Here is a 144,179-nt window from a genome sequence, read left to right on the forward strand (position 1 = left end):
AGGACTGTTTGTTGCTTTCCTTCTTTGGAAGCTGACATGGCATCTTCTGTATCATGAAAACCAGTTCTCATGAAGGAAGCTTTCAGGTCAGATCCAGCTCAGGTGCTTTATGTAGGTCCTGTGTCTGAAGTGAATGGTGTTTTCAGCGATAGGGTCTTAACCTTCCACTTCTGGGGCCTCAAAAGACAGCATCAATAGTGATATTAGGAGTTTCTTGGACAACCTTGATTAATAAAGAGGTCTTCTCTTGTTTTTTGTTTTGTTTTGTTTGTTTGTTTGTTTTGGTAAGATAGCCCATGGCTTGGGAGGAACATTGTAAGTCCAGATGGGAAATTTTCATTTAAACAGAGGACATATACACAGACTTTGTGTTAAATGTATTGTACCTAAGGCTCAACCTTAATAAAATAACTTAACCTATTGTGGTTTAATATCTTTCTATTGCTAATAGTATAGGTTTCTAGGGTTATAGTTAAAAACTATATTTTGGGCTCTATTGGTAGGATTTTAATTGTGTATTTGTAGGCAAGGTGCTAGGTGTATGTTTTCACCAAAAACTTCCTAGAAACTTTATAGTCTCCAAAGCTAAAAATAAAAAAGGGAAAAGGGGCCATAGACTCAAATATTAACATTTTTCTGTTTTGGGGTAAATTATTTTGGTTGCTTCAATAGCTTAACAAAGTAGGCTTTTCATATCTTTAGTTGTAGAGTTAGCTTATGATTTTATAGAAATATTTATAGTTCCCTAAGAATTTAGCTAATTATTTTATGCAAAAAAAAAATTAAAGTACTTCCTAGTACATTAGTTTGCTAGGTCTCCCTCCAAAAATCAGATGTTTGTTTTCTCATGGGAATGCAGTAGGGAAGCATTAAAAAAAAAAAAAAAATACAGAGAGATTTCATTCACTTCTGTTCCGAATACTACAGTAAAATACAGAGTGCTTATATATTGTGTGAAGAAAAGACAATAATGACTGGTTAAATTGGAATAAAGTGAATCCCTAAAATTTTTGGGATATATACTTGATAATCTTATACTTATGATATTTTCATTGAGTTCTCATCTTTGGAAGATAAATCATTTAATCTCCTCATGGAAGCAGCTTATCCTGCAGTCTTCACTAGGTGGTTGTTTAACCCTGAAATGTCCAATAAGGTAGTAACATTTGGCTGTTGAACATTGTAGTTGAGGTTAGTTTAGATTAAGATAGGGATCATGTTATGGTATGGAAGCACAGATTTCCATATAAAATAATCTTGTTAAATTTTATATTGATTGCATGTGGAGACAAATGTTTTCAACGTCTTGTATTGGTGAAATACGTTATTACAATTAATTTTGGTGTTTCCTTTTGCTTTTGATGTGGCTACAGAAAATTTAAAATCTTGTGTGGCTTGCATATATTTTTGGTGGAAGGAGTGGTCCACCTATCCTGTATTAGAATCTCACTATTTTTTGAGTTATGCTCCTACTATTAGATAAGTGAATGCTAGAGGTTTCCATTTGCTTTTTGAGCACAGAGGATAATTTCTTCTTTCTTCTTTAATATTATGTAATCCTCTGGAGCCTCTCCTGGAACTCTGTAGACCAGCCTGGCCTACAGAGATTTCCTGCCTCTGCCTCCTGAGTGCTGGGATTAAAGGCATGTGCCACCAACTCCCAGCTTACTTTGAAGTTTTAACATTATTTCATAATTTGATGAAAACACAGAAGGTATGCATGCCAAGCCTGCAAGTGACAAAAGCTTCTTTTGAAAGCTAAAAATTACTTTCTAATTTTAAAACTTCAAAGTAAGCTGGTTTTCCTTTAGATTTTTTTAAAATTTGGTTTTCTTTTAGATTTTTTATTTTTATTTTTAGTTTTTATATTTATTTATTGTGGGTGTGGGCATACTTGTGGAGTCCAGAGGAGAGCTTACAGGAATTGGTTTTCTTTCCACTCTGTGGGTTTTGAGGATTGACCTCTGTGGTGGTATTTTGCTTATGATCTAATAAATAAACCTTTCCTGAAAGTCAGAGTTAGAGCTAAGCCACTAGTTAACAACACACCTAGTTAAGAACTAAGACACTAGTTAGCCACATACACACATTAAGCCATTAGTTAGCTATACACCTAAGCCACTAACTAGTTAGCCATTGAGGACAGGCATTTACATTTCTATGAGAAGTTTGTGGGAGTTAGGGTTTACTGTGTATTTACTTAGATTTATAGAGGCAAACCCCCTCCCCTTTTTTTTCTTTGAGGCAAGTTCTCTATGTAATCCTAGCACTTGCTTTGTATATAGTGCTGGCCTGGTTCCTAGCTTGTAAATCCTCTTGCCTCTGCCTTCTGAAAACAAAGTCAATCAGTCGTATAACATGTGTAGTAGAAAACTGAGGACATCCTATATGCTGAGCACACACATCACCACTGCACATGTCCTCAACCTTAGCTATCCTTTTAGTGGCCTTATGGGTCCTGAACTCGTGTTCCTTTTTTTTTTTTTCTTCTTCTGGTTTTTCCAGACAGGGTTTCTTTGTATAGCTTTGGAGCCTGTCCTGGAACTTGCTCTGTAGACCAGGCTGGCCTCGAACTTAAAGATCCATCTGCCTCAGCCTTTTAGTGCTGTGTTAAATCTTAAAAAACGATTTCCCCTTATAGTTTCCTCATTTCTCCATTTGTGGCCTGTTCATTCAGCTCTTTGTGCCAGGTCTCCTTAAGCCTTGTCCTTTTGTATGTCTTTTCCAGAGAACAATAATTTCCCATAAATTATAAATTTGTTATGCTCAAGTTACAGATTGCTGTTAGAAAAAGGATCACATAATCAAGTTCACATTCAAAGGTTTGAAGTCTTCAGGCTTAGATGAGCAGATTGCTTTACTGTCCTGTCCTCTCACTGATCCCTAAAATTTTGTTTGTTTTTTGTTTTTTTTTTTTTGGGGGGGGGTTGCTTTTGTTGTTTGTTTTTTGGTTTTTTTGTTTTGGCATTTCTCTGGATTGAACCAGGCCTTTGTACATACTAGGTTTTCCACTGCTTACATCTTATTCAGTCTCCTTTAACTTTTTATTTGGAGACAAGGGAGGGTCTCACTAAGTTGATGTATCTGTCTTTGACATCATTTATTTTTTACTAGAACATCTGTTTTCTTTAAAGTCCAGTTGGTACATTAAATTCAATGATTTCTGCATTTACTAATCTGTATTAATATTAGCATTAATACTACTTATATTAGCACATGACAACTGTTCATTTAGTTGCTCAAACGGGAATCAGAAATATCCAAGACTTAACACTACACCTACAGGTTAATTATAGAAATCCACTGGCTTAGTACTTTGGTATATAGTCCAGTATACCAACCAATAGAAATTTAATGCAAGTTGGGGCTGGAAGAGTGCTCAGTGGTTAAGAGCACTTTATTGCTTTTTCATAGTATTTCCCACACTGGGCAGTTTACAACAACCTGTAACTTCAATTCCAGGGGGTGTGAAGCCCTCTTTTGGCTTCTGTGGGCATGCATGTGCATGTGACATACAAAAAACAGACACACATAGATACATAGGAATGAGAATAGAAATTTCTTCATCAATGCATGTTATATCTATAATCCTATCACTAGCCTAAAATGTGCAGCAGAATATCAGAAATGAGAGAGAACAACCCAACAACTATAGATTGTGCTGGTCTGTGGTGGCACATGCCTTTAATACCAGCACTCTGGAGGTAGAGGCCAGCATGGTCTACAGTGAGAATGCCAGGATCCTGCCTAGAACAAAACCAAAAAAACAAAAAACTGTAGATTGTTTTTAAAGTTCAGGGTAAGGAAAGGTTTTTATAAGATAGGAAGTTATCTTTCTTAGTTATTTTAGCAAATGGTGTTGTAATGTTAGTATGTCCCTTAAACTATATTTGGTGCCAGGTTTTCTGTGCTGGAGCCAGGTACTCCAGACATTAGGTTTTATTATCTTATCTGGGATGTTTGCATGTAAATTATGAGAAAATTTGTTTGGCAGCAGTTAGCCAGACTACCATGTCATTTATCTTTGAACAAAATTTCTTCTAAAGAAATTTGTTTTACACATACAATCATTTGCTTTTTTGGAGGTTATCAGTTGTATATTCATATTTTGTTAGGACTGTAGAGAAAATCTGTCTCTCAGAAACTAGTCACATGGGAACCAATAAGTTAAATGTTCTAAATAATTTAAATTTAAAATTAAAGTATGTGCATAGAACAGTATACTTTAAATCAGCCTAATCACTTCCTTACTGTGTTACTAAATATGGCCTTGTTAAAAGGTCGCAGTAAAATTATTTCCAAATTTTATGTTCATATTTTCTTTAATTGGTTACAACACAGTTGAAAGGCTATCTTTCCTTGCAGTCATCTTGGTTTTCTTCCCATCTTCCACGTAGATCTTTCTCAGCTTTAATTGTCAGGGCTTTGCCCTGGGTCTTCTTTTTTATTACTTAGAGTTTCTTTTTTTCTTTTTTGGGTGTGTGTGTGGGCACAACTATGCCTTTCCAATCTCAACATGCGGACAACTTATTTTCAGTCCCAGCCAACCCTGGAATTTCTTTAGTCATATGCTTAAATTGTTGATTTTGACTGTAACTACTCAGTCTTCCTTCTCCATTGTACATTGTTTTCGTAATTGCCACTGACCATCAAGTTGTTCAAGTCAAAGCCAATAGTTATCTTGGTTTCTTTTCTCTCACTAATGTTGAATTCATTAGCAATATCCCACCAACTCTACCTTCAAAAACATATTTCGAATCTTTAAAATCTCTCATTGCTTCTTAGTGTCTTAGTTTAATCTACTCTTTCTGGGATTATTGCAGTGATCTTTTTAGTTCTTAAGCCACTTAACTGTGAAAGCTATCTTTAAAATGCTAATCAGGTCGCTTGCTTGTGCAAAACCCTCCAGTGGTCCCCCCCCCCATGTCTAAAATAATATTCAAACTTCTTACTTTGGCTGAGTCCCACATGGTCTGGCCCCTGCCTGCCTGACCTCATTTTGTACATATCTTCTCTTTTGTTCCTGAAAGTACCAGATTTTTTCCCTAGTTTATTGTCCTTACTGTTGGCTGGGATGCTTTCTGTCTTTCTTAATTAAGTCCTAAATAGTACTTATTATGAACCAGACTATTGAGAAAAAGACAATATGACTTGGGTATATACTCTTAGGTGTTTTAGCTTTTTGTCTGGTAGGGTCCTTGAAGTGGCAAAAGAGAAGGGTAGTTGCTGAAGATTTTCAGTTTTTTTTTGCACATGTTCTGTGTGTGTGTGTTTGAAATTTTGCTTTCACTTGTTAAGTATAAACTACAAAAATACTTAAATTGCCTCATTGTTTGAAGTAGGTTGCACAGGTGTAAACTTGTATCTTTCACAGGGACTTCATCCTACTGTTGTGTTTCCTTCTCTGTGCTAAGTTGTTGTGTTTCTTTAGTTTTTCACAGCCTACAGTTTATCAGATTTTCCCATGTGTTGTGGAATATTTTTTGTAGCCATTTACATGTCTTTAAGTCTGAATTCACAGTATTAGAAATGCAGAGTTGTGTGAAAAGATTTTAAGTAAAATGTTTGTGTTTGTCTAAGTGGGGCTGTTGATTGATACCACAAAAGTTGTATGAAATTCATAGTACACCTTTCCAAAACTTCATATGTGTACTTCTTTTGCAGCCTTTCTTCTAAGACTTAAGGTGCACAATATACTAATTGGCCTTAAATTAAAAGATAAGAGGTCTTTAAAAGCTACTGAAAATATGAGAATATTACTTTGGCATACATAGGAAAGAGTCTATCTTCAGTTTATTTTGTCTAATTTACTTTAAGTTCTTGAGTTACATGTAAGTAACTTTAATTTTTTTTCTGTGTTTTGCTGTGTTCCCATGGATCTGCTACTCCTTGAACTGAATGTGCCACTACAATTTGTGGAATTCCTCACTTATCGTCTTCTGTGAATTTGTTCTATTGGAATCCGAAACACTGGAATGATGGAAATGTTTCCATTACAAAGTAGCTGTGAGTACACTACGCAATTTATACAAAATCTTATTTATAGTCTAAGTTAAATTTAACTTGTAATAGGATGAAATATGGCCTTTAAGGAAATGTGTAACTTAAAATATAGCTTTAGCTACACTCATAATAGGCTTTCAGATACTTGGCTTTAAATACTGTATTCTGATCAGTCTGCTGATTATGTTCAAAATTAGTTTTTAGTTTATGGCTACCTTGGCTTACCAACATATGTCTTAAGAATTAGTTAAATGTAATGGAAAGGATGAAAGTTGCGGTTTAGCTATAAATGTGATGCCAGTAAAGAGTGCAGACTCTGTTTAAACCCAGATGTGTTGGAGTAATGCTTTTATATCACAAGTTGCTTTATCATTAGAATTTAAATGTGTCATAACCTTAGAAGATGTATGTGCCTCTTGAAAGTATTTTGTCACTGTATATGAAGATGATTATTTCTAAAGTAAAATTGAGCATTAAATCTACTTAGATAATACTGTAAACAGTATTTTTCACCAGTGGATCAATTAAGAATCAGACTTACTTTAACCAATTTAGAATTAAATTTTTAAAAATTACTCATGAAATGATTGTTCATGTCATCAAAGAATCAAAACCTCATATAGCCATTAATTATGGTTTACTTTAAATTAAATTATGGTTTACTTTAAATCCTGGAACATTTCATTCCATGAAAATGGAGGTAGTAGGATCATGGGTTACCTTGAAATGGACCTGGGATTACAGCTTGAAAGACCCATGCCAATTAACATTGATTTTGAAAATCTTCAAGCTTTACAGAAAACAGTTGTTTAATCACAAATTTATATTTTATTTCATGAGTCAAGATCAATTCAAGAAATTTTTTAAGTCTGGAAATTGGTATGAAGAAAGGTTCTTGGTGTACACATAGGGATTTGAATTTTTCACAGTTGGAACTTGTTTGTTATTTTGTTGCTCTCATTAGTTATCCAGTTCCTTGTTACATACTTACTGTCAAATGAAATTTTTGCTCTGAAACAGGTTTCATTATTCATTTTTGGGTTTTAATAATCATTTTATTTTCAACCCATGTTTAATTTATTCTGTACATTCTTCAATTAATGTTATTGGTGGCAATATGAAGTATTTGATTTGCTATGAATAATAGTTTGTATAATTTTTTAAAAAATAATGTGTATAATTAAAAATAGTTTAAAAAGAATGATGGAATTTGAAGTATTTGTTGATTTGTGTTCTTTTTACCTCTCAGCAACCGAAGAACCTTGAGGGCTATGTGGGATTTGCCAACCTTCCAAATCAAGTGTACAGAAAATCAGTGAAAAGAGGATTTGAATTCACACTTATGGTAGTAGGTGAGGTAATTTCTTACTAATCTGGAGTTTTGGTCTTTATTAATCAACTTTGGATGAATTTAAGAAATAATATCTCAAATAACTTTAGTGAATGCATATTGTATTTTGTCTTATGTGGAAACATTTAAAAATTTAGCTTAGTTGCATAATAGGATTTGTATCTCCTTTTTCTCCTTCCTTTATCCTTAACACCTTTGGTAGAAACTGAAAATGGAGAAATGATGGGTGGTTATGATAGAGCAAAACAACAACACAAAGATTCTCTCCAACTGATGCTAATAAGGAAAAGGTATCAAATAGCTACTTATTATTTGCAGAATATGTTTGTTCTCTGGGAATCACCTTCAATGAAGTTGTGTCTTATGAACATTTAAGTTAAATAAGTATGTAATTTGAAGTTTGAAAAAAAAAGGTAGAATAAAAAGTAATAATTCAATGATTACCTTTAGAATCGAACTCATTGTGTGTGGGTATTGCAGGACAATATGATTCTCCTCCTTTCCATTTATTTATTTATTTATCTATTTATCTATCTATCTATTTATTTATTTATATTTTATATATGAGTGCTCTGCATGTGTACCTGCATGCCAGAAGAGGGCATCAGATCTTATTATTGGGTGGATGTGAGCTGGGAATTGAACTTGGGACCTCTGGAAGAGCAACCAATGCTCTTAACTGCCAGGCCATTCTCTTCAGCCCCGCCCTCTAATTTTATAATTCAGTCTGTGAATACTTTGCTCTGCTGTATAATTCATTTGAAGATACTGTTAAGGGTTACATTGTGTATAGATTGGTTAATGTCATCATTATAAAGAAAACATCCCATACTTTTTTTTACAACCTGGATAAGATTACTGATCTTCAATGACAGTCTTATTCTTAAATGACTATTTTTATTGGCTACAGACTGACTTTAGTCTTCAGTAAACTCATGAATGTAAAGGAACTTTGTTATATTTTTCTATTATTTGTTTTAAGAAGGTGAAAATTCCAGGTGGTGGTGGTGGTGCATGCTTTTAATCCCAGCACTAGGGAGGCAGAGATAGGCAGTTCTCTGTGAGTTCTCAGCCAGCTTGGTCTACTGAGCAAGAGAAACCCTATCTCAAGCACCACCACCACCACAAAAAAAAAAAAAAAAAAAAGATGAAAGCAGGATTGTTGATTGATGAAAATTTCTATCCTGCAGCCTGGTCCCACAACCACTTCAACCTCAAATAAACACACAGATGCTAAATTATTCATAGAATTGTTAGCAGATGACTAGGGCTTCTTATTGGCTAGCTCTGTCTTAATTATTAACCCATTTCTATTAATCTGTGTATTTCCACATGGCCTTGGCTTACCTGAGAAGGGTCTGAACCTGCTACTCTTTTGACACACACATAGTGACTGTGTGTGTCTATGTTTCACAGAATTCTCCTTACCTCCTAGTCTCACCTGTCTCCCTGCCTCTATTGGCCACCGTGTTTTATCACCAACCAATAAGAGAAACATATATACAGAAGGACAACCCCCATCACCTCCTTTTTTCTGTCTAAATAAAAAGAAGGGTTTTAACTTTAACATAGTAAAATTATATATAACAAAACAGTTTACAAGTAAGAACTATAGTTACAATATTTAGTCCATTAACATTTATCAAGATTTAAAGGAAATATTCTATCATCTATCTTTGTGAGTTTAAAGTCATATGTAACTTATCATAACTAATGAAACCGTAACCATAGATATCTATCTTCAACTCCATCAGAAACCGCAGAAGGATAGTATATAAACTCTAGAATTGACAGAGACATCTCATTGGCTGGTCAGTATCCAAAGTTCCTCTGTAATTTTGAGCATCTGTCTTCAGCTTATAGGGCACAGTGTGTCTGGCAGACTTCTCAGTGAACTGGAAAATTTTAAGCAGTCTGCCTGTATTGGCAGTTTGTCAGTCATTTTTCTCTATGTCCTGCAAAATGTCTGGCAGACTTTTCCATTTAAGTAGGAACCCTTTGGGATTGTCTCATCTTGTTTTAGCAGTCACTTTCCTGTGGCTTCTGTATAGCTAGTTTATGCAGCAAACAGTCCAGGCAAGAGCAGTTTCCTGCCCAAATGGCTAGTCTTGCCAAGTTGAAGGCAAACTGCATAACAAGTTTCTTCAATGCTCTTCTTCCTGTCAGAAGTAATTGGTGTTGCCAGGAGCAGATAGTTGTGTCATGAAAAACCCTAAATCATTTTAAATTCCATATTCTGTAGGTCTTTGAAAGATTTGAAGACTGTTAATCCATCTCAAATATCTCTGTATATCTAGAAAACCTAACTAACATAAGTTTTGACTATTATAGGTGACTATATATAATCTGTATTTTATTGTACATTTTTAAGTGAGCTGTAAAAACACAATACCTAAACAAGAGGAGAAATTTACATATAACAAAATTGACCTTAAATTTTTATGAATCAATCAAAATCCATACCAATGCAAAGTATTCTTTTCTATATCATATTCCCCCTTTTTTCCTTAGAAAGAGCTTGGCTGTGATCATTAATCATTTATAACCAATCCTATTTATAAACAATATTTGGGAATTTGGGGGTCATTCTCTCCAACTGCTTCCTGGTGTTTGGGGGTGCTGTCAATTCAAAGGGATCATGAGAAAATCCAGAAACCTGGCCAAATCCTGGCTATAGTAGTCTGCAAGCTGCATTGTCCCAGCTGTTTTGGGATGTTGGAGCACCTGGGACATTGTTTCAGGGGGTCTTGCTTGATCAAGCCATGTTAGTCTAGAAGGAATCCACAACTTTTAATTTTATGTGGAAACAAAAATAAAACCTCTTTTCCAATGTAACCTGTCCATAGACTTAAATTTTGAAGTCAAAGCATTTTCAAAATATGTAAGTTGGATTAATTCAGCAGCATTTATAATCAAATATATTTTCAAAGCTGTTGCTGTTTCCTCAGCAATCAGACAATTCAAAGACAAGACAATAACAGTATCCAGACTCTGTGTATTTCTATCTTTACGTGGCTTTTTTTTAAAACTCTTTTTGACCACTTTATTCTTTTTTTTTTTTTTTCTTTTCTCAAGCCTACGTATATTTTTAAACACATTGTAAACCCTTTAGAGGGTTTTCTTGGTCTGAATCTGTCTTTACTGAAATCTGTATCTTTTATCTGCTAAATAGCATGGCTAAAAGAGCCATGAGGTTTTTTTTTTTTTTTTTGTCGCCTATTCTGTCAGGAAGCCATTCTTAAAGGGGCCTAGAGCCTCTGTTCATCTTCAGCAAATAGCCCACCTGAAAAAATGCTGCTACCAAGAAGCCTTGATTATCTCTGTTACTTTGTTTTTAGAATCCATTTTTAAGCTTTTGTCAGGTTTTACATGGAAATTCGTGCAAACCATGTTGTTGGCGCCATCTTGTACAGAGAGATTCTTTTTCTCTTGTGCTGGCTGGTCCCGCTGCCGTTGAGCTCCCAAATGAACACACAAAGACTTTTATATTAATCATAAAACTGTTGGCTGGTGGCTTGTGCTTCTTATTGGCTAGCTCTGTCTAGTAACCCATTTCTATCAATCTGTGTATTGCCACAAGGCTATGGCTTACCCTGTAATGCGACGGCATGGTATTACTCCTCTGGCAGCATCGAGACTCTTTGTTGAGTTCACTCTGCTTATCTTTCCCAGAATTCTCCTTGATTCCTAGATCCCCCTATCTTCCTGCCTCATTGGCCCAAAGGTGTTTTCCAATAAGAGAAACATATTTAGGAGGACATCCACACCACAGGATAATGAATGAACTATTCTTGACAGTTGAGTCTTTATAGACTTAACAGTGTGTATTATTTTGCTGATCATGTTTTACCACACTATGAAATGCTCCTAATTGAGGCAAACAGTATTTTCTCTGTGTTGATTACCACATTGTTTTTTTTTTTTCATTTTCCAATTTGCATTCATTAACAGTTCATGTGGTTAAAGCATTATAATTTTATACTTAGTCATGTTGGTGTAGTGGTTTGAGTAAAAATGTCCCTCATAGGCTTAACATATTTGAACATTTGGTTTTCAGTTGATAGTATGGGACTGTTTGGAGAGGCTTAAGAGATGTAGCCTTCCTGGAGGAAGAAGTCAAATTACTTGCAGTTAGCTCTGTATGCTGTGAAGCTTGTGTTTAAGGATGTGAGCTCGGTTTCCTACTTCAGTTGCCATGCCTCCCTGCCATGATGGATTGTTATGCTTCTGGAACTGAACGCCCAAATAAACCCTTTCTTCTGAAAGTTGCCTTAGTTGAGTTGTTTTTATCATAGCAACATCAAAGTAACTAATACAGTTAGTTAACTTGCATGAATATGGTTGGGTGGAAATATTGTAGATATACCTCTGGAGCAGAGGTGAGACTAGACAGATGGGTTGAATCTACCTTTTCTTCTGTAGGTTGGCAACTTGATAATTACGTATGAAGAAACATATTTTACCTTTGAGGTGTCACTGATTTTTAAAAAGTCTTTATATTAAAATTTTAGTTTAAAGAATAGCTTTTGAAAATTTTTTTAGTAGGGTAATTAATATCTGTAGTCATTTGAATGAAATGTTCCCTATAGTCTTAGGCATTTGATCTCTACTTTATGGTGCTGTTTTGGAGGTGGGTAGTTTAGGACGTGTAGCTTTCCTGGAGAAACTATGTACCTGTATGCAGGCTTTGAGAGCTTAGGGTCTCACCTAGTCTCTGCTTCATGTCTGCAGTTCAAAATGTGGGCTCTTAGTTTGATGTTCTAGCCATGTGTGCTGCCATGATTTTCCTTTTATCTTTAACCTTCTGGAACCATAAGACCAAACAAAATCTTCCTTAAGTTGCTTTGGTCATGGTGTTTTTTTTTTTTTTTAATATTTTTAAAATTTATTTGCTTACTTTTATTACATAAACAGCGTCTGCCTGCATATCTGCCTGCACACCAGAAGAGGGCAACCATGTGGTTGGAAGAGCAGCCAGTGCTCTTAACCTCTGAGCCAGCTTTCCAACCCCGGTTATGGTGTTTTATCCATCAGCAGAAAAGTAAATAATATACACTGCTTGCTTTTGTTTTTTTTTTTAAATAATCACCTGTCCAGCGGTGGCACTACCCTCAGTGGGTTGGTTTTTCCATATCAACCATTGATCAAGAAAGTGTCCCACAGATTTGATGAGGCCTTTTCTCAATTGAGAGATTCCCTCTTTTCAGATGACATCCCCTACCCAAACTAATGAGAACAATATCTGGTGGTCAGGACCATTTGGTGATATAAAATTTGTGTTGTTTTTCACATTTTGGGTATTGGGGAAATGGGTTGTTAGTTGGGTGAGGAGGCCAAAGTCTTCTGATACTGTTTTTTTTTTTTTTTTTTTTAAAGAGGAAATATGCATTCTCTTAATGCATCTTATTTATAAGCTTTTCTATTAAATTCTTCAATGAAATGCAATTTGTTTGTTTGTTTTTTTTTGCTACAGACTCTCAAGTATATGGCCATGAACTCACTCTGTAGTTCTAGTTTCATCTCTATTGCTTTCAGTAAACACCATGGTCAAACAAAACTTGGGGAGCAAAGGGTTTATTTCACCTTATACCTTATAGTCCATCATGAAAGGATGTCAGGAACTACAGTAGAGGCCATGACAGACTGCTTTTTACTGGATTGCTCCTCTTGGCTTGTTTAGATTCTTTCTATACTTTGCAAGTCCATCTGCCAGGGTTGGTATCATCCACAGTAGGCCGGGACCTCCTATATCAATCAGTCAAGAAACTGCTCCTCAGACTTGCCTACAGGACAGTCTCATGGAGACATTTTCTTAATTAAAATTCTTTTTTCTTCCCCAATGACCTTAGCTTGTGAGAAATTGACCAAAAAAAAAAAAAACCTAACTGACAAGGGACAGTAACTGAGTCTGGTCTTGAATTGGTCCTCCTACTTATGCACTGAAACTGAATCCTTGGGTTAGAAGTTGTAGCTGCAAGATTCTGCCCTACCCGGTCCTGGGTTTAGTCCAAAATAAACACACAGAGGCTTATGTTAATTATAAACTCTTTGGCCTATTGCTTAGGCTTCTTACTGGCTAGTTCTTTTAATTATTAACCCATTTCTATTAATCTGTGTATTCCCATGTAGTCTTAGCTTATCAGTGATGCCTGGGTCTCTTGCTTCTTTGGTGCCATCTCCTTGACTCAGCCTACTACCTTTCTCTGTCCCTATTTGGATTTCCTGCCTGGCTGAGTCCTGCCTGCCTGTTGGCCAAAACAGCTTTATTTATCAACCAATAGAAGAAACATATATTCTCAGCATACAGAAAGACATCCCCCATCAAGAAGTATTAACACCTGTGCCCAGCTGGAATACAGTTTTTGTCCGTCTTTATCATAAGGTCTTAACAAGTTAAAGAAAAACAGGTTTAATACCTTGTTTTCCCACTGCTCCTTGAATGTTATTCCAATTACATTTGTATAGATTTGTGTAGGGACTAAAGCTTTCTCATCTAAATGGAGTTGTGCCTAACTTATTTCTAAATATCTCCACATATTGATCTATTCTTCAGGCCTTAGATTGCAAGTCATAGAAAACTGAAAACTATCCTTAATTTAATAATCTTTTCTTAAAAATTGCAAGCTTGTTTCGTAGGAGCTAGGTCCTCATTTTTAAGATCTAAATCCATTTTAGTGCTAAACACTTCTTTTATTTACATAAACTTATAACTTGGTAATGATTTCTTTATAAAATGTTAACTTTGTGTGGTAATTGTCAAAGAGGTGTGACAGGCATTCTGTGTGTTTTCTCTTTCAAATAACTTAAATTTGTATGATAAGATAAAATGAGCATTAAAAGATGCAGCATTTCCAGATACTAAGTAGAAGTTAATAGAATCTTTTTTGATCAATCTAAATGTTTGATCACTGTAAAAAGCTGGATGCCTCAGAAGTTCCAGTATGGTACTGAAGGCCTGTTGCTGTGTTCCAGTGTCAGTGGAGGATTGTAGCCACCTAGTGGTAGAAGCACTTACCAAATAACCAAAGGAGAGCAGGCAGAAGCATTTTCCCCAGACTTCTTTCTATCTGTGCTATTCTAGGAAAGTGCTGCTCACCCTGGAGGGAGGTGTTCCACCAGGTTAGTGCACATGTGCCCAGGTAGAATGCAGATTTTGTCCCTCTTAATAAGGTCTCTCACATACTAGCCCAGAGCCGTATCTTATTTGATTTCAGATCCAATCAAATTGACAACCAAGGTTAATAGTCACACTACTTTTTCATCATTTATGTGTCAGGCATATGTTTATTAAGTATCTTAAGTCATAATTCCATAGAAACCATAGGAACTCATTTCGGAGATAATAGCTTCCTTGCTCATGGTTGCAAATCTAGTCTGTTTCTGTTATTAATATCCAGGCACAGGCTCATTTAAGAATAGTAAGTATAAATACTCAGCAATGAGTACACTGAAGCCAGTATATGTAGAGAATTTTTGTTTGCAAGTCTGTTTAAAAATTAATTAAAAACCATTATCAGGTTGAGTGTGGTAATAGCACTTGGGTTGCAGCAGGAAGATTTGTAAGTTCCAGGCCAGCTCAGGCTGCATAGTGAGACACTGTCTCAAATAAACAAAGCAAAAGCAAAATACCACCATCATCAACCAGTGTCAGGTTTGTCACATAATGAAGCAGTGTAGGTCTGTGTTCAGTGAGATGTGTCCCATTCTTGATGGCTATGGGGTCAATTATATCCCTATTTATACTTCCCTAGACAGGTGGCTGGGCATGAAGGCTTCCATTAAGCTGAGTTCTCTACACATCACTAAGTCATATTTAGTAATAAATCTCACATCAGAACCAAAAAATGTCCTAAATATATCCTATATAAGGAATGTACCTGATAAACCTATGAATTACAAGTCAGCCTTAAGCCCAATTTTTTTTGTTGTTGTTGTTTGTTTGCTTACTTGCTTTGTTTTGATTTGATTTTTTTTTTTTTGAGACAGGGTTTCTCTGTAGCAGTTCTGTCTGTCCTGGAACTTGGTTTGTAGACAAGCCTGGCTTTAACTCCTAAAGGCATGCACCACTGTGCCTGGCTTAAGCCCATTTTTATTAGTATGTTTTTATGACTTAATTTTAAGATCCAGAACTAGGGATAAAGGAAGGAAAAAGAGAAGGATGATAGAGTGTCGGGCGCTATCGCCTTGCCTGCAAGAATGACGCTCAACAACAGGATTCTTCTGCAGCTATGTTCATTGCGTGGCTCATTACAGCAAGTTGAGGGAAGACCCAAGGAGGAAAAAGGGCTCTGCTTATATATGCTCAGAGGAGTTGTGTCTGTTACTGACAGGTGCAGCCTGCAACGCTCGTAACGGTCACCCCATGACGTGGATCGCTCATCCGCGCCTTGCTGGCTTATGGTCAGGAAACCGGCGCCATCTTCGGGAATGGCACCGGTGGCTCTCTACATCTCCCCCTTTTTTGTTTTATAAATGCAACAGGCAAGGGTAGTGGTCTGATCTCCAGTAACGAGATGGACATTGTAATGACCCTGAATCCTAGTAGTCAGCCAAGTCAGTGCCATTCCCGTCCGGCATCTTTTCCCTGGAGGTGGGGCCTTGGACACCAACCCACATGCAACCAGACTTGCCCTTCTCGGAGCTGCTCATGGCCAGAGCCAACCTGGAGTGCAGTGCTAAGCCAAACAACCTGAGCGTGAAGAATTTATTACAGTAGGCTAAACTAAAGAAGCACCTGTCTGCATGCAATGGGAAAAAAACCCCGCAGAACGTTAGGGCTGCTTCTGGTTAAAAAAAAAAAAAAAAAAAAGGACACCTTAACCTGGTGCAATGTCATAGAGGACTCAGGGTGCACAGGCTGTCCTATTGGACAATTAATGTCCATTTTTAAACATGCTTAGCCACACAGTGGGAGAGGAGCCTATCTCCATAGCAGCTAGGGCTTGAGCGATAACCACTTTGTCATGTGTCTGTTGAGCACGTAGCTTACACACCAACCAGAGCAGGAGCACCACCCCACCATATAACAGCAGGCCAAACCCCATTACACCCGCCCACTCCTTAAAGTGGGAAAAAGCGTCCACACGGGTGGAATTCACATGGACAATGGCCATTCGGAGTTGGTCCACCAGGCTATCAAATTCTCCTGTCCATTCACCTAAAAGATACTGAAAAAGTTGTTTAGAAAGGTTACTTGTGCATCAGGATGACTGGGCATGGGTTTAGGAAACACCGACAGTATTCCCCATCTGGGTTCCGCTGATATCCGCGGAGGATTCACAAGGAGTATCATCAACCACAGGAGCCACAGGAGCATCTTCTTGAGGGATGGTTGTCACTCTTCGAGATAATTGCTCTACCCAAATTGGATTTTCTCCATCCTGTGGAAAAACACAAATAGCTCCCCTGGATCTTATTAAGATAGGATCCGGGCCTTTCCATGTACCTGAGAGCACATCTTTCCATTTGACTTGTTCTTTTGGAGGTATAGGCCAGAGGCCATGTCTATCAGCCGTTGAATGACCATTAAAATCCAAATTTAAAAAATTAAACGTAAGGAGTGAAAAAGATATGGCGGCTTTTGGTGGGGGAGAGGGCATTTCCTCTATTCCCCCTTTTTGTTTTATTAGATAAGATTTGAGCGTCCGATTGACGCGTTCCACAATGCCTTGCCCTTGTGGATTATAAGGTAGACCAGTGAGGTGTTTGATACCCATCTGTTGACAAAAATGCTTAAATTTTTCAGAAGTATATGCAGGTCCATTATCTGTCTTCAATATTTGAGGCATGCCCCAAGCACTCCAGGCTCGAGGCAGTGCTGGATGACATGAGAGGTCTTTTCCCCTGTTAGTGGGGAGGCATGGATAATACCCGAGCAGGTATCCACAGAAACATGTAAATATTTCATTTTTCGAAAAGATGACACATGAGTGACATCCATTTGCCATATTTGTAGAGGCCGAAGGCCTCGTGGGTTAATGCCCACATGAGGTGCTGGAAGAAATTCAGAACAATTTTTGCATTGCAAGACTATTTCCCGTGCTGATGCTCTGGAAATAGAAAAACGTTTGCACAGGGTTTCTGATGTTACATGAAATAATGAATGAAATTTAGTGGCTGCTTCTATAGGATCTAAAATAGCAAAACTGCTGCTCGAGTGGCCAAATCTGCCAGATTATTCCCTCGTGCCATTGGCCCGGGAAGACCTGAATGGGCACGGATATGGGTAATGAAAACAGGATATTGTCTTGCTAATAAACATTTTTGGATCTCCTTAAACCTCTCAGCCACTGTACTAGAAGGCTTAATTAATCCAGCTAATTCTAAGGTTTTAACATCATTGACTACATAAACAGAGTCAGAGACCACATTCAAAGGTCCAGGAAACACCTTTAATACCTCCAAAACTATGTTACACTCCACCATTTGTGGGGAGTCTGGTGCATATCTGTGAGTGGTAACAACTCCTTCATGTACATAAGCCCCTATTCCTGTTTTTGATCCATCTGTATACACTATCTCCCCATCAGGGAGAGGCGTGGCACTTACCATTTTTGGAAAAATCAAAGGATGTGTTCTAGCAAATGTTAATAAAGGATGTTTGGGATAATGGTTATCAAAAGTTCCCAAGAAGGTAGAGGCAAGAATTGCCCAATCATCACTCATAGCACATAGGGTCTGAATTTGTTCCATATTATAAGGCATAATAATTTGCTTAGGAAACTCCCCAAAATGGGTAAGAGCCATTTTTAAGCCCTTCAGGGCAATTTTTGCAACAGCAGTTGAATAATATTCTATAGTTTTTGCTGGGGAAGCTTGAGGGTGTATCCAAATTAATGGACCATTTTTGCCTTAAGACTGCAGTTGGCAGCAAAGCGGTCTATAACACACAAAGATCAAAAGGCTCCTGTGCTGAGATTCTAATTGTGCTGCAGTGATCGCCTGCTCCACCTTATGGAGAGCTTCAGCAGCTGCAGGAGATAGAGTTCTTAATGAAGTCAGTTGTGGATCCCCTTCAAGCACATCAAACAATGGTTTTAACTCTGCTGTGGGTATTTTTAAATAAGGCCGTAGCCAATTAATATCTCCTAGTAATTTTTGAAAATCATTCAAAGTTTTAAGTTGATCTCTTCTAATCTCCATCTTTTGAGGTTGTGTAAACTCTGGTCGCACAACAGCCCTAAGAACTGTCCTACTTCCGACCTTTGTACTTTCTCTGTAGCTATACTCAGACCATATTTCTCCAACCATTTTACCAAATCTGCATAAGCCTTTTCAAGCTCTTTTTCATTATTCCCACAAAGAAGAATGTCATCCATATAATGAATAATTCTTAGATAAATATATTTTTCCTTAACTGGTGCAAATGCCTGTTGTACATAAAGTTGACACATAGTGGGGCTATTGGCCATGCCTTAGGGCAACACATTCCATTGAAACCTCTTATCTGGTCCCTCATGATTAATGGCCGGTAAAGTGAAGGCAAATCTAGCTCTATCTTGCTCAAACAATGGAATAGAGAAAAAACAATCCTTAATATCTATTATAATAACTTGCCAATGCTTAGGTAAAGCTGATAAAAGTGGAAGGCCCCATTGGACTGGGCCAAACAGTTGCATTTGTGCATTAATGGCTCTGAGGTCATGAAGCAATCTCCATTTTCCAGATTTCTTCTTGATAACAAAAAATAGGAGTATTCCAAGGAGAGTTAGATCCTTCCAAATGTCCCAAATCTAATTGCTCTTTTACTAATTGATAAGCGGCCTCTAATTTCTCCTGTGAAAGTGGCCATTGAGGTACCCATATTGCCGCTTCAGTTATCCATGGTATGGGCATCCCTTCCCCAATGGCCCCTAGGAAAAACCCAATCCTGCACGATCATTTTTTGAAATGACTTGAACAGGTTCTTTAATGCCTTGATACTGCTTTCCTATCCCTAGCCCTGGTATATATCCTTTATCTAACATCATGTTTTGTGCAGAGATGGAATATTCATTCATTAATTTTAATCCTAAAGCTCTTAAAATATCTCTTCCCCATAGATTTACTGGCAAGGGAAGAACATAGGGGGTAAACAACCCTGACTGACCTTCTGGTGCCTTCCATCTTAGGGATTTAGAGCTGATAGCAGGAGTGGCTTCATACCCTAGTCCCTGCAATGAATGTTCTGATTGGGTTATTGGCCATTTTGAAGGCCACCAGGAGGTGGCAATGATGCTTTTATCAGCTCCTGTGTCCAAAATTCCCTGAAAATTCTTTCCTTCTATATTTAATGTTAATGTTGGTCTGGTATCAAGATCAGCTGCAAGATAAGCAGAATCAAATTTATCTGAGTGGCCAAATCCTTCTGCCCCTCTGTTTCGTTTAATGGCCCCAAAATCCTCATGACAACTAGGAAGAATAAGTAACTGCGCTATGCGATCACCCGCTGAGATGGGAAAAATCCCGCGCGGCGATGAGCACATGATCTTGAGTTGTCCCTCAGAATCTTGATCTATAACTCCAGGATGGACAATTAAACCTTTTAGGGTGGTAGATGACCTTCCTAGTAATAGTCCTACTGTGTTTTTTGGCAGAGGGCCTGAAAAATCAGAAGGAACAGGTTGTACACCCATTTGGGGGGTCAAGACTATTCTAGTGGTGGCACGGAGGTCCAATCCTACAGAATCTGCAGTGGCTCTCCGTGGGGCTTCCTCCTTTCTAGGCTCAGTGGGGAGCTCATTGCCCCATATATTTGAGGGCCCTGAGGGCGGTGGCCCCGCAGGGCGTTTTTTGGCTCAGGCAACGGTTTACCATTAATGTCTTTGACTGACTTACATTCATTTGCCCAGTGTTTGCTTTTTTTTACATCGGGGACAGATTCCTGGCATCCTCTTAGGTCCTGACATACACTCTCTACAATTCTTTTGTATATGTCCCATTTTGCCACATTGAAAACAAGTCTTGTTCTTGTCCGCCATATTGCCCTTTCTTTGTCCTTGTAAAATGGCGGCCGCCAGCCCTGCATTGGTCAAAGGACCTCCTATTTCTCTACAAGCCTTAAGCCAAGCTTGTAAGCCTTTTCCTTTCCAAGGAGTTATGGCTTGTCTACATTCCTTGGTGCATTGTTCATAAACTAGTTGTTCTATTAAGGGCATAGCCTGTTCTTGATCTCCAAAAATCCTTCCTGCGGCCTCCATCATATGCGCTACAAAGTCTGAAAATGGTTCATTTGGTCCCTGAATGACTTTTGTAAGGTTCCCTGATACTTCCCCTGTATTAGGTAGTGCCTTCCAGGCCTTAACAGCACATGTGTTAATCTGAACATAGACCTCTAAAGGATACACTGTCTGATTATTTGTCCATTGTCCTTGTCCAGTGAGCATTTCAAATGTCCAAGTGGGCTGCCCTGCTGCCGCGTTAGCGCGGGCTTGTGATTGACTCAAATCATGCCATATGGCCTTCCACTCTTAAGTATTGTTCCATAGTGAGACAAGCCTTCACAACGAACATCCAGTCCGAGGGAGTCATGGCCACCGCGGACAGTCTTTCTATTTGCGACAGAGTGTAGTTTGTGCTGATACCATAAGTGCGAACAGACTCTACCAATTCTTTAACCTGTTTATGCTCTAGAGGGTGATGGGCACGATTCCCATCTTCCTCGAACACAGGAAACATCCGGGTTATCTCATGTCTGGTTTCAGGTGAGCAAAAGGAGTATTTACATTCCTTCTCTGCATAAGGAGGAGGCGCAATAGGGACTTGTGCATCCTCCTCCTCTAAATCTTCCTCCTCAGAGGGTGATAGTTCCTCTTCCGAGGGGTGACTGGAAAGCTCTAAAGCCTCCAATTCCTCTAAAGGATAAAGATGTTTTTTTCTTTCCTCCGCGAGATGGATCCATCTCGCGGGGCCCTTTCACTTTCTCTTTATTATGTTTTTTTCCTTTTACGTGCACCCATCTTTTCTTCATGTTCTGCTTCTGACATGCTTTCTTGAAAATCTGATAATGGTCTAGTGCCTGCTTTTAGCTGCCCATCATGTGCTTCCCCAAAACAAAACAAATACAGTTAAAAACAAGCAGGCAACCAAATGCACAATAATCAACCCTTCAATGGCAGGATCAAGCCCAAACAGTAGCATGACTATCAGAACTCACCTTATTTGTTACCTTTGTGCCACAGTTCTGAATCCTCTCCAGTCTCCTGAAGGGTCCCCCGTGTGCCATTGATGTCAGTTTCCCCGGTTTCGGCACCACTTGTCGGGCGCTATCGCCTTGCCTGCAAGAATGACGCTCAACAACAGGATTCTTCTGCAGCTATGTTTATTGCACGGCTCATTACAGCAATTTGAGGGAAGACCCAAGAAGGAAAAAGGACTCTGCTTATATATGCTCAGAGGAGTCGTGTCCATTACTGACAGGTGCAGCCTGCAACGCTTGTAACGGTCACCCCATGACGTGGATCGCACATCCACGCCTTGCTGGCTTATGGACAGGAAACCGGCGCCATCTTCAGGAATGGCACCAGTGGCTCTCTACAATAGAGACTTATAGGGAAATTAATAGGTTAAATACTTGATTAGTCTTTAGTTTGAACGTAGTTAAATTCCTTTAATTATAGACATCGGAGAAATTTGCTCCTATTTTGTAAAGTGTAGATTGCTGGGCAGAGCTGTTTTTGATGAGAGTCAGATTTAATTCCTTTGAAAATTGGTTGGCAGTTTATTATTTTCTCATGAACAGGATTTAGCTGTTTAACTTGAGTTTACTGGTAGTTTTGAATGCCTTTGTTAGGATCCATTCGCATTAGTCACCTTCAAATACTGGCATAATCTGACATAGTGTCTTCCATATACTCAAATTTCTTTTTAAAAAATAGTATTGTGTGGGTATGTACATGTATATAGGCATGCTGTGGTCATGGTGTGTGTGGAGATGAGAGGACAACTTCAGAGTCAGTTTTGCCTTTCTAACTTTATGTGATTCTGGGGATGGATTGGACCTCATCACTTTGATTGTTCTTAAGAAAAAAATCTTTGGACTTTATAAGAGCCCATTTTCTTGAATTGACTTAATTTTCTTTATTATACATAGCCAAAATAACAAGAAAAGCTATTCAAAATAGGAATTGAACAATCTGCCTTTCTTGTTTCAGATATTTAAATCATGAACAAATAAACAAAATTTTCACCATGAACAAAATTCCTAAATGACACTAACTCACAAGTAAGGTCTTATTAACATGGGTGAAAAATTTTCTTCACTAATTTCTTTTTATCTATGATAAAGAAAAATTGTCATATTAAGAACTGGAAACACTGTAAAACTTTGAATACAAAATTCTTTCAGAGGGTAATGTTGCCTTCACTTTGTATGAAATACAATTCAGTAAAAACTTAATAATCACTTGCTCTATATGTGTCAGTCATAAGGATTAAATGTGCTAGCAGGATAAAACTTTCACCTATTGTGACTTATAGACTGGTAGGTAGATTGTGTTGGAAAGTAAAATTAAAAACAAAATCACATCATGAGTTCTATATTTAGGTATGTTAGAAAGCATAGACAAGTGATTTCTAAATATTTTTTGAATAACGAAAGTGTCTAGAAACCTTCAAAGATGTTATTAATCCTTCAAAATGAAGGATGAACCTTCTTTACCCACACATAGTTTACCCCATTATCACCCCCCACCCCAACCCATCCCAAGCGAAGTGGTATGTTTGTTAAAGAGAAGAATCTACATTACTATTTCATAATTCATCAAAGTGCATAATTTACTCTGAGACTCATTCTTGCTGTTAATATGTTTTCTGAGTTTGAACAAGTGTAAATCACATGGATCCATCATTATAGAATCTCCTTTAGAATATTTTTCAATGTACTAAAAGTTCTCTATAATTTACCTGTTTGTTCTCCCTCCTTCCCCAACCTCTGCTAACTTCCGATTTTATTACTGTATCATTGTTTTGCCTTTTCCAGAATGCTATGTAGTTATAATCATTGAGTATATCTCCTTTTCACATTAACTTCTTTCACCTCGTAGTTGCAGTTAATGTCCTTGCATGTCTTCGTTGCTCAAATGACTGTTTTCCTTTTGGTGCCAAATTATATTCTATTCTGTAGATGCATCATAGTTTATCACATTACTGCTGAAAAGATGTGTTGATTTCTTCTAATTTTGGATAATTATAAATGAAGGCACAAGAAGTCATTTGTAGATTTTTGTTGTGGCCACTAGTTTTTTTACTTGCATGATTACTGGATTTGCATGATTAAAGTATATTTTATTTTTTAAAAAAAAATCACAGAAAGTGACTATACTCTTAAGCATTTCCAGAAGCAATGAATGACAATTTCTCACTTCTGTTACTCGGCATCTTTTTCAGCATTTGATTTTGTCAGTCTTAATTTGAACAGATGTAGAGCTTTATCTTACTGTTTTCACTTGCATTTTCTTAATGACATATGAAATATTTATCATATGCCTATTTGCTACCTGTATGTCTTCATTTGTATCTGCTAATATATTTGGTCCGTTTTAAATCAACTTTTCCCCCATTCAGTTTTAAAATGTCCTTATATGTTTTTGGATAATAATGCTTCAGTTCTTTATCGGATAGGTGTGTATATATCTGTTTCTTGTTTTTGTTTTTATGTGGGTATGTGTTTTGCCTTTCACAGTGCTGAAGTGTTTGATTTTTAACAAAGTGTAGTTTATCAATAACTCTTTCATGAACTCTAACTTTAATGTTCTAAGTAGTCATTGCTATATCAGGGTCATCTAGTTTTACTCTGTGTTATCTGTCAGGAGTTTTATAGTTTTGCATTTTCAAATAGGACTATGGTCTATTTGAAGTTTTTTTTTTTTAAATGAAAGGTATGAAACATGTGGAGATTCACTTTTTAATGGATTAGGAACAGTAAAATATGCCACATGCAGTTGTTTTAGAACCATTTGTGGAAATGACTTTTTTACTCTAAATATGCTTTTATTCCTTTTCAAAACATTGGCTGACTCTGAATTTCTTAGTATTTCTGAATTCTTTGGTCTGTTCCAGTAATCTGTTTCACTTGCGTATATACACATATACATATGAACATAAGATGTATATATAAACAAATAATTGAATACATTGTTGCTATTACTTTGTGTAAAATGTCATCTGCTAGCTCAGTTAGGAATTAAGGGGAAAGAAAAGGATTAAACTAAATTGCTGGGCCTAGTGGCATGTCTTTGATCCCATCACTTGGGAGGCAGAGGCAGGCAGATCTCTGAGCTCAAGGCTACCCCTTAGTTTACAGAGTGAGTTCCAGGATAGCCAGGGCTACACAGAGAAAACAAAAACCAAAAACAAAATAGGGGTTTAAAAAAAAAAAGAAAAAAGAAAACTAAACGTTTCATTTATTTTTTTTTGTTGTTTTACATTAATGCTTTCCCTTTTATGTTCATATTCCACGTTTCTGATCTGCCTCATATGTTGTAATATTATCCTGTTCCATATATTTACCTAGACATTTGCAGTTTTGAGAGCATTAAAATAGAATGTACCTGCCCTTCAGTGTGTGCATATTGTCACAGTGACAGGATTTACATCTTATTTAAGGCTGAGTATTACTCCATTTTGTGTGTGCCAGTTTCCTATCCACTGATTGGCTGTTGTGAATAATGCTGCAATAACCATGAAGGTACAGATGCCTCTTCTGATGTACAGGTTTCATTTGTTTAGTTACAGAACTATTAGTTGGGTTGTTGGGTATGTAGTTATTTTAATTTTCTTTTTTTTATATCTGTATATGTATGTGCTGGTATGTTCTTGAATGTGTGATTTTTGTGTTCACATGTGTGTGCATGTGAAGGCCAGAAGTTGACAACCATTGTCTTCTGTTATTGTCTACTTATTCTTTTGCTGAACCTGAAGGTCTTGAACTTGTCCAAGGATCTCTGTCTCTCTGTCTCAGGGGCTCTGGGCTCACCAGTGCCTCCGCCTAGCTTTTCTATTTGTTCTGTTGAGTATCCCAGCTTGAGTCTTCATGATTGCTTGTCAAATAGTTTATCCATTGGACCATTTCCCCAACCCCTTATATATAACGTTTAAGGAGTTCCTTACTGTTTTTTACAATGCCTGTACCAATTTATACTCTTGTCAATGCAGTGTTTCCCTTTTCCAGTCACTGCCCAGCACTTGTTACCTCTTATGCTTTTGGCATTGTAACAGGATATGCTTTTAATTTGTGTTTCCCTCTTGGTTAATGAGAGTCAGCATGTTAGTCAGGGTTCTCTATTGAAATAGAACTGATTTCATATATTATAACGTGTGTGTGTATGTATGTATGTATGTATGTATGTATGTATGTATGTATGTATGTATGTATGTAAGATTGGCTTATACAATGTAGTCTGGGTAGCCTAACAATGACTCCATACAAGAGAAGCTGAGAACCTGCCATCTATCTGCTCAGTTCATAGACTGAAATGTTGAAGGTCTGGAGGATTACTAGAAAACTACTACAGTCTTCAGGCTGTGTTGGAATCCCCAAAGAAGTTGGGTTCTGTTCTCATTGAAGAAATATAGAAGTAGTAGCAGCGGTAGGGTAGATGATCTTTCAACAAGGTAAACAAACTCACCAGTGAAATATGAAGGCAGTGAGGCCTAAGACAAAACATTTTCTCTGTCATTTTTTCTGGCTACCACAGGAGAGTACCTTCCACATTTAGAGTGTGCCTTCCAACTTTAAATAGCCTGATCAAAAAGATCACTTGTATGTGAGTGCTTTATCTCTTCTTTGAATCCAAATCTAGGACAAATTGAAAACTAAGATTAACCATCACACTGAACACTTTTCACATATGTGACCATTTGTAAGTCTGTTGTTTTAAGACAGGGCTCCACTATGTAACCCAGGATGGCCTGGAATTCTATGTAATTCAAACTGGCCTTGAAGTTTGATTCATTCTGCCCATGCTTCCCAATTTCTGGTAGTGCAAGTGTCGGCCTGACTTGTATGTTCTTCTTTGCGAAATGTCTTATGACTCTTGCCCAACTTTAAATTAGTTTGTCATTGTTATTTTGTTGTTGAGTGGTGAGAGTCCCTCTCCTATTCTGCATAGTAACTTCTGTTATACATAGTTTCCAGATATTTTGTCCCTATTTTGGTCACCCTCTCCCCCATGTTATGTAGAAGGACTTTAGTTTGTGGTGCAATCCTGTAGGCCTGCTTATGCCCCCATTCCCCAGATGGTTATCCATGCTTTTTGGGGTCACATCAAAAGCCCTATTGAACCCTAAACTTAGAAGCCAGTAATTGCCAAGATCTATTTCATTGAGCTTTTCCCTATGTTTCTTCCTTATGATTTTATAGTTTCAGGTCTTATTTATAATCTTTAATTCATTTGAATTGATTTTTGTAATCTCATAATTTTACTTTTGAATATTCAGTTGTCTTAACACTGTTATTGAAGAACGCTGTTCTTTCTCCACTGTGTGTTTTTCCCATTTGTGTTCCATGTTGAAAACCATAAATTTAAATATATCATAAAGATGCTCTGAGCTTTCTCTTCTATTCATTTAGTCTGTGTCTGGTTTTATATTAGTATGATTGCTATTCTCGTTACAGTATCTTTGTAATATATTCTGCAGTTGGGCAGTTTATTTTTATTATTTTTATTACTCTTTGATATCTAGATTCTTTTTAGATTTGTAAGTGTATGTGTGTGTGCGTGTGTGACATGCATGTACATATGTGTGTCATGTCTGTGTCTAGTGTCCATAGAGGCTAGAAGGGGTTGTTGAATCCCTTGGAACTGGAGTTATGAATGGCTGTGAGCCACCATGCAGGTACTGGGTCCTCTGTAAAAGCAACAGGTGCTCTTAACCACTAAGCCATCTCTCTAGCCCTGATATTCAAGAGTTTTTGTGGTTCCCTGCGAATTTGAACATTATGTCTTTGGAATTCTGATCTCTTGAGTAATATGGCCATTTACCGATGTTGATTTGTTTCAGTTCATAAACACAGGCTTCTTTCTTTTTATTTGTGTTGTCTCCCATTTCACTTATTTGATAATGTGGAGTTCCTTCACCTTCCTGAGTGAAGCAACTCACTCTGTAGACCAGGTTGACCTCACACTCTGAAATCTGCCTGCCTCTGTCTCCTGAGTGCCTGAGCATTGGGATTAAAGGCTTGTGCTACCAGCACTAATTCAGTGAGTTTCTTCTCCCTCTTCCCTTTGGTTTCTTTTCTGTATAGTTTATTATTAGTGTGTAGAAACACTTTTTTTTTTTTTTTTTGGTGGAGGTAGACCTTAGTATTTCCTAAATATAAAAACCGTGTCACCTGAAATAAGCAAATTTTCTATTTTAGATCCCTTTTCTCCTTTTCTAATTGATATGACTTGGATGTCCAGTGCTATTCTCTATACATATGGCAAGAATGAACATCTGTGGCTAAGTAGTCTTAGAGGAAAATTTTTTGACTTTGCAATAGTATTAGCAGTGAGTTTGACATATATTGCTCTCGTTGTGTTGAGGTACTTGTTGAATGTTTTTCAAGAAAGGATTGAGAATTTTACTTTTTTTGATATCTATTGAGATTTATGTTTTTTTGTTTTTTGTTTTTTCTTAATTGTACTGTTGGATTATGATGAAGAATCCGTAATCATGGCATGAATTCTTCTAATGTGGTATTGTATGATTCATTTTCCTATTTTTCTTCATGAGTTCTACATTCTTAGTCACCAGGGATGTTGATCTTGAGTCCCCTCCTCCACGCCTTTTTGTTCTTTGCTTGTTTGTAACTATCTCATATGACATTATCTCATAGTCCATATTTGCCTCTAACTCCTGATTTTCTTACTTTCTCTGGAGTGTTGAGATTATAGGTTTCAACTACACCAAGCTTAATGTTCCCTTCTTACGTTTTTTGGGCTTGGTATAAAGATGGTGCTGGCCTCGTTCCTTTCTCTGGATTTCTGGGAAGAGTTTGAAGAGAATTGGGTAGAGTTCATTAGTGAGGCCATTTAGTCCAGGGCTTTTCTTGGATGGAAAGTTTGGTTAGTTCTTCAGTTTTCTCCCAAAATGCAAATGTATTAGTAGTTTCTTCATGGCTCAGATTTTATAGGACATACATGTTTCAGAGAGTCTTCTCTATTTCTTGTGTTATCCAATTTGTTGACATATTCATAGTACTCTGTTAGCATTTTTCCTACTGTAAAAATTGGAATAATAATAATCCCATTTCTAATTTCTAATTTCATTAATACGAATTTTCTCTTTTATTCTCAGTATAGTTGATGGCCTGCTAATTTTGAAGACCTATTTGGACAGCTCACTTAGTTTTGTTAATGTTTTTCTTTTCATCCTGTTTTGTTTTGTTTTTGGGTCTGCCATAGCCATTATTTCGTTTTGTGTTTAACTTACTCTTTTCTAGATCCATAAACTGAAAGGTAGTTTTTTGAATCAGATCATCACTCTTGTGTAAGCATTTATAACTAACAGTTCCCTAGCACTGCCTTTCTTAGTGCCAATTTTCTTCATATGTATTTTAGTTACCCTTGTATTTTCCCTTTTGATCCTTTGGTTACATAAGAGTGTGCTGATGAATTTCTAAATATGTGCAAAATTTTCAGTTTATTTTTATTTTATATGTTTGTGTATATGCTCATGTGAGCATGCATGTGGAGGCCAGAGTCGACACCAGGTGTCTTCCTCAGTTACTTTGCCTCCTTGTTTTTTAGACAGGATCTCACTGGACCTAGACTCACTTATTAGCTAGACTGCCTGGTGAGCCCCCAGGGACCCTCAGTATCTCTACTTCTCCAGTGACACATCCTGGGTACTGGGGATCAAACTATGGTCAGCATGTTTTCACTGCAAAGCACTTTAACCACTGAGCTGTCTCCATAGCCTCAGTTTTACTTAATTTTGATGAGAAATATATGTTTTCATTTCAGTTTTTCCTTTTTTTTTTTTTTTCAAGGTCTGACTATTTGTTACTCTTAAAGACTTATTTTTTGACTGGAGTTAGACTTAGAAGTAGAAGCTCTCAGCAAGGACAGTCTACGTCTCTTGGCAGTGTGTTCCTGCCTTCCTTCATTCTCTTAGCCAAAAGTTAAGCATATTCTACAGCCTCCTCCTTGTTTTGTTTAGTGCATTGTTTCTTTAGACTGTATGTTGGCGTTTCCGTTGCAGGACATATGGAGTAACAAGACTCTAAATCATGGGTGCTTTGTTCCTGGGCTTCTTAACTTTGTTTAAGGGCTTCCTGATAATATATTGGTAGACATCATCTCCTTTAGAAAAATTGAAAAGCTTTTAGATTCTGCCAGCTTGTTTAGTCCTCAGCCATTGAAGCACAATATTATCTGTCAGGCCAGGTTTGTGTTCTCTCTCTCTCTCTCTCTCTCTCTCTCTCTCTCTCTCTCTCTCTCTCTCTTCCCCCCCCCTCTCTCATTGACCAAATTGAGACTATTTAGCAAACAAATTTGTGCTTCCTCTCTTCAGTTTTTTGTGGTCTGTAATAAGAATGCCCCCTACTCAACAGCAGGCACACTCTGTATGGGTCAAGATGCTTTGTACATGGGAAAACTTGTTTCCCATACCTACCACTGATTTGGACCAAGATGATCTTTTAACACTAACCCCAGAACATTAGCAGCCACTTTTGTGGTCATGTGCTTGTTCATCCTCCACTTGAATGAGTTTTTGATAGCAGGTGGCTTCGTCTTGGCACAGCCAAATAACTAGGAAGCACCACAAAAAAAAAAAAAAAAAAAAAAAAAAAGAGAGAGAGAGAGAGAGAGAGAGAGAGAACTGATTTCAGTTTTTTAAAAGACGTATGAAAACTTAGTCATTCCTGGGAAATGTTTTGAGAAAAATGTGTATTAGTCTACCAGGTTCAGTGTTTTATCTGTTTTGTTAGGTCTGCTTTGGTTATAATATAGCTCAGATCTCATTGTTTCCTTAGATTATTGCCCATCTATTTGTTCTGTTATGGGGGTCTGCTTGGAGCCAACACAACTCACATCCCAGGTCAATGCAGATGACAAAAAGTTATTGTAATCAAGGTGCTACTGATTGATCAGGGCCACAGAATGGACTCAGGAGCTGAACTGTGACCCCCAAGCCAGAAAGGTAGCATTTTTAAGCCTGGAAATGACAAACGTCTGTGCCAAGTTACTGTTACATTTTTCAACAGTCAGGATTCAGGGATTAGGTCTGGAGAGGACTTCAGAACTTAAATTTTATTTGACCCTTATTCAAAATGGAAGTTCTATCCAAAGTGGCTTCATTTGGTTCCTTCTTACAGTTCTGTTTATGACTGACATGTCTGACTATAATTATAGAATCATTTATTTCACTTTTAGCAGTTTGCTTTACAGACTTTTGAAATTTTGCTATTTGCTATCTGTATGTTTATAAGTGTTATATCTTTGTGAACTGATACTTTTATCAACATACAAAGTTCTTTTTTGACTATCATTGTGTGATATTTTGTTTATGTTCTGACAAATAAAGTTTGCCTGGAAATCAGAGGGCGGAGCTAGCCATCAGTTAACCATAGAAGCCAGGCAGTAGTGGCTTATGCCTTTAATCCCAGCACTCAGGAAGTGGGGACAGGAAGTGATAAGGTGGGATGTAGGGAGGATCTCAGCCGTTTGGACAGAGGAATGGAGACAGGTAGGAAGCAGTTGGCAGCTGTTCCCAGTTCTCGGCTCTTCCAGGTTTTTAACCCCAATACCTAACTCCTGGTTTTTATTGATGAGACTAATTAGGATCAGGCTTCATCTCCTGACAGTTTTGACTTACCTATTTTGTGTGATACTAGCTATTCTACCTCTTTTGCATGGAGTGTCTTTAACGTGTTTGTGTTCTTAGTTCTAAAGTGACTCTTTTATAGATACCATGCAATTGTACAATGCTTTATCCACTTGAGTCTAGAAAATTAACATGTAAATATCAGTGGTGAAGAACGTGCACCATTCTGCTATTTGTTCTCTGGATACCTTATAACTGTAAGGTACTTTTTTTTTTTTTTTTTTTTAAGTTTTTCGGTACAGGGTTTCTCTGTACCGACAGCTCTGGCTGTCCTGGAACTAGCACTGTAGACTAGTCTGGCCTCAAACTCACAAAGATTTGCCTGCTTCTTCCTCCAGAGTGCTGGGATTAAAGTTGTGTACCACCACCGCCCAGCTAGCTATAAGGATCTTACCTCTTTTTGAGCTATTACAAACAACCCAACCTGTGTATATAAATGTTAATTTCTCAAAACATGCCTGTTATTGTATATTAATTAGTAAACATAAATATATTAACTATTATCATGTTTTACAATGTATTTAAAACCTTGTATAAAGTATACATTAAAACTATGTTTTGATATAACTGAATTGTATGTTTGGCACTATTAAACATAAAAAAATTAAAGAATATGTGATCACAGTAGAAATCATGCCCTAGCCTCTTCTTTGTGGGTATGTGCATGGAAGTGCAGGTACCCATTGAAGCTAGAGGCATTGGATCCCTTGGAACTGGATTTACACAGAGTTGTAGGCTACCTGACATGGGTGCAGGGAACCTATTTGGTTCCTTTCAAGAGCAGTATATGCTCCACTACTAATCTATATTTCTAGTCCCAGATTACTTCTTCCTTCTCCCTTTCCCTCTCTCTTTCTCCTTCTCCTTTTTTTTTTCTTCTCAAGACAGGGGTTCTCTGAATTGCTTTGGAGGTTGTTCTGTAGACCAGGCTGGCCTCGAACTCACAGAGATCCATTTGCCTCTGCCTCCTGAGTGCTGCTATTAAAGGCATGAGCAACTGCATATTTTTTAATATCTTTACTCATTATTTTCTAAAATAAAATTAGTCCTTCACTGAAGCAGTGATACATAAATTAGCCAATTTTTTTTCTTATGTGATTGTCTTTGGTCACTAAAACACATTTTCTGTTAAAGTATCTGTTATAGAATTAGATATGTTACTTTTAAAAAAGATGGGTGGTAAATTATTAAACATTGATTTAAAACCCTTTGACATTGTAGATCTTATTTGGTCAGCATCTTTTCCTGTGATTTGTGGTAAATACCCTGACAAAACACTGGAAGGGTTTATTTTGGGCCATAGTCCATCGTAGCAGGGAAGGCCTGGTTGTCAGAAGCTTGAGGCAGCTGGTCACACTGCATCCAGTCAGGAAGCAGAGACAGTTGATTGCTGAGTTTCAGCTAGCTTCTTTTAATGTAGTCCAGGACCTAGTTCTGGAGAGTGGTATCGCCCCTTAGCCCTGCATCCTTTTAAGGTGGGTCTTTATATCTGTTACACAAGTCAAAATAATCCCTCACAAGCATGCCCAGAGGCTAACCTAATTTTACTAAGCTGGAAGTTTGTTTCCTTGTTGAGAGCCTATCAAGATGAATACCCTAGCCATCACTCAACTGTGAAACTGAGGAAAAAGATTTTTTTCTGAGGCCTGCTCTGTTCTGAAGGGAAATGGAGGAGCAGTGGATCTGCGGAGGAGAGTTGTACGTGAAACTGGGAGGAGTGGAGTGAGGGGAAGCTGCAATTGGGGTGTATTATATGAAAGAAGAATAAATGAAAAAGAATTTTTTTTCTAATATGGAGTCTTGATGTTTTTGATTGTGAGCCTATACTTTAATGACTGAACAGTCTCTCCAGCCTTAATATGGAGTCTTTGTTGTGTATTTTGAATGTCACTAACTTGTGAAGTACTAGTGTTATGTTCATTGTATATAAATTGGCTGAATTTGACAGATTTTTTTTTTCCCTTCTTTTAGGTGAATCTGGACTGGGAAAGTCAACCTTAATCAACTCATTGTTCCTCACAGATTTGTATTCTCCAGAATATCCAGGTCCTTCTCACAGAATAAAAAAGACTGTACAGGTATGTGTGTTATTATTGTTAATTAATAACAGAGTTATGTTGGCACCAAAGAAATTCATAGTGTAACTTGTATTTGGTGTCTAGTAGATTCACATTTGACTTTATGTAGAAAGTGGTAAACATGACTTCATTAAACTAAAAACAACACAGTATATACAGCTGAGGTATTATTTTGACTAGAGCCTTCCATAAATGTTCTGATGATCCTCCTAGAAATTGCATTATGATGTAACCCTGGAGTTGTGTTGTCCATTATGATACTCACTTTGCACATATGGCTAAGGTTGAACCAATAAAATTAAATAAAAGTTAGAATGTAATTTCTCAGTTGCATCATACACATCTTAAGTGCTCTGTAGCCACACGTGATAACTGGTTCTTATTTTTGGATAGCCATATATAAAGTGTTTCCATTATTGGCAATGAGTTAATACCATGTTGATAGCTAAATGGCAGAGGTAATTATGATAGGCTGCCAAGCTATATATGGTCCAGTTTATCATCTCTTAGTCTTACTATACATGCTGATGAGCTGAGATCTTACTAAATATAGTTCCTAAGCTTGTGTGTTTGGGGTAGGACTGGACTTCTGCAGTATCTTTTGCTAGTGTTTTAATAGATGAAAATATTAACATATGTAAATTTGGGATTTTAACACAAAGAAACCTAGTTTAACGTGTTGACAAAATACTCAGTGAGAGATTATAGTTATGGGTATTCTGTTAATTGCAGAAACATCTGTTAAATAGATTCATATGATGTAGCCATCACTGATTTTCTATATTATGTGTGAGATTTTTTTCCTTTGTCCTTTCTACTGTTTTGTTTTGAAAATGTTTTGTGAAAAGGCCTTTTTGAGAAAAAAGGGCACAAACGTAAGCATGAGTATTATGGATTTTCACATATGTATACATATATCTGGGCAATCATATTCTGGGTCAATGTGTACTGCATTTACAGCATCCCAGAGGCTGCATTTACAGCTTCTCCTTCAGTGTTATATCATTCCCTCCGCAAAGATAAACACCTCGCCTCTAGGTTAACTTGGATATTCTTGAACTTCATGTAGATTTATTCTTGAAGCTGATTTCTCTTACTGAGAATTATTGTTCTCATTTGTTCATGCTTGTATTTTTTCTTTCTCATTGCTGGGTAGTGTTTTATAGAGATACATCGCAGCATGTCCTTTTTTATTTTGGATAAACGTTTTGAGTTTCAGTTTTTAACTCATACATGTGTTCTGTTGTTTATGTATGGTTAAAGACAAAGACACTTCATTGCTTTCATGTATTTTTGTAGTTCGGTTGAGCAGTTCTGTTTTACTAATTGGTTATTTAGGTGCCATCGAACTGCTTTGGTCATTTTAATATTTCATTTCTTTTTCTTCCTTATTTTGAGGAGGTCTTTATCTAAATATGAATCCCTGACATTTTAAACATTGCAAATGTCTTATTTCCAGCTAACATCTATTTAAAAAGCTGTAACTTGCTCATTTGCTCTCAGGGAAGAACATGACATCCTGTGGACAAGAGTCATTCAAGAAGCCTGAATATAGTTAGAATGTGATCATCTTTTGCATCCTATTGCCCCCCCTCAGCCCAGTAGTTTAGCAGATGATCTGACCTTGAAGTAATAAATTGTCTCAGTAGATGGATTGTCCACCATTGTTAAATTTCATGCATATAGATCAATATAGATATACTGTGTGTGTGGCTTTTGTGACCTGAAGGGTGTTTAGAACATTTCCAGTTGTCAGAAAATAGAAAAGAAGAAAAATCCTCTCCTATGACATGACCAAAGAATAAAACCTTGATAAATAATACCACAATGTCATAGTCTCCTTCCTGAATGTTTTACACACACACACACACACACACACACACACACACACACACACACACACGAGACTAATGTTTTGAGGGAGAGATATGTTGACATTCATAGTCTTGGAAGATCATTAAATATTTAAATAGAGAACTAATTCTCAGATCTCTGTTCCTCAGTGGCTCTGATTCAAGTGAAGGTCTCACTTGAACTGTGAGATTAATTCTTAACCACCTCTGTTGGCCTGTGAACCTCTGCTGAGCATTTCCAGATGTGAGCAGACGCCAGGCATGATTTTCCCAATGCTAGTGATTCTCAGTGCATGTGTACATAAGATGGCGGCAAAACCCACATAATTTGCATTTCTTTTAAATTCTCAAGTTGTTGTAGTCACAAAGTTTAGTATTTAAGTGTTCCTAGACTGTTGTAAACTGCTTTCATTATACCTCAGGGAGAATGTCAAGGAATTGTTTCTCCTTGGTACTTTCAAAGGGTATTTCAGATTAAATGCAATAGTGATTGTTACTTCTGTCTTGGCTTATGTTTTTCCCAGTAGATTATTAAAATTAAATGAAGAAAGTTGTATTTGTCATGTTCTTATTTTAAATATAGATTCTAATATTGTCAAAAAGTTTTAACAAACTATATAATAGTATATGTATAATTATTACATTTTATTTCACTTTTTTTTTTAAATTTTAATCATTGCAAGATTGTGAACTATCTTTCCTTGGAAAAAACTGTTATTTGAGATTTAGTTCATTTCCATTTTATTTTCTTAATTGGTAAATTTATCTTGATGTATTGTAAAATATTTTCTTGGTGAGAAGTTTATAAATCACTTTAGTAATCATTTTACAGTGATACAGATTAGGTAGCTATGTAGTTTCTGGAAGTGAGAAAAATTGAAAGCAATGGGTTATACTTTTAGAATAAAATGCTTCATATTTATAGACTTCTTGAAAAGTTTTCACAGAGCCCAGTTAAATGTTCCTATAGATGCCCAGTCCTCTTGTTTTTTGAACCAGTTTGCATAAATATTTAGTGTTTTACATATTAGGTTTGGGTCTACAATGACGATGGACACAGAATTCTCAAGGATCTCTAGTGGGAAAACAGAAAATATACAACAATGCTGCTGTTAATTAGTAAGGTGCTTTTTGGATTTAGTGAAGTGGTGTGAGGCAAGAGGCAGTAACAAGTAAAGATGGGCGATAGTTATGCAGAAAAAGACAAGAGTGCATACTTAAACGAATATAAAAGAAGCATTCATTTTCAAGAGACCTATGCTAACCTGTAATTTACCTCCTGGGTGCTCAGTTTATGGTGTTATACTATTACACCCAGGTATCTTTCACCTTTTACGTTTTCAGAAGAAACATTTGAGATATAAAATGAAGCATTTTCTGTCTTTGAGTCAAGTAAATGTCTCTTGAGAGCTTAGGCTTTACTGCTATTTAAGGAAGAAATTTTTAACCTGTTCTTCAATATGGTATGCATACGCAGTTAATTAAGTAACACATTTTGTTTATGTTAATACATATCTTGTGAACATTATATTTAAAAAGTTTAATGTACTTGATAGGCCTTTTGGTTATAAAGTCGAATAATAAACATTGAAGGCTTGACTTGCTCCTAGATTGTAAAGCAACAAGATTAGAAATAGTGGTATATTTTATTTGTTGGGTGTAGAGAGTCAAAAGGTGCCTCAGTAAATCAACAACGTGTATAACAATGTGAAATTTAGTTTTACTTAGTTTCTAGAGAAAAACATAGTAGAAAATGCCCTTGCTTCATTCCTTTGGCATTAAGTTATGCATTTAATCTTGGAGCACTCTGGGTGATGTTTTATTATGCCGATGTGACCTACTTAAGAAGAGTGCATGGGAAAGTGACCATTTGGAATAGATTGTTAGAAAACATTGAAATTCCTGGGCTTGAATTAATTTGTTTTCCATGGATCCCATGAGGATACTTGCAAAACCACATGGTACGATAAAATTGGATCCTGTGAATGTCACTAGTTTACAGTTAGATTTTTGAAGCTTTTCCATTTGTTGCTGACTTCTTTGTATTTGATCATGTATGGATACTCAAAATTTCTAGGGCAGAGATGGAAAATATTTTTATGAGCAGACTTGTCAAAGTACATAAAAGCTTCATTTTCCTTACAAAGTCAATAAACAAGTTGAACTTTTTAAAAAAATGGTACCAAGATTGAACCTGGGGCATTGAAAATACTAAATAATAATCATTTGCCACTTTATTTACAGCTTCACTGTAAATTCATTTTTGTTAATACAAAATACTCTTAAAATATAAGCTGTCATATTAAGGTATGGTTAATATATACTGCTACTGCAAGAGTCATAGGACTTGTTAATAAGACAGCCAGAAATTGTTTAAAGTAGATTTATTATATGTATGTGATTTGTATGTATACCATATACATGGTGCCTTCAGAGGTTTAGAAGGTGTCAAGCCTTCTGGAACTGGAGTTAGTTGTAAGCCTCCATGTGATGGATAGTAACCATACTTGGTTCCTCGGCAACAAATACTCTTAACTGCTGAGCCACTCATTGCTCTACGCTCTGGTTATTTCTTTTTAATGGCACATATCATTAACAAATAACTTTACTGAAAGAGACAGGAATGAATTCAAGATATTTTGAGGTGTAGATTTGACCAGTTATCCTTTGACCAAAGAACAAGGAAAGGTACGACTTTCTTAATAATCTAACACTGATGAGTAGTAAAAAATTCTAGTTTATTGGTATTTAGTTTTTAATCTATATAGACTTCATACTTAATATTTAAAATACTTTCAGATATTCCAATTGCTAGTAGATAAATTTGCTTATATTTGGGATACTCAATTTCCACTGATAATGTAAGCCAAGATAATGTAAGCACTTTGAAGAATATTGATCTAAAAGGTAAGTCCAAGGCTTATCTAAGAGATAGGAAACATGCATAACTTCTAATAATAAGCTAAGTTTATCAAAATCTCTTGATAGCAGTAAACAGTATTTAGTTTGGTAGCTACATGTGATCTATTTAAGTTTATTCACATGAAATAAAACTAAATATTCAGTTCCTTGATCATACTCATCAATCAACATTGCAAGAGGTAAGTAACCACATAACCAAGAATTGCTGTATTGAATGGTACAGATGAAGACAGATTTTGTCATCTCAGAAGTGCTATTGAACATTGCTGCAGATTACTCTTGCTCAAACACTCTGTCTAGCCTCAGCTTCACAATCAATCAGCAAACATCTGTTAGAAATGCCAGAGGGGAGTAGAAAAGCATCCTCATTTGTATAATCCTTAAAAGTATATCAAACTTTGTCTACCCAATGATTATTCAACACAAATTGCGGAAGCCGCTTTTCACATGCCCTTGATCACATTTTCACTTTAAATCTGGTAGGCTTAATACCATTTTAGGCATTTGACATACAAAGTTTGAGTACAAGTCTTGGCTTCTTTAAGGTAGCTTATCAATACATCTAGAGCCTCTGGGGAAGAAAGTATATCTGCGCATTGAAACGATGACTATGGGGCTAGAGAGATAGCTCGGCAGTTAAGAGCACTGGCTATTCTTCCAGAGATTCTGAATTCGATTTCCAGTAACCACGTGGAGTCTCACAACCATCTCTAGTGGGATCTGATGTCCTCTTTTGACATAAAGTTGTACATGCAGATAGAGCACTCTTTTAAATAAATCTTTTTTTTTTTCTTTTTTCCATTCAGACTCCTGAAAGTTGATAGTTCGTAGTTATCACAGCATATGCTTTGGACAGATAGTATATACCTTTCGGCATATAGCTGGGACTTACAGAAAACCCATAAATTCTACCAGGAACTAAAGTTGTAGTTTAAGGCTCCTTTTAAAAAAATACTTTATAAAATTTCTGAAGACACTTGAAGTACGAGTTTGCCATACTATTTGCATGTATTTTTCTTTAAAGTAGCTAGGACTCTAATAGCCACAATCGTTCTCAGGAAAATGTAGGTACTAGAAAGATGGCTCAGTAGTTAAAGTGCTTTCAGTCTTAGTGTGAGGACTGGAATTGCCATCTGCATCCAAAACCCTTGTGAAGGACTAGTGGGTGTGGCAGAAAGAAAGGATGCCTAGAGCAAACTGACTAGCCAGGCTAGTGGTGTCAATGTGTTCTAGGTTCAGTTGAGAGGCTCTGCCTCAGTCCATAAGATAAAGAGCAATTGATGAAGGGCTTCCACAACAACCTTGGGCCTCCACAACCATGCACATATACCCATACATCGAAACAGAAAATGTGTAGGTGGTTAGGTTTAATTTTTAAACACCTTCCAAATTGGTTTTGAGAAACGTGAGTGTCCTTGCCTCTTGTATTAGGAAGCAAATTACATAATATATAATTAACACGTGCACCAATGACTCTTACAGGTGGAGCAATCCAAAGTTTTAATCAAAGAAGGTGGTGTTCAGTTGCTGCTGACAATAGTTGATACTCCAGGATTTGGAGATGCAGTGGATAATAGTAATTGGTAAGAAATTTTTGTCCCCATTATTTCTCAGGTCATTTCAAAAAACGGTGTAGTTACTTAAGGCATGGTGGCACTCTTCTTAAATCCCATCATTTGGGAGGCAGAGACAGGCATATCTCTTAAGTTCAAGTCTAACCTGGTCTGTATAGCTGATTTTAGACTAAAGCTACACACTGGGACCCTGCCTAATAAACAGAAACAAAAACCTAGAACAATAAAAAACTTTACAGTGAAAATCACTAAGTTTTAAATGATTAAGACTTAGGTTTATCTACCAACTTTGCTATATCTGTACTTGAAAACATTTCTTCCTGCATTGGTTTGATCTTTTTGGTTTTGTGTCTTTTTTTCTATTATGGTGTTTTGAGATGTGATCTGTTTGGGTCCCAAGATGGTTGATAACTTAAATCCTCCTGCTTTAGCCTCTGCTTTCTCTATGTATACAGTAGAATTACTACCTTTTATATTAATATATATATGTGTACATATATATACATACATATATGTGTGTGTTTATATACATATATACTATTATGTATACTATTATATTAATACCTCTTATATTGATATATAATTATAATGAAAGCTTTTCTACTGTAATTTTGTTTATTGTATAAATTATATCACATCCTAACTTACCTAATATGTTAAACTTTCAATATTTCAGTAAATTATAGATGAATAAAACACTCATTTTAGTCCAAAGTAATTTTTATATTAGTATTTATAAATTGTTTCTTCTTTGAGTTTCACATTGATGTTGACTTGCAGTTAATTAATACTTTTCTCAACTCTTAAAAATTCCCAGTCAGTTAATCATAGGGTTTTTATATTGTTTAATCTTTGTTAGAAATTTAAAACTGTGGATGTAATTGTTTTTGGATTGTAAAATATTTAGTGTTGATGTAGTTATCAATGTAAATAATATACTAGTTATGATATGCAGCAAGAGGGGACCTTGGCTGATCCTATGGCAGTAGAGAGACAAATTTGCCATGCAGGCAGAACTTACATGAGAGAGGTTTATTGGGGGAAGGGAAGAGAAAGGGGGATAGAGAAAGAGAAAGAGAGACACCTGCTTGCTTCCTCAGATAGAGAGAAATTAGGTGGAGCTTGTCTCTTACAGGGACCTTTTGCATCTGCATACAGGGAGAGGGTACTGCTTGATATGCATGCAGGGATGATGCACTCTGTCAGGTCCCCAAGTTGTACCTGAATGCAAATATTAGTAATTATTTACCGGTGCTTTGCATTGAAAGCAGAACAATTTATTTTTTAAAGTTGAAAGTTAAAAATAATGAATCAAGATATATTTCATGTAGCTTTTAAAAAATCTATTTTGTGTGTGGTGTGTGTGTGTGTGTTTTTTTTTTTTTCATACATAAGTATGTATGTGGTGTATGTACATTCAAATGTGGAGGCCCAAGGTCTAGGTTAGTGTCTTCTTGGTTGCTCTCCACCTTTAACTGTTGAGACCGGGTAAAGCTTATCAGTTTAGATAGTTTGGCTGCTCAGTGAGTTTCAGAGATCTATCTGTTTCTACTACCTACCTTCCTGACCTTCGGGTCAAAGGCATATGCCATTACTCATGGAATTTTACATGGGTTCTAGGCATTGGGACATATGTCCTTGTGCTTTCAAAGCAGACACTACTGATTGAACCATCTCCCCAGGCCTAATTTTTACCTAGTTTTGAATCAGTATGTAGAACAATATGAGATGTTTTCTACTGGTAATTTTTTTATGAAGTTAAAACTAGTATCTTTTAATTGTCAAACAGTTCATTCCTTTGTAGGACTACAACTTAATTGTTGTGTTTCTCTACATTGTACAGCTGGCAGCCTGTTATCGACTACATTGACAGTAAATTTGAGGATTACTTAAATGCAGAATCTCGAGTGAACAGACGGCAGATGCCCGATAACAGGGTGCAATGTTGTTTATACTTCATTGCTCCTTCAGGACATGGGTCAGTACCTTGATGCTTTGCTATTTCATTGTTTATATTGTGTATAGTTACTCATCTTGTTTGAATATTTTAGAGTAATTGTGTCTGTGGAGTTCATATAACAAGGTCATCTATAAAAGCACCTAATTCCATGTAAAATTGGCTTGGAACAATCTGTTTAAGACTTATATAGTTGTTTTCATATCCTTCATAAAAAGAAGTGTTTCCAATTTTCTGTCAGATTTTTGAGATCTTATAATTAGTCGGTTTTGTTTTTGTTTTTTTAAGTTTTAACTATGCTTTTGTAAGAGGTTGATCCATCAAATTAAAGGAAAAAAAAAAAGCCCAGCCATAATTATTGAGTTTATAGATAAGGAAACTTACTATAAGCCTAATAGAAAAGGTAATAATAAAAACAAGGCTCAGATTCCAAATGCTTTCTTGTGCTATTTCTTTCTAAGTGGTTTGTTACACTTTAATATGAAGATTAATGTGTTTAGGTCAGTATTTCCTTCTTTTAGTAGTTCAAACTAAAGTATTAAAAACATCTGTTTGATTTTGATCTCTTTAAAAACAGAACAAAAAAAAGTTACCCTTCTCTTTTGGGTAGACATGTGCCATCATTAGCTATTAATATTTCCATTACTTTTCATGAGTCTTTTTTTTTATGGGGAGGGGTGATAAATCACTATCCAGTCATTGTAATTCTACCCACTTTTACCATAACATAACTAAGTAGTGTTATTGCCCATTACTCAAATTAGAGTAGTATAAACTCATTCCCTCCTGTGATTTTGTCTCTTTTGCCTAGTGTGATATTCATTTTCACTCTGATAGGACAGGAATCCATAATATGTAATTACTATGCTTTTTTGTGGTAAGATCGGAAAGATTTCTTTTATGCTTAATATTGTGTAGGACTGTTGGAAGTTTATACATTTATATCACTAAGCCAGCACATCTACTTACTTACAAGACTCAAAGAAAAATTAGAAATGTGATGAGCCAATGGGCTCTGATGGCACATACCTGTAATCTCAGTACTCAAAAAGCTGAAGCTAGAAGATTGAAAATTCAAGACCAGTCTAGGCTATGTCTTTTTTGAAAACAAGACCCTATCAACTGAAAAAAATATTAAAAATAAATAAAATAAACGTGGGCTAGGATGTAGCCCAATTCAAGGTCCTGCTTTCACCTCAGGACAGAAATTCTGCATCTTGATCACCTTTTAGATACCAAATCCCAAACTCTCTCTCTCTCTCTCTCTCTCTCTCTCTCTCTCTCTCTCTCTCTCTCTCTCTCTCTCTCTCTCTCACACACACACACACACACACACACACACACATCTTTTTTGGTAGTTATTAAGTTCATTCCTTTTTTCCTTCTTTGTGTTTTTGTTTGTTTTTGGGACAGAGTTTCTCTATATAACATTCTTAGCTGTCCTGGAACTCACTGTGTAGACCAGGCTGGCTTTAAACTCACAGAGATCCACCTACCTCTGCTTCCCAAGTACTAGACTAAAGGTTTGCACCACTACAGCCCAGCCCTACTTTAGCTTTTTATTAACAGTTTCCTAGAAGTCAGCCTAGTGAAGACATCTATAGTTAATAGAAATCAGTGAGTTTATAACAAATCTTATCAAGTGTTAGTGATTATCATGAAATCACATTCTTATCATCCTTTTGAGATAATTTTTATTTAAAATCACATAATTACAAGAGTTTTTTTTTTTTTTTTTTTTTTTTTTTTTTGGTTAAGAAAGGAAATTGTGATTTAAATGATGTGTATAGCTTTAAGCCATTTTTTGTTTGTCACAGAGAACATTTTTATTTCCTGTGCCTATATTCCTAAACAGTTGCTCAGCTCAACAATTTTTAGAGATGGAGCAAAATTTTTCCTGTTCATAGATGATATTTAGAGATTAACTGAAAGACCACGACAGTGAATTTGATCTTGAATTACAAATGAGCTGCTCCCTATAGGCTGAAATTATATACAATTTGGTAAATGAATCAGGCACTTCTTTGAGTCCCTCCATTCTGTCTTAGTAACTTCCACAATCACCAATTTGTGATGCCTAACATCATAACTGGATGTTAGGCAACTTACATTTCAGATTTTATTACTTTGTCTTGTTTAGTAACTTATTAAAAGCTAACTTTTAGTTATTAAAATGCTGTTATATCCTTTTAATATTGATTGCCCCTGTAAAACAAAAATCAGTATTACTCAGTGAGTTTTATATGTAATTAATATTTGTTCTTTGGCCTGTAATTTTATTTTACTACAGGCTTTGAAGTAAAATAACCTTTTCCCTTAATGTGGTTTTATCTTCTAAATATTATATATAAAGGTCTTTCTATTGCCTAAAAACTAATTTGCTCAACTGAACATTTTGGTACATGTAATCCCAACATTTGGAAGAGAAATGACTTTGGAGTTGGCTAAATAATGAGTTTAAGACTAGCCTGGGCTATATAGGACCCTATCTTAAAAAACGAAACAACCAGCCCCTAACCTTGAATTTGTTATTAATTTACACTTAGGAAACTAAATGGGTATAGGTAAAATTACAACCACTATATAACCAACATGTTGAATTTTTGTTGTTTTTTTTTTTTTTTTTTTTTTTTTTTTTTGATGTTAACATCTGATAATTGTATGCTCATTTTAAAAGTATGGAAGATTTTATTGAGGTTTTTTACCCTTTTCCCTACATTTAATTTTAAAACTGGTTTCAGTGTTTTTTGGTCCTGCTTTTATTTTATTACTGTATCTTATTCAACTGTTTAAAGTAGTAGTCTGTCTTGGGATTTGCTGTTAGCTCCCACGTGCCCCATCTCCCCAGCGCTGCTGTTACTCCCTCACACAACTCCTGCTGTGGGAGCTCTGTTTATCTTTAAGACACTGACTGCTCTGAGTCCCTGCTGTACCTATTATAAATTCTTTCTTTTTAAAAGTTGTGATACTATAAGCTAGCTACATAGTTATAAATAATAGAATTAAAGCAGAACCTATGTTTTGCTTTAAATATAAAATCCTTGGTGTAAGTATGAAAACTCAAAATTTGCTGATGTTTTATAGTGTTTGCTATAAAATTCAATGCAATTTAAACTCAGTTTTTCCTTTGTTACTGTTCAAGTAGGAGTAATACTTCACAATCCTGTGATATAATTGCTTAATGAAGTGAACATTTACCTTTTTCATGAGCATTAACTTGAAAATGGCCCATAAATATTTGCTTATCGAAGATTGACTAGACCACAGCTTTTATATTTAATGTTGTATGTAATGATAAGAAGAAGCAAAATTCAATTCTGTCATAAACATTGATTCTATTGGCAGTGGTGAGGTGAATATGTTTATAGATAGTACCGATGATGGAGGTTGTTCCAGCCAAACTTCTTTTGTGCTTCTTGTTCTTTGAATGCCAGAAAATACCATAGTTTAAGATAAAGAGACTCAAAGTAGGACGTAAACCCAAATTCTCTGCATCAGTTTTCTTACCTCTTGTTTCTTTCTGAATGTATACTAGTTGGCCTTGCTACAAGAGAATATTCACTGCATCAGGCCCCACACCTTCTGTTTTTAATAATTTTTAAAAATACTACTTATTCATTATTAGCCAATAGAAATATGACAAAATTCATTTTTCCCACTGTTCTTTATATAGTTTGGAATGATATTTTTATGATTTTGACTTATTGCTATGGAACATTAATTTTAGTCCCTGGAACATTCTAGGAGTGCAGACTCAGTCTCCACCATGCTTTCTAAAGGACACGAGAAAATGATAGCATTTGTTTCCTTTGGAACCTTTAGTACCTTTGCTAGATACTAAAAACACAGATGAATGAAAGAGAGAAAGGCACTCAGCTAAAAGGATCTTTAGTGTTAGAATGGGAAAAACAACACAGGTCAAGTGTTTTAGTACTCAGCACATGTGCTGTGACTACTTAGAAGAGGCCCCTCTTGTCCATCTAGAAACTTGGATTCCCAGGGGCAATGGGACTGTAAGCCATGACCAAAAGAATAAATAAAGGATGAGGTAAGCAAAATAGATGTAATATGAGACTGAAGAATGTTCAGGCCGAGGTTATAACCTGTGGCACTCTTCAAGTATGGAACTTTTAAGGAACTGTGGCATATTGGAAGTAGAAGGTGATTAAGGAGAGAATATTTGTTTTCACAGTCTTAGTGAGTCATAGCAACTAAAGAATATGACACTTAGTAGATTGTTAGACAAGTGATTAATGATTCAGTCAGATTTAGGGGGTCCAGTTGTGTGGATGGTATTCTGGGAAACCAGAAAGGCTTATTTAGTTGTCCACTGTGGTGATCTTGGTGGTCTGAACTGAAGTGTTGAAAATGGGTCTGTTATGTAGGACATATGTGTCTTTCATGCAGGTCTTGGTAAATCTTAGGAAATGAGGAATAGAAGAACAAACAATCCTAGGCGTTTGGGAGATTGTTTGGGTACATTGTCATTCGCTAATATAGGAAACAGAAGAGGAGAGGAAAATGGAGATTGAGATGGAGGTTTTGATTCTTAGGAACATGGCTTATTCCAGGAGCATAACTACTGCATTAAACAGTGTCTTGAGCATGAGTAAAGCTTTGAGCGGGTATAGATTTGGGAATTTTTTGGCTCAATTGATTGTAGTGATGTTAGCTATACAGAATGTAGGGTTAAAAAGTGATGGTGACCTCGCAGAGAATTCTGAGGAAATACCATATTAAGGATCTAGCTTACAAAGAGAATCCTAAGGATTCTAGAAGAGCTGGTGAGGAATACATTTTAGAAGCTGCATTCTGGGCAAATTAATGATGGGTAAGTGCCATAGTGCAAGTATTTGGTTTTCAAAGTGTGGTGCCAAAGTCAGATTATAATAGACAGAGAAGCATGTTGAAGATTGAAGATTGCCTTTTTAGCATTTTGTCTGAGAAAGAGAATTGACAGCAAGAATTGCATATACTGAAAGAGGACTACCATTTTTCATGGGGAAAATAAATACCCACTCACCTTGTAAACCTTAATAAATATAAATCTGTTTCTAGGAAATTCTAGGAGCCTTCCTGGTTTTTCCAATTCCTCTTTAGGGGCAAAACCCAGTGACCAGGGTGTTTCAAAGTTAGGAGTCAGAAAGCCATCTTAACCCCACTCTGTTGCTTTTAAAGTCCTGTTTTACCTGTTGGCTGACCCAGTATATCTTCAGGGTGTTTCTGATAAGTAAGTAAAGTAGCATATTGTATTTAATGTGAAGAATCTGTTCCCTCAAACAGATGGATTCAGTCATATTAAATACTATATATTTCAGACTTAAACCATTGGATATTGAATTTATGAAACGTTTGCATGAAAAAGTGAATATCATCCCACTAATTGCCAAAGCAGACACACTCACACCTGAGGAATGTCAACAGTTTAAAAAGCAGGTAAGCAAGAATGATTAACTTTTGTGTTTTCCAACCATTCTTTTAATTATTTTTAATACAATATAATCTATCTTCTAGCTTATAGTTTGCTATCCTTTTTGTATTTTCTCTTGAATCTTAATTTTGTTTGTAGTATTTAATAAAATATATTTAGAAGATAATACATATTAATGTGTGTATATATGTGTATATACACACATATGTGTATATATACACATACACACACATATTCACTTAAGCATCCTTCCCAAAACTCATACCCTGTTATTGTAATAGTAATCCCCCCTCCCTTTTTTTTTTTTTTTTTGTTTGTTTTGTCTTATTTTGTTTTTTGTATTTTCAGAGTGTAGCCTTGGCTATCCTGAAACTCTAGATCAGACTGATCTCAAACTCACAAAGATCCACCTGCCTCTTCCTCCCAAGTGCTGGGATTAAAGGTGTGTGCCACCAGTGCCAGGCTGTATTAATATTCTCAATGATACGTTTTTCTCATTTTGTTGTATTTGTTTTGTTATATATGGCGTTTATGAAATTTAAATTACATTTCTAAAAGTCTATTTATTCCAATAGTCTATTTTGTATTTTAGGCCAATATTTTAAAAATAACAACAATTTTGTATTCAAGATAAGCCTCAGAGTTTTGTTTTCTTTGTATGCTTCTATAACACTAACCTTTAAATCTGAATTTTAGAATTCCTTCAAATTTGTTACAAAATGGAAAATGTTCTTGAAGTGGTGTTGAATTCATACCAATTTTGTCATCTTAAACATAGTTTTTACTATTAATATTTTCACCACAGTTAGGTTTTCTCCCCTTTTCCTTTTCCCCCTCCTCTTCCTGTTCATTCTCTTCCTTTTCATCCACTCTTTTCCTCATTCTCCTTTCTTCATTGTTGTTATTTGAGATGTGGTCTCTATGTCCAGACTAGACTCTTTAAGTTTCTGCCTTAAATAGTCTCTATCTCTCTGGATTTACTCTGAGAAGTTAGAGGTGAAAAGATGGATTACTAATGATTTCTGCTTTCAGATTGGTCACATGCCTACTGGTTCTCTCCCCACTCCCACCTTTTTCCTTTCACCCAACATTGAACAAAGTCATTGGTGCCTATACTTTACCTCTGTATTGTGCTTTTTGCTCAGGTTTCTTTTCTGTATGCTTGGGCCATGTTTCTTACTCGGAATCATTTGTAATTTTGTCAAACTAATTGTTGAACATTGTCCCTACCAATTAGTTCTGTAGAGGTACTTGGGGCTTTAGCATTTATTTTGAAAATGCTCACTTACATAATTTTAGTGTGTAGCTTCTGACCAAGGACCACTGCTGTTAAAGCTAGCAATTGTTTGTAGTGGGACTTTCTTTGTTGTCAGTTGCTTCTTGGCCTTAGCTTAGGCTTCTTCCCAACTAACTCTTAAAATTTATATTAATATACATTCTGGCTTGTCATCTTTCCTCAGAACATGTCTAACTTCCTCTGTGTGTCACACTGGCAAATCTGTGCCTCTGATTCTTTCTCCAAGTTATTCTCCTCTTTCCTCTTGATCATTTGGCTCCTTATTAAACCAATCAAAAGGTGCTTTAGGCAGGTCTTCCCACAGTGTGATCAAATATCCTGAAACACCCCCCCCCCCGTCCAAATTAAAAGAAAGTTTTAACTCTAATACAGTAAAACTATATACAGTTAGGATATTTGATAAGAATTACATTCATGATGTCCAGTCCATTTGTATTTGGAAACTTTGGAGAAAGTACTCTATCCTATCTTGATGAATCTGAAGTTTTGTTCCTAAATCACTTTTTAATCACAACTTGTATTGCCAACTAAAAGAATCTTTCTAGACCTTAATAAAACATTTTCTTAGATAAACAACTTAAGCTTTTATGCTTCTCAACCTTATAAACTTTACATCTTTTTTTTTTTTTTGAGTTTCTCTTCTGAATTTGGTGACAAATAAAACAGTAAAACTTTTGTAACTATCTTAGTTGTCAACTAGCCCCCTCCAAAACCTGAGAAGAATAAGCTATTACGTGAGTAAACAGAATATGCAGAGCATGCAACTTCCAAAAATTATAAAAATGACAGAGATAGCTGGCTGCCTGGGCAGTCATCCAAGGTTCCCCTGCAACATTGAAGCATTTGTTTTAGGCCTATAGGCCTAGAATATCTGACAGATTTCTATCAAGCTGGGATTTTGAAGGACTAACCCACCCTGCCTTGGCAAAGTTTGGCAGTTACCATTTGTGTCCTGCTTGTCAACTTTGGACACCATACTGTCAGCAGTCCAGGCAGGGGCATTTTCTTGCCCAGTGGTTAACTGCCACAAATGAAAGCAAACTCCATATGGAGGTTCTTTGATGCCTATCATCTTCTCTGAAGTGGATTGGTGCTGCCAGGAACAGACATATCTCATTGTCATGAAAAGCCTTATGTTATTAAAACATTTTAAATGCATATTCTCTATATCTCTGAAGTATTTGAGGAAAGACCACCTGTCTGTCTAAAACACCAGTTTCACCTTGAGAACATACCTAACATAACTGCAAGTTTGATTGTAATAATAGCTTTCAAGGACTAGAACTTTATATTAACAAGAGTAGAAACACACACACACAATGTTATGACAAAATAGCTATAACTTCATATCAGTATAAAAAACCCATATCAATGTAAATATTTGAGACTAGTAGTTGCTTTTTAGCTTAAAAGTAGATTCAATAATCTACCCTTCTATCATTCTTACTTCCCCTCTTTTTTCTTTTCAGAAAGACATCCCTGACCTCCCTTGCTTAGTTTTTTTCCTGACCATGACCAGTAAAAACTTGAAACCAACCCCCAACTCCCAAACAATGACAAGCATACACGACCCACCAAAGAACCAAAAACTACTACCTTTTGGGAGGCATTATATTAAAATTACTTCTTGTTGTCTGGTAGCAAAGATATCTTTAGGAGACTGTGAAGAAATTGAAATAATAGTAAAGTCCTGGGAGAGCTAGCTGCATTAGAAATCTTGGCTGGATAGTCTGTGAGTCTGGACCATCTCAGCTAATAGCTTTGAAGTTGTTATGGATGCGGATTTTTGAGGAAACTACAACAGAGGCGTTCTGAGAGGCTGGATCACTTGAGCTACTTGTCTTCATTGATATCAGGTTCTTTTTGTAGCTGGAAGTTTTTCTGTGTCCTACCTGGTCCTGAAGCTGCTTGTAAAATAATCACTCAGAAGTAAACATTAATTATAGTTGTTTGGCTGATGGCTCAGCCTTATTATTAACTAGCTCTTACATTTAAATTAGTCTATATTTTACCACGAGGCTTGTGGTTTGTTACCTCACATCTTGCTTCTCTAGCAGCTGTTGGCATCTGTCTCACTTTGCCTTCCTTCTCTCTGTATCTCTGCTTGGATTTCCTACCTACCTATATTCTGCCCTGCCATAGGCCAGAACAGCTTTATTCAAAAACCAATAAAGACAACACATATTTGCAGCATACAGAAGGACATCCCACATCACCTTTTCTTCTGAAAGCATACAAACTTTTAAAGGTAACATATACATATCTTTATTGGCATAAGTATGGCATTTGCATTGTGCTCTATCTATGTTTGAAAATGTGAAAAACATGTGTCAACTTATAAATCTGTTTGGACTGTATAACCAAACTGTAATATAAATCTCGACCTATGCCATATGAAAGGATGGCATGTAAAAATAAGTCATGAGGACTCTGTTGCTAACAAGATTTATCATGTCTCATCCAGTCTCAGAGCTGTTCCCATATCAAGGGATCAGCACAAACATTACTAGTCTTGTAGTTTTTCTTGTTTCTCCCCCCCCCCCCACATCCTGTCTGCAGCCAAGATTTTAAGTAGGGTTCCCCCAGTTAAATATGATCTTTATTAATTTTGAAGGGATCCATATCTTTTTGATTCTTGGGGAAAACAAAGGCATAACCTCTCCTTTGCAATGCATTTCCTGTCTTCCATTCTTAAGACATCCTTAAAATATATAGGCTGGCTTAATTCAGCAGTTTTCCCACAATCCAGTGTCTCTAGCTGTTTTGTTTTGTTTTTGTTTTTGTTTTCTCTTATTAGCATTTTAAAAATTAAAGTTAAGAAAGCACTATTAGGGTCCAAAAGTCCTGGGTTATATTCCCTATCCTTTATTCTTTTTATATTACTTTACTCTGTCCTTTTTTGGGGGGGGGGTTTAGACATAGGGTTTCTCTGTATTGCTTTGGAGCCTGTCCTGGAACTAGCTCTGTAGACCAGGCTGCTAGCCTCAAACTCAGAGATACGCCTGCCTCTGCTTCCTGAGTGCTGGGATTAAAGGCGTGCAACACCACCACTCTGTCTTTAAAGACCTCACTTTATTGTTTTTATACTGTTTATTTTCTTTTCTTTAACTGTCTTTGTCCATTTCCTTTTTTTTCTTCATCACCTAAGCACATTTTCAAGCATACTGTACCTGTTCAGAGGCATTCTAGGTGTGAACCTGACTTTGTGCCTGGCTCCAGAATTATGTTGCAAAAATGCTGCAAAGCTTCTATGTGTGCCTTCAGACTCCTTTTGAAGCTCTGCTTAGCACATGGTGGGGCCGAGAGAGTCAAGTCTCAAGCCCAAAGGCACTGGCTGGGAGCAAAATCTACCTACCCCACATAAAATCTGAGGCAGGTATTTCTACCTAGTCTTCTGCAGAGTAGCTTGCCGATTGCTTACAGGACCTATGCTTGGTTATAAGTGCCTGAAGTTGGATTTGTTTTGGACTGCTAGCTCCCTTTTAATGACATGGAGACTTCTTATTAAGTATGAAAACATGGCCTTAGTTTAGGCTTGTTCCCAACTAGCTCTTGAAAGCTAAACAAACGATTTATATTAATCTACATTCTGCTATATCGTGGCTCATTTCCTCTCAGTAGACTATGTCCAACTTACTCTGCATCTCACTGGCAAAGCCCCTCCTCTCTGATTTTTTTCCCCCAAGTCCTTTCGGCTCTTTATTAAACCAATCAGAAGGTTCCTTAGTCAGGTGAGGTAAAGCAGAGTCATCAACACACAGTGTGATCAAATATCTCTCAACGGCTATTGTGTCTACTATTCAAATTTAATCATCATTTACTTCTTTCAGCTTTTTTAAAAAAGAGAATGACTATGTAGTCTTCATTTCTGGAACTCACTCTATGGACCAGGTTGCCTTCAAACTCACAAAGATCCTCTTGCCCCAGCCTCCTGAGTGCTGTGATCATCATTTATTTTCACCGTTCTTCTAGATGGCTCTCACTTTGTAACTCTGGTTGGCCTGGAACTCACCCATTTAGACCAGGATGGCTTCATGAACTCACAGAGATCTACTTCCCTTGTGAGTGCTGAGATTAATGGTGTATGCCACCTTATCCAGCTGTTGATTTGTTTTTAAAGTAGATATATGCTCAGTGTTAAAGGCATGGTCCTATTAATGACCTTTGATAACTTTCTTTTTTGAGATAGTCTCTCACTCTTCACCCTAGGCAAGCAAGGAACTCTCAGTCCTCTGGTCTCAGTTTCCTAAGTGCTAGGATTACAAGTATCTCCCACCATGCAGGGCTTGCTTCTCTTTATTTCTGTGTAGTATAGTAATCATATAACTCATTTTGTTTATAGCCTCCTATATTGCTGTTGGAGATTGCAGTGAGAGTAGCACTGTAGTGAAAGTACAACCAGGGGAAGGTTGTTCTTGGAGTTTGTATGAGTAGGTGACAGTTGTTTGGATGTCTATATCCTTGTGAATTTGAAACCCTCTTGGACAAGATAATTTGATTTGAACTAGGCAATTTCTGATATTATCATGTCTTGAAATTCTTTACTTCTAATATGTACCCTTTCTACTGGGGCTAATGTTACGTTGTTTTCCTTACCCTTTTCTACTACTTTTAGGTGACTTTAATCTCTGTTGCTTCAGCTATTATATTAAGTTATACTAAGAGAAAGAATCTTACTCATTTTAAACAAATGACCAAAAGACATTATAGTAGAGGCCAACTGGTTAAATGCCAGTCTAGAATATTCTTCTATCTTTATAATTCTTTTTAGTATAATAATCATAGGATTGATACTTCTGAAGTAATTGAATTTTAAAAATATTTAGATTTTATTTTGCTCTGTGTATGTGTGTGTAGGGAGGATGGTGCACATATGAACAACAAAGGGCCAGAAACTGTGGTGTCTCATAAAAATCCAAGAAAGAGGAAAATACTGCTAATGTCATAATTATATGTTGTACCCTTTCACTACTTCTGTTTTAGATAATGAAAGAAATCCAAGAACATAAAATTAAAATATATGAATTTCCAGAAACAGATGATGAAGAAGAGAATAAGCTGGTTAAGAAGATAAAGGTAGGTTCATTTCTATGCACAGTAAAGTGTTTGGCCCTTGTAATTGTGAAAGAATGAAAAGTGTCACTTTTATAATAGTTGGCTCACAAAAGCAAATATGGATATTTCTTAATGTTAATAAATTTTACAGTTACCTGTGATTAGTAACGCATAGAACAGGGCATTGTGCAGAGTGGTTGAGTGAATACCATCATGCATGGTTTTCAGTGACCTGGTTTCAACTTTACATACTTTTTTTTCCTCCTTAAGATAAAAATATAAGCAGGACCTAATAAAACTGTTGTTTCATGTGTCTTTTTATAAAAGTTAACAAAAATTCTACATCATTTTAATTTTTTGTTGTATCATTGTCCCATGTTGATAAGGCATCTCCCATCATACCTTATCCAATACCCCTACCCCAAAGGGTTTTTCTTTGTAGCCGTGGCTGTCCTGGAACTCGATTTGTAGACCAGGGTGGTCTTGAACTTACAGAGATCCACCTGCCTCTGTCTCTTAGTTGCTGGGATTAAAGGTGTACACCACTTTAAAATTTGTGTGTTTTAATTTAAAATTGTTTTTGAGTACCTGGTACTAAAGTGGTTTAGTGAATACTTGTCTTATGTACATGCATAATTAATTACTGTATGATAGATAGAATATTTTTATCTGACAAATGAAGAGTTTTAGATGCTTTGCAAAATAGCTTCTGTATTTCTGGTAGCTATGAAAATACTGAAAATTTATACTCTGCATTGAAAATGAGTGAATACAGATCCAAACGTGAGTTTGAGGTTCTGAAGTTGTTAAGGTTAATTATCAGGTTGATTCATGGTCTGATCTCAATTTGTTTTTCTTCCAAATACCAATGTAGTTTTTATTCTTTGTCTCCCATATGGGGCAGTTTTTTTAAGAGTAATTTTTACCAACTGATTTGACCACTACATACCATATTATTCTGAAAATTTAAACAAAAATCCAGTTTTATTCATCATTACATTGGTGTAATATCATATGAATAACATTTCTAAGTTGGGCATGGTGGTGCACGCCTTTAATCCCAGCACTTGAGAGACTGAGGCAGGTGGAGTTCTGAGTTGGAGGCCAAGCCTGGTCTACAAATTGTGTTCCACTTTGTAGCCAATGCTACACAGACAAACTCTGTCTTGAAAAACCAAAAAAAAAGAAAAAAATAAAAAAACAAAACAAAACAAAAAAACCCAATTTCCTGATTAGAGTTACTATTAAAACCATCCAAGTAATTTTTTGTTAATATGTTGAATATTGTAAATAATTTATAATTAAATCATGAACACTGTCGAAATCTGTTTACAGTAACACTTTATTTTATAGGATCGTTTACCTCTTGCTGTGGTAGGTAGTAATACTATCATTGAAGTTAACGGCAAAAGAGTCAGAGGAAGGCAATATCCTTGGGGTGTTGCTGAAGGTAAGGTTATTTTCTATGAATATTTTACTGTAAGTTTTCATAAAGATTCTAAAATATGTACTATGAGGAACATGGACTCTGTGATACACTCTGGGTTTTCAGTGACAGCTTTTATTTCATTTTTCTAGTCTTTGTTTTCCTCTTAAAGCTAATCATTTTTCAGATGTGTTACCTAAGTCAGATTAAACCCTCAAGTTGAAATACTTCACAGTCAGTTGTCATTGCTCTACTTGCCTGTGCCTGTGCCACCATAAAGCCAGTTTCTTTCTTGTTTGAAAACATGCTTTGTAGTTCAGGGAATAATCTTGGTCTAAGGTTATTTCCTAGGATCTAATAAACCTTTGGAAATTGAGCAGTTCAGAGATATCCAGCCACAATTATGACCAGTGCCTCTTCTTTCCTCAATGAGAAGGTCACCTTTTTTCAGTTGCTTCACTAGTTTGTTGGTTTTCAATGCCAGTAAACTCTTGGTGATAATATCAAACCCCAGAAATCCTATTAACAACAGAAATATAAATATTTCTTCTATAAGTTTGTATTCATTATATTAATTTACTCTAATATTTAACTGACATTGTACTAAGTTGGATTTGCCTTTTGATCTATGTATTGATATTGTAAATAATTGTATAATTTTTATAAAATTAAATCATGCCAACTTACTGTCTTTTTGTGATTTTTGCCCAAGGACTCTCAACTTTGTTTCCAGGTGACCTGCAATTACTGACTTAGGGCTTTAGAATGTTTATGTCCCTTAGAAGTATGCTCTGAAACAATTGCTTTACTTCTGTATTATTAATATTCCCATTTCCTTCCCATTTCGTTTATTATCATTATTATTATTATTGTTATTATTATTATTATTATTATTTAATTTAAAAAAACCTTAAAGCTCTTGACTAGCTGTTACATTTTGAGGAGAGTTTTTTTGTTGTTTGTTTTGCTTGTTTGTTTGTTTTACATATTCTCCCTTAACTACAACATGAAGGGTCTTTTGTTTTGTGTTTTGTTTTTGAGACAGGGTTTCTCTGTATATCACTTGCTGTCCTGGAAGTTGCTTTGTAAACCAGGCTGGCCTTTAGCTCACAGAGGTCTGCTTGCCTCTGCCTCCTGAGTGCTGGGATTAAAGGCATGTGCCACCTCCCAGCTAAGGTTTTTCTAATGTATCACATAGTAAATATATTCTGTACTAATAAGGAGAAAGTGTCTTCTTTGAAATTGTTAGTTTTTTTTTTTTTTAACCAGAGAGCTCATTCATATGTGGCTGTCACTTAGGATTTGGGTGTATAGAGAAGGGTTGAGGAGCTGGCTTAGTGGATAAAATGTTCTTAGAGAGGTCCTGTCTCTGTAAATAAAGTTGAGAGCGGAGAAAACAGCTGATGTCAGCCTTTTCTTCACAGATATGTACACACATACCCAAATGCAAATGAGATACACACATTCACAAAGAAAAAATTAAAGAAAAGCAACAAATATATATATATATATATATATATATATATATATTAAAGTACTACTACAGCGGTAGCATTAGGATACATTTGCCTATTGTTCCTTGGGATTCTGTTAATTCTATTAATTCTGTTTAATACCTTAATACAATTTTATTAAGCCTTAATGAAATTTTGGTATAGGCAGTTTACAGATTTTCTCATTGGTTTTATTTCCTTATCCCTGTGTAAAGATAAGCTTTATTAAATTTAACATGTGTGGTCTGTTTTCTCCTTTTCTACAGTTGAAAATGGTGAACATTGTGATTTTACAATTCTAAGAAATATGTTGATAAGGTAAGTGTGAGCAGCAGTGAAAATAGCACAAGATTTTTTTTTTTTTAGTACCCTAAAGAAATTTAGTTGGAAGACTGACTTTGTGCCTCTGTAAGTGGAGCTACTTTATATTGGCATCCTTGTTATCCTATTGATGTATAAATAATGTATGGCAATGATTTATATTGCTTTTCCAAGGTTTTGAAGTCATTAGCAAAAATATAAAGTAGGTTATAAGGTGAGGAATACAAACAGAAATTAGTCTCATACTTTTTTTGTCACATATTTTTTAAAAAGTTTTTATTTTTCCTCTCTTACAATCTCTTGACAGCAGCTTAGTCTCCCTCCATCCCTCCCAGCTCCCTCCTCCTCCCCATCTCCCTTTTCCCTTAGTCTTCCTGCACCACCCTAGTCTTCTCCCAGAAAAGAGCAGACCTCTAGAAACATCAACTGATCATGGCACAACAATACAGTAATACCAGTTCCAAAAACTCACATTAAGGCTGGGCAAGGCAGCCCAATAGAAGGACAGGGGGTCCTAAAATAAGGCAAAATAGTCAGAGACATCCCCACTCCCACTGTCAGAAGTACCCCCCAAACACCAAGCCAACACCCATAACATACACAGAAGATCTAGCTCAGACCCACATAGGCTCTGTGATTGCCACTTCAGTCTCCAAGCTCCCATGAGCCCTGCTTACTTGATTTCACGGGCTGTGCTCTCCCAGTGTCCTCAACCCCTCTGGTTCCCACAGTTCCTTACCTATTTTTTCTGTGGAGATCCTCCAACTTGGGATCTCTCTTTGCCTAGTGTTTGGCTATGGATCTCAGCATCCATTCCCGTCAATTGCTGGAGGCACCATCTCTGCTTTTGACTGTAGTTTCATACTTTCATCTTCATACTTCATGTTGAGGTTTAATTCAGTAATAGATTGGGAAAGTAGGTTAGAAAAGGCTCTAGTCAAAAGCAGTACTGCTGAGTGATAAAGGTACACAGGTTAGTAGCTGGTAAATGAAGCATTTTAATGTACTTGAACTTTATAAGCAAAACCTACTAGTTCTTTAAACTATATTTCCTGGTATTGAAGGAGAAAAAAGTTATGAGAGTAGGATATTGAGAATATTTTGATTAGAGAGACTCAAGGACTTGAATTAGAATAGTAGCAACAGAGAAGAAATCGTGAAAAACTATAGTGGAACCAGAGAAAATTGGAACAAAGATGTGATCAAAATGAACTGGAGTTCATGTTAATCTATCTGCATTACATCCCTTTCTTTTCCTTCTGTTCCCATTTTACTTTTTTCAAATCTTGTTTTCCCCAAGCCCTTGTCTTTTACTCTGTTTATGCCTTGGTTTGGGATGAACATTTTAAGAAGATATATTTATTTTCACACTACTATTCACTTTCTCAGATCACAGGAACATCATTTGCATTGTAGAAATTGTAACACATATATGAATGATAATTGAAAATCATGGAATAACAAGGTCATTATCGTAGTGAAGTAAGGGATGAATTACAAAACTCAAACTGTTCCCCCAGAAGCTGTACAACAAAGAGAGAGGGCTTGACATCAAAGAATTCAGCAAACCTTTCCAAGGGAACACATGACTATGTTTTTCTGGCAGGAATAGATGATAGAGCGGAGATTATAAATGTGTTTACTAGCCTTCACATTTATTATTGTAAGAGCATATCAAGTGTGTATAAAGGGATGCTTTCACAGAAGTTTTGAGAGTTCATGCTTTAGGTTCTATTACCAATTGTTCTCTTTTCATTTTGATTCTTATAGAGCAACTTCAAAAGAATACACTATCTCAGTTCGGCCTGGTGGTGCATTCTTTTATCTCAGTGCTAGGTAGGCAGGGACAGCTGGACACCTGAGTGTTGGAGGCCTGCATATTCCACATAATGAATTCCAAACCACCCAAGGCTACATTCTGAGATCCTGTCTCAAAACAAATACAATGTCTCATGACAGCATGTAAAGACTGTTTAAATACATCATGTGTTCCATCTGTATTTTAAATCTGTTATGCTTGACACTGTTGTATTACATCACTTTTTCTAGTGTATTTTAAAATATATAATCAGTAATTACCTAAATTTCTTAAACACTATAGAAGGGGCCCAGAGGCTACTTTGAATCAGTCTCAGAGTTGATATGGAAGACTTCCTAGTATAAGTATTGCAGAGGAAACTGACCAGCTTTCAAGAGGATTTAAGAATCGTATCAGGAAGACATCTTATGCATGTATGAAAATATAAATTCTAGTATCAGCTTAAGATAAGGCTCAGATGATCTTCCTAAGGACTTGTGTTCAATTCCTAGCACCCACATGATAGTTCAAAAGTCTCTAACTCCAATTCCAGGAAGCCCAGAACACTGTTGTGGCTGCCACAGGTAATGGGTACACAATTTATACAGACATAAATGTGAACAAAACACCCATATATACATAAATTTCTAGTATTGCTTGCTCTAAAGATGAATGTTTCATGTAGCTACCATCTTTTTTATTTTTTTAAATTTTTTCTTATTTTACATATCAATCTCAGTTCCTTCTCCCTCCCATCCTCCCATGCCCCAATTTCCCCTCCCATCACATTCCCCATCCACTCCACAGGGAAGTTGAGGCCTTCCAGGAGGGATCATCAAAATCTGTCAAGTCATTTGGAGTAAGGCCTAGGCCCTCCCTTCCTGTCTGTAGGGAGCACAGTCCTTTTGTGCATCAGGGATACATCCTGATTCCACTGTCCCATAGACTTCCCAGGCCTTTTAACTGAGACCCACATTCAGGGGTTCTGGGTCTGCCCAATGCTGGTTTCTCAGCTATCAATCTCGGGTCCATGAGCTCCGCCTTGTTCAGGTCATCTGTCTCTGTGGGTTCTGAACCCCTTTGCTCATCACTCCTCCCTCTCTGCAGCTGGATTCCATGAATTCAGCTCAGTGTTTAGCTGTGGGCGTCTGCTTCTATTTCCATCTGCTACTAGATGAGGGCTGTAAGTTATCGATCTCATTGTCAGGGAAAGGCATTTAAGGTAGCCTCTCCACTGTTGTAGCTACTGTCTTTAAGATGAAGGCACCTACTGGTTCTTTAATAAATATTAGGAGGAAGGAAATGTCAGTATCAGTCTAAATTTCAAGTAATTATCTTACAGGCTAAAGTTAGGAATTATACTTGCTTCTAAGAGGTAAATTCAATGGAAACTTAGAAAAAACAAATTCTGAAACTAGAGAAAACTGCTGATTTTCCTGATGGAGGAGTGGATTAAAAAAATAAAATAAAACATGAATAGAAGTAAATGCAGTTTTATATCCAGCCTTTGAATGTCAGAATAAGACACAGAGCAGTAGATAATCACTATGCTAAATGACACTAATACAAGAAGTTCAACAATATCTTAGTTTTATTTGTAATTTTACTTTATTATATAAATGAATGTTTAATTATAGATAATAGCTGGATTTTTTTCTTTTGTTTTTAATTTTAGTGTAGTTTTAGGTAATGTCTCATGCACCCAGCCTGGCCTTGAAATTTTTGTGTAGCTAAGGCTAGCCTGCTGATCTGATCATGCTGTCTCCATTTCCCAAATGTTTGAATTACAGGTGTAATTTCTCCATTCTGATAAACTCACACAGTGATACATTCTTAAATACTTTTTATGTTATCTCCTGTATGTAGTTATTACATTGGTATTTATCTGTATTGAGTACAAAAGAAATACATGCTTATGTTAAAGACTAGCTCACAATATAGTTAAAGACAAATTAAGTTATCACTTAGGACTTAATACAAATTCCTTTTCAAAAGATTTAACAAATTAACATGAGCAGGTTCATTTCACCTGCCAGGTGTTCTAGGAATTGGGAACTGTCCAACTTGATTAAAGTAGAAGCTATAGAAGCTTAGGTATAACTGACGAGGCTGGAAGTGAAAAGGAGCACATTGGTAAACGGTTAAAAGGAGAGGAGACTGGAAATGCCAAACAGTACTAAGACAAGGAAACTTTTAGAGAACTGCATGGAAATGTCAGATAGTAGAAAATAAACCAGATAATTAAGTTACTTTCTGTTCATGATGTGGGGTAAGGTACTTCATAATGGATGGGATTTGGATGTAAGGGAGGATAAGACACTTTTTTTTTTTTTTTGTGGGGGGGTCTCCCAAAGGAAGTTTGGTAAAATGGTAAAGATGGTGTATACAGGAAGTTCAGAGTATAGTGGGGAATGAGAAAAGGGAGGATTATTCCTCAGTCTTTATCATCTCTAATCACTGAAGAATTGTTTCTTCATATCCTATAAATTGTAAATGTTATCCCATGTCTTGATTTTATATGTGATTGAAAAGTTACTCAAAAGAGCACATTCACTGGACAGGTTTGATAAACAGAAAGTTACTTTAAATTAAGGTTCCCTAGTTGGAGCCTGGTGGTGATAGTCTTTAATCCCAGCACTGGGTTGGCTGAGCCAGGAGGATCTCTGAGTTCAAGCCCAGCCTGGTCTACAGAGTGAGTTCCAGGACAGCCAGATCTACACAGAGAAACCCTGTCTTGGAAAGAAAAAGCAAACAAAAGATTCCCTATTTGGAAAACAACTCGATCTGTTATTATAAAGTCCTTATGTAAATTAACCTGTGAAAACACATTATTTGTTATTGTATAAAGGAAAACGATTTCTACTAGATTATGAGCTTCAGTTGAAATCCACTTTCCCATCCTAATTAAACTGTTGGAGATGACTATTGGGGTGGGGGAGGGTAGACACACAACAACTTTATTCTTCAGTAGTAGTTTGAGTGATTCATGACTCTTGAAAGCTCACTTAGAACCCAAACCTATTTGTCTCGATCTGCTTTGTCTGTAAATGAAGACATGAGAATGTCGTCTTTCTTAATATTTTTGTCTGAAATTTTGTCGTGGTGAAATCTTTAATTATATCAAATTCTTTAATGAGAAAATTCTTGCTGTTTATGACAGAACACACATGCAGGATTTGAAAGATGTTACTAACAACGTACACTATGAGAACTACAGAAGCAGAAAACTAGCAGCAGTGACTTACAATGGAGTGGATAACAACAAGAATAAAGGACAACTTACTAAGTACGTATGTATTTTTCTCTGGAAAAAAATGTTTACATGGTAAATGTTTCATTTCCTATCTTGAAATTCTTGCTATTCTTTAGAAAATTTGGGTGATATTCTCTTCTTATAATAGCAGAAAATTATGCTGTTAAGTTTTGTCTTGGTAGTTTTATGTCTTACCTTTAATTGTTAGAATAGTTATTTTTCTGTTCTTTAAGTAAAAAACTATGTTTTCTTGTCTTTTGCCAGTCATCTCTATAACTCATGCAGCACAAAACAAAACAGATAGAATATATATATATATATATATATATATATATACACATATATACATATATATATATATATATACACACACACACACACACACACATATAAATAAATAAATAAAAGCAATTTCTTGGGCTGGCAAGATAGCTCAGCTGGTAAGGGCACCTTGGGGTGCCTTTTGATATGTGGTAGATTTATAGTTGTAGTTCAGAGAGTTTGATTAACTTTTTTCCTGGTAGCATGCATATCAACCTTCTTCCAAATCACCACCTAAAGATTATCAGGGAACTCAGATATTTATATAGCAGTTCATAATAGTAGCAAAGTAGTTAATGAAAATAATTTTCTAGTAGGCAGTCACTATAACAAGAGGAACTGTATTAAAGGGTCACAGCATTAGGAAGGCTGAGAACCACTGCTCTAGACCCTCCCATTTACCAGCAGCCTTGGTTTCTTTCAAATTCATTGTTAAATGCATATACCAGGCTTTTTCTTTTGGGCCATCAATCAACTCCCAAATCATGACACGGGGACTTATTATTAGTTTTGAATGCTCTGCATAACTTAGGCACATTTCTGGCTAGCTCTTTTCACTTCTGTTAACCTGTTTTTCTTTATCTACGAGTTGCCTCAGGTTTTTTGTTTGTTTGTTTGTTTGTTTGTTTTAAAGCCTTTTCCTTGCTGTCTCTATATCTGGCTGGCTGTTGGCTTCCTATTTTCTAGACCCAAGCATGTCCTTTGTTCTCTTGTTGTCTTGTTCTTCTCTCTTCTCTTGCCTAGATTTAAACACACATCCTTACATAGTTAAACAAATGCAGCATAATCCAAAGTAGCACACCTTTACACAGTTATAGTAATATACTGTAGTATAAACAAACATAACACATCTTTGCCTAATTAAAATAACATTCCACAACACATGCTGTATAATGTTAACCCTATATGTGTTTGCAGAGCTGACCATTGGTGTTGGATAATCTGTTGATGTGCTGTTCCCACTCTGAGCATTTCTTAGTTCCTATAGTTCTTTGAGTAGGGTGGAGCCTTTGTGGGCTTTTCCCCATCACTTTGGCATATCTTTTCTTGTTCACATGTTTAAGCAGTTATGTTGGTGAGACTATGAGTATAGTTCTGATACTACTTAGAGACACTGTTTCACAACAAACTCTGATCCTCTGGCTCTTACAGTCTGTCTCTCCACCCTTTGTACAATGTTTCCTGATTCTTTTGGCACAGGAGTGGGCTCTACTACTCTGCATTTTGATTAGTTATAGTTTTCTCTGATGGTTGGTCTCTCTTGGTTCCAAAGAGAAGTTTCCTAGATGAGGGGTGAGAATTATATCTACCTGTGGGTATAAGAATAAATATTTAGAATGTAGTTAAGATTGTGCTGTTTTAGTAAAGTGGTTCTCTTGAAAGTTTTGTGTCTTCACTTGGTTGTTGCTGGATAGGTTTTTCCTGGGTTGTTGGATAGGTTTCCAGCACCAGGCCTGGTTTCCCTCTTGTTAAACAGGTCTTAAGTTTAATTAGAAAGCTGTAGATTACAATCAAGGCATGCGTACTACTGCTGCACTCTTAAGAGTTATCATGATATGCTGGCCATTGTTTGATTCATGGGCATTGCAGCTAGGTAGGACTGTAGGTCGCCTCTTTTGAAAGCTTACAAAGCACCTGGTATTGTGAAAGCTTGTCTTTAGGGAGGAGGCATTCATATCAATTCTAGCTCAGAAGCTTCTGGTCCCTGTGTCTTAAGTGAGTTGTGTGAGTTTTGTCTTAAACAGTAAAAACTAACCTTCCACCTCTGGAAGGCAACCAAGAGCAAGAGCAGTAGGCTGTATCAACATGAAAAATGTAAACACATTTTTGGAGCAAAGAGATTTGAATCTGTGAACTTTAATGTTCATAAAGTGAACTAGCTTTGGTTTGGTTTTTTTTTTTTTTTTTTTTTAACTTCGCTCTTAACAATTTTAACTGACTGAACATGTTTGATACTTTTAAGACACTAAAATATTTAAGTGAATGGATTTTTGTCAACATTAAACTTATAAAGAGCCTAGAATAAGTCTGCATAACCTAAATGGTGTTTTAGTCATTGGATGGTTGTTACCTTCAGCATTTCAATTAAGTTACCTAAATAAATTATAAATAAATATAGTTTTGACATCAGTAGTTAGAGGAGATTGTAATACTTGAAATTTTAATAAAATTAAATATGTTCTCTATATGCCAACTTTATTATCTATAAAGTTTTTGTTGTCCTCACACTGAAAACAATTTTTAAGGAAAACAAATCACATGACTTTCTGTAGTTTTCTGTACTTTGGGATTGTTTCTTTTTCATTTTCCTTCTACAGTTTATTTCAAATATATCATTGTCTTAGTCAAGGTTACTATTGCTGTGATAAAACACCATGGCCAAAAACAACTTGGGCAGGAGGAACAGGTTTGTTTTACTTAATTAACTACCATATCACAGTTCATCATTGAAGGAAGTCAGGGCAGGCACTTAAACAGGATAGGAACCTTGAGTAAAGAGTTGATGCAGAGGCCAGGGAAGATGCTGCTTGCTATCTTGCGCCTTAATAATTGTTCATCTTGCCATTTTAAGAATACCTAAGACCACCAGTCCAGGGGTGGCACTGCCTGATTGGTGAGCTGGGCTTCCCTCCATCAATCACTAACTAGAAAATAACATTTAGGCTTGCCTACAGCCTGATCTTATGGAGGCATATTCTCAATTGAGGTTTCTTCCTCTCAGATGACGCTAGCTTGTGTCAAGTTACATAAAAACTAGCCAGGGCAATCATCTTTAGAACTAAGGTACACAAGATTTAGAGAAAACACCTTCCTGACAGTTTTATTTTAGGCTTTGTAGATATTGGGATTTAGATAAACTCCTGTTAACCTCTAGAGCACATCTACATATCTTACATTTTCTGAAGGAAATTACTTAAAATTTGTGTCTAAAGTGATGTAAATATTTTTTGCCTCCAAATGCTAATGGCATCTATAGCATCTCACTGTTTTTATCAGCTCTTTCAGAATTTAGTATTGCAGTTTTTATTTATGTACCTTAATGGTTTTTCTTAAATATCGGTGGCAGGAGCCCTCTGGCACAGATGGAAGAAGAAAGAAGGGAACATGTAGCCAAGATGAAGAAGATGGAGATGGAGATGGAGCAGGTGTTTGAAATGAAGGTCAAAGAAAAAGTTCAAAAACTGAAGGACTCTGAAGCTGAGGTAAGCAGTTTAATTAACAGCCTGACAGCATTTCTTTTAAATAGTATGTTTATTAAAATGTAAATTATATCTTTATACATTTTCAAAAATAATTTTATGTACTAATAGAGGAATAAAGGTATGTAAGGGATTAGATACAGTATACTAAATTGGAGGACAAAATAGTCAAAATACTTAACAATGAATTGCTAGTTATAATGAACAGTAAGAACCAAAATTATAAGTCATTCCTAAACATAATAGCATTTATGTCACCTGTCAGTAAATGTAAATAATAGTGCCCTTCTGAGGGAGGGACTTGTGAAGAAAGCTGGGCCAAGTTTCCTTTATCTAAATTCCTGTCTGTTAATGTGTGTCCATTCTTCTTATTTCATAGAACCCCACTCCAGTATGCTTACCAATATTCCTGAGATAAAGTTTGTAAAATATTATACTTACGTATGTGAATATTTAGTATATGCAAATAAATTATAGAAACCTTTTTAGCCTCGCTTAATATAATTTATTCTTGAATCCCTTCTGCTGCAAATATTTGAGACATAACTGCTAATACTTAGCAACATAATATATACCAAATTTCTGATGTATTTTGTCATGTAGTCCATGCTATGGACATTTTAACATAGGTATTTCTACCATCCTCACACATGAACAGAAGGATAAAATATATTAGTCAGTACTACAGCTGCATAAGGCAGCATAAGGACAATATGTGTATGTGTTTCCATTATGGTTGCTGCTCTACATAACTTCAGGAGGTATATTTTAAACATACTTATATCCTTTTGTAAAATTTAGTTATTATTTGTGTATGGCTAAATGCATATCATGGCATGGGAGTGGAGGTTAGAAGACAACTTGTGGGAGCCAGTTCTCTTCTGCTACCATGTAGAATCTAGGTATTAAACAAATTCAGGTGATCAGGACTTGTGGGGAGCCACCTTTACCAACTGAGCATTTATCTTTGAGACCTATTGCTTTTTTTAATACTTGGAAAAGTTTCTACTTCTTAATACACCTGATTTCTTGAAAATAATTGATTGTGACCTATGCTTTTACTTAGAAAATTATTCATTTGTAAACTAATTATAAGCTTATTTACTTATAAAGAGTAAACAGCTGTGAGCCTACTTCTCAGCTTAAAAAAGTACAACTCTCGGAATTAATTTCAGTGTGATATGTCCTCTCCTTTAAAGTACTATTCTGAATTGTGTATATGTGATTGCTTTGTATTCATTTGCACCAGGTCTTTGGTACAAAATTTACATTCTCTCGTGTTCCATTTTTCTTTGTAAATTGCTGTCATGAAGAAAGTTTTATCTCAGATTTGACAAATCTTGGAATAAATGTGATTTCCTTTTATAAGAATTAGATGAAATCTTTGCAGTAGTAATAAATAAGAAGTTGGAGTTTGTGGGTTTACAGAAATAAAACAAATTGTATGCAAAATTATATTAAAATTCAAACCTAATGTATTGATTTACAATAAATCTTTAGTGCATATAATTCCTGGGCAACTGAATAATCTTAGCAGTCATTGAGCATCTGATATACTATGTCTTAATCTACTTTGTTTTTCTTTGTAATTGATGACTGTTTTCTTCAGAAACAGATTGGCTAGTGGTGCAATGAAGTTATTTTTCTGATGATCCTTTAGATGTAAGCTTTTTGCTTCTGTAGTCAACACCAGTCAGACAGTAGTAGTTCTTAAGTATTAGTTCTTAGCCTTGCAAGGAACACCAGCATTAGAGTCATTGGGACCTACCTGTTGAAAATCTAGATCTCTGCATAGAACACCTGAAGGTTCTAAGCTATAGCAACTAGGTTAAGCTTTAGGATTCTGTATTTCTAGCAGCAACCAGGTAAAATTTAGAGGAAGAATATTTGGGAACCACTCCTTTACAAGAATTAGGAAATATTATCCACCACCAGGATCTATTTGGATTTAAAGGTCCTTTACTAACCAGCTTCTGTCTTAGATATCTGAACCTGGAATTAGGAGATTAATTAGGGATCAAGTCTTTCATATTGTTGCCTTCTGGTATGTAGTCCATAACTGTTTCTTTGTAAAGTAGCAGGAATAATAATTTCCTGTTCAACCTCATTGTACTTGTGAATTAAGAAAATGATAATAGTTACCTGTTATAAAATACACGCAAATCATAAGTTTGTTGAATTTATTTTAAAAAGTTGTTACTTTCTGTTTTCTGCGGTAACTGGAGTCACTGGCTTGGGTGGCAGATTCTGCAATAGGAGGGTCCTCTGGCATTGTGACACAGGGTACATTCTTGGTACTAGATTATCTATCAGTCCTAAATTTCTTAATTTCATCTATGATTCTGATTTAGCTTCAGCGGCGCCATGAGCAAATGAAAAAGAATTTAGAAGCACAACACAAAGAATTAGAGGAAAAACGTCGCCAGTTTGAAGAAGAGAAAGCAAACTGGGAAGCTCAACAACGCATTTTAGAGCAACAGAACTCTTCAAGGTAACTAATAATCAGGATGCCCAAGAAATAGATGTATTGGTATTTTAAAGAACTTTTTACCTATTTATTTTTAAAAATTAAAAATACATAGTCTGTTATACATCTCTGTCTTAGTTACTTTTCTATTACTGAAATAAAACATCATGACCAACTTCTGAAAGAAAGAATTTATTTGAGGCTCACAGTTTTTAAAGTGCTGGTTTGAGCCCATGCCCATGATGAGGGCAGGAGCATGCATGGCAGCAGTCAGGCATGGCACTGGAGCGGTAGCTGAACGTTTACATTATGATTCACAAGCAGGAGATAGAGCTAACTGGGAATGGCATGGCAACCTGCTCCCAGTGACACACCTCTTTTTAACAAGGCCACATTTCCTAATCCTTCCCAAGTAGTTCCACCAACTAGGTGCCAAATATTCACATAAAAATGTGAACCTCTGAGAGTATTCTCATTAAAACCATTACAGCCCCCAAGCACAGCTGCTTTCATGGATAGATGTTTTTATATTTGATATACTGTTCTAGTATTTTCTTCAGTCTAGATGTTTCACATGGTTAATAGTCTCTACAGTTAGCATATCATAATTGATTTCCTATCTCCTCAACTCAGGTGTTAGATATGGTGGTCTTGGGGTGTTGGGATTGAATCTGAGGCCTTACACATATTAGGCAGGACCTCTGCTTTCCAGTCCTTAGGAGAGGGTTCAATTACATCTTTAGGATAAATTCTTTAAGGTAAATATGAGATAATCTAATTTGTAATACAGCTGATCATTTCCTCTTAATATGTGTAAAACTCAACAGTGTTTATACATTAGTTTTCTTTTGCTGGTAGTGACATTTAAAATTGAAATGTGATACCCTTTGAGGAGTCTGTAATATACTCTCCTAGCGAGGCACTTTCACACTCAGCCATTATTGTAGTGTCTTCCTATGAGCTTCTGTCCAAAGAAGAAAATATGTTTGTCAAAGCAGATATATGTAAGACCACAACTGGCAGAAAAAAAAAAAAAAAAGATAACCAGAGTTATCTTTTAAATTTTCTACAATTTAAAAAATTTAATACAAATTAAGGTGAATAAAATGGAGCTTAACTCTATTTTTACAGTTTATTTTAGAATTTTGTCAAGCATTTGATTGTCTAAGAAAATAATTTTATGGATAAACATTGGTTTATTTCTAAATATTTTAGATTTTGTTTTTTAAACCAATGAAAATGTATTGTTTGAAATTCCAACATAGTTTATTTGGCCTAGCTGTTTCTTTCATTTTTTTGCTTTTGGCTTTTATAGTGTGACTCATCTTCATTTTTTTTCTTTTAATCATTTAGAACCTTGGAAAAGAACAAGAAGAAAGGCAAGATCTTTTAAACTCTATTGACCACCAGTTATGTATTAGTTGCCAATATGCCAGCTTGGACATCAGTGTTTGTTGGATCCGTTTGACCAATTTGCACCAATTTTATCCATAATGATGGATTAACAGCATGACAAAAATTATTTTTTTGTTGTTGTTCTCGACGGAGATTAAGATGCCTTGAATTGTCTAGGATATTGTGTACTTAGAAATTAACAGCTCTAAGTACCTTTCTACATTTTCTTTTGTTTTTTTAAATTAAAAAGATGTCTTCAGTTTAATGCAAGAAAACATTTTACTGTTGTACAATCATGTTCTGGTGGGTTGATTGTTTACAGAATATTCTAAAATAAAAGGACTCTGGAAGGTTTTCATTGAGGATAAATTGCCATAATATGATGCAAACTATGCTTCTCTATGATAATTATAATACAGAGGTTCCATTCAATGCAGCCTATACAATAATGTATTTAGTCTAACACAGTGGACCCTATTTTTGACACTTCCATTGTTTAAAAGTACACATGGAAAAAAAAAGTATATGCTTACAGTGCACCTAGAGCTTTTTATAACAACCTTTTTTTGTTGTTGTTTTGGATTCTTTAAATATATATATATTATTCTCATTTAGTGCCCCTTTAGCCAGAATTTCATTACTGCTTCATTTTTGTAATAACATTTAATTTAGATATTTTCCATATATTGGCCCTGCTAAAATAGAATATAGCATCTTTCATATGGTAGGAAACAACAAGGAAACTTTCCTTTAACCCCCTTTTTACACTTTCTGGTAAGTAGCAGGAAGAGAAATGCAGTTGTAGATCATTTCTAGGCAAATTGTGAAGCTAACGACCAACTCGTTTCTACCTATACTCAGTCTTTTGTTTTACTAGAAATGGGAATCATGGCCTCTTGAAGAGAAAAAAAGTCACCATTCTGCATTTAGCTGTATCCATATATTGCATACCTGTATTTTTTTGTTTGTATTGTAAAAAAATTCACATAATAAACAATGTTGTGATGTAACAAAGTGTGGTGTCTTGCATATTCTGTAGTAGTAATGACAGGTTAGGAATAAACTTGAATTCCCCCTCCGACGGTGTGCTGCATGACCATCTTGGTAAGGTTGTGCGTATGCCAGTGCTCATAGGGCCAGCACCCTGAGCAGTTACTAATGCTCATTAATAAGTTACTTCTAAAAAATGTTTCTTTCCCTCATATTTGGATCATGTGTACTCTGGAAACTTCCTGAAACTGTTGGATCTCTTTCTCCCCCCCCCCCCCCATTTATCTCCCTTTTTAAAAGAGTGTATTGCATTTTTTTTTTACTGAAGTCAAAATATTTAACTGTGCTTAGCCTTTTTAATTAATGACCAAAGCCAAAGTTAAATGATTGTTCTAATGAGCTAGTAGTTTTTGTTTCATTCAGAGCCTGAAAGACTTAAATCAGAATGCTTGATACTTACTGCTTTTCAGAAATACTTAGTTCTAGATTTTAAAACATTAATTAGACATACTAGCCTATTAAAGAATCATATAAAAATACACCCCCAGGTGACTATTTTAAAAGTAGAACTTCCAAGGCATTCAAACACCATTTAGGAAAACCCAATAGTCATTTCCCCTTAAGAGACTGCCTTTGTTAATTTGAAATTATCTTATGTGTTCTTTAATACTAAAATACCATCTGCTTGACATGCTGTGCGTGGCTTTTTGAAAATATATGGTGCTATCTGGCCATGGTGATACAGACCCAGCTTTGAGGAAGCAGATGAGGGATGACTGCCCCAAGTGTGAGCCTTAGCTACCTGGTGAGTTCTCAGTCAGCCTGGACTAGTAGTGAAACTTTGTATCCAAAATAAGTAAGTAAATTTAAAAAAATGTATTGCATATGTATGCTTAAGTAGAATTTTTCTTATTTTATTGGTTGGTTTTTTCCTAGTGCTGTGTTGAGAGACTAACTTCTCTTTGAAAAGGTTTGATTTATTTAAGGACTTAATAAATTTGAAGAGTACGAAATGAAAAATATTTAGTTCTCCTGCCTAGCCAAGTACTGTTGCCTGCAAGCAGTTGTCTGTGTGTTGTGAAAATATTGATAAAACTTTCTTCAATTTACCACCCTTAATGAAAGCACCCCAAAGTCTTATCCATGGGTAAAAGCCCAGGTTTTTACCAAATCATATAAAGGAGTCTGTGGAGATTTACTGGGTCTTTTGATCAAAACTCTTGGGTTTTAAACACAGTAATAACTGTTTTACTGAGTGATCTGTGTAAGTCTGGTTTCTGATTTTCATTTTGCTATCAAGTGGGGTTGACCAGGCAAGTGCTGATCCCATTGAAGTGCCTAAATACCTGGTAGTAGAATTTTATTGCCACCTAGTGGAGGTGGATGTAATTGTTTCTTTTCCAGTTTCACAATTAACAGATTGGACATCAAACTTATGCTCAGATTTCAGTCCTGAAAGCTGAAGAGGGCCTTGGCTCTGCCTCTTAGGTTCATTGTCCGGGTGCACCTTCTCACCTGTGTACTCGGATCTAGGCATGGCAGGTTGGAGAAAGGAAAAACACTATTCCTGCTGCAAGAACACTGTTGACTTAGAAAGTTGCCTAGGTCTCTGTCCCTGAACCCAATCCTCCTTCCTTGGTAAAGTGTTTTGGAGGATACACCCACAGTTATAGGTATCATATATAAAGCTATAAAATGTACTGCCAATTATTGTGAACACTGAAGTAGTGAAATGCAAGTTTAGTATCAATATACTACTTGGGAGCCATTTATGTAGGTTGTTTGTTGATAATAGTATGTAGATATATAGAGACTCGGTTATTACTCTAAGCAAGCAGAGTGGAGGATGTTGTCTTCCTGTTTGATACTTAAATTGGCATTTAAATTAAAGCCTTGCTAAGTAAACAGAAGTTCCTTTACTTCACCCAAGATTTCTTCCCCTGTTTACCTATGAACTGTTCCAGAAAGTAAGCCCCAGTTTTTTGTTTTGGTTTGTTTTACATCATGTTTAATCTTTCATAGATGTCAAAACCATTTGCAGAAGTAAAAAACTGGGGTTGGGAGGCTTTTACTCACCTAATAGGTAATACTTAATGGGGATGAGTGAACATGCTTGTTTAACAGCGCATCAGTTTCAGGATATCACTTGGTTTCATCTCTGAGACTTGCTATTCTCCAGTTATTAGCACAAAGTGATGCACACTAATGCTCTGTGGCTTCAAGTCTCAACTCTGAACTGGACACCATTAGTCAATATTTCCTCAGCTATAAAATTGAGCTCATGCCTTTGCTTCTTGGGGTTTTACTTAGTGACTTGAGACACTCAGGCCTTGATGTTTGAGTGACTAAAAAGTTTCTCCGTTCCATGAGATGGTTCATTTTTGGTGTTTTTGCGGCTGAAATTATCTATACCTGTTTCTTTGCACACAGAATGTAGGCTTTTGTTTGTTTGGGGGGGTGTGCGCATGTGTGCGCGCACACACACAACCGCGTACACCTCTTGTATTTGGAGTGCCCTTTGGAGGACAGAATAAGGCATCAGCACCCCCTACCGCTATCCCTCAGTTTGCATTCAGGAGCCACTGGGAGTTGTGAGCCACTTGATGTGGATGCTAGGAACTGAAGTTAGGCCTTTGTGAACAAGCACTCTTGACTGAGATTTTTGGAACTATTGACTTATGACAGTAGGGCATTCTAGAAATCAAGTAACTGTCCCAGAGAGGAAAGGTGTGAAGATTGGGAGTCAGAGAATGTCCTACTGTGTAAGAAGTGGCTTACCATCTCCGTTTATAATATCAGTTTATAAACATCACAGTTTATAATGCCATTGTGTACTTTTTAAATTTTTCTTCAATGCCCTATTTATAAGCACAAGATGTTTTTAGAAAGTCTTTTAAATTCTTTTCAAAATATAATTATTTTATATCCTGACCACAGCCTCCCCTCCCATCCCCTGCTTTTCTCTTTTCCTCCCTCCCACATCCACCTTTCCTCCAATTTTGCTCAGAAAGGGGTAGGTTCTCATGGGCATCAGCAAAACATGGCATATAAAGTGGCCACATGACCAAGCACTTAGCCTATATTCAGGGTGAACAAGGCAATCCAGCATGAGGAATGGATTACGAAGCACCAGCCAAAGTACCAGAGACTAGGTCGGTCCCATGCAGGGTCCCTTGTGGTGATATCTTGGTTGTACAAATAAAGCCTGTCTGAAGATCAGAGGATGGAAGTTGCCACTAACTAACCATAGAGATCTGGAGGTCTGTACAGACAGACAAAGTGAGATGGCTGGGCACAGACAGGAAGTGAGAGGCTGGACAGAGAGGATATAAGTAAAAAGGAACAGGAACTTGCTCTCTTGACCCTTGAGATGCTAAGGAGGTAAGGTGTGGCTGTGGGTTCGCTCCTTCTTTCTGATTTCTCAGTATTTTCCTCTATATCTGGCTCTGGGTTTTTATTTTTTAGACCAATTAAGGACTCCATTTACACTATCTGGTTGTTGGTTCAGAGTCTATTTCCATGAGCCAAGCTAGCTGTTCCTGTAATATTCCTGACCCTGCTGGCTCCTACAATCTCTCCTCCCTCTCCTCAGTAGGATTCCCTGAGCACAAGCATGGCCCAGTGTTTGGCCATGGGTCTCTGAACCTGGATGAAAGCTCTCCAATGACAACAGGGTAGTCACCAATCAGATCACAGGAGATGGTCGGTTCAGGCCATCATGCTGCCAGGAGTCTTAGCTGGGGCCATCCTTGTAGACTCCTGGGAATGTCCTTTGATTAAGGCTTTACCTGATCCTGTAAAGACCCCCTTTCCAGTTATCTCCCACCCCAACCCTCAAGTTCCCATGCCCACCTGCCCCCACTTCACCCAGGAAATCTCCCCTCCCAGGAAGATCCATGTGTACTCCCTTGGGCCTTTCTTGTTACTTATCCTCTTTGGTTCTGTGGATTGTAGCATGGTTATCCTTTACTTTACAACTAATATACACTTACGAGTGAGTACATACTATTTTTATCTTTCCAGGTCTGTGTTACCTCACTCAGGATGTTTTTTTCTAGTTTCATCCATTTGCCTCCAAATTTCCTGATGTCATTGTTTTTAACAGCTGAGTAATGTTCCATTGCATGAATGTACCTCATATTCTTTATCCATTCTTTAGTTAAGGGATATCTAAGTTCTAGCTATTATAGGTTCTAGCTATTATAAATAAAGCTGCTGTAAACATAGTTGAGCAAGTGTCCTTGTGGTATGATTGAGCATACTTAGTGTATATGCCCAAGACTGGTATAGATTGATTCCCAATTTGCTGTGAAACTGCCATGTTGATTTCTGATGTTGCTGTACAATTTTCAATTCCCACCAGCAATGGAGGAGTGTTTCCCTTGTTCTACATCCTCTCCAGCATAAGCTGCCATTTGTGTTTTTCATCCTAGCCATTCTGACAGGTGTGAGTTGGAATCTCAGAGTCATTTTGATTTGCATATCTCTGATGGCTAAGGATGATGAGCATTTCTTTAAGTGTTTCTCTGCCATTTGAGATTCTTCTGTTGAGGATTCTTTACTTAGGTCTGTACCTCATTTTTTAATTGGGTTATTTGTTTTTTTGTTGTTGTTTTTGTTGTTTGTTTTTTTATGTCTAGTTTCTTGAGTTCTTTATATATTTTAGAGAGCATTTCCCATTCTGTAGGCTGCTGTTTTGTTCTATTGACAGCGTCCTTTGCCTTACAGAACCTTTTCAGTTTCATGAGGTCCCATTTACTAATTGTCCATCATTGTGTCTGTGCCACTATGGAGTGTGTGTTTTTTATTGAGGAAGTTGTCTCCTATGCCAATATGTTCAAGGCTATTCCCCACTTTCTCTTCTATCAGGTTCAGTGTATCTGGATTTATGTTGAAGTCTTTGACCCACATAGATTTGAATTTTATGTAAGGTGATAGATACGGATCTATTTTCATTCTTCTAAGTGCTGCCATCCAGTTATGCCAACCCCATTTATTGAAGATGCTTTTTTTCTCCTTTTGTAGTTGGACAATATTTGAACTAGTCAAAGATGTGTTATATTTGTTTATGCTGCAGAATATTACTTTAACTGTGTAAAGGTATGTTACTTTTGTTTATGCTGCATTTGTTTAATGATGTAAGGATATATGTTTAATTATGTAAAGATATGTTACATCTGTTTGACCTTGCCTGCCTAAGGCATCTGATTGGTGTAATAAAGAACTGAGTGGCTAATAGTGGCAGAACTGAGTGGCAGAGAAAGGATATGCGGGCCTAGCAGGCATAGAGAATAAGTGGGAGAAATCTAAGCTCCAAATGAAGAGAGAGGGGAATGAGAGGAGACAGTGAGGGAAATGCCCAGGGGCAGGAACTAGGCAACCAATCCAGTCATAGAGACCCCAAGAAAGTAAGAAAAGGTAACACCACTGCTACCATCCCCTACCCCTTCACCCCCACCCCCCACCCCCCACCCCCGCTGCCAGGCAAAAGAAAAACAGGTTAATTTAAGTTAAAAGAGCTAGCCAGAAGCATACCTAAGCTAGGTGGAACATTCAAAAGAAGTAATTAAGTTTCTGTCATGACTTGGGAGCTGGTTGGTGACCCCCTAAAATAGGCTAGTACATTTTGGTGTTCCACTGTGAGACCTGTATTTCCATGTAGGGCCTGAGAAAGCTAAAAGAGAAAGGGAAGAAAAAAAGAAAAAAGAAAAAAAAGGATATGTCTTCAAGATGCCTGCTTTATATTGAAAACTTGAATTCAGTACCTAAGTAGAAACAATAAACTAAGTAAAAGCACCCTCCGCAGTGCAGGGCACCCACTTCCTAGAGCTTGGGGGTTGAATGCAGTTCCAGGTAGCCCTTGAACTTTAGGTTTGGCTCTCAACTCTCACAGATCTGAGGAGAGCAGGATGGAGTCAGCCGCCAAAGCTGCATCAGAGGACACAGCTTACAGTTTGTTTTGCTCATGCAGAAAAGGCTAGAGATATGCAGTAAAGACAGATACAGATTGGGGGCAGGGAGACACAACTCTGAACAGATTTCAATGTGTTTAAAAATGTGCGTGGGCTTAAGAAAGAAAAGGGTATAGTCAGTCATAGAAAAAAAAGTTAAAAATAATAAAATCTTTAAAGAGAGAGGTAACATAGTACATTTTTAAAAAAAAAAAGCCATGTGGAGATGGGATTCTAGATCCATATATGGTCTTGTGTTGTTCTTGAAATTTTTAAATGCTAATGAGCAAAAGCAGCTGCTGAGAGATAGGGGATTGTAACCAGGACTACTGAAATAAACCAGGCTAGATATTTTAGGGATGTCTTAAAATGAAAGGCAAAGAATGTATTGTTTTGGCGAAGAGGTTTTGCCTGTGTTCCCATGGGAAATGAATGACTGTGGATTCATTCAAGGTTAATAGTGATCAGGTTTGATGGGGGAAGACTCCCTGAAAATTCTGGCTACAGAATTAAAGAAATAAACAGAAAAACTACAAGTCAGATGATGTATATTTTAAATGCTCAAACATAAAACAACAACAAAAAAATATCATCTTTGGCTGGCTGGCTTGTGCACAACTCACAGTGCATACATGTGCTCATGCAGATATGTATGTTACTTTGAAAGTTTGTTTTCAGAACAAGGGGACCGGACACCAATGAAAACAGGTGGCCCAAGTAATTCAACCTGTCATGCAGATATGTATGTTACTTTGAAAGTTTGTTTTCAGAACAAGGGGACCGGACACCAATGAAAACAGGTGGCCCAAGTAATTCAACCTGTCAGAGTGTCTTTGTTATAGTTCCCTTGGAGTTCTGCATCCATAGCTTCAAGGATGCTGCTGACTGAGGTAATCTAGCCTCACTCTTCTAGCCAGGACTGCAGATAAGCCTTGCACTTACCACTGAGACTGGACAACAGATAGCTCCCCAGGACTTGACCATTATCTCAATTTTCTCAGCTTCCCTAAAGATGCCAATGTCCTCAGACAACAGGAAGCAGTCTGGAGAACACAATGCCCATATTCCCAGGAGGTGGAAATGGGTAGTTTTTGGTTATGGATGTTTGTCATTGTTAAGGGAGATATAAGAATATGGGGGGGGGGGACATTAACCTTAAATATTTTACATTGGTATGGATTTTGGTGTATTGATACAAATTTAAAGTTATTTTTGTTATACTGAATGTATGTTTCTACTCTTGTTTGGGGCATTGTGCTTATGCAGCTCATTTTAAAATGTGTATAATTAAGTAATGCAGGCTTTTAGTTTGTCATCTATAATCAAACTTGTAGTCACATTAGGCATGCTTTCAAGGTTAAACAAATATATTTAGGTAGATGGTCTTTAAACACTTCAAAGATCTACAGAATATGTCATGTATGATGTTTAATAACATAAGGCTTTTTGTGACAGTGGGACACTCTACTCCTGGCAGCACCAATTTACTTCAGAGAAGATGACTGATATCAAAGAACCTCCTTATGGAGTTTGCTTTCACTGTGGCAAAGTTGGCCATTTCAGCAAGAAACTGATCTTGTCTTGACTGCTGACAGTATGTTGTTCAAACTGGACAAGCAGGACACAAAGGAAAAAGACTGCTGAACTTTGCCAAGATAAGGCAGGACAGTGCTTCAAAATTTGTTCTTCATAGAAAAGTCTGCCAGATATTATAGTCCAGTAAGCCAAAGATTGGATGCCTTACTATTGTAGAGCCACTTTGACTGTCCAGGTACCCAGATTTCTGCTGTTGTTACAGTTTTGGAAATGGTTTGCACTGCATTTCTTGTTTACTCAAGTAATAATTATATCCATCTGGATGTATATCCATCTGGACTCTTTGATGGAGTTGAAGACTAGATAGTTATACATTTCCTTAGTTATGACAGTGATAGAAAGTTTATTAGGGATCAAACTGTGGACTCACCAAGATAGGACAAATAATGCTATTTTCTCTGAATTTGCCAGATACAAATAGAATGGACATTATGAATGTAATCCTTACTTGATAATCATTCTTGTTATATGTAGCTTTACTATGTTAAAGTTAAAATCCTTTTTATTTAGACAAAAAGGGGGAATGTTGTAGAATATTATTTTAACTAGGCAAAGATGTGTTAGATTTGTTTGTGCTGTAGAATATTAATTTAACTATATAGGTGTGTTACTTGTTTATGCTGCATTTGTTTAATGATATAAGGATGTGTGCTTAATTATATAAAGATATGTTACATCTGTTTCACTTTGCCTACCTAAGGCACCTGATTGGTCTAATAAAGAGCTGAATGGCCAATAGCTAGTCATAGAATGAATAGGTGGGCCTAGCAGGCAGAGAGAATAATAGGAGATATCTATGCCCCAAAAGAAGAGAGAGAGGAATGAGAAGAACAAGAAGATGAGAGGAGGGAATGAGGGACACAACTGGGACCAAAAACCAGCCAGCCAGCCAATCATGGAGACAGCAAAAAAGTAAAAAATAAAGGTAAAAAGCTCTGAAGCAAAAAAGTAGATAAAGAGAAACAGGTTAATTTAAGTTAAAAGAACTAGTAAGAAATGTGCCTAAGCTAGGTCAAGCATTCAAAAACTAATAAGTCTCTATATCATGATATGATAGCTGGTTGGTGGTAGGTGTAGCTAACCTTGAGTTGGAATTTCCTTCTAGTGCTTTCTGTAGAGCTGGGTTTGTGGATAGATACTGATTACATTTAATTTTGTCATGAAAAACCTTGTTTTCTTCATCAATGCTGATTGAAAGTTTTTCTGGCTGTAGTACTCTGGGTTGACATCCACGGTCTCTTAGAATCTGCAAGAGGTCTGTCTAGGCTCTTCTGTCTTTTAGAGTCTGTATTGAGAAGTTGGGTGTAATTCAGATAGGTCTGCCTTTATATGTTACTTGGCCCATTTCTTTTGCAGATTTTAATTTTCTTTCTTTAGTCTGTATGTTTATTACTTTAATTGTTATGTGGTGAGGGGTCCAGTCTATTTGATGTAATGTAAGCTTTTTGTGCCTTTAGGTGTATCCTTCTTTAGGTTGGAAACATTTTCTTCTATGATTTCTTAAAATATATTTTCTGGGCCTTTGAGCCCAGAAGAAGAGGAATTCTTCTTATATCCCTATTACTCTTAGTTTTGGTCTTTTCATACTGTCCCATATTTCCTGGATGTTTTATGTTAGGAATCCTTTAGATTTAACATTTTCTTTGACAAGTTAATCTATTTCCTCAATTGTATCTTCAACACCCGAGATTCTTTCATCTCTTGTATTCTGTTGTTGGTGCTTGCATCTGTGGTTCCTGTTTGTTTTCATTTCCAGAATTTCCTCAATTTGTGTTTTCTTTATTGCTTCTGTTTCTAGTTTCAGGTCGTGAACAATTTGTTTCTGTCAATTGTTGTTTTTCTTGACATTCTTTAAGAGTTGTTTTCCTCTAATTTTGTGGTTGTTTTTCCTCCATTTCTTTAAAGGATCTTTCCGTTTCCTCTTTTAGAACCTCTATCATTTTCATAAAGTTATTTTTAAGGTTGTTTTCTTGTATTTCAGCTGCATTGGAATGTTCAAGTCTTGATGTCATAGGACAGCTTGGTTCTGGTGGTGCCATATTGCCCTTTCTGTTATTGACTGTGTCCTTACACTGGTGTTTGAACGCTAGCATCTGGATTTTGGGTGATTATATAGGTGTAGGTGTTGACTCCTGTGTTTGTCTTTGTTGGATGGATGTTTTGTTCCTTGGTTTTTGTTTCCACTCTGGTCTAATGGCCTAAGTGGCCAAGGGTTCTGGTAGCTGATGAGTCTTCAGGTTTAGTAGGGTATCTCAGCTGGGGTTTTGGGGGTCTGGGGTCCCTTGATCCTGCCTGGCCTCCAGTAAAGCCTAACTTTTCTTGGGTCTCTAGATCCAGCCTGGCCTCCAGTAAAGCCTGAGTTGTCTTCTTCGGTAAGTAGGACTGGGATGGCCTCTAGTAGAGCTGCTGGGCATGTTCTTTCGAATGGTGTGGACTGTATATAGGCCTATGGCTTCTGCTCTTCCAATTAGTGCAGACTGTGTCTGGGCCTATGAAGTCTGCTGGAGTTCTGGGAAAGGGCTGCTTCTCCACTGGTGAGGGTAGTTGTGGATGGTGTGATGTGCACCTCAGTTAAGAAGCCAAGAAGGTACAGCCTCCAGCTGGACGTGCCTGAAAAGCTATGTATTCCAGGGCTTCTACAGGAGAAAGTACTTATCAGCCAAATCCAAAGTTAGGAAAGGTTCTTGTTACTGTTATGAAGCCAGAATGGCAGTATGGGGGGGTGGTCATCAGCCCAAAGTGTCCACATATGTGTGCAGAGGCTATGGTGTCCCAGCAAGTCTCCAGTTGACCATCTTAACAAGGCCCGTGTTAGTACTAGTACTGTCAGCTTACACGCTTGTTCCAGAGAGTACTGTGAGACAAATGTAAATGGATCTGAGTTGCTCTTAGTGACAAGTTCTACCCTTGATGTAGTTGCATGAGCTTACAGCCATTGAACAGAATGTTATGCATCAGTGCAAGAGCTGGGGAGGTGCTCAGTGAGTGCTGCACTAGCTGTGCAAACTTGTCCACTTGAGTGCCCTAAAGAACTGGATGTGGTGGCATGCATCTGTAACTCCAGCCAACCCTTCTGTGGTGATATGGAAGGCAGACATGAGAATCCTCTGAAACTCCTGGACCAGCTAGCTTGGGTAGGGTAGGCAGCAACAGAACAGAGGCCTTACTTCAGGAAGAACTGACTCCCTAAGGCTTGTCCTCTGACCTCCACATGAGTGCTGTGACCTATGCATCCCCTCCCCACACAGATAAATAATGGAGTTTTTAAAGTAATGCGTATGTCAACTACATTGGTAAGGACATTAGACAGGTAGGTTTTACAGGCTCCACTGGTATCTGATGACATTTTAGCTTTTTGTCTGCTAAGAATACATCCCGAAGGTTTTACCTGCTAGTTTAAAAAAAAAAAAAAAAAAAAAAAAGACAGGCCAGAGAGAGGGATGATGAATGGCCAGTAAGGATATTAAAGATAGACTTAGGTAATTTTGGCTCCTGATCTGTAACATTTAAACTCTCTACAACACCATTTTAACCAGTCGGTAGACTAATGGAAGTGTGGCTTTTCCAGGGAACTTCATTTCATATGAGTTGATAGCTTAGCCTCAGGAACACCCCAGTAGCACGGTGATTTCCCTCTTGACACCAGAAAAATTTCTTTACTTTGGAGTTGCTAGACAGGAATTTGAATATACATCTCCACACCTGAACCCCTCACATCATTCATGCTGATGAGACCACCCCACATGGCCAGGCTCCTGGAACATGGCATGAAGACAATTGAAAATTCTCCCTATCTGTGTTCTTAAGATGGGCCGGATCATCCAGTTCATGTCCTGGGTGGGGCATGGTCTTTCTCTCCAGTTGTACTAAAAGAACTATCAGACCCATCCCTCCCCCCCCCTGTGCCACTTTAGACAACATTGGGAGAACATCTATTTACCAAGGGGAAGGGAGCTTAAAATGTGAGGGACGAAGTCAATAATACATCAACAAGAGTGGAGTGCCTATACTTGCCAAATACCACGTCCGTACACATTCCCAGAATCCACCAGAACTTCAGCATGGCCATTTAACTCTTCTGTGAATAAAGCCTACTAGAGTGTTGTGTGGCCATACTCAGTGTCACTGGTGATAGGTTCCCTAGAGACAGAACTGGAACAGCAGCATTTGCTGCAGCAACACCTGCTATGCCAATGTGCAGGGTAGTGCCTCAGAGACTGGCCAGCTTTTTCTAGCTAGGGACCATGGTGAGGATGTCCACTGAGGCGCTGCTCAGCTGAGAACTTGAAAGAGGCTGCAGGACCACCTGTTATTGGCAAGCTGGTGTCGGAAGTACTCAGTCCTTTGCCACATGAACCTCTCCATAGGATTGCTTTGAATGTCTTTTGGACACAAGTGTATGTTTCCTCCCAGGCAAGTGATCTAAGAAAGAGCAAGACCGAGGCTACCATGTCTCTTGACACAGCTTGGGAAGTCATGAAACAGAATTTCCCAGTGTGCTATTGGTTATTCACCTCAACTCTTCCTTATGGGAGGAACTGTGTGAGAGCTGAGCACTGGCGGGCTGCTGCCTCAATGTCCTGTCTATTAGCTTGTTAATAGTTTCCCTGGTATGGATGCTGCTACAATGGACACCTGTCTTTTCCAGACAGACAGGAGGAATGATGTTGGAGCAGATGGAGGTGTTTCCCAGGGCACAGACGGCAGAGTAACATGAGGGCTAGAAAGGGGTCTGGTCCTGTCCTCTGGTTTCCATACTTCAGAACCAATTATTTTGTTTAAGAAAGAAAATTAAAGAGCTGGGTGGGTGGTGGCTCACACCTTTAATTCTAGTACTCAGGAGGCAGAGGCAGGCAGATCTCTGAGTTCTTAGGCCAGCATGGTCTACAGAGTGAGTTCCAGGGCAGCCAGGGCTATTAAACAGAAAACCCATCTCAACACACACACACACACACACACAGAGAGAGAGAGAGAGAGAGAGAGAGAGAGAGAGAGAGAGAGAGAGAGAGAGAGAGAGAGAGAGAGAGAGAGAGGAAGAGAGAGGAAGAAGAAAAATGTTAAAATGTTGCCAAAGAAACAGACTGGAAACAGCATCATGAACAAGCATAAAGAAGAGTAACCTTCTGTTGTCCTGGAGAGGTTGAATAGAATTCCCTATGAGCCAACCTTTCTACTCTATGAGCATGCCCTAGAGTGGCAACCTTAGATGATGGAGCAGATACAGTGCGCAGTTGACACAGCACTAGTCAAAACTGCTGATGGGATGAGCTAGTACAGGCACACCTCAAAACTACAGAGCAGGAAAATACATTGAGACTTTAAAAAGACTGAGGTTACAACATGGATGAATCTTGAAATTATGATGCCAAAAGTGAAAGAAAGTAGACACAAAAAGAGAAATACTGTATGACTGTCTGTCTCTGTCTGTCTCTCTGTCTCTCTGTCTCTGTCTCTCCCTCTCTCTCTCTCTCTCTCGTGTGTGTGTGTGTGTGTGTGTGTGTGTGTGTGTGTGTGTGTGTGTGGTCTCAAACATCTTGACTGTCTGGCTATCAGTTTCCCTCTAGCTTCACACCCTCATGAGACAATGCAGGGAAAGGGCCAGCAGCCTGCCAGGCATTTGCTGTGGAGAGGAGGACAAGGACTAGATTGCCCAGTGGAAACGATCAGGAGAGAACACTGAGCCAGGGAGACACTGGAGTGCTAGACATAATGGCAGCAGATCGATTACTATGCGTGTTTCATTTAAAGCTGTAGTCAAGGACAATGGGGCATGGGCACCAGTTCCTTAGTGACTTTGAAGAGGCTAATGCCCACAGTAGAAAATCACCTATCTGGGAAGTGGAGCATCAGAGTTAAGAGTCCTGACGCCTGAAGGATGAAAGCTTCTTCAATGAGGTGATCTCAGCTTGAGCTAGATAAGCACTAATTGGCAGGCTGGCATAGGGAATACAGAATCTGGGCACCCACTGTCCTCATTTTGGGTTCAAATATCTATTGACATAAACTGGGTGTTTAAGTTGGCTAGTGTTCCCCGAAGAGGGTTGGAGAGAGCTGGAGCAAGCAGCCAATAGCCACTAGGTGGCAGTGCTGCCTTGGTGCCAGCCTTCTGGCTTTAGTCCCTGAGGGCTTGCAGCTAAAGTAATGCTTCTGGAAGTAAAAGTCCCTTCTGAGAACCATGAACTTGGTTCGTGGAAAGCCCTGCCATGATTCTGTACTCCAGCTCTCTGAGAGGGAAGTTTTTCTCCTTTGGTCTGTTTTTCTGTCTGCCAAACAGAAGCACTTGTGTAAAAACCAGCAACTGCTACCAAACACTGCCCCCCCATGTGTGTTGGCTCTGCTGCTGTCTCTCGACAGAGAAGAAATGTGCTAGCTGCATGCAGTTCACAGAGAACAAAGGAGACCTGTCTACATAGACAGACAGGTACAGCACATGTATGCTTTACCCCACTTTGGCCAACTAACTCACCAAGCTCTGTGGATAAGTCACAATAACGGATTAGTTCGGCTTCAGAACAAGCACACATCCACTCGGATGTGAAGCCTGGCCACAGCCCAGGACTCTGTCTTGCAGGTGTGAAGACAGGTCATAGCACCTGCTAGGTGTCCAATTCCAGGGCTTCCATTTACTAGGAACTTTTATATCCAAAGAGAATTATTTCCTTCATAGGGAGGAGAGGATTGATTTCTGGGAAGAGGGACTTAGCAACTTGTGTGTAGGCTGTGTGTGTGTGTGTGTATGTGTGTGTGTGTGTGTGTCTGTGTGTGTGTGTGTGTGTCTGTGTGTGTGTGTGTGTGTGTGTGTGTGTGTGAGAGAGAGAGAGAGAGAGAGAGAGAGAGAGAGAGAGAAGGGAGAAAGACTCCCGACATCTTAAATGTTGCCAGGAAGCATTCCACCACTGAACAGTACCTAGCTCCTTGTCAACCCTTTCTGGGCCCTGTGCAATCCCAGAAGGAAGGTAGCCAGTGCAGGGTAGGAACAACCCCAGGGCCAACACTTACAACTTTGGTGGAATCAGGTTTTGAAGACATGGGGTCCAGAGGGGTTGGGGATGAAGGAAACAGGACACAGGGGATGTTGAAATAATCGTTGAAGCCAAGTTCACATGAACATAGGGTCATCCTTCCATCTTACTGGAAGGCTTTGCAAGTTTAATGCAACTTTTTAGAAGGCAGGAGGTTAAAGTTCTACTCCTCCACTCAGCACATCCACGTGGAATCAGAGGCAAACCTGGCCTGCCTCTGTTGCTGGACCCAAGGCAAGTTCTATTTCTTGTTTATTCAAGATGTATTTATCATTTATTTCTGTGCATGTGTGTTTATATTTGTGTGTATGCAACTCAGTGTCTGAGGAGGTTAGAAGAGGACAGGTGATCCGAGGGAGCTAGAGTGTGAGCTGCTGATGTGGGCACTGGAAATGGAACTCCAGTCACCTTAAAGAGCAGCAGCTCCAGTCCTTGGAGTGCTCGGAACTGCTGCAAGTTTCTCAACTTTGTTGCTAAGTCTCACGATTCTCATTGAGAGAATGAAGACTTACCTCTACCCCACAGTGTTTTTGTGTAAATAATGTTCACTTCTATCTTGCTCCCTGATTTGTAGAGCACCTAGAATGTGTGATGTGCTCAGTGCCAGCACAAACAAGGGAAACCATGTTTGCTTGGTTTGGGGGCTGTCCCAAGTAGTTCTGTTCATGCCTGTGGGGGTGGGTCAGACAGACTTATGACTCATTAAAAGGAATGCAAGGTATCCTTTCTATTTTGCTTCTCTGTTTCTGCACTGAAACACTGACCAAAAACAGTGTGAAAAAGGAAGGAGAGTGTTTATGTGGCTTACAGGTTACAATACATCATTAAGGGAAGTCAAGGTAGAAGCAGGAGCTTGAAGAAGAAACCATGGAGGAATGCTGTAACCCTCCTCCTCCTCTATCACCCCCACCAAACCCCAGTCCATCCCCTTTCTGCTCTCCAGGGAGGGTGAGGCCTTCCATGGTGAGTCTTCAAAGTCTGTCATAGCATTTGGGGCAAGGCCTAGGCTCTCCCCCCATGTGTCTAGGCTGAGGGAGTGTCCCTCTATGTAGGATGGACTCCCAAAGTCCATTCATCCACTGACACATTACTAGAGGCCCCATGGACTGCTCAGGCCTACTAACACCCACATTCAAGGGGTCTGGGTCAGTTCTATGCTGGTTTCCCAGCTATCAGACTGAGGTGTGTGAGCTTCCCCTTGTTCAGGTCTGTTCTATGGGTTTTTCCAGCCTGGTCTTTGATGGGAGATGTCATTCTGTAAATGTTTCTCATGCTGGTTAATAAATAAAGCATTGTTGGCCAGTAGGAAAGGAGATAGGAGAGACTAGGAGACAAGGAGGAAAGAGGAAGTAGTCAGCATGGAGAGCCTGGAGAGTGCAGAACCGCCATTCCTCCGCTCTCGGTAAGACCACGTGGGAATACATAGAAATGGGTTAATAATTAAGACAGAGCTAGCCGATAAGAAACTAGCACCTGGCCGATAGCATTGTATCAAATACAGAGTCTGTGCATTATTTGGGGCTGGCGCGGCGGGATAAACCAGGTGGCGGGCAGAAAAACCTTACTCTTTACAGGTCTTGACCCCTTTGCTCATCATTCCTCTCTCTTTAACTGGATTCCAGGGGTTTGAAAAGTGTTTAGCTGTGGGTGTCTGTTTCTGTTTCCATCAGCTACTGGATGAAGGCTCTAGGATGGCATATAAGATAGTCGTCAATCTCATTATAGGGGAAGGGCATTAAAGGTAGCCTCTCCACTATTGCTTAGATTGTTAGTTGGGTTCATCCTTGTAGATCTCTGGGCATTTCCTTAGTACCAGATTTCTCCTTAAATCTATAATGGGTCCCTCTGTTGTGGTATCTCTTTTCTTATTCTCATCTATTCTTTCCCTGTCTCAGTCTTCCTGTTCCCTCATGCCCACCTCTCCCCTCCCCTCCTCTTCTCCCCTTCTCTTTCTCCTAACTCCCTCTCCCCTCCCTCCATGCTCCTAATTTCTTAGGGAGAACTTGTCCCTTTTTCCTTCTCAGGGGACCATGTATGTCTCTCTTAGGGTCCTCCTTGTTCCCCAGCTTTTCTGGTAATGTAAATTGTAGGCTGGTACTCTTTTGCTCTATTTCTAGAATCCATATATGAGTGAGTGCATACCATGTTTATCTTTTTGTGACTGGGTTACCTCACTCAGGATGGTTTCCTCTAGTTCCATCCATTTCCCTGCGAATTTCAGTATTCCATTGTGTTTTTCCAATGAGAGTACTCAATCGTGTAAATGTAACACATTTTCTCCATCCATTCTTATTCCTGTCAGAATGGCTAAAATCAAAAGCACCAAAGACTATTTATGCTGGAGAGGATGTGGAGAAAGGGGAACACCCCTCTACTGCTGATGAGGGTGCAAACTTGTACAGCTACCTTGGAAATCAGTATGGCAGCTTCTCAGAAAAATGGGAATCAGTCTACCTCAAGATCCAGTAATTCCACTCTTAAACATATACCCAAAAGATGCACATTCATACAACAAGGACATCTGTTCAACAATATTTGTAGTAGCATTATTTGTAATCCCAGAATCTGGAAGCAACCCAGATGTCCCTCAACTACCTTTCTTATACCTCCCAGGATCACCTGCCTAGGGTTGTACCACCCACAGCAGGCTGAACCCTCTTACATCAATTAGCAATCAAGAAAATGCCACACAGGCCAATCCAAAGGAGGCAACTCCTCAGCTGAAGTTCTCTATCCTCAGACATTTCACAGTGACAACTGGAGTTAACTATGATACCAAAGTAGTTAAAACAGTAATGAAAAGGAAGAACAAAGTAAGACCTACAAATCGGTAAATCAAGACAGTGTGGTACTGGCCTATGGGCACATTAACAGAACAGAAATGGGAATTCAGACATTGGCTCTCACATTTATAACCAATTTTCACCAAGGATGATTCATGAGTTGCTAACATTAAACTGCATGTAAGCAGAGGGGAAGTTTATCAGGTGTTAATGGATGAGAGACAAGGAAAATAATTGACTGCCAAAGTAGAAACTCACTACTTAGAGAGGGGGAAGTTAGAAACTGCAGGCTGGTAAATTCTGTGGGCATGTGCTTCTGAGTGCTAGTGTCCATGGAGGCCAGAAGAGGGTGTTGGATTTACTGGAACTGGGGTTACAGGCACTTGTGAACTCTAGTCCTCTGCAAGAGAAGGAAGTGTTCTTAATTGTTGAGCCATCTCTGTAGTCACTTGTTTGAATCACATTGCTTGGGATGTACTGGAGACATGTCCACAACAAATGTGCTTGTAAGAGAGAACAAAGTCAGCCAAAGAGCAGAAGAGGCTCATCTGTCAACTGAGATATAGTACAGCCACCAGTGGGTGCTGCTTACTATAAAAAGGAACAGGTGCTGGTCCATGCTACCACACAATGAATGTTACACGACACCAAAGAAGCACTTGAAGAAGACACAGGTAATGAAAAATGTCCTAATATTGGACTGAGGATGTAGCTAAGTAACAGAGCATTTGTTTCACATGTGCCCGAGCCTGTGGGGTCAATTCCAAGAACTGTGGGAAAGAGGGAAAAAGAAAATGTTCTAAAGTGGTCACACAACTTTAAATATACTGATATTGGTGACTTTACATGCTTTAGATGGGTAAATATGAGAGCGTGTCAGTAAAATTGTTACAAATATTTAGTGATAATTACTTTTAAAGAGTTCTTGAAGAAGCCATCCTGAGTGAGGTAACCCAGTCACAAAAAGACAAACATGGTATGGATTTTAGATCACCAGCCTACAATTCACAATGCCAGAGAAGCTAGGATACAAGGAGGATCCTAAGAGAGTCATACAAGGTCCCCCACAGGAGGGGAAAGGGACAAGATCTCCTAAGCATATTGTGGGGGGGGGGAGCAGTGAGTGGAGAGGGAGATAGGAGAAAGAGAAGGGGAGAAGAGGACATGAGGGACCGGGAAGGTTGAATCTGGGGATGAATAGATGAGAGCAAGAAAAGAGATACCATAATAGAGGGAACCATTATAGGTTTGAAGAGAAAACTGACACTAGAGAAATGTGCAGAGACCTACAAGGATGACCCCAACTAACAGTCGGAGCAATAGTGGAAAGGCTACCTTAAATGCCCTTCCCTGATAATGGGATTGATACCTAACTTATCATAGAGCCCTCATCTAGTAGCTGATGGAGACAGAAGTATACACCCACAGCTAAACACTGAGCCAAACTCCTCTCCTGGAGTCCAGTTGCAGAGAAGGAGGAGTGATGAGCAAAGGGGTCAAGACCCGGCTGGAGAAAACCACAGAGACAGCTGACCTGAACAGGGTGGAGCTCATGGACCCCAGACTGATAGCTGGGAAACCAGTATTTGACTGACCCAAATCCCCTGAATGTGAGTCTCAGTTAGAGGGCCTGGGCAGTCTAAGGGACCTCTGACAGTGGAACCAGGATGTGTCCCTGGTGCACGAAAGGACTTTGGGAACACATTCCCCATGAGGGATACTTAGCCTAGAGACAGGAGGGAGAGCCTAGGCCCCACTCCAAAAGTCGTGGCATATTTTGATGATCCCTCCTGGATCATCCTCCCTGTGAAGTGGGTGGGGAATGTGATGGCGGGGGGGGGGGGGGGGGGGGCGGGGGGGGGGTCAGGGGACATGGGAGGATGGGAGGGGAAGGGAACTGGGATTGATATGTGAAAGAGGGAAAAAAAGAGTTGTTACACAGGCTGGGGGGATGGCTGCTAGTACTGAATTTGTAGTACATTCACGGGGATCTAAATCAGACCAGTCAGAGCTCACACCAAAATGCCAGTGCTTGGCAAGTGCCTGAAATCCCAGCACTAAAGATACAGAGATAAGGTGTTCCTGGAACTTGCTAGCCAGTCAGTTTAGCTGAATCACAAGCTTGAGGTTCAGTGAGAGATCCTTTCTCAAAATCTGGTGGAGAGTATCAGAGGAAGGCATTGCCACCCACTTCTGGCCTTTATGTGCATGTGCACATATGCATGACCACCTGTGTGCACATGTATGACTATATTCATGTGAACACAGATGCCTTAGTTTAAACTCATTTGCAGTGTCATTCCTTTCACCAGAAAAAACTTAATAGAAAAAATATGGGTCAATTACCATGTATTTAAAGCATTAATTACTGCAGAAAGTGTGAACCAATTTTACTTAATTTGTCTAGACCACCTGTAGAAAAAAATAAGTTAATTCTTTAATTCAGTCACTCCCCCATGTACAAAGGGGGATCAAAAATTACTTCCCAAAGGCCATCTTCTAAGATGTCACAGGTAAAAGGAAACAACTATCAAGTATATATAAAAGTAGACCCACAGTGTGAAAGTAAACCTATAGTGAGCTTCTCAATGCAGCTCTACCAGCAGGAACTTTGCTTTTGGTAAAGGAAGCTCCTGCCATGCCTTGGGCAGGACACAGGGTCTCGATGAGTTCAGGGACTGAACTGAATGACAACAGAGACCTCAGCCTGGGAACAAGGGGAACCAGGCAAATAACTTGAAGCTCTTCTGAACAAACATTTCACTTTACACCTCTCCCAAGACATTAGCTGCAATTTAACAAGGGTAAGCACTGAAGCCAACACATTTGTATGGAGTGGAGGAGGGAGGAGATGAAGCCCAGTACTGTCTGCCCTGGAGTCCACAACACAGGTACTGGTCAGAAGTGCAGGATGAGTGGGTGGGAGGGAGATGAACAACATTGCTTATTTCTCCTTGCAATTAGCCTTCTGATATGCTCAGACCTGACTCCTGGTGCTTTGCTTTTCACAAGAACTCTCTGAGTCCATGAAGATCAGCTCACATGCTATCTACTGGTGACTGAAGCTCCATCCACTGAGTGACTCTCTCATCAGGGTCTCTCCCTGACACAGAGTTCAGAAAGGTGCTTAAGAGCCCAGACCATTGAGCTGGCCTGAATGCAGACTCTCATAACTGTGACAAGCTACAACTAGGAGAATCCAGGGGCCCTGGACTCTCAATCACTGCCCCCACTTCTCAGAAACCAGACTCAGCTTCCCCACTGTTAAACATAGATGATCCCAACTGCCTGGCCACCCTCCTGACGTGGGAAGTCATGGGTGTCAAAGTGCTCTGTGAGTGACACAGACCAGCCAGGGTTTGAACTAGCTTGCTAGTGTTTATTGACTTTGGAAGAGTTGCTTAACTTAATCAAATCTTGGGTCTCTTATCTTCCTATGACAACCTATCAGGATTAAATGGGATGCAATGTCTACAAACAGCACAAACCTGCTAAATAAGTGGCACATATCATGGCTGCTCTTCCTGGCAGTTAACTGAGCTCAGAGCAGGTGTACTAACCCCTCACTAGCAGGCTCACTAACATCTTTTGGCTTAGAAAGGTGAATAGATATTTTGGGAGTAGAAGAAAAACTACAATGTGCTCAGCAGAATGGAAAAATTCATCAGTGCCAGGAAAAGCTCAGGGAAAATGGCCTTTCTCCAGGGAAGGGCTGCGGAGCCATGGAAAATAGTCAAAGTAGTCCACAAGATCCAGACAGTGGCTGCTGGATGAAGACCTTTGGTCTTACTCTGAGTGTGCCTTTGTAACTGTTTTCAGTGCTGGCCAGCATGACCGGAGCCTTCCCTGTTGACCCAGAGCAGTGGGTGGGGCTCCGATCTCCTCACTTGCCCAGAGTTTTCCTGGTCAGCTGCAGGGATCATTGGCTCGCTGCTGGCCATGGCACCAGCTCTCCTCACTCTCCTATTTGTTTACTAGTGGCCCCTCCTTCTGAGGAGGCCCAACGCTGTGGGATCACATAGTCTGCAGACATGAGCTGACACCCTGACTATTATTTTTAGGCAGGCTTGTAAAAAAATAATAGAGAATTGTTATGGAAAGAATTTGGAAAATTCTTCAGATCACAAACATTAATTCCATGTTTTAATTCCACTCAGTTATAGCTAGTTTTGTAACATGTATTTTTTTTCTGACCACAATAGATCATCTGCTCTCAAGTCACTCAAGCATGTTGCAGCCTTTTTTCCCCCAAGATCTCACAGCAGTCTTTCACATATACATAACAGATGTGGAGTAGCATGGGTGAGCATTCCAGGCACCTCCACAGTGAGTATGTATATAACAACTGCATTTGTAATATATCTGCCTTTTACCATTGGACACAAAGGTACCTTTTACTAGGGTAAGTATGCCCCAGTGTGTACCTTGTGAACAAATGTGTACATGTCCCTAATTTTTCCAAGATATAGTCCTAGAGGTAGAATAGCTGAGTTTCAGGCATTGTGTTTGGAGTCATAATCAGTGCAAGTTCCTATGTATCTTCATCTACTTGTGTGTCATAAGTGTGTGCATTCTCACTTGCATCCATGTAGTAGATGTTGGTCTTCCTTTATTACTCTCTATGCTACTGACTTGTGGTGAGGTCTCTCACTGAAAGGGAAGTTCATTATTTCAGGTAGGCTGGCTGGCCAGGGAGGTCCCAGTGTCCACCTTTCTTTCCCCTGCAAAGCTGGGATTCCATGCACAGAAGCCATGCCTGACTTTTCTATGTGGGTGCTAGAGATTTGAACACAGACATGGGAGCTTGTAGAGCCATCATACCTACTCACTGAGCCATCTCCTGAGCCCTTACATTATTTTTTAAGGAATTATTTATTTTTTCTTTTTGGATGTGATTGTAGTTGGAGATAGATTCTCCCATGAGGGTAAGGCTCTTATAGACTTTGACTACCCATTTTATGACACCGGGTGGGGGGTATGTCCCCAGAGGCTTCAAGCAAGATGTTCTGCAGTGCACTTCAGTATGAAGTTTTGGGTAAGGGGCTGGTGTCTCTGTGTCTGGATTTCTTAACCTGTGAAATGATTATTGACATCCGGAGTAAGGGCTCATATAGGCAATAGGCTTAGTACAACTGGTGTTGGATAGCAGTGAGAACTGAGAAGTGCATCCACACCCCTGTGGCTTCCCCTTCCCCGGGTCAGCTCTCCAGAGACAAATGGTGTCAGTGGGATGGCTGCCCCTTCAGGTAGTCTGGACAAGACTAGATGTATTCATTTTTTACTCACTTCTGCTAACTAATGTGGGAGACTCCAAAATATCACAGATTTACCCTTTTCTATCAGAAAGCAGGCTGATCAAATGAAACGTGGCCAAACCTGCTCATGGGACTGCTCCTGGCTGAGTGGGTCTAAATCCAGGAGCAGCCAGATGTATTCAGATAGGGCTTGACCCTTTTGAATGTAGCTAACTACCTGAAGTGGACCCAACATTCGGGAAACAGGCCTGTTCCAAGAGGAGGGTCGGGGAGGCTTACCTGGTGTGTTTGGGTTGAGAGGACCCATCCTTCTTAGGGGTCTGCAAAGATGTCCATTTATAAAATATCTAGGATAATATGAAACAAGTTTACTATTATTTTCAATGAGTTGGTATCTTTTTAAAATATAAATCTCCATTTTAACTTGGCATAGTGAACAAATGACTTAACACACAAAATCTCTGTGGGGTCCTTCAATTTTTAGGACACAGATGGATTCTGAGGCCAAATGTTTAAGAATCACACAAATATGACATATTCCTCAGCCCACTTAGACTATTAGTAGTTTCAGGAAAGTTTCATCTAATTGCCAGTTAGGTGGCTCACATTACTCATTAAGTTTATTTCTGGGCATTGGAAAATATTCCGATGCTATTATAAATGCTGCAGTTTAAACATTGTTTGGCAAATGAATAAAAGTAACCACCCCCACCCCGTTTTGTATATGGCAGGCTTACTAAATGCCCTTACTTTCATGAAAACCCTTTGATTTTTTAAAAGTAGAAAAACTAGAAAGAGAAGAAAATCTATTTTCTTCTTCCTCTACTTCTCCACTTTGGACCTCCAAATTTGAAAATTGACACACATGTCATGTGTTGTGTGCCACTGAGTCTCTGTAGTAATTGCAGGAGCAATGACATCATAATCCAGTAACAGCTGCAGGTCTCTCTAAGGTCCATTCCCCCTGGGGTGGTTTGGGAAGACACTTTGAGGCTGTGCACATTTCAGATTTCTTTTCTCACTTTTACTCACCAAACTACACATCCGCTAACAATGGTAGCCAAAGTCTATCATGAGAATTATGCTTCCATTGCTCCTGGGTTTGTTAAATTAAGTGAATCTCATGGACACCAAGTTTTAAAAAGGCCATCATGATATCTTTGTTGTCTCTGAAAAACTGACATTGTCTTGGTCACTGTTCTCTTGCTGTGAAGAGGCACCATGACCATGGCAACTCTTACAAAAGAAAGCATTTAATTGGTCTTGCTTACAGTTTCAGAGGGTTACTCCAGTATCATCATGGCAGGATGCATGAGGAGAGCTTTATATTCTGATCCACAGGGCTTTTGAAACCTCTAAGCCCACCCTCACCAACACACCTCCTCCAACAAAGACATACCTACTCTAGCAAGGCCACACCTCCTAATCTGTCCAAACTGTTCATGAATTAGAGACCAAGCATGCAAACATATGAGCCCTGGGGCCATTCTTACTCAAAGCCCTACAAACAGCAACCCTTGTCATGTGACACTATTCCTTCAGAGATGTGAACAAATGTCTACTCATCCTAGATACAAAACTGATGACAGACCAAAGAACAGATAGCACAAAATGCAACTTGGTGAACCGATGAATTTTTTCTTGGTTTTCCTGGCTCTCTTTAAGGGATTTACTGATTTCTTTGTCTTTTTCTCCATTTCTTTAAGCGAATTCTTCATTTCTTCTTTAAGGGACTCCATCATCTTGATCAAGTTCTTTCTAAGGTCATTTTCTTTTTCTTCTTCTGCATTGGGATGTTCAGGTCTTCCTGATGTACGGCCATAGGTTCTGGTGTTTCCATATTGCTGTTTGGTCATTGAATGCATTTTTGTATTGATGTCTACCCATCTCTTCTTCCACTTGGTGTAGGCAGTGTCTTTGCTTCTTGATCCAACCCTCTCAGTCCTCTCTCTCAGCCCTGTCTGTGTGGTAGATGTCTGTGTCCCAGGGAGCCACTGACATTGCTGGGGATGGATGGGTTTGGAGGTAGAGTAGGATTTGTAGGTTTCAGGGTCCTTTGGAGAGTGTGAGTGTAGCCTGCCTGCAGGCGTCTTTCCTACTGACCTGCTAGTATGGCTGAGGTGGGTGGGGAAGGGCCTGGGGTTTGAACCCAGGACTGAGGGCCTGATGGATGCGTGTTCTAGGTGGGAAGTGGATTACTCACCTCTCACTCTTCTCTGTATAGATGTCTGTGTTCCACAGAGCCGCCTAGGTCACTGGGGATGAACTGATGAATTTTATTAAGGATACTTATGGTAATATGGATGAAGTTACTTACAGGGCCAGAAATTATTCAAAGTCAGCCATATTAGCCCAAAAGATCCACCCAGGCATGTGACAGCCCACAAAACCTGGAAACCTGAAGCACACACTGCACAGCCTGTAGGCGGCTCCACAGGTACCTCAGCTGCCCTCTGTTTCTTCCAGGAGGCCAGGCTTGTCTGAGAGCCAGCCTTCTTTGTGGCTTGGCTTATCTGAGAATGACTCTCCGTGGTCTTTACTGTATTCTCTTAAGGAAGGAGGGACCTAATGAATCTGGTCAATTTTAGGGACTTCCTGGAACTATTTTGAGGTGTTTGTTTCCTGCCTTAACTAGTTTCCCAGCAGAATGGACTGTTTCACCCCTCTTTAGTATATCTTGTTTTACCTCTTTTTAAACATCCTGTCCTAATTTTCCATTCTCCTCTGACTGTTCTCTTGTTAAACATATGATGCAGCCTGACCCTGAAAGAATCCCAGCTGCAGACTTTTCGTATAGCAACTTATAGAAGAACATCCGTATTCTGCTTGGAAAGACATTCTGTCTCCCTCACGTCCTCCCTCTGGCCCATTCCCTCATTTCTTCACTACTTAAACCCTGTGGTTATATTCAATAAACGAGACTTGATCAGAACACTGTCTTATCTCCATCTCTCGAGTCTCTTGTCCCCTCATTCTCACTCCTTCCCTCAGGGTCCCTGTCGACTGACCCCACGGGCCAGGGTACCCTCCAAGATGGGAGGTTTTAACCTCAGAGGAAATTTCCATACAACACTCTTCAACAACACATAATGTTCAAATTCTCTGAATTGTTCTAGTAAGATTTTAGGAATTTTTAATTTATATTTATCAATTAGTGTGTGTGTGTGTGTGTGTGTGTGTGTGTGTGTGTGTGTGTGTGTGGTAGGTGGGTGTGTGGGTGTACCCATGCAATGTAGTGAATGTGGAAGTCAGAGGAGCCAGCTGGGGGAGTTAGTTCTCTGGTTCTGCCACACAGATCACATGTAGATCACACATAAGTCACAGGGATCAAAGTTAGACTGTGGTGCTTGGTGGCAAGTGCCTTTACCCAGTGAGCTAGTTCATTAACCATTAACCCCAAGATTTGTTCCTATTTACTTTGTTCATGCTTTGTATTTGATGTGTTGTTTCATTTCTTATTTGAAGTACAGAGGACCAGACTTGAGGCCTTGTTTAAGTTACACCATCAGTGCTGACAAGATTATCAAATTGTAGATTCACTTTAAAGCAGATACTGAACAGGTAAAATTTCATTTGTTGATATAGCTCTTGGTTCCTATTTTGTTTTCTTTTATTCACTGAAGAATCATTTTCCATCCTATAGAACTTCAAATTTCTGGATTTTCCTGTTGGCATCATATGTTATGTTTAACTTGTTTCTGATAGTGTATGTAGTACATCTTATGACCCGACAATTGCCTCTAGGAATTTCACTGGATTCTAGTTAAGTTCTTAGTGAACATGCTTCATAGTGTTAAGTGTGGGCAGAGTTTTCTATCCTGCCAGGTCCCACAGCCCTTTAGTCCCAAATAAACATACAGAGGTTTATATTAATTATAAACTGTTTGACCTATGGCCCAGGCTTCTTATTGGCTAGCTCTCACTTAATTATTAACCCATTTCTATTAATCTATGTATCTCCCTGTGGTCTTGGCTTACCAAAGAATGCCCAGCCCTCTTGCTTCCTTGGCAGCTACATGGCATCTCTCTCTGATGACTGCTCCCCGCCTTTCCTCTTCCCAGCATTCTCCTAGTCTGGTAGCCAATCAGCATTTATTCATCAACCAATAAGAGAAACATATATTCATAGCATACAGAAGGGCATACCCTATCAGCTAAGTACTTATAATTGCTCACACCAGGGATACGTAATTATTTAATTGTTATACTTTATATTAAATTTAAGCAGAGCATGCATGTATAATCAATCAGCTTGCTCCTCTGCTATAAAATTCTGGTGTTGAGTGTGGTGATGTGAACAAGAATGGCCCATAAGCTCATAAGTTTAAATACTTGGTCCCCAATTGGTGGAAATGTCTGGAAAGGTTATTTATGGTTTGGAAAAGTTATTAAAATGGTGCCCTGTTTTCATATTTTTTGCTTCACAGGCAGGCACAAAATTATTGCATAGTTCCTGGAATTATATATTTGGTTAAGATAGAGATATGTCCAGTTGCTTCTGCTCTTTATATAAGGGTTGTTAAGACATTTGCTGAAATCATTTATAGTCTCAAGAAAGACTATGAAAGTGAGTTTGTGGATTTTCCAGTGTTCATAAAGAAAGGAAAGAGATGGCACTTGGGGGTAGATGTTGGATCTGTCACACACTGGAACCACTGAGTAAAGTGTTAAGCTCATTAACCTATAAGACACAGGCTTTTTTCTGTTTCTTCTGTGGAAAATGGGGAAACATCAAAGGTTTTGGTCTAGGGGTCAACATATCCCAAACAGGTGTTATTCCTTGATGAACTTGTACCATGGCATTGTTGGGAAGTGGGGAGGCAGATCCTTGAAGAAGGGAGCCGGCCATTGGGAGAAGCACAGGAAGACACGTCACAGTAGTCCTGGCCCGTCCTTGTATCCACTTTCTGTCCACTGTGAGGCAAGTAGTCATCCTCCACAAAACTTTCTGGTGTTTACTTCAGTCCTGACTCAGGCACACAGACCACGAACTGGAGACCTTAATAAACAAACACGTCTGCCACTTACAGTGCTTCTCACAGTACAAAAAGCCTGACAAATGTCCAGAAGGGACAAAGCATGCACTGGCCCAATGGGGCCAAAGAGGGGACAGACAAGACAAATGGGCCTGGGGAGTTTTGCCTTATGAATATTACAAAACAACTATTTCCTTTGGTTTTGTGAAAAAGAAAAAATGACAACTTCTGAAGGCCACATTTTGAATGTTTTTTTTTCCCTTTAAATCCATTAAATAATCAAGGTGGGATGTGCAGGGCTGCAGCTATGTGAGGTAATTTGAGTCACAGAGCTGCACACTTGAAGTATTTAAGACAGTAGAGGGTAGATGTAGATGGGATATGTGTTTTCTATTGGAGAAGGAGGCTCAGAAGGGGATTTATAGATTAAAAGGGCTGTAGTTTCAGGTTAGCAAATGGGGGACAACCTAGCAGAGGCCCAAGTTGATGAAGAGGGACACAGAAGCAGCACTCACCCTGCAGCAGCAAGAAGACAGGGATTTGAAGCCTGGTTCTGAACTGTGGCTGTTGGCTTGAACTATTCACTGTAGCCAGCTCTGTAAAACGAGATCAAAGCACCAGTTCTGATGACCTCACAGGGAGGACACAGGGGATCAAACTACAGAGCGGAACACAATCACCCCTATGTGTCCACTTTGCCACTGTAAGCTCTGTAAAGACCCAAGCCGCTGCACCAAGAAGCTCCTGCCATCCATGTGAGCACTGTCTCATCTCTGACCCGCTGATTCTGTCAAGTTTTATCTCATGGCTTGGAACAGGGAAGACCTGACCATGTGGTGGTGGCTACAGAAGGAAGCAATATACTCTCAATGTTTCTCTCTCACTCAGACTAGCTCCAGGAAAGCCTGGTCAATAGCATGAGACCCTGTCTCAAAAACCTCAACATAAATCAATAGGCTTGTGTAGTTTTCTGACCTATCACAAACAAGTAAAACATTACTTACTTCCCCTCATTTCTGCAGCCAACAAAGAAGTCTGTTAACTTCATTGGATTTCAAGAGAAAGGGAAAAAATAGTCACTAAAATACTGTGTGAGGAAGTGTCAGGCCTATAGAGAGTTCGCCAAGATCTGCCCATTCTATAACAGCTAAAAAAGTAACCCTGAATGGCAGTTCTTGGAGCATCTTTAACTTCCTGAGCTTGATCTTGTAAGACCATTGCATTGTTTAAAATGTCCTTGCTGCCTATTTCCTTCTTTTCACCCTCTTCAGTCACCTTAGGGTAGGCCCTTCATTGTTTCTTTTTCTTTTTTTTTCTTTTTCATTATTTTTTAAAATATTTTTTCTTATTTTACATATCAATCCCAGTTCCCTGTCCCTCTTATCCTCTCATGCCACCCACAGACCCCCCCTCATTCACTCCCCATGGAGGGTGAGGCCTTCCAGGAGTGATCATCAAACTCTGTCAAATCATTTGGGGTAGGGCCTACCCCATGTCTGTAGGTTAAGGGAGTATCCATCCATGGGGAAGTCCTTTCCTGCACTAGGGATACATCCTGGTTCCATTGTCAGAGGCACTATATACACCTCAGGCCTCCTAACTGAGATCCATGTTCAGGGGGTATAGGTGGGTCTCATGCTGGTTTCTCAGCTAACAGTCTGGAGTTCATGAGCTCCCCCTTGTTCAGGTCAGCTGTTTCTGTGGGTTTCTCCAGCCTGGTCTTGACCCCTTTGCTCATCACTCCTCCCTCTCTGTAACTGGATTCTAGGAGTTAGGCTCAGTGTTTAGCTGTGGGTGTCTGTTTCTGCTTCTGTTAACTACTAGATGAAGGCTCTATGATGGCATATAAGGTAATCATCAATGTCTTTATCCCAGGGAAGGACATTTAAGGTAGCCTCTCCACTATTGCTTAGATTGTTAGTTGGGGTCATCCTTGTAGGTCTCTGGACATTTCCCTAGTGTGAGATTTCTCTTTAAACCTATAATGGCTCCCTCTTTTGTGGTATCTCTTTTCTTGTTCTTTTCTATTCTTCCCTGACTCAATTTTACTGCTCCCTCACTTTCTCTTTTCCCCTGCTCTTCTCCCCTTCTCTTTCTCCTCACTCCCTATTTGTTCAGGAAATCTTGTCCCTTTCCCCTTTTGTGAGGGACCATGTATGTCTCTCTTAGTGTCCTCCTTGTTTCCTGGTGGTGTGGATTGTAGGCTGGTGAGCCTTTGCTCTATGTCTAAAATCCATATATGAGTGAGTACATACCATGTTTGTCTTTTTGTGACTGGGTTACCTCATTCAGGATGGTTTCTTATAGTTCCATCCAGCGAATTTCAAGATTCCTTTCTTTCTTTCTTTTTTTCTTTCTTTTTTCTTTTTGATGAGTAGTACACCATTGTGTAAATGTACCACATTTTCTTTATCCAGTCTTCAGTTGAGGGACATCTAGGCTGCTTCCAGGTTCTGGTTATTACAAATAATGTGCTTTGAACATAGTTGAACAGATGTCCTTGTTGCATGAATATGCATCTTTTGGGTATATGTCTAAGAGTGGAATTGCTGAATCTTGTGGTAGACTGATTACCCATTTTCCTGAGGAGCCACCATACTGATTTCCAAAGTGGCTGTACAAGTTTGCACTCCCACCAGCACTGGAGGAGTGTTCCCCTTTCTTCACATCCTCTCCAGTGTAAATTGTCATTGGTGTTTCTAATTTTAGCCATTCTGGCAGGAGTAAGATGGTATCTCAGAGTTGTTTTCATTTGCATTCCCTGATGGCTAAGGAGTTGAGCACTTTCTTAAATGACTTTCAGCCATTTTAGTTACCTCTATTGAGAATTCTCTATTTAGTTCTATATCCCACTTTTTAAATGGATTATTTGGTGTTTTGGTGACTAGCTTCTTGAGTTCTTTGTATATTTTGGAGATCAGTTCTCTGTCAGATATGGGGTTGGTGAAGATCTTTTCCCATTCTGTGGGCAGCCATTTTGTTTTGTTGACTGTGTCCTTTGCCTTACAGAAGCTTCTCAGTTTCAGGAGGTCCCATTTATTAATTGTTGATCCCAGTGTCTGTGCAACTGATGTTATATTCAGGAAGCAGTCTCCTGTACCAATTCATTCAAGGGTATCTCTCACTTTCTCTTCTAAGAGATTCAGTGTGGTTGGATTTGTATTGAGGTCTTTGATCCATTTGGACTTGAGTTTTGTGTATGGTGATATTTATGGATCTATCTATAGTTTTCTACACACCAGCATCCAGTTGTGGCAGCACCATTTGTTGAAGATGTTTTCCTTTTAGCATTGTATATTTTTAGCTGCTTTGTCAAAAATCAGATATCTGTAGGGTGCTGGTTAATATCAGGGCTTTCACATTGGTCTCCCTGTCTATTTTTGTGCCAATACCAGGCTGTTTTCAGAACTATAGCTCTATAATAGAGCTTGAAGTCAGGGTTGGTGAAGCCTCTGGAAGTGCCTTTATTGTACAGAGTTGTTTTGGCTATCCTGGGTCTTTTGTTTTTCCCTATAAAGTTGAGTATTGTGCTTTCAAGGTCTATGATGAAATGTGCTGGGATTTTGATGGGAATTGCACTGAATCTGTAGATTGCTTTTAGCAAGATTGCCTTTTTTACTATATTGATCCTACCTATCCATGAGCATGGGAGATCTTTCCATTTTCTGCTATCTTCTTTAATTTCTTTCTTGAGAGACTCACAGTTCTTGCTATACAGGTCTTTCACTTGTTTGGTTAGTGTTATCCCAAAATATTTTATGTTGTTTGTGGCTATTGTAAAGGGTGATATTTCTCTGATTTATTTCTCAGCCCTCTTCTTTGAATTTCTTGTAGAATTCTGCACTGAAGCCATCTGGACCTGGGCTGGATTTTTTTTTTTTTTTTTTAGGTCTATTTAAGTTGCTTATCTGTTTAATTTTGGTGATACCTATCCAGAAATTTGTCTATTTCCTTTGAATTTTGGAATTTTGTGTAGTACAGGTTTTCACAGTATGAGCTGAAGAGTCTCTTGATTTCCTCGGTGCCTCTTTTCATTTCTGATTTTGCCTATTTGCATGTTCTCTCTCTGCTTTTTGGTTAGTTTGGATAAAGGTTTGTTTATCTTGTTGATTTTCTCAAAGAACCAACTCTTTGTTACATTGATTGTTTGTATTGTTTTCCTATTTTCTACTTTATTGATTTCAGTCCTCAAATTGATTATTTCCTGGCATCTACTCCTCTGGGGTGAGTTTGCTTCTTTTTATTCTAGAGCTTTCAGTTGTGTTGTTAATTCTCTAATGTGACTATCCTCCATTTTTTTCATATGGGCACTTAGTGCAATGAACTTTACTCTTAACACTGCTTTAAAAGTGTCCCATAAGTTTAGGTATGTTGTATCTTTATTCTCGTTGAATTTTAGGAAGTCTTTGATTTCTTTCTTTATTTCTTCCTTGACCCAGGTGTGGTAAAATTTTACATTGTTCAATATCCATGAGTTTGTTGGGCTTCTGCAATTTGTGTTGTTGTTGAATTCCAACTTTAAAGCATGGTGGTCTGATAAGATACAGGGGTTTATTCCAATTTTTAAAATATATATATTTAAATATATATATGTGTGTGTGTATGTGTGTGTATATATATACATACATACACACATACATACATACATACATACATACATACATACATATATATATATCTGTTGAGGTTTGCTATCCTGCCAAGTATGTGGTTGATTTTAGAGAAGGTTCCATGTGGAACTGAGAAGAAAGTATATTCTTTTGTGTTTGGATGGAATGTTCTATAGATGTCTGTTAAACCCAACTTGGACATAACTTTTGTTAGTTCTTTTGTTTCTTTGTTAAATTTCTGTCTGGTGGTCCTGCCTAGTGCTGAGAGTGGGGTGTTGAAGTCTTCCACGATAAGTGTGTGAGGTTTTATGTGAGATTTGTGTTTTAGTAATATTTCTTTTACAAATGTGAGTGCCTTTTTATTTGGGGCATAGATGTTCAGGATTGAGACTTTGTACTGATGGATTTTTCCTATGAAGAATATAAAATGACCTTCTTTATCTCTTTTGATTGATTTTAGTTTGTAGTCTAATTTGTTAGATATTAGGATACCTACACCTGCTTGTTTCTTGGGTCCATTTGATTGGAAAATTTTTTCCCAACCTTTTAGTCTGAGGTAGTGTCTGTCTTTAAAGCTGAGGTGTATTTCTTGAATGCAGCAGAAGGATGGGTTCTGCCTTCATATCCATTCTGTTAACCTGTATCTTTTTATAGGTGAATTAAGACCATTAATATTGAGGGAAGTTAAGGATCATTGATTGTTAATTCTTGTTTGTTTTCGATTTGTTGCTGGTGGTGTTATTGTGAGTAGATTTGCCCCAATTTTTCTTTTGGGTTCTGATAAAGTGGGATTACCTATTGTCTATGTTTTTTGTGAGTGTAGTTAACTTCCTTGGGTTGGAATTTTCTTTCCAGAAATTTCTGTAGGGCTGGATTTGTGGATATGTATCATATAAATCTGGTTTTGTCATGGAATATCTTGTTTTCTCCATGTATAATGATTGAACGTTTTGCTGGGTATAACAGTCTGGACTGGCATCTGTGGTCTCTTAGTGTTTGTACAATATCTTTTCAGTAGTTTCTGGCTTTCAGAGTTTCCATGGAGAAGTCAGGTGTAATTCTGATAGGTCTGCCTTTACCTGTTACCTGGCCCTTCACTGTTTCTTTAGCTGAGGTAGAATCCATATACACACATTTACCTCACTGCATAGAGCTGGTAAGCATAGCCAGCATTTTGTCGCTGTGACAAATATTTAAGGTAATCAACATGTAAAGCAAAAAGTTTCACTGTGGCTCTTGTTTTGCTGGTGTCATCCCATGACAGAATGACCTTCCATTGCTGCGATGGAGCAGCTCATCCAGGTGGAAATCTGAGGTAGATCAGAGCTACTGAGCTCAAGGCTAGGGAATGAAAGACAGAGAAAAACAACTGGGCTCTAACAGTCATCTTCAAGGACACGTTCCCAGTGAAGATGTTCTAGTATGTCCACATTTTTAGAGGGCTTACAACATCCCAATATGACAGGGAAGGAACCAAGCTTTCAGCCCTGGATTTTGTGAGCAGCCTGGATTCACCCTACAGCAGTCGCAAGCCATTGTGTTGGGCTTGGGAACTGCCAGCTTCATAACTAGCTTTTCCAGGTCTTCTCTTCCAGGCTGTGATTCTCCTGTTAGCTGGCAGAATCTCTGAAACTCATTTGTTCCAAGCTCATTTGTCTACCCCCATTTAGGTACCTCACAAGGACACATGCACACACACTTTCACACAGCACACACAGACACATCCGCACACAGCATACATACTATCACACAAATACATATACAAAGAGGATCACACACACACACTCTGACACAAACACACTCACAAAGAGGATTTTACACACACACACACACACACACACACACACACACACACACCTGCATGTTCACTATCTGCCTCATCTCCAGCCTGTTCTCTGTTGTGGTACACGGTACCCTGGACTATGGACACATTGAACTTAGAACTAAATGAATTCCCTCACGCCTCTGTGCACATCCCATCTTTTCCTGATACATGGTTTGCCCCATTCTTCACTAGCAAGCTTTGGTTCCACCTAGAAAAGTCCATGGAAGCCAGCCTTTCTTCAGAGGTCTAATTTATCCCCCAGGCAGCAGGAGCCCTCTTCACTATGTTTCCTTTTCTCCTTCTGGATGAACACAGCATGGATTGCTTTCTGCATGTCAGTGCCCAGATCTATCCTGAAAGCCTTGGATCTGTGAGCTTTCCCACAGCTTAATCAACAGCATAGCTCAAGGGTTTGTTAGCTCCCACTGTTCTACTTTTCGTGGTGCCTGAGTGAACTATGACTTGTGGGTACTTAGAGTTCTTATCTGGCTTTTTTTGTTTAACTTTTATCGATACTTTGCAGATTTCACATCATGCATTATCATCCCATTCATCTCCCCATCCCTTTGCATCTGCCCTCTAACTTTGCAACCTCCCCCCAAACAAAACAAAATTTAAAAGAAAACCCCATAAACCAAACCAACAAACAATACAAAACAAAACAAAATAAACAAACAAAACAAAAACAAGAGAGAGAGAGAGAGAGAGAGGGAGGGAGGGAGAGAGAGAGAAGAATCTCCTGTAGAATCCGTAGTGCGACCTATTGAGTCAGTGTACCCTTTAGTCATTCATCTTTACTTGCAAGTGTTCATTGTCACCAGTTACTGTTCTGGCTGGAGGCCTCTAACTTCTGCTATACCACCAGTAACAGGCTGTCACTGGGGCTCCTCTTGGATATCCTGTTGTTGTCCTGTGTCGTGGATCCTGCTGGTTTAGATCTGTAGGTCCTTCCCCTTCACACACTCCAATTCATAGATACAGTGGTGGTGGGGCTGGGCCAACTCATAGTCCTGGTTCTGAGCCTGGGTGGTAGCTGGGTTGGTTAACCTGACCGCTCTCCCTCATCTTTACTGGCAAGATTTCCAGCACCGATTCACCTAGCCCACCCAAGCAGCATGCAGCAAGGAGTGTGCTGTTTTCAGGTCCTCAGATCCGGTTCACTCACACTCACACCACCAGGGCCAGCTCTACTGTTTTGCCCAGGTAGCGTGCAGGCCTGCTCGCCTGTGTGCTGTAGCTGGTGAGGGGCAGGGCTGGTTGTCTCATCTCTCATGACCCTGGGGCTAGCTCTCTCACCGACTGCAGGTAGCAAAGAGTGGAAGGGGGAGGCATCTTTCCCTCACCCATGCCACCACATGGCAGATGGTGTGTGGGGGCAGTGTCAGCTCTCCTGTTCTTACACACACAGGGTCAGCTCACCTTCATCCTTGACCATGGGGTCGGCTCTAGTGTGCTGCCAAGATGAGGTGCACACCTGTGGGGAGGGGTGGGCCCATCTTTCCCAAGTGAAGGGTGCTACCTCTCCCCTGAGTGGCCAGGCCAGCTCTCCTGCTGCAGTATCCAGTGAGGGCCAGGGTCAACTATCCCAGGGACAGTGAAAGACAGGGCTGACTCAGCACAGCATGGTTCCAATGACCCCCTGTCTTAATGTGGGTGATGGACAGCTTCACAGATCTCAGCTGTAGTAGGACTACAGACCCAGATATGGCCTTGGACAGCAGCTCAGGACAGACCTGGTGGCTGTACAGGCCACCCAGATCAGTCTGGCCTTGGTGGCAGCTTCCTCAGATGGTGACCAGACCCTGGGCATTTGCAGAGCCCTCAGTGGTAACAGGAACAATGAACATTACCCCAAACCTCATCTGTGGCAGAGCCATGACCCAGACATGGACCCAGGCAGCTACCAGACCCCAGATGCCTCCAGAGCCCCAGGTGGCACCACAGGCTACCTTGATCAGTTTGGCCCCAGCAGTGGCATGGTCTTCAAACACTGACATGGTCTCAGGTGGTTGGCCAGACCCCTGCCCCTGCACAGCCCTCGGTGGTAACAGGAGCCATGGACCTCAACTGAGACTATTATAGGGTCACAGATCCAGACATGGCGCTCAGCAGCAGCCCTGACCCAGATGACACTCTGGCCCCAGGTGACAGGGCAGGGTACCACATCATCATGGCTCCAGTAGTTCCACAGCCCTCAGACACCCTCATGGCCACAGTTTTCAGCCTCGACCCTGGGCATCCATGTAGTCTTTGCTGGCAACATGGGCCATGGACATCAATACAGACCTGGGCTGTGGGTAGGACCACTGACCCAGACATGGTCCTCAGCATCAGCCTAGGCTCCATGGTAGAGTGGTCCTCAGATACCAACATGGTCCCAGGTGGCAGCCCAGACCACAGGCCTCTATAGGTCCTCAGTGGCAAAAACAAAACAAAACCAAAACAAACAAACAAAAAAACCCCAAAGACATCAACACAGTCCCCCTTGGAGGCTTCAGGGCCTTGGGCCAAGACTTGGCTCTTGGCAATAGCCCTAGCCAAGGACATCATCTTGGACTCCCATAGCTAGCAGGCCATCCACATCATGCTGTTCCTTCAGATCTGCCTCTCTCCATAACCCATGAATCACTCTGCTGCTCGTTCTCTTCCATTTTCCCATCCTGAACTCGCTTGCCATAATGGTCCCCGGCCCTCTGGCACCAGGGCTCCTGGCTGACTCACAGGTGGAGTTTGGTTGAGTCCTGTCCACCCCAGTCTCAAGGCATGGCACTAGAGCTGTTGCTTTTCTTTCACACATGCTGGCTGTTCAGTACCAGAGGCTCATGGTTGATGGTGCCCTCCATTTCCCACCAGACCAAGAGGTCTGGGAGGGAGCCATCTCTGTCCTCTCTCTGTTCAGGCCTGGAAAGTGTGATCCACTTTTTTTTTTTTCCTTCAGTGTGTGAGTATGCATTACCTTACTCTGCCTGGGTGAGGGAGAACAACTTTCAAGAGCAGGCTCTCTCTCTCTCTCTCTCTCTCTCTCTCTCTCTCTCTCTCTCTCTCTCTCTCTCTCTCTGGTTCTGCTATGTCCTCCAAGCTAGATGATTTGTGAGCTTCCAGAGGTTGTCACACCTCTGCCTCCCATCTCCCAGTGGGGATGCTGGGTTTGCATAAGTGAGCCATTGAATCAGGCTTTACCTGCAGGCCCCAGGGATCAAAGTCAGGTCACTGGAATAGGGAGGGAAGTGCTTTCACTTGCTGAGCTGGTTCCCTGGCCCCAGAATACTTAGATTTAATTTCATGCTCCGTGCCAATTCTGGTTTGCTTCTCTGTTGCTCAGACCAACCCCATTTCATACCTGCTGCTGTCCTCGCTGGTTGTTCCATAGTCCTGGCATCCCCAATATGCTGGGGTCTCCATTGCAAGTGAAGGTGTACCTTCACCAGTGGCTTCTCATGACCTCACATGGTGCCAAACCTCAGCTTCTCTCCATGACCCCTTTATTACCTTCAAAGCCAGTACCACTTGGGAGAATGTTACATAAAATTTAGCTGATAGCTTGAGATACAGTTTTGATAACCCCTGGACCACAGCTTCTGTGTGCTGATCCTGAGGGGGTACTCACAAAAGATTTCACCTCAATGATACTGGTCTCATACTAACTCCACTGGTCTCTCAACCCGAGCTAGGAATCATCAATTGCCCCAGTAAAACCAAATTTTACTTTAGTAGTAATTTACTTTGTAATCACTGCTGATTTCTCAAATCCAGCTGGCCAGAAACCACAGACATTTTCCCTCAAATATATAACACAAATGACTTGACAGAGTCTGCCTTCCTCTGAAACTTCCAAAGTCGGAGCTTCATCTCCACTCTTTCTGCATCCTTATCTTCTAGGATCCTATAACAGCATATTAGTCTCTGGAAATGCAATGGCTTTTCCAGCCCCAAATTCCAGATACTTCCACAGTTCTTCCCAAAGCAATACAGTTGGATAAGTCACAGTGATAGCCTACTGTCTGGCAGTAAGTTATATCCTGGTTTGCTTCTCTGTTGCTCTATGATAAATCTTTGACCAATAGTAACTTAGGGAGGATGGGCTTATTTTATCATATAGCTTACAGCCCATCAGAAAGGGAAATTGGGACAAGAACCCAGGGTAGGATTCTGGAGGCAGGAACTGAAGCAGAGGCTATGGAAGAATGTTGTTTATTTACTAGCCTGCTCTCCATGGCTTGCTCAGCTTGCTTTCTTTAACAACCCAGGACCACCTGCCCAGGGCACCACCCACAGTGGGCTGGGCCCTCCCACATCAATCATTAATCAAGAAAATGCCCACAGACCTGCTTACAGGCCAATCTGATGGAGGCATTTTTCTTAGTTGCAGTTCCCTCTTCCCAAGTGATTTTAGCTTATGTCACAGCTTGTTATGTTCTGCATTGGCTCAATGTTCAAAAATGTTCACTTCCATATGATATTATAGTCCTGGGTTCTTTCAACATCGAGACTTCTGATTTCTCCTCTCAGGCCTAAAAACAATCTCATGCATGAAATAGTGGGGCTTAGCTTTATATCCAGCTGCCTTCATTCTGAACCCTCCAGGGGTAGAGCTCTGGAGGAGAGGGGAGGGGCAGGGATGCTATAAATTGGTTTCCTGTTTTCTGTCCTTAGTTACTGTTTACAGTGACTCTGTCTTTCCTTCCATATATGGTGCTAGATAATGCTCAATCACCTACAGCACAAAGCTCTTTCCTGGATTCTTGAGATCCTTTCTGTCCTCTGACTTCCTGGTTGCTGCTGTTCACCCACCCCTGAGGATCCTTCAGCCTCTCCTCTTCCAGTTCTGGTCTCTGGGCTGCCTATCAGACAGAATCTGATAATGCCTGGCAGCGCTTGCCCCATAGCCCTCAAATGTCATGTCATTTGCCCTGAACAGTTTTGGGGGGCTCCTGTCCTCAAACACCTGCTTGCCTCCTGCAGTCCTCTGGAAGCCATTTCCTGTAGGGGACATAGTGAGTTCTCCAAGTGACTCACTTAGGCAGCTCTCCTGGACCTTCAGGAGGCAAGGCCAGCAGGTGGTGTTGGATCACAGCACAGCACACCAGACCTCTGACAGCGCTCTTCAGTCTCCTTCCTTAGCCTTGCCCTTCTCACCTGGCCACTGAGAAAGTGAAGGGCTGGAAGGGGCTTTAGTACTTCCTCCACTCATTTGTTCCTGGCTGGCACTGCCATGGGGGGGGGGGATCTCATAACCATTGTACTTTATTCTTTTGGGGCTGGTTTTTTGAAACCCCACAATCATCCCTGTGCTCTAAGCCCTGTCTTGAATATCAAGTTCATCTTCATCCCTTTGCAGGTCAACTGGATTGTCCAGTCTAAGTGACAGGACTAGCCTGATGGGAGAAAAGCTTGACTGAGACCTGAAAACCAGTTGGTTTGTTATTATTCCTTTGTGGTGTTCCCAACAATTCCTCAAGGGAAAAAAATCTCCCATTTTCAAGAAGGAAACCCTTGTCTACCAGGCATTGTGTTGAGGCCCCTGTGGGAGGTTATTGGTCCTGTATCATGATCAGTCACTTGCTCATCCTTATTTCTGATTACAACTGTAATTCTGGCTTCAAGATATCGTGAACACACAAAGATGAATTACACAGGATATGACAGCCCATCACAAGTTCTTCCAAGATAATTATGGAAATACTCTTTGAAAATTACTTCTCTGTATCTATTACCTTAAAGAGCTATCATTTTATATAAACAAAGTAAGAGCACATTACACACACTCTTCTGTGATTTGCTTCTTTTTAAACTTAGTAATACATCTTGGTCATTTTCCAATGTCAGTCTGGAAGCCACTCACTTTCCCAACATTTGTTGGTTGACTTTTTGATTACTTTTGGGTTATCTTTTAAAAATTATTTCAGGAAGAAAAATCCTGTACATATACCTTAATGAACTTGCCTGGGAATTTTTGTGGCATGCATTTCCAGAAGTGTGACTTCTGAAGAACACTGAAGAGCACCAAAGAACAGGTATGCTGGGATATTGCCAATTGTTCATAATTGTTATGAAAGTAAGTGAACTGCTTACATCAACAAGCATCTGTCATTAAAGATACTTTTGTAGTTCTTCATGAGTAAAATTACATTTTTTAAAACTTCTGTAAAGTAGGATGAATAGCAGCACCATGCCTTGTCATAGTTTTTCTCGGGACTCAGCAAGAAGAGTAGGACTTTGTATATTTCAGGCAAATAGGACCAGATCTGTTTATCCCTAAGGTTTTGCCTTTTCCAGTATGTTCAATGTATTCTAGGTTCATTTCTGTTGCTGTGACAAAACACTCTGACTAAAAGCAACTTAGGGAGGAAAGAATTTATATCATCTGACAGCTCCCTGTTCACAGCCCATCACTGATGGAAGTCGGGGGGACCTCAAGGCAGAAATGGGGGGCAGGAACCATGGAGGAATTCAGCTTGCTGGTTCCTATTTCTAGATTTTATATATAGCTCAGGATACCTGCTGAAGGAATGGTGGAGCTCACAGTGGGCTGGACCCCTCTACATCAGCTACTAACGGAATCTCTTGAAAACATGCTCAGAGACCAGCAAGAACTAGCTCATTCCTCCCTGGAAGCTTCCTTCTCATATTATTCCAGGCTGTGACAAACATCTTAACTGGGACATCATGTAGCTGAAATGATAACATATGTGGCTTCTTCCTTCTTTCCTTCCTTCCTTCCTTCCTTCCTTCCTTCCTTCCTTTCTTTCTATCTTTCTTTTCTCCTCCTCCTCCAACTCCTCCTCCTTCTTTTTGGTTTATTGAGACAGGATTTCTCTGTGTGGCTTTGGAGCCTATCCTGGTACTTGCTCTGTAGTCCAGGCTGGTCTCAAACACACAGAGATCCCCCTGCCTCTGCCTCCCAAATGCTGGGGTTAAAGCCACATATTGATTGTGAAATAAATGTAGATTCATATGCCATTTTAAAAAATATTGATTCAGAAGTCTCTGTGCCCTTTACCCAATGACCCCCAGTGTTACCATGCATGCTATGTCACCACAGTATTGTAAATAGAATGTTGACACCAATTGTCAAGACAGCATACTTCTGTCAGCGCACAGTCCTTATACTGTTGTGTGTAGCTGTTCTACTTCTGTCTTAGTTAAGTTTCCATTTCTGTGATGAGACACCATGACCACAGCAACATGGAAACTCTTGTAAAGGAATTGGGATTGCATACAGGCAGAAGGAACTGAGAGTTCTACATCTTTATCTGTAGACACTAGGGGTAGCTTGAACATAGGAGACCTTAAAGCTCACCCCCATGGTGACACATGTCCTCCAACAAGGCCACACCTACTCCAGCAAAGCTACACCTTCTCTGAGTGCACTTCCTTTGATTTTTAAGAGAGTTCCACCTTTGTCATAGATTGGTCTTCCTCCCTCCCCTGTCCTTCCTTCCTTCCTTCTTCCTTCCTTCCTTCCTTCCTTTCTTCCTTCCTTCTTCCTTCCTTCCTTCCTTCCTTTCTTCTTCCTTCCTTCCTCCCTCCCTCCTCCCTTCTTCTCTTCCTCCCTCCCTCCCTCCCTCCCTCATTCCCCCTCCATCTCTCCCTGTGTTTCTTTCATTTGGAAAACCTGTATTCATATTACACTAAATACATTGTGTCCAGTTTACTTGGGGCCTTGGGATTTTTGTTTACTTGAGTACAAGAGGTCCTTATGGACTACAGTTTAAAGCGTGAGTGTGTAGAGGAAATGATGAATGAATACATATCACTTTACCAAAATCATGGCAGAATTGCCACTGTTATGTCTAAGTCTGGTGCTGTAAGTTTCAAAGTGACTGAAATTGGAATTTGAGATTAAATCCCCATTCTGTGATTTATCTCTGGAGTTCAGCCTGGCTGTGGGAGAAAGCATACACTCTGTGGGTGACTGTAGGAAAGTGTGCTCTCTGGGCAGCACGACCTTACTGAAGCCTTTGGAGGTGGGGAAGAGATATTCCATCTTGCCATACTTGGCTGCTTGGACTGGCCTCCACAGTCCCCTCTGTACCTGTGTTCTGCAATTGTCACTGAAACCACCCTATACCTTTATTATGGGTTTGGCATGTCATTGACCCCAGAAGGCTGTGTGCCATCAGGATAAACTCACCACTCTCTCTAATCTTAGCACTGTGCCAAGAGCACAGAGGGTCTACAAGAAGAAGGTTCTACAAGGTGGGTGACAGGACCTCACTGTCCTGATGCCCTGACCTTGCTTCCCTGAGTAACTACTCAGGAGCTGCTCTGCCCACCCTGCCCAGGCCCTGCATTTGTCCTATTCACACTGGCATCCAGATCATGTTTCAGTTGTCCCCATTTCAGAGACTGGCGACCGGCCATGTGAGCCTGGCAAACCTTTTTTGTCTCCTTGATGTAGAAGGAAGGACAGAGAGACGGCCAGCACCATGCCTGTCTTGCTCATGCACCAAGTGTGTGTCTGCCAACAGTTCTGAAGGCGTTTTTGTCCTGCTGTGGTGTCAGAGCTGGACACACTTTGCATGGCAATGCCTGGCTTTCCTGGAAAGCCCTCTGTTTCCTTTCCAGCAGGCATTTCTTTGTCTTTTTGGTGCCAGCCTGGGTGAAAATTGGGCAGTCCACTGGCCTTGGGGGTCTTTCCCAAACCCAAACCAGAGTCAGCCACATTTCCTCCAAATACTTTTAAAAGCAATATTTAATTTTAGAAGTAATTGTGGGAACTCACAGGCCCCAGTTGTAAAGCTGGGAAACCAGCATTGGACTAAACCAAGCCTCCTGAATGTGGGTGACAGTTAGGAGCAATCTTTGGGACTCTGACAATGGAACCAGAATTTATCCCTAGTGCATGCATGGACTTTGGGAGACCATTCCCCCATGGAGGGATACTCTCTCAGCCTAAATACACAGGGGAGTATGGCAGTTTATAAGGATCAGGATAAACAATTAGGCTGAACAGATGTTTATTCAGGAAGAAATAACTCACAACATAGACAGGTGAATACCAGCAGGTTCCTGCTTCCAAGAATGCCTCCGGAAGTCCTCCTGTCCTCTGTGCAGCTTGCAAAAGAGTGTTCTCCAGTGCCTGGCCTCCTCCCACTTAGTTCCCCAGGTCACTTCCGCCCCGGCTCCACCTCCCCAATGGGCATGGTCAGTGCCACAGAAGGAGACAAAGTGAATATCCCACTACAATTCCCCTTTTAGTCTAAAGAAAAGATTTAGGCTTTATACAAAAGTATATACAAAACAGTGAATAACAGATGTGCTCTAAGAAAAGGAAAATTGAGAACAAAACAACCCAGTCCTAGGGTGAAGGCATGACGGAGTTTACAATAGAGTTGTCCTAAGCTGGAAAACATAAGTCTAGTACCTAATATATCTAACTAGAAAGAGAGAATAATAGTTGTGACAGTTTAATCTCCAACATCATTAAGACCTGAGAAGGAAAATAATGATACTAGGGTAGACAGGAAGTGCAGATGGGCACTACAGGGGAGGGCCTGGGTCTTATCCCCAAATGATGTGACAGACTTTGATAATCCCCCATGGAAGGCCTCACCCTCCCTGGGGAGTGGAGGAGGATGGGATGGGGGCATCAGTGGGGGGCATGGGAGGATGGGAGGGAGAGGGAACTGAGATTGATATGTAAAATAAATTGTTTCTAAATTAAATGAAAATAAAAAATAAAACCAACAAAAAGAAGTAATTGTTCATACACATTCATGGAAGGGAACATGAAAACACATGACATACAAGTAATATTGCTCATCATTGTCTCGTACTAGCATATTTGTTTCACTATGAGTAACTGCTTAGACCCAACTACTCTGTGGAAATGTAGAGAAATTAGCATTGTACATGTTAAAGGTTTGCTTGAGGATAAGTTTTGTGTGTGTTCCCTGTCTAAACATTTTTGAAATAATTCAGATTTACAAAAAGGGTACAAAGGTAGCACAAAGAATTCTTATCTACTCTTCCATCAACTTCCTGTAATGATACCATCTTACAAAAACCAGGCCATAGTTGACAAAGTTAAGAAACAAACATTGCTGTAACACAGTTGACTGAGCCACAGATTTTGCAGCCAAAACAAGAGTTCAGTGGTTAAGAGTACTGGCTGTTCTTCTAGAGGACCGGGGTCCATTCCCAGCACCCCAGGCAGCTGACACACAAGCACCGGTCACTCTAGCTTCAGGTCAGGTGATCTAGAGTTTTCTTCTGATCTCTGCAGACATCAGGCACACATATGGTATAAAGACTCATGTGCAGACAAAACACTCATGCACATAAAATAAAAAAATAAACCTTAAAAAACACAATAAAAAGGATTTATTTTACTATTTATCTATGTGTCACTATGTGTAAGGGTGGTATGTTCATCCCTGTGTGTGGGTGTCAGTAGAGGCCAAAGAAGGTATTGGATCCCCTGGAGCTGAGTTACAAGTAGACACAGGGCATCTTTCCATGTCCTCACAGCAAGGATGGAAATAACCCATCAAGTATGATTTTGCCCCAACCTAGATAAGCACTCAAAAGCCACCCCAGCAGCCTGCTGTGGAAGGCTGGGGCTTCTGTTCCTATAACTTCCTAATGACGGGACAGCAGTTACATGAGCGTGTCCTTAGGTGACTTAGCAACCCCTTAGCTGGGTGTTCATTTTTCCCCCTTTTGGGTTTCTAAAAGAAGAATACCCAAAGTAATGTCAGAATACTGTTACACTAAAACTCTGTTACTCTAAAACTTTGCAAAACTATTGTAATAAACAAATGGAAAACAACACATAGAAAAGTTTGTCTCTTCTGACAATTGGATTGACGGCTATCATTTTACTCCTACTTTTCATTTGTGTAAAGATTGATCTTCATTTTATAGGTTTATATTTAATTTCTAAAGCCCACTTATTAATGTGTCCTTTGTCTATTAGAAGATGGCAGATTCCTCATTGACTCATAAGAGCCTGTGACAAAGAAAACTGTCAGAAATATAGTGTATTTGGTAAAAAGTTTTCCTTCATCAGACATTTGTCCTTAATTTTTTAAAAGTGCCTTTAAGCAGAGTGTGGTGTTGCATACCTTTAATCTCAGCATTTGGGAGGCAGGAGCAGGTGGAGCTCTGTGAACTGAAGGTCACCCTGGTGTACAGAGAGAGTTCCAGGATAGTCAGAGCTACATAATAACATCCTATCTTTAAAAGAACAATAAAAACAAACAATCAAACACAACAAAAAGTGCCTTTAGTATACTGAAACTTTGAAGATCCGAGTTTAGCCTTTTCTATAATCACTAATTGGTCCTCACTTTCCTGGCTGATGTAAATGCTGCTTTAGTCAGGGATTTGTCCCCTCAGCTTTTGTCCCTTGGAACATATTTCACTCAACAGAATTCTGCATCCAGCTGTCTCCTCCTGCTTGTGGCATCATGTGTGTGTGTGTGTGTGAGAGAGAGACTATGTATGTGTATCTATGTGTGATGTATGTATGTATGATCTGCCTGTCTCTCTCCCCACTCAGAGTTGCGTAACAGAAGTGTGCCATCATGTCTGACATTTTACATGGGTCTGGGAATCTCAACTCAGGTCCTCATGGCTGCATATGTTTTACATGGCTCCATGGTTACACAGTTTACCAACTGTGCTGTCTCCCTGGCCATGCTTCTAGCAACTTTGGCACAGCTTTGAAACATTGCTTAATGTTAGGTAGATCAAGACCTGCTCATTTCACCTAATATATATATATATATATATATATATATATATATATATATATTCAAATTATGCTTTCTCTTTTTGGATGAAGTTTTGGATTATTTAGGTAAGTTGTTTTATTTAACAATTTTACAATGGTAAAAGTATGATTTGGATTAACTTCAGTGAACTGACACATGGTTTTCTTGTTATCCAGGGCCAGAGAGTTGGCTTAGCAGTTAAGAGCATTCTACGAACCCAGGTTTAGTACCCAGCACCCATATAGTGGCTCACAACCACCTTCTATTAGTTCCGTTCCAGAGAAGCTGATGCCCTTTTCTGACCTCTACAGACACCTGTATGAGGTGCACATAAACTCTCTCTCTCTCTCACACACACACACACACACACTCACACACACACCAAATCAAAGCAAAAGAACCATCTCAATCCATTGTCCAGGTATATACACTTTCCTTTCACCCATACCTTTTGGCCTTTTCCTTTAAAATTACTCCAAAACTCTTTATTTGATGTTCTCTCTCTCTCTCTCTCTCTTTCTCTCTCCCTCTGTGTGTGTGTTTACGTGGGAGCACCTACCACAGTGCACATGTGTTGGTCAAGGACATTTTCCTGGAGTTGGTTCTGCCCTGTCACCTTGTGGATCCAGAGGATGGGATGGGGCTTGAACTTGGACTGTCAGGTCTGCTCAGAAGCACCTCTACCCTCTGAGCCATCTCATGGGCCCCAACTTGGTTGACTTGTCAGGTTTCAGCTGCTGAACCGAAACAAAGTGTGAGGGAGGAAATGTTTCTGGAAAATGCCCTTGTAACTGTCTGTGAGGCCAGACTCAAGGGGCAAAATAACACAATTCTCTTCTCAAAGGAGAGGTAATTTGCATAAAGAAAAGCTCAATTCTGAAAGAACATGTGACCGAGGGGCGAGCAGGCTTCTGGGAGCTGGGGTGGCTTGGGCTCTGTTCCCAGATCCTCTACTCACATGTTGTTGGACTCTCAGGGCCGCTGCACCTTCAGGGTGAGATGACACACTCTGCAGCCTGCAAACATTCAGTTCAGCACCAGATTGCTAAGTGCTGGGTTTCAAGATCCGAAAACAAGTAGCAGAACTGATTATAAACTAGTCGAAAGACATTTTAATTTAGTCCAGAGATATGATTTTGTCAATATTATCTGAACATATAACACCAGAGTTCGATGGTAACTGTGCAGAGAAACGCAAGTACTTAGAAATGAGAAAATAGCATGTCACTTAGAATTTTTACTGAGATATAATATACAGTTCACCATCCAAAGTGTTCATTATTTGTAGACTTTTTACAGAGTGGTATACCCATTACCACAGTTAGCACTGTCTGTTTTTTCATTATTCTAAATGGAAACTAGAACTTACCTGTACTCATTCCCAAGCCTCAATAGCCTGTACAGACTTTCTTTCTGTCTCCATGTACTTGCTTGCTCTGGACATTTCAGATAAATGGGATCATGTAACCAACAGTTCTTTCCTCAGTGTGTTTCCAAGTCTCCATGTTATAGACTGTGTTAGGACTTCTTTCCCTACTGGGATCACTGTCAGCTGATGGGCAATAGGTTGTTTTCACTTGTTTGGCTGTTACAAATATTGCACTGTAATCATTGTGACCCAGATTTATGTGGATGTTTGTCCCAAGTGGGCGCTTAAATTTTTCCTTCCTTCCTTCCTTCCTTCCTTCCTTCCTTCCTTCCTTGCTTGCTTCCTCCCCTTCCTCCCTCCCTCCCTCCCTCTCTCTGTTCTTTCTTTTCGTGTGTGTGTGTGTGTGTGTGTGTGTGTGTGTGTGTGTGTGTGTGCGCACACACACATGCACACACATACATATTAGGAAAAATGCTTGTGGAAACCAGAGGTCAACTTTGGGTGTTTTTCCTCAGTTGTATTTTGAGATACAGCTTCTCAGTGGGACCTGGGGCTCACCAATAAGAACAGGTTGGCAGTCTATTAAGGCTCGGAGATCTGCCTGTCTCTGCCTCCCCAGCACTTAGATTACAAGCATGTACCACCCTCAAACTTTTACCTGGCCGCTGTGGCTAGAACTCAGATCCTCTGCAAGCACTTCACTGACTAAGATCTCCCCAGCCTAGGTGGCTTCTTTCTTTCCTCCCTTTCTTCCTCCCTGTTGCCCCACTGTGTGAGATATGATCTCGTACTCCAGGCTTTCCTGGAACTCAGAGTCTCCTGCCTCAGCTTCCAGAGTCCTTTGGCTACTCATAAAATCCAGAAAAACATTTTCTCTCATTCCATGATTGTCTTTTCACTTTGTTATGATATTCTATTAAATAAGTACACACACATAATACACATACATATGTCTATAAAGCCCCTCCCCCAGACAAATGCACAAACACACAAGTCAATGCTGGAAACTTCTGAGTTTGTTTTCAAAGGGAGCATTCCAAGGCTTGATGAGCGTCTCCCCACTTAGGGCAGTTTTACTCAGAATGTGGAGGTGCAGAGTTACTAGTGGATATTTTTTTCCGTTGATATCAGATAAGAATAAAAACACACTAGAAAAAAATAAATTGTTTTCCTGGCTTCAAAGATTGGCAATTACACAGCACTGAGTAGCTTCATAGATTCCTCAGAAAATCTCTTCAAGGGCCTTTAAATTTTCACTTTCAGTTTTCCTGAGGCTAAAGCTCATTAACGCTTATTTTCTTGTCTGATTATCTTTAACACCCTTTTCAAGCTTATCTTTACCACCCTTTTCAAGCTTTTTAGAAAAATATTGATGACCTTTTAGAAGAAGGCATTCTTCTGATTTTACTTTTCCTTTGGTGTCAAGTGGACATGGAGCCGATAAGGGCTTTTGTTTCTCTTCCCCTTGCTAAGGTAGAGAAGTACGGAGAGACCATGATGGGACAATGTTGGGGTGATGGAGCAGCTTGCAGTTTTTTTCTGCAATGCTCAGGGCTGGGGGCTTGGGAAGCTCCTGAAGCCACAGGATATTTACAGGGAGGTGAAACAATAGGCTGTGCAAAGAGGGGTGAAACACTGCAGCCTGCAGGTGTGCCTACTGCGTTTCCTCAGCCTCCAAGGAAGTGACTCCCTGCTGCAAAAGCAAAAGGTTTTTATTGCTAAGACCCACCAGCTGGGACCTCACTCCATCGGAAGCTTGAAAAGGGTGTTAAAGACAATCAGACAAGAAAATAAGCATTTTTAAAGGGAAAGGGAGGTTTGAGACTGCTGGTCTCAGCCCACAAAGTTTCCAAGGTTACAGAGATTGCATAGAGTACAAAGTTTTTACAAGGTGGGATTGTTTCGCGCACCTGTAAGGTTAGGGTTTTTTCTTTCTCTAGGACCAGTGGGCTCAGTGGCCTTGTCCTTAAGACAGGGAGCAGGGAGAATATTCTCTCCAGTCAGGGAGTTATCTATATTTATTGGCAGAAGCACTTGTTCTTTCTGGTTTTCCCTTCTTGCCATGAGTCCCGTATCTTTTCATTATTAATTTTCCCTCACAGCAGAGACACTCATTAAGCACAGGAAGTGAACAACACGGGAAGTAAACAAGACTTCAGGAAGTGCATGAAATACATCAGATTCACTAGGCCTTCCTTCCCAAGTATATGTAAGCTATACAGTGTTTTTCAACCTGTGGGTCATGATCATGTTGGGGGTCCAATGACTCATAGAGGTCACCTAAGACCATCAGAAAACACAGATATTTACATTACACTTCATAACAGAAGAAAATTACAGTTATGAAGTAGCAACAAAAATAATTTTATGGTGTGTGTGTGTGGGGGGGTCACCACAACATGAGGAACTGTGTTAAAAGGTGGCAGCATCAGGAAGGTTGAAATCCACTACTATAAGGACACTAAGAAACACTTTCAGACAAGTGAAGCTGCCTGGAAAAAAACAGAAAACAGGGCTGCCTCAGAAAAGCAGAGACCATCCACACCTTCTGGAAGAGGATCAGACCAACTAAGTCACATGAAAAGAATACTCCCCAACCTGTTAAAATGCCTGCAGGTTGTGCTGGGTGCTTCAGATTTCGAGTTTCATGAGCTGTCACCCATGCTGGGGTAGGCTCTTAGTGACACAGCTGTCTTTGAGTCATTTCTGATCCTGTGATCATATCCCTGAAAGCAACCGAGGGGAATGCCCTGTATGCTATGAATATATGTTTATCTTATTGGTTGATGGATAAAGATGTTTCAGCAAATGGACAGGCAGGATTTAGCCAGGTGGAAAATCCAAACAGGGATAGAGAAAGGTAGTAGGTGGAGTAAAGAGAGACTCCATGTAGCTACCAAGGAAGCAAGAGACCCGGGCTTCTCTGGTAATCCAAGACCACACAGAGTTACATAGATTAATAGAAATAGGTTAATAATTAAGAGAGAGCAAGCCAATAAGAAGCCTGAGCCATCGGCCAAACAGTTTGTAATTAATATTGATGTCTGTGCATTTATTTGGGACTAAACTGCTGTAGGATCAGGCTGGACAGAAACTTCCATCCACAAGCAACCCTAATACAACTTATCAATTCACCAGGTTGAATTCTGGTGGTATCTGAACTTTGGTCTGTTATTCTCTGTCTGTGGTGAGTAGACATGCTCATGTCTCCCCAGGAACACACAACAGTTGGCAGAATGATAGCCAGCAACAATAAAGCCTTGAGGCTCAAGACACTGATGTCACAGGTTTGGGTCTGGTCAGGCCCAGCTGGTAGTACATCAGAACAACCTATCTGAAACTGGCTTTAGCCAAGCAGACATCTGGAAAACAGTCTTTGAGAAAGCTGGTGCATGAACCTCACAGGGATTATGACATCTTCTCTTGCTTTGTTGTCTTCCTCATTCATTCATTCATCATTCATCTTATTTATTTATTTATTTATTTATTTATTTATTTATTTATTTATTTATTTTTGAGACAGTTTTTCTCTGTATTGCTTTGTAGCCTGTCCTGGAACTAGCTGTGTAGACCAGGCTGGATTCTGGACTCGAACTCACAAAGATCTGCCTGCCTCTGCCTCCCAAGTACTGGAATTAAAGGCGTGTGTCACCAACATCTGGCTTCCTCATTCTTTCTACAGACAGGTTTGCACTGCTTTGTACTGCATGGGGACCCAAATGGCTGCTTCATGACTCAGAGTCTTTATACATCTGCTCCGGGATCCAGCTTAATATGAGACTAATACCTTAGAATTCCAGGCCCAAAGGGGGGGGGGAGAACTTGATTATCTTTATATAGAGTAATTGTCTGGGGGAGGTAATTGTCATATGTTAAAAAGGCAGCTTCTAGTGGATTATTGAGGGCTAAAGATCTGCCCCTACTGTGATCCATTATCAAATTGAGTATGTCTTTGCAAACTGCTGTGCCCTTTACAATAGCTCCCTTTGCTGTGACATCAATATGGCTGTGATGATGAGGCTGACTCAGATAACAAGCTATAGTTATGTCTACCCAGCCACAGTGTGAAACATTCAGTCTAAATTACCATTTGAAATGCCTGACATGTCTCAGATATCTTAGCTCAGGAGAGAGGGTTATAGACTAGATACATTTCAGGGGCACAATGAGATGTATTTAAAAAAAATAAATACAGTCCAAAACAATTAAACTTAATATTTTTGGTTTGCATCTTGGAAGAAATATTAATGAACAAAAAGATTCATAACCTGTGACACCTTTCCAACATGCCTTTTGCCTCTTTTCCATCAGGTAGAAGATACCTAAAATTATTCTCTCAAGACTCTTTGCAATGACCAGCCAGCTGGGTCTTCCTTCTCCATGTCCTGTCCCATCTTCTTAGGTCCTATAGCCTTTCTCCATACAGTGTAACTTACCCACTGGTTATGCCCTGCCCTATTTGCTCCCACCAACCAGGTCCTGTTTCTCTCTGCCTTGTGTATCACAAACATCTAGTTTTAAAGATTAAATCTGAAATTTCCCCACATGCTCCCATGTTTGAACATCTGGTCCTAGCAGGAGGCATTATTTTGGGAGGTTATGGAACTTCGGGGTGTGGGGCCCAGCTAGAGATGTAGGCCAGCAGAGATGGGCTTTTGCATGTTACAATCCAATTCCAATTCAAATCTAGCCTTCTCTTTCCCAATCCACCTAGGTAAGCCAGGCTGCGAGCTTCTACCAGCATGAACCAAGCCACTCTAGTCACCATGTTTTCTCTACTATAATGGAATGAAATGGAGCCAAAATAAGCTCTGCTCCCTCACATTACCTAAGGCAAGCATTTGTCACAGTTAGGAGAAAAAGAAATAATACAGCTAGATAAGTTTAAACTTATGGGGGGGGGGGACAGGGAAGAATAAAATTCTGAATAAACAGTAGTAAAATCATCTTTAGCCGGTCAGGGCTAGAAGAAGGGAAAAAATAAAACAATCAGCCTTCTCAAGCTGAGATTACTTGCATGCATGTACTCCCTGTTCAGCAAAGAAGTCTCTCAGCAGCACAGATCAAAGGCCCACTCTTCTTTACTTGGAGGGGAATGGGGGAACCCACACAGTGGTTGGGTGGCAACAAGAAGAGTCAGGGAATCGAGGCAGTAGGTGCTAGGTTTCTTAGGCGGTTCAGGGAAACAGAAGGCAGAAAAAGAAACTAGAGTCTAGTTTCCACAGACTGGACTGTTTGTTCAAAACCTGTGAAGGACAAATACTCTCCCCTGGGAAAGAGTGCCTGTGTGGGGAAAGGCTGGCAGTGGCAGTGGCTCTTTATAGGGCCAGGGTGAAGGTATTCTTTGCTTCCCTTCTGCAGTTCACCAGTTCACCTTTCCTTTGGTTTCCCAGAACTCAGCCACAGGATGCCAGGGTACTTCTGGGTTCTTTGTTAATAGGGCCCAGCTTTCCCTCCTCTCTGCAATGACCAAGAAAGGTCATTTTGCGAATCCTGTGTTGTGACGGATAGGTCCTCAAAGTAGCACAAGACACCCCAAGACCAAGTCTCAGTACAAGGGAGATTTATTTGTCCCAGACAAAGGACAAGGAATAAAAGACAAAGACAGGGGACAGAGGATGAAGGACAAGGGGAAAGGAACAAGGGAGATGGAGAGGGGACAAAGGACTGTCTTTGGATAGAGAGGAGACAAGTGGCCTGTGGGCAAACAGCAGTTTATAAAGAGAAAAAGGGAAACACTGTGTTAGGTGAGTTGGTTTGATTGGGCATGTTAATGAGGTGAGCCAAAGGGGCTCTGGATTGCTGGACTTCAATACTTTGATAGCTGGACCTTGGTAGTCTCAGGAGGAGGGCATGGACAAATAAGGGAGAAAACCTTGGTGGCTAGCTTTAGGAATGTAATCTAACAGTTTTGAAGGCAGAGGGTTGGGAGAACGGCAAGGCCTGCCAGATCCATGTTTGCCATGCTCAGGCCTACTAGAGCCCTTTAGTGACCAAGGCATTCTATCACATGATGTCCATTACATGACTAAAGCATCCACAGGTAGGGCTGCTGTTTCTGATTTACATCTGAGAAAAAAGTAGCTGAAAGATTAATACAAATTTCTTATCATTGTTTCCCAACTAGCAAGTGCAATAAACAGCACCAAATCATTCCCTGATTGACTTTATGAACCACATTGTGAATCATGGTATACTACTACTGCTCTTTGCTGAGCCTTCCATCTTATGGAGTGTGGCCACTGGGGTTCTGGATAGAATGGATTCCTAGGTATTAGGAACTGACACACAGGAAAGGAGGTTGGCTAGAAATGGGTGCTAAGCTGGTTCCCAGGAGGGAGGAAAGCAGAGTGAACTGCTAGAATCTGCGTAGTCTCCTGGAAATGGGGGTAGAGAGGAAGGAGAGGCCACAGCAGGTGATTTGCTACAGAGCTAGGAATGAGACTGGAGAATGGATTGGAAGGAAGAGAAGCAGAGTGCAGATCTGATGATCACCTACCTGGCCTTCTTTCGGATCTGGCTTGTTGGTTCCCAGGGAATGACTACTGGAGTTGGAGGCTGGGATAATGGGATGAATGTGGAGGAATGTTGGAGAAGATTGCCAGATTCATTGTGGGAGGGGCAGAGAAGAAGTGGAGGCTGCAGCAGGAGGTCTGCTGCAGACCTGGGGATGAGACTGAGGGCAAGTGATCTTCACTTAGCCTACATGCTTCCTTAACAGGAATGGCCTGCAGGTTCCCAGGGGATGCCTGCAGGAATTGGGTGATGGGAGATGTCCTTCTATATGCTGGGAATATATGTTATTCTTCTTGGTCGGTGAGTAAATGCTGAAGTATAGGCAGGAAGTATAGGCAGGGCTGCTAGACTAGGGATGCTGGGAAGGGGAACACACACACACACACACACACACACACACACACACACACATACACACACAGAGAGTTGTCATGTAGCTGCCAAAGGGTTAACATACTGAAGATTATGGGTAAGCTACAATTTCGTGGTGATACATAGTTTAGTAGAAATGGGTTAGTAATAAAGAGAGAGCTAGCCAATAAGAAGCCTGAGCTATTGGCCAAACAATTTATAATTAATATAAGCCTCCTCAATGTGTGTATTTGGGTCTAAAGGGCTGTGGGACCAGGTGGGACAGAAACTCCATCTTCAGTTGAGGGCTGAGACAAAGAAATTGGTAAGGAGGAAGTTTGTCCCCTTCTCAAATTTTTATCACCCATGTCCAAACCTATGTCTCAAACTACAGATCTAACTGGACCTCTTAGTGGCATGTTGAAAATTTAATGCATGCTTAACCTCATCACCATATTATTTTCTATCTTGGAAACACAGAAGTGATAAGAGAAGCAAGAGGTCCATGTTTGTTTCCTAAGAAACTAAGGTACAATTTGAAAGACCTTGAAGTAACTTGCCAAGGAAACCCAGCCCTCTCCTCACAGAAGGATTCCTGCATTGTTGCTCAGAAAATCTGTCCAGTTTTAGACCTGCTGCCCATCCTGCTGTTTGTGGAGATAGAGAGCCCTTCCCTGAGCTGAGCTGTGGAACATTCTGGAAGAATAAGTGGGCTCTGATGAGTGGAGAGAGAGGGATAGAGCAGTTTGCATTCTAAGTTGAGCTGTCAAAAAGCCATCCTCCATCCATACGTTTGTTTACTTACAGTCTTTGGATTCTCAGATTTTTCACATCAATCACTTGGCAGCTTGTATTTCAGGGTTGGAACAGAGGCTTTGTTTAGCCTCCCAGCCTATAAATAATGTCAGAGCTCCATTCCCTGCCAAGGCATTGGCTGGGACATCATCCAGGTACCAGGGTGGAAATGTTATTAGATACTCCATAAATATTTGTTAAGTCTTGAAGAAATTCATTACATGCAACCTACTCAGATATGGTGACTTGACAGAGGGAAATGAGAAAAAAAGAGCTCTCCCAGGAATTTGAGTTGCTTATGGCATTAGACATAGACAACCCAACCAGCATGAGCTCAGAACTGAATGGAAAACCCGTCTTGATTCAGGCGTTCTCTCCAGCACTTCTGTCTCACGTGGGCCATAGGCCTTAATAGCATTCAGGGCAGCTGCAGCTCCCTGCGTGGCCTCTAAATCTCTTGCATGGGAATGGGAGTGGAATTCTTGCTGGAACAGAAAATGAGCTGGGAAAATTAGTTTATGCAGTACTCGAGCCCTTACCTGACCTCCTAGGCTGGAGTATTTACTTTACCTACAGCCTGCCCTGGGCTCCCAAGTGGCCCACTCTGCAATCCCCAGAGCTAGGGTGGGCTCTGCATGTAGAGGATGGTCCAGAAACATCTCAGAAGCTAAATTTGCTCAAAACAAGAAACAGTTACACCCAGAATCACCAAATGAAGTATACAAATGACTTTCCTAGGAGTCGACAAACAGCCTGGTCAGTTAGTGGATCCCAGGGGCAATCAGCTGCCAATTTACCAGGTGCTTTTCTGTACCAATACCATACGCCATACAGACTCTTCTGGGATTCTTAAAACTTTCCCTAGGTGGATTGCTAGCTCCGTTTTACTGTGAAGAGTCATTTAAGCTCAGAAAACTTCAGTCACATAACCAATGTAAAGTAAAAGAGAAGAGAGTCAAATTTTGAGCCCCTGTCTGGGTATTGCTAAAGGCTGCTCTCTTTTCACCATCAACTGGCTTTAAATACCATCGCAACGAGTTTGCAATTGCTCTTCAAGGGATCTAGATCTCTGCAACCAGCTACAAAGTTCTAGGCTGACAATGATATTAGCAGCTGGATGGAAGTGAATGATGATTGCTGAATGGAGGTGATAATGGTTGCTGAATGGAGGTGGATGATAGTTGCTGAATGGAGGTGGATGATGATTGCTGGATGGAAGTGGATGATGATGGTGGCTGGATGGAGGTGGATGATGATGGTGGCTGGATGGAGGAGGATAATAGCTGATGGATGGAGGTGGATGAAGAGCTTGAAGGAGCTGAGCTGCCAATGTAGGGCAGGTGCAGTGACCATCTCACCATGGAGATATCAGTGTAGAGGCTTTATTTACCCACTGATGCTGCCTCTAGATAAGCAAGAGCTCTAGGCCTGAGCTGTTTGCCCATAGCGTGGCTCCATCTCTCATCAATCAAGCAGAGTGTCTCTTCACTAAGGACTGACACAGTCTCCTCCACCTTGGACAGTCCCTTATTCTCAAACAGTGACAGGGCCGATGCTTCCTATCCCCTTTCCTCTCTCTGTGTAAACCCTGGGCTAGTGATCAGCAGTCCAAGTTCCTCAGCCCAGCCAAGGTGACAAAAAGCCTGACTTTCTCAGCCCTGAAAAGAGCTGACAGGCTGTTCCCTGGGCTCCCCTCTGCAGGAGAATTGACAAGAGCTGGGAGAGGGAGACTTTGGCTCAGAAGCCTTCTCGAGTTGCTTCACAAAGGCCCTCTTTTCTTTCCCAGGCATGGTGACAAATGCTGCTGCTCCCTCTGGCTGTAAGGGCCTAGGGGAGGGGCATGATTCCCATGCCTCAACTCTTAAGAGAATTGCAAGCAAAGAAAATAATGTGCACGGGCTTTTGGCTAGGCTTCTTGACTTGCAGCCAGGTGACCAAGGAGTTCGAAATTACATCATTATTGTCCATGTGAGTAATTTCTCCGCTTGATCTTCTTGGAAGAATAGTTACCTCAGCAACAGATTGTTATCAGTTCCTCAACAATTTGTGCCAAGGAGCGATTTCCTTTATGATGAAAACCAGTGGCTTAAGAGCTAAGTCTGGCTGCCCTCACCCTCCTAGGTCTGTGAGTGGATGGCACCATATTTAGGAATGGAACTGGATTTGACAGCCAGCTTTATTAAGCATGGAGGGCCAGGGCAGTGGTGCTGGGATTGCCAATGTCACCTGTTCCCACAGCCTCTGGAATGACTGTCACTACTGATGGCTGCCCAGCCTCAGCCAGAAGGAGACTTTGATAGGGGACAGGTGTCTTACTGAGGCAGCTGGGCCTTGTTTCTACTGCACTCTCATTTTCTCCTTCCTGTTTCTGTTACTGGGTGGCATTCACTATCTCCCAGGCTTCGGATACATTTGATAAAGATAGAGGATTCAAGAGGCATACAGAAAGAAATCCAAGGAAATCTACAGCAAGATATAGATTGATGGCAGGCGTCCTTCTGTATATATGTTTCTCTTATTGATTGATCAATAAAACACTGATTGGCCAGTAGCCATGTAGGAAGTATAGGCAGGGCTACCAGATGAGGAGAATTTGGGGAGAGAAAGGTAGAAAGAAGTCACCAGAGACACCATATAGGTACTGGGAAGATAGGACACTGACATTCTCCAGTAAGATAAGGCCATGCAGAAATAATAGGTTAATAGTTAATAATTAAGAGAGAGCTAGTCAATAAGAAGCCTGAGCCATTGGCCAAACAATTTATAGTTAATATAAGTCTTGGGGCTGAAGAGCAGTGGGGCCAGGCTGGACAGAAACTCCAACTACATAATAGATTCCTTTTGACTCATGATGGGGTAACCAGATGACAAGCTGGGAGCTGCTTCTTACTATAGCACTGAGAGTACCTTACTATAGATTGCTAACTGGGGAAAATAAAAATTCAAAACCTAAAGTTCAGGCTGGTGAGATGGCTTAGTGGGTAAAGTATGTGCTGTGTAAGCAATAGAACCTGAATTTGATTCCCTAGAACACATATAAAAATTGGGTATGGTAGTGTATGTCTGAAACCTTGGCACTGGGCAGGGAAGGGGGAGAGGGAAGGGCAGAGAGAAGCAGATCCTAGGGTTTTTTGGCTTGCCAGTGTAACTGAAACAGAGAGATACAGGTTCAGAGAGACCCTGTCTTAAAAAATAAGTTAGAGATGTCATCAAGGAAGATATGCTGATGTTAACTTCTGGCTCTATACACACCCACATGGGTGTCTGAACACACACACACACACACACACACACACTCTCTCTCTCTCTCTCTCTCTGTCTTTCTCATATGTGTGTAGACACAGACAGACAGACAGACAGACACACACACACACACACACACACACACACACACACACCATACAGAGACACAGACATGCAGACATACACACCCACCCCTGAAGCACTGTTTCCAAAAGATATTCATTGTTTTGACACCACTACCAAGTGGAGAAAGTGTTGAGTGCAGCGTTCACAGGTTGGAGTCCATGGTCAGCAGGAAGAGTCCCCCATTTTTAATGTGGAGTGGCAGAAAGTGGCATGAGAGGTGGCATGAAGTTTTTTAGTTGTCTTGCCCAAATCCACACAGCCAGTAAGCAACAAGGCTGGGATTTGAGTCTCAGTGTGTGTGTCGCTACCCTGGGGAAGGTGTTAGAGCTACCTGAGGGAGATCTAGTTTGAATTCAGCATGTGGCCAAGAGTTACTGACAAATCTGTACGGACAGCAACCATTTCTGTGCCTCTGATCACACAAGAGACTGCAAGTAGTTCTGAAGGAATGAGGGTGGCATTTGGTGATCTCTGGCTCTGTCATTGAGGGACAGGGCTGCTTTGGCTTTTGAACCTGGGCTTCAGAGAGGAAACACTAGAAAACTCTGGGGCCCCTTTCCAGACCAGGCCTGAATGCTTCTTGCAAATAACAGGCAGGCCTCCTAGAGTGGCTTCCCCATTATCTATTAAGCTCTGTATAGTACTCAGAGTTCAGGAAGAGAGGGAATTGGAAGTGAATGCTGTGATAAACACCCAAGAGAACAATTTAAAGGGAAGAACAATTTCAGGGCTTTTAGTATTTTTGAAAATGTCGTGCATGAGTGCTATATTAATGTGATCTCCACCCTCTTTTCCCCATCTCCTCCCATGCCCATGTCCCCCCAACTCCCTCTTAAATTTTTGAGCAACTCTTCTTTAATTATTATTCAGTTATATCTATCTGTCTGTCTATCCTGTTGAATCTATTTTGTATTGTTCTTACGTATATTTGTTTAGGGCTAATTTGAGAATCATTAGAGAGGAGGGAGCCTAAGTTGAGAAAATGCTTCCGTAAGATCAGGCTGTAGGCAAGCTGGTAGGGCATTTTCTCAGTAATTTCTTAGTAATTAATTTCTAAGTAATTCCTTAGCAAATAAGGGCAATGTCTTAATAGTTATTTATTTAATTTTTTTATTTTTTATTTTTTATTAATTTATTTTATTTTATATAACAAAGTCCAATTAAATGAAAACAAACATTTATACATAATATTTGGGAATTTGGGCGTTGTTCTTTCCAAACTACTTCCTGCTGGTAAGGGGTGCTGTCATGGGGGATTCGAAGAAGATTCAGAAATCCTGGCTGTAGTCTGTAAGGCTGTTTTGTCCAGCTGTTTTGAATGTAGAAACACCTTGTACTCTGTTTCAGGTGGTCTGGCTGATCAAACACATTAGTCTGGAAGGAATCCACATCTTTTCATTTTCTGTGGAAACAAAAATAGAAATACTTTTCCCCAGTGACTTGTCCTTGAACTTAAATTTTGGAGTCAAAGCATTTTTTTTTAATTTAATTTATTATTTTACATGTCGATCCCAGTTCCCTCTCCCTCCGTCCCTCTGTCCCTCCCTCCGTCCCTCCCTTCCTCCCTTCATCCTTCCCTCCCTCCTTCCCTCCCTTTTACCCTCTCTGCCCTCTCACATGCACTCTAACCACCCTCCCCTCCCATCCCCCCACCCCAATTCCATATGTAGGGAATGCCATCCAGTTGGGGTCATGTAGCTCTGACAGGTCCTGTGAAGTAGGGACTAGGGCTTCTCTCCTGTCTCTAGATTAAGGCAGTTATCCCTCCATGGGGGATAAGTTTGCAAAGTCCTTTTGTGCACCAGGGATACATCCTGGCTCCACTGTCTGAGGTCTCTTAGACTGCTCAGTCCTTCTGGCTGAGACTCATATTCAGGGGGGCCTGAGTCAGTCCCATGCTGGCTTCCCAGCTATCAGTCTAGTGGCCATTAGCTCCTCCTTGTTCAGGTAGGCTGTCTGTATGTGTTTCTGCTGCATGGTCTTGTCCTCTACATCTGCATCTGGGGTCTAGTTTGACTCAGTGTTTATGTATGGGTGTTTGATCCTGTTTTCAACAGGCATTACTTGAGGGCTCCATGGAGAAGTTAGTTGTTGATCTCACTCTCCAGGAAGGGCATTTATGATAGCCTTTCCACGGAAGCTCAAATTGTTAGTTGGGAGCAGTCTTGTAGTTCTCTAGACCTTTCTTTGTGTTGAATTTTATCTTCAAACCAATATTGGCTCCCTCTTTTATGTCTCTCTCTCTCTCTCTCTCTCTCTCTCTCTCTCTCTCTCTCTCTCTCTCTCTCTCTCTCTCTCCTATCTTCTATTCCTAACCAGGCTCAATCTTCCTGGTCACACATGTTTTCCTTTCCTCCCCCTCATTTTCTCCTACTTCTCTCTCCATTTGCTGCCCCCCCCCACTTCCCCTGAGCTCTCGGGGGACTTGTCCCTTCCCAGTTCTGTGAGGGACTTTATATGAATCTCTTAGAATATACCTTGTATCCTAGTTCGTCTGGTGATATGAATTATAGGCTAGTGATCCTTTGCTCTAGGTCTAAAATCCATATATGAGTGAGTACATACTGTGTTCCTCTTTTTGTGACTGGGTTACCTCATTCAGGATGGTTTCTTCAAGTGCCATCCACTGCGAATTTCAAGATACCATTATTTTTTTTCTGCAGAATAGTATTCCATTGTGTAGATGTGCCACTTCTTCATTAACCATTCTTCACTTGAGGGGCATCTAGGTTGCTTCCAGGTTCTTGCTATTACAAATAGTGCTGCTATGAACATAGTTGAACAGATGTCTTTGTTGCATGGATGTGAATCCTTTGGGTATATGCCTAAGAGGGGGATTGCCAGGTCCTGGGGTAAACTAATTCCCATTTTCCTGAGGAACCGCTATACTGATCTCCAAAATGGCTGTATGAGTTTGCACTCCCACCAGCAGTGGAGGAGTGTTCCACTTTCTCCACATCCTCTCCAACATAAGTCATCACTGGTGTTTCTAATTTTATCCATTCTGGCAGGGGTAAGATGGTATCTCAAAGTTGTTTTGATTTGCATTTCCCTATTGCTAAGGATGTGGAGCATTTTCTTAAGTGTCTTTCAGCTTTTTAAATTTCCTCTATTGAGAATTCTTTCTTCAGTTCTGTACCCCATTTTTTTAATAGGGTTATTTGGTGTTTTGTTGACTACTTTCTTGAGTTCTTTGTATATTTTGGAGATAAGCCCTTTGTCAGATGTAGGATTGGTGAAAATCTTTTCCCAGTCTGTGGGCTGCTGTTTGCTCTTGTCCACTGTGTCCTTTGCCTTACAGAAGCTTCTAAGTTTGAAGAGGTCCCATTTATTATTTGTTTCTTTCAGTGTCTATGCCCCTGGAGTTATGTTCAAGAAGCAGTCTCCTATACCAATTTGTTCAAGGGTACCTCCTACTTTCTCTTCTAAGAGGTTCAATGTGGCTGGATTGATGTTGAGGTCTTTGATCCATTTGGACTTGAGTTTTGTGCATGGTGACAGACATGGGTCTATCTGCAGTCTTCTACACACCCTCATCCAATTGTGCCAGCACCATTTGTTGAAGATGCTGTCCTCACCCCATTGTATAATTTTAGCTGTTTTGTCGAAAATCAGGTGTTCATAGGTGTGTGTGTGTTAATATCAAGATTTTCAATTCGATTCCATTGGTCTACCTGTCTATTTTTATGCCAATACAAGGCTGTTTTCAGAACGATAGCTCTGTAGTAGAGCTTAAAGTCAGGAATGGTGATGCTTCCTGAAGTTCTTTTATTGTATAGGGTTGTTTTGGCTATCCTGGATCTTTTGTTTTTCCATATAAAGTTGATTATTATCCTTTCAAGGTCGGTGAAGAATTGTGGTGGGATTTTAATGGGGATTGCATTGAATCTGTAGATTGCTTTTGGCAAGATTGCCATTTTTACTATGTTTATCCTACCTATCCAAGAGCATGGGAGATCTTTCCATTTTCTGGAATCTTTAATTTCTTTCTTTAGAGTCACAAAGTTCTTATTATATAGGCCTTTTACTTGTTTGGTAAGCACTACCCCCAAGATACTTTATGTTGCTTGTGGCTATTGTAAAGGGTGATGTTTCTCTGATTTCTTTCTCTGTCTCTTTGTCATCTGAAAAAGTAGGGCTACTGATTTTTTTGAGTTTATCTTGTATCCTGCTAGTTTGCTGAAGGTGTTTATCAGCTGTAGGAGTTCCCTGGCAGAGTTTATTGGGTCGATTATGTAAACTATCATATCATCTGCAAATAGAGACAGTTTGACTTCTTCCTTTCCAATTTGGATCCCCTTGATCTCCTTTTGTTGTCTTATAGCTTTAGCTAGAACTTCTAGTATGATATTGAAGAGATATGGAGAGAGAGGGCAGCCTTGTCTTGTTCCTGATTTTAGAGGAATCACCTTAAGTTTCTCTCCATTCAGTTTGATGTTGGCAGTTGGTTTGCTGTATATTGCTCTTATTATGTTTAGGTATGTTCCTGTTATCCCTGACCTCTCCAAGATCTTTATCATGAAAGGGTGTTGAATTTTGTTGAAGGCTTTTTCCACATCTAGGGAGATAATCATATGGTTTTTCTTTTTCTGTTTGTTTATATGGTGGATCGTGTTGATAGATTTTCGTATGTTAAACCATCCCTGCATTCCAGGTATGAAGCCTACTTGGTCATGGTGGATGATTTCTCTGATGTAATCTTGAATTCAGTTTGCCAGTATTTTATTGAGTATTTTTGCATCAATGTTCATCAGGGATATTGGTCTGTAGTTTTCTTTCTTAGTTGTGTCTTTGTGAGGTTTGGGTACCAAAGTTATTGTGGCCTCATAAAAAGAGTTTGGCAATGAACCTTCTATTTCTATCTTGTGGAACATTTTGAGGAGTAGTGGTATTAGTTCTTCCTTGAATGTCTGGTAGAATTCTGCGCTGAATCCATCTGGCCCTGGACTTTTTTTGGATGGAAGGCTTTCGATGACTGCTTCTATTTCATTGCCGGTGTAGGTCTATTTAAGTTGTTTGTCTGTTCTTGATTTAATTTTGGTAAGTGATAGTTATCCAGAAACTTGTCCATTTCCTTTGAATTTTCAATTTTTGTGGAATACAGATTTTCAAAGTATGACCTGAAAATTGTCTGGATTTCCTCTGTATCCGTTGTTATGTTCCCCTTTTTGTTTCTGATTTTGTTAATTTGCATGTTCTCTCTGTGCTTTTTCGTTAATTTGGATAAAGGTTTGTCTATCTTGTTGATTTTCTCAAAAAAATCTCTTCGTTGCATTGATTTTTTGTATTGTTTTCCTGGTTTCTATTTTGTTGATTTCAGCTCTCAAGTTGATTATTTCCTGGCGTCTACTCCTGCGGGGTGAATTCACTTCTCTCTGTTGTAAGGTTTTCAGTTGCACTGTTAATTCTCTTATGTGACTATCCTCTGTTTTCTTCATATGGGCACTTAGTGCAATGAACTTCCCTCGTAGCACTGCTTTCAAGGTGTCCCATGAGTTCGGGTGTGTTGTATCCTCATTCTCTTTGAATATTAGAAAGTCCTTAATTTCTTTCTTTATTTCTTCTTTGACCCAGGAGTGGTGCAATTGCACATTGTTCACTTTCCATGAGTTTGCAGGTTTTCTGCTATTTGTGTTGTTGTTGAATTCCAATTTTAAAGCGTGGTGGTCCGATAAGATACAGGGGACTATTCCTATTCTCTTGTATCTGTTGAGGTTTGTTATGCCACCTAGTATGTGATCAATTTAAGAGAAGGTTTCATGTGGAGCAGAGAAGAAGGTATATTCTTTTGTCTTTGGGTGGAATGTTCTATAGATGTCTGTTAACCCCAGTTGAGACATAACTTCTGTTAATTCTTTTGTTTCTTTGTTGAGTTTCTTATTTGTGGTCCTGTATTGAAGTCTCCCACTATAAGTGTGTGAGGTTTTATATGAGCTTTGAGTTTTAGTAGTGTTTCTTTTATGAATGTGTGGGTGACTTTGTATTAGGGCCATAGACATTCAGAACTGAGACTTTGTGTTGATGGATTTCTCCTGCGATGAATATGAAATGACCGTCTTCATCTCTTTTGACTAATTTTGGTTTGAAGTCTAACTTGTTAGATATTAGGATAGCTACACCTGCTTGCTTCTTATTTCTATTTGATTGGAAAATCTTTTCCCAACCCTTTACCCTGAGGTAATGTCTATCTTTGAAGCTTAGATGTGTTTCTTGTATGCAGCAAAAGGGTGGATTCTGTCTTTGTATCCATTCTGTTAGCCTGTGTCTTTTTATAGGTGAGTTAAGACCATTAATGTTGAGGGTGAGTAAGGACCATTTATTGTTGATGCTTGTTTGATTTAGGTTTGTTGTTGGCAGTGGTATTGTGAATATATTAGTTCTGCTTCACCCTTGGTTTCTGGTGTAGTGAGATTATCTGTTGCCTACATTTTTGTGGGCGTAGTTAACTTCCTTGGGTTGGAGTTTTCCTTCCAATACTTTCTGTAGGGCTGGATTTGTAGATATGTATTGGGAAAATCTGGCTTTGTCATTCTCTCCATCTATAGTGATTGAGAGTTTTTCTGGATATAGTAGCCTAGGCTGGCATCTGTGTTCTCTTAATACTTTTAGAACATATATCCAGGACCTTCTGGCCTTGAGGGTTTTCATGGAGAAGTCAGGTGTAATTTTGATAGGTCTGCCTTTATATGTTACCTGTCCTTTTTCCTTCACTGCTCTTAATATTTTTTCTTTATTCTGTATGCTAGGTGTTTTGATTATTATATGTCGAGGGGTCTTTTTTCTTTGGTCCAGCCTATTTGCGGTTTGGTATGCTTCTTGTACTTTCATGGACATGTCCTTCTTCAGATTTGGAAAGTTTTCCTCGATGATTTTGTTGAATATGTTTCGGCACCTTTGAGCTGGGCTTCCTCACCTTCCTCTATGCCTATTATTCTTAGGTTTGGCCTTTTCATGGTGTCCCACATTTCCTGGATGTTTTGTGTTAAGGATTTGTTGGATTTATGATTTTCTTTGGTCGATGAATCTATTTCTTCTAGTTTATCTTCTGCACCTGAGATTCTCTCTTCCATCTCTTGCATTCTGTTGGTTATGCTTGTGTCCGTAGTTGCCAATTTTTTTGCCCAGCTTTTCAATTTCCAGCATTCCTTCAGTTTGTGTTGCCTTTATTTTCTCTATTTCAGTTTTCAGGTCTTGAACTGTTTCCTTCACCTGCTTAATTGTTTTTTCTTGGCTTTCTGTACTTTCCTTAAGGAATTTGTTCATTTCTTCCACTTTTTTGTTTGTTTTTTTTTTTCTTCCATTTCTTTAAGGGATTTTCTCACATCTTCTTTGAGGGCCTCTATCATTTTTATGATGGTGATTTTTAAGTCGTACCCTTCTGCTTCCTCTGCTTTGTTGTTGTGTTCCATTCTAGTTGGTGTAGATTCCCTAGATTCTGGTGGTGTCATGTTTGTCTTTCTGTTGTTAGGTGTTCTCTTGTATTGCCTTCTTCCCATAGTTTCTTCCAGTAGGTGTTGGTGGGGTTTCCCCCTCTCTCTATGGTATTTCCCCAATGGGCTTATGTGGGTCTGAGATTCAATATCTGTAGCTCTGTGTGGTCCAAGCTCTCTAGGAGGTTTCTACGCAGACAGGGATTCAGGGATGGGGTTAAGGATGAGGATCCAGAAGAGGATGCCGTCAGGTACTCACAGTGGTCCTCTGGCCAATAGCTCTGCCAATAGCTCTGGCCAATAGCTGGCGGAAGAGGGCAAGTGCTGAGCTGGAACTTGAGAAGGTTTTGCAGGATAGTTGGATCTCACTGGAAACTGGCACTCTCCAGCTGGGACCTCTTTCTTTGGCAGAGGCCAGGATTTGGGGGTCAAGGATCCTGCTCGCAGGAACTCAGAGTGGACCCGCAGAGATAGGCGGATCTCTGGGAGGGACCCAGGACTCCAGTAGAGCACTGGAGGCTGGGTCAGAGACCAAGCAGGTGGAAATTACAGGTGGTCCCGCATGGATAGTCAGGTCTCCTTTGTTCAGAGTTGCTCTGAGAAGTATCTGAGTAGGGTGGACTGTTGGCCCCACCCTCTGTCCCAGTGCTCAACCAGAGCGGCAGGACCGTGGGTGGGGTAGGGCACAGGGTAGGGGGGGTAGGCTGGTGGTGGGGATGGGTGGGGGTGTATCAGAGCTCCAAGGGTGCTCTCGATGGGGACAGGAGACAGGAGCAGCAGGATCAGGGCTATTTTTTTTTTTGGTCAAACTGACACAAGCTAAAGTCATTTGGGAAGAGGGTAACATAATTGCAAGTGTGTCTCCATCAGATTGAGCTAGGTAAATCTATGGAGCGCTTTATTTTTGTTTTGCATTAATTGACGAGGGAAGGTCCAGTCCTGTGAGTGGCACCTCTCCTGGGCAGGTAGTCAGGTAGGTAAAAGAAATGTGAGCCTCAAGACCATGCCAGTAAGTATCACTCCCCTGAGTCTCTGCTTCGGTTTCTGCTTCCAGGTTCCTGCTCTGGCATCCTTCAATACACGGCTGTGACATGGATGTGTAAGCCAAATGAACCCTTTCCTCCCCCGTTTTCTTTTGGATAGTAATAGAAAGCATACTAAGACACAAAGATACCTTTGTGACCACCTTTGGTTAAAAGTAGGGAAAGAAGGCAGGGATATCATCCAAGGCAATGCAGAAGAGGCCCAGCAGTGCCTGCCAGCAGGATCCTTGACCCCCATTGCAGGGCCTCTGCTAAAGAGGCCTCAGCTGGAGAGTGCCAGGCCTAGGCTAGATCTGCCTATAGTCCCAGCCTTCGGGATCTTTGACCCCCATCACCAGTCTTCTGCTGGAGCCTGATCACTGACCCCCATCGCCGGGTTCCTGCCTGTGGAGAGACCTCCTAGAGAGCTTGGACCACCCAGAGCTACAGACAGCAAACCTCTAACCCACCTAAGCCCACCAGGGAAGTACCATAGAGAGAGGGAGAGACCCCACCAACACCTACTGGAAGAAGCTATGGGAAGACAGCAATACAAAAATAAAAAACACCTAACAACACAAAGACAAGCATGAAACCATCAGAATCTAGGAAATCTACACCAACTAGACCAGAACACAACAACAAAGCAGAGGAAGCAGAAGGGTACTACTTAAAAATTATCATCATAAAAACGATAGAGGCCCTCAAAGAAGATGTGAGAAAATAAATCCCTTAAAGAAATGGAAGAAAAAACAAACAAAAAAGTGGAAGAAATGAACAAATTTGTTAAGGAAAGTAAAGAAAGTACAGAAAGCCACCAGAAAGCCATGAAAAAACAATTAAGCAGGTGAAGGAAATGGTTCAAGACTTGAAAACTGAAATAGAGAAAATAAAGGCAACACAAACTGAAGGAATGCTGGAAATAGAAAAACTGGGCAAACAATAAGGAACTACAGATGCAAGCATAACCAACAGAATTCAAGAGATGGAAGAGAGAATCTCAGGTGCAGAAGATAAACTAGAGGAAATAGATTCATCAACCAAAGAAAATTGTAAATCCAACAAATCCTTAACACAAAACATCCAGGAAATGGATAACCTAAGAATAATAGGCATAGAGGAAGGTGAGGAAGCCCAGCTCAAAGGTGCCGAAAACATATTCAACAAAATCATCGAAGAAAACATTCCCAATCTGAAGAAGGACATGTCCATGAAAGTACAAGAAGTATGCTGAACCCCAAATAGGCTTGACCAAAGTAAAAAGACCCCTCAACATATAATAATCAAAACACCTAGCACACAGAATAAAGAAAGAATATTAAGAGCAACGAAGGAAAAATGACAGGTAACATATAAAGGCAGACCTATCAAAATTACACCTGACTTCTCCATGAAAACTCTCAAGGCCAGAAGATCCTGGATAGATGTTCTAAAAGTATTAAGAGAACACGGATGCCAGCCTAGGCTACTATATCCAGCAAAACTCTCAATCAATATAGATGGAGAAAACAAGATATTTAATGACAAAACCAGATTTTCCCAATACATATCTACAAATCCAGCCCTACAAAAGTTTTGGAAGGAAACTCCAACCCAAGGAAGTTAACTACACCCACAAAAAATGTAGGCAACAGATAATCTCATTACACCAGAAACCAATGGTAAAGCAGGACAAATATATTCACAATACCACTGCCAACAACAAATCTAAACCAAACAAGCATTAAGAATCAATGGTCCTTACCCTCAACATTAATGGTTTTAATTCACCTACAAAAAGACACAGGCTAACAGAATAAATACAAAGACAGAATCCACCCTTTTGCTGCATACAAGAAACACATCTAAGCTTCGAAGACAGACATTACCTCAGGGTAAAGGGTTGGGAAAAGATCTTCCAGTCAAATGGACCCAAAAAGCAAGCAGGTGTAGCTATCCTAATATCTAACAAGTTAGACTTCAAACCAAAATTAATCAAAAGAGATGAAAGTCATTTCATATTCATCACAGGAGAAATCCATCAGTCTCAACTGATGCCCCAAATACAAAGGTGCCCACATTTGAAAAAGAAATGCTACTAAAACTCAAAGCTCACTAAAAAACCTCACACACTTATAGAGGGAGACTTCAAAACACCACTCTCACCACTAGACAGGACCACCAATTACAAACTCAACAAGGAAACAAAAGAACTAACAGAAGTGATATCTCAACTGGGTTTAATAGACATCTATAGAACATTCTATCCAAAGACAAAAGAATATACCTTCTTCTCTGCTCCACACATCAACCATATACTAGGTGGCATAAAAAACATCAACAGATACAAGAGTAGTGGAATAGTCCCCTGTATCTTATCCGACCACCATGCTTTAAAATTGGAATTCAACAACAACACAAATTGCAGAAAAACTACACATTCATGGAAACTGAACAATGTGCAATTGCACCACTCCTGGATCAAAGAAGAAATAAAGAAAGAAATTAAGGACTTTCTAGAATGAGGACACAACATACCCAAACCTATGGGACACCTTGAACGAGGGAGTTCATTGCACTAAGTGCCTATATGAAGAAAACAGAGGATAGTCACATTAGGGAATTAACAGCACAAGTGAAAGCCTCAGAACAAAAAGAAGCAAACTCACCCTGGAGGAGTAGAAGCCAGGAAATTTGAGGGCTGAAATCAACAAAATAGAAACCAGGAAAACAATACCAAAAAAAATAAAAATCAATACAACAAAGAGTTGTTTTTTTTTGAGAAAATCAACAAGATAGACAAACCTTTATCCAAACTAACAAAAAAAGCAGAGAGAGAACATGCAAATTAACAAAATCAGAAATGAAAAGGGGAAGATAACAACGGACACAGAGGAAATCCAGACAGTTTTCAGGTCATACTTTGAAAATCTGTATTCCACAAAAATTGAAAATTCAAAGGAAATGAACAAATGGAATCCTACTTAGCAGAAAAAAATAATGGAATCTTGAAATTTGTAGGCAAGTGGATGGCACTTCAGGAAACCATCCTGAATGAGGTAACCCAGTCACAAAAAGAGGAACATGGTATGTACTTGCTCATATATGGATTTTAGTCCTACAGCAAAGATCAGCAGCCTATAATTCACACCACCAGAGGAAATGGGATACAAGGTGTATTCTGAGAGATTCATATAAGGTCCCTCACAGAAGGGGGAAGGGACAAGTCCCCCAGAACACATGGGGATAGGAGGGATCTTTGTAGACCTTAGAGCTGTTCTGGTGTTGACTCCACTAGTTGGATCCACCTTCGCTGGTATTGTCTAGACACAGTCAGATCGTCCATGATGGGAATGCTCTATGGCAATTGCCACGTGCTATAGTTGGGGCCTTTCTGTTTGTTTATTTTTGATTGCTTAAAATTGAACAATCAAGAACATATCTCTGTCTATAAGAAGCCAAGATACTCTTGTATTATCAGTTTATACCCCCTAACCAAGCAGCTTATATTATGCTGAAGTTTACATGTTCTCTTAAAAATGTTATTATTACTGTGTGACAGGGTGAGCATATGTGTGGATGCCTGAGGACAATTCTATGCAATCAGTAGTTTATTTTCTTCTTTATATGAATTCATCTAAAAATCAAACTCAGATGTTCATGGTAAGGACCAGGCTAGGCTACAGGCTTTGAAGAAAAAATTTGTGAACTCTTTATATTTTGAAAATTCTTTTTTTTTTAAAGAAGAAGATAAATATCTCAGGTGATTGCCTGATGTGGTTGGAGATGAGGGACCAAGAGATAGGTATCTTCAAAATTACCTTGGACAAATGGTGCTCTGTTACAGCCAGAAAGAAGTGACATGTATTTCTAGGTATCAGTCATCTTCATGGCCTCATCTGAGAAAAGAAAAAATGTGTGGGAAGCTGAGATCTGCATGATAGCACAATATCATTGAGTTGTGCAGATCACCTAAGACTACAGGGCTAAACTGTCCACATCTCAATTCTCTTCTCAAAGAGTTAAACTAACACTTTCAAAGCTCTTCTGTTTAAGTCTTTAATGAAGTTGTCACTTGGAGACTGTGATTTATTTCTCTGCTTTGTAATGCTTTATTTAGAAATAATTGCATATCTATAGTTATGTGCCAAAATAGCACAGAGAACTTAATACAGTTTTTACCCAGCTTTCCAATGTCAGCAACTTGGGCAACACTACTACAGCTATCAAAGCCAACAAATTAACATGAAAAAAAAAAAAGATATCTTAATCTTGGCTGTTCCCCTCTTAGTCACCTTGTTCTGTTTAGTGCCTGACAATGCCTTTGGTTGTGACAGGTTCTCTATGAGGTGTAGTTGTTCCTTAATCTTTATCTTGCAGATCTTGATGCTTATAAAAGCAATGCTAAATTATTCTAGTGTCTCTTCATTGAAGTCTGCCTGGTCTTCCCGTGCTTAGACAGCTACTTGTTTTTGTCAAGAACATTCCTCCAGGGCATCAAATCATGGGCTGCCACTTTATCTTGGCTATGAGGGGTCAGCTGGGCTTCTTCACTCTAAACTTGGTGGAGTGATCAGCACAAATGCTCACTTACAAATTTGTGGTTCATAAGTGAATGTCCCCACATTTACTATTACCATAGTGTTTGCTTCATAGTGGTTCATGCTTTCTTCATTCTTTACTAACTAGAATGCCTGTTCTTTACTTCATTTGTATACTTTTACATCATGGGAGTGAGTCATGGAAAAGTGAACAAGAGGAAGTGGAGATTGGCTATAATAATTCTTTCAAGACATAATGTTTTGAACAGGTACCAAACACTTGTGGTATAGTTAGAAGGAGACTCAAAACAGTCAGGAAAGTTTACCTGAATACTGGAAACACTAGTTCATCTCATGTTCTTGGGCCCATGGAAATGGACATGTGCAGAAGGAAAGCCCTGAGAAAGTGAGAGGTGACCAGCTGAAGGATAGACAGAGAGCTCACAGACAGCAAGAAGAAGCCAGAAGGAAGTATGGGTTTGGATGTAGGGAGATGAAGTTGTCTTGAGGATAGGAAAATTAAGTCCCTGGTTGATGACTACCTTTTCTTTTGGGAAACATAAGATGAAGTCATGAGGAGAAGCAGGTCTTGGGAGATGGCAGGAAAGTTGGTACTAGGAAACATGGATGAAGCTAGAAACTAGAGTGAGTTTAGCTCCATCAAGACTGTTAGATCTTTGTGGAGGAATACCAGTGAGTCAATGCAGACAGAGGGGAGTGGCAGGAAGGTCAGCTACAGGAGGACTCCACGATGCAAAGTGGACCGCAGCTGCAAAGTGATGATATATAAAGGTGCACATGGAGAAAAGTTGGCTCTGTCTGCCAGATGGGGGTCAGACAGGGGTGAAGCACTCTATAGAGAGAGCAGCAGTCTCACTGCAGAGATCAGGGGAGGCAGAAGATGGAAAAAGTGTCCAGTATTCAGTGAAATGATTGACCTATGGATATCACTAAAAAGAGCTACTTCCAGACTCCCACCACTCAGAGTCAGTGTGGCCCAGGGCAGTGTGGCCCACTATGTATTAACCAGGTACCCATGAGGCTGGTCACCCACAGATATTCTGTTAAGAGCACTTATTACTCTTGCAGAGAACTGGAGCTTGGCTCTTAGAACTCATGTCAGGCATTCACAACTGTCTATAACATGAGCTTCAGGGCATATACCACCTTCTTGTAGCCTCCAGAGGCACTCACATGCAAAAGGCAAGCATGCACATACATATACACATGAGTAAAAACAAATGGGAGATGTCATTCTGTAAATATGTTTATCATACTGGTTAATGAAAAAAGCACTGTTGGCCAATAGGAAAGCTAGATAGGTGGGACTAGGAGACAAGGAGGAAAGAGGAAGTGGGAAGGGGAGTCAAGATGGAGAGACTGGGGAGACGAGACGCCTGCCCCATTCTCTGGTAAGATGAGACCACATGAAAATATTAGATGAACAGAAATGGGTTAATACTTAAGACAGAGCTAGCCAATAAGAAACAAGTAACTGGCCAACAGCATTATATCAAATACAGAGTCCCGGTGTATTAATTGGGGCTGGCATGACGGTGGGACAAGACCAGTGGTGGGTGGAAAAACCTTACTCCTTACAATGTACACAAGAATATGTCTCACTTTATAGGATTAAATGAACCCCTTGTAAAAATACTGTAATCACTTAGCAATAATTTGATTTACTAATCAATAATACATAGTGTGATAAAACTACAGCATTTGATAGAATTGTTGATGCCAACATTATTACAGTTCTTGAACAGAAGGACAAAATCATGTCAGTTCTCTGGTCAGAGGCATTTCTCACACTGTGATTTATTTCTAAACCCTCAAAATAGTTTGTTAGACATGAACTTTAGTTTTGCTGGGTAGAATGGCTTATGTTATCTTCCATTGGTTTGGAAAGAGAGGCTGATGTGAAGTAGGCTGGAGTAGAGCTGCTGGTGAATGTGTGTAGTGATGTGGATGCTCAGTGACTGGATGTCTACCAGTGCCACTGGCCACCCTGAGAACTCAGAAATGGTCAACTACTTCCACATGGCCTTGGTCCTCACACTGACAAGCATCACTTTAAAACTCAGAGCTTAAAAGAAGGTGGACACTGTAGTCAGGAAAGACTTCTGACACATGAGCTAAGTCCTCAGCAGTCTAAATCACCAATGAGGGAAGCTGTTGAGAAATAACCTCAGCATTTAAATGTGAGAAAATCTGGTCATCCTGAATCTAGGCCTTACTCCTAGATGGCAGTGAAGGAGTGAAATGCTTTGCCATGGCGGCGCTACTTGGTGGCTTCTGGCCTACCCTCCATTTCGGCAAGGCTATGTATATAGTGACTCAGACTCAGTTTTCTCTGCTTCTTTGTGGCTGACTTTTACTTTCCCTCCCTCTGTGTTTAGGTACAATCTAAAAGATCTCTTGGCTTCCCCAAAGGCTTTGCCTTTGCCAAATCATCCAGTCATGATTACTCAATGAGACTGAGAAACTTAATTCCTTAGGTTCCTCTTGACAGAACTTTGTATTTAAATGGAAGATATTGTTTAATGTGCCCCATGGAAAGGAAAATACAGCCCCAAGGACAGGGCCAAGTACCACAGACTTCAGCGGGGGGGGGGCGTGAGAACAAGGAGCATCTCTGCCATGACTGAGAGGACATCAGCGAAGGAGAGGGTGACAGGAGTAACTTATGCTTCGTTGCCATTTTCTAGTCAGTAACATGGCTGACATGGGTACCCCAATGCAAATTAGTTTTTATTTTTTTCAGGGTGGAGGTGGGTGAAGGGGCTGAAGTTTGCAGTGAAGTCTTGGAGATAAAACCAAGACACCCAACATCAAATTAGAGGGCTGGATAGAACTTTCCAGAGTCCACATGATGATTGACAATAAGCATCTCAAAAGCCAGGAGGATCAGGGGAGGCGTGAGAGTCCAAGCAATGAAGAAACACTAAGAACACTGAGAAGGGTTTTACCATGGTGATTATAACATTATAATCTTCCATGAGCCTGGGCATCCAAAGGACCATCAGCTCCGAATCTAAACTCCCTCTTGTAGTCACATTTGAAGTCAGTTTCAAGTTCACACAGAGTCACACAG

The 144,179-nt window shown here is 39.5% G+C and overlaps 1 protein-coding gene across 1 annotated transcript; it reads left to right on the forward strand.

Moving 5' to 3' along the window:
- The first annotated feature begins 5,895 nt into the window (after window positions 1–5,895).
- On the forward strand, window positions 5,896–69,999 carry Septin7 (septin 7). Its single transcript, XM_051196917.1, has 13 exons — window positions 5,896–6,006; window positions 7,253–7,355; window positions 33,116–33,222; window positions 39,480–39,580; window positions 41,415–41,549; window positions 46,847–46,964; window positions 53,240–53,332; window positions 54,665–54,761; window positions 56,497–56,548; window positions 61,510–61,635; window positions 64,991–65,126; window positions 67,475–67,614; window positions 68,944–69,999. The coding sequence occupies exons 2-13, from the start codon at window positions 7,346–7,348 to the stop codon at window positions 68,981–68,983; spliced, it is 1,155 nt and encodes a 384-aa protein (XP_051052874.1). The 5' UTR covers window positions 5,896–6,006; window positions 7,253–7,345; the 3' UTR covers window positions 68,984–69,999.
- Window positions 70,000–144,179: the final 74,180 nt, after the last annotated feature.

The sequence above is a fragment of the Phodopus roborovskii genome, unplaced genomic scaffold, assembly GCF_943737965.1.
Source record: "Phodopus roborovskii unplaced genomic scaffold, PHOROB, whole genome shotgun sequence".
Lineage (NCBI taxonomy): Eukaryota > Metazoa > Chordata > Mammalia > Rodentia > Cricetidae > Phodopus > Phodopus roborovskii.

Excerpts from the sequence above, each read along its gene's own strand:
- Septin7 (XM_051196917.1), top strand. Across the intron at positions 41,550-46,846 it reads ATTGCTCCTTCAGGACATGG|ACTTAAACCATTGGATATTG; the intron begins GTCAGTACCTTG and ends TATATATTTCAG. Across the intron at positions 53,333-54,664 it reads AGCTGGTTAAGAAGATAAAG|GATCGTTTACCTCTTGCTGT; the intron begins GTAGGTTCATTT and ends TTTATTTTATAG.